The 117901-nt window shown below is 31.6% G+C and overlaps 1 protein-coding gene and 2 long non-coding RNA genes across 5 annotated transcripts; 1 reads left to right on the top strand and 2 right to left on the bottom strand.

Annotated features, from left to right (window-relative positions):
• The first annotated feature begins 5327 nt into the window (after positions 1-5327).
• LOC134696573 (uncharacterized) lies at positions 5328-12894 on the top strand. Its single transcript, XR_010102973.1, has 3 exons — positions 5328-5505; positions 8951-9038; positions 12452-12894. It is a non-coding gene; the product is annotated as an uncharacterized LOC134696573 (long non-coding RNA).
• A 15075-nt stretch (positions 12895-27969) lies between these two features.
• On the bottom strand, positions 27970-31282 carry LOC134696197 (uncharacterized). 2 transcript variants are annotated; one of them, XR_010102913.1, is made up of 4 exons: positions 31145-31282; positions 30286-30356; positions 29627-29790; positions 27970-28310 (listed from the first exon to the last, which is right to left on the bottom strand). It is a non-coding gene; the product is annotated as an uncharacterized LOC134696197 (long non-coding RNA). The 2 variants fall into 2 exon arrangements; XR_010102914.1 differs by lacking the exon at positions 30286-30356.
• A 10731-nt stretch (positions 31283-42013) lies between these two features.
• LOC134696570 (polycystin-1-like protein 2) lies at positions 42014-101436 on the bottom strand. 2 transcript variants are annotated; one of them, XM_063558425.1, is made up of 31 exons: positions 101334-101436; positions 88365-88413; positions 84543-84644; positions 83043-83182; positions 79994-80093; positions 76547-76620; positions 73574-73819; positions 72836-73346; positions 71649-71696; positions 71099-71184; positions 69713-69946; positions 68714-68884; positions 66777-66931; positions 65895-66501; positions 65293-65413; positions 61968-62230; positions 61288-61468; positions 60883-60978; positions 59894-60496; positions 59009-59551; positions 58397-58434; positions 57912-58072; positions 56915-57101; positions 55352-55462; positions 54274-54486; positions 49435-49549; positions 48425-48542; positions 46711-46753; positions 46485-46515; positions 44513-44752; positions 42014-42627 (listed from the first exon to the last, which is right to left on the bottom strand). In XM_063558425.1, exons 1-31 carry the CDS (start codon positions 101346-101348, stop codon positions 42488-42490), a joined length of 5742 nt encoding a protein of 1913 aa, XP_063414495.1. In that variant the 5' UTR covers positions 101349-101436; the 3' UTR covers positions 42014-42487. The 2 variants fall into 2 exon arrangements, with proteins under 2 accessions (XP_063414495.1, XP_063414496.1); XM_063558426.1 differs by lacking the exons at positions 42014-42627; positions 48425-48542 and having other exon boundaries at positions 44619-44752.
• Between the last annotated feature and the right edge of the window lie 16465 nt (positions 101437-117901).

Below are 117901 nucleotides of genomic sequence, written 5' to 3'. Positions count from 1 at the left end.
GGTTATAGGTCCGTGTAACACTTATCAATTCAAAGTTTTAAAATGTTTTGAAATTTTAGATTTTTGGAATTTTGATCAAAGTTTTAAAATATTAAAATTTCAAATTGTGTTAAAGTTTTGAAATTTTGAAATTTTAACCAAATTATTAAAATATCAAAATTCTAAATATCGTTTATAAATTTGATAGTTTAGAAATTTGATCAAACATTTAAAATACTAAACCTAACCCGCAATTTTGATTATTTCACTTTTTGAAAGTTTGATTTTTTAAATGTTTGCTTAAGATATCAAAATAGAAAAGGGGCAATAAGAGGGATACCTGTAAAAAGCGAAACGAAATAAAAGCGGAACGAAACGAAACAATATGAATTAAAAACATACTGATACTTAAAAGTTTATGTATGAAATAAAACGGACATTTGTAAGCGCTGGAAAATTGGATGACAAAATTAATATTTCTTAAAAGAAGATAATCTATTTAAAATCCAGACGTACGGCTCTGATATTGACCACTTTACCTGCTGGTTTATGATACTGAATGCATAGTGTCCTAATTAAGGGCTACGATACAGTTACAGGGAAGGTAATGACGTTGCTAACGTAATTTGTTATTTTCGCGACGTCAATTGCAAACTGTGACATATCGCGAAAAGATGCATTTTTCGACTGATTTTTATCATTCAAACTGATTTAATTTGAAAACGAATTCATGGACCCGTATTTTTCAAAACGGCATTTGGTTTCATTTTGCAGGAAGATTATGTGACCCAAATTTTATAAAACTGTAAATAGAGGATTTTTTTAAATTGTGATAAACATGCAGTAAAAAATTACGTTTTTTTCTCAATTCATGAACATTTGATAAATATGAGTCATTTCTGAATTAAAAAATGCATATTTTTTAAAGATATTTATAAAATATAGAAATTACCGATTATTTAACAAAAAACAATTTGTTTTTATCTTTTATAACAAAAAAGTTATGTCTTTCTTTCGAAAAAGAAATTACGGCCACAACTCATGAATTTCGAGCAAATATACAAAATTTCGACCTCATTTTACGCAAAAAGTAGCACATGAAGGTATATTTTTTATTACATATTTGATTTAATCAGGTAAAAATAGCCTATATGCAAATTTTCATGAACTTGTAAATACAGGATCACAACTGTATCGTATGCCCTTAAGGTTGTGCTAGTCCACAGTGTGGGAGGTTTTTAATATAATCTTATTTACGCTGAAATTAAGACGGTACTAAGATCCAATATTAGCAAATTGGAACCAAGATACTGTTACAAGGTATCTACAAAAACTCATCATAGATGGATACCAGAATATAAATTTTGCCGGTTTTTTGCGCCAAACGCGCGTTTCGTCTACAAAAGACTTATCATTGACACTCGAACCAAATGAAGTTAAAAAGGCAAATAAAGTCAAATAAAATTTGAAAAGGCCAAATAAAGTTAAAACTTTTAAATCCAACGTATAGCTTTGGTTTTGTAAAAGTTGAAACCTTTCATATCATATATAAACGTATACCATAAACATTATTTTGACGAGTAATCATATTTATATAATAGTTACCGCTGTACTACATTAAGCACCCAATTTGCATTCATGTTTATATATTAATAGTTGCCGCTGTACTACATTAAACACCCATCTATCCAGTTGTAGGTGCCGGCATTTTGAAAGTTGAAAATTGTGTTCAAAAATTTTTATCAGCGATAAATGGTAATCTTCTGGGGAACCAATATTTAGATAGTCCCTGTTTTTTCACTTGATACTACCACTAGGGGCTTCGATAATGGTACATTAAAATATTCTGATCCCTAATTTGATGATATAATATTCTGTGCCAGCAGAGGAGAAAAGAAAAATTTTCCATGCCTTTTTGTGTTAAATTTTGAACCAGACAAGTTGATTAATAGCGATGAAAAACTTAATAAAATTGTTAGTGCTTCGACAAAAGGACTGGTTATCATACACGTAGCTCCATTATAGGTTCTAAATCACCCACTGTTTTTTAATAGTAAACAAAAGGAATAGATTTTTTTTTGTATTAAAGGATATTATTGTCCCGTATTTGCATTTTGTTATTTGGGTATTTTTAAGTTATAGTACGACAATCGACTTTGAGCAAACTAAAAGTACACATGTACATCCAGTCAGAAGAGAAGCCACACTGTCAGCTGCATGATGGATTTTTTTTCCATTTTTGGCCGTACACCAATGTTGCTCTCGAAAAACTAGTACAATGTAAACCGCTGAATTTTAAGTAAAGAATTCATCGACGGAACGCTGAAACTGAAATTTGAAATTCAAGAAAAATAAGAACGAAACAATTAAAGAGGTGTTTGACCAATGTGAAGTTAAAACATATTTAAATCCATCTATAAGGGAAACTTTGTCCTCGGAAGTTGAATCTTACGTTTCTTCGTAATTTGTATGTTAACAACCTATTTTAAATTATCGATTTTTTTTGTTGCCAGTGAGAAATATTTCATGAATGTTCCGGAACAAATTAGCAATAAATGCAAGAGGGAGAGAGTGTGCATAATGAAGACATATAAAACCTTTCAATTAGTTTAGTTGAGTTCTGAAGCTGGCGTATGTAAGTAGCTGCTAGCCTTATATATATAGTAGTCCTTTGTTATTTTATTATCATTATCATGTTGATTAGTTTTGACATAGGACTTGTATTTCCTATTAAAGTGCGTTTTACTGTTCGTATTACTGTGTGTTTTTCATTCTTTATTGGCTAGAGGTATAGGGGAAGGGTTGTGATATCACGAAACATGTTAAACCCCGCTGCATTTGTTCGCCTGTCCCAATCCAGGAGCCTCTGTCCTTCTAAGTCTTGAATGATTTTGATTTTAGTTCATTGTTATATTTCGGAGTTTAGTATTACGTCTATATTCACTGAACCAGTACGCTTTTTTGTCTAGGGGCCAGATGAAACACGCCTAGCACAACTTTCATTGCGACGCTATATATTTTAAAAGTATTCCTTCCGTATCATTTCTTGGAACTGAAATAAAACATTATAAAAGGCAATATATTATCATCATTTATCATATACTAAAGCATTAAAATATGATAGCTTTTGCATATGTGTAACGAACGGAAGTACACGAGCCATAATTGCCCCGGCACCCAGGCTGATAACCCATATCAGCCCGGTCTGATAACCCTTATCAGGGGCGTCTCGTGAAAAAACCCATACCAGTGCTTCTCGTGCAAGTTACTTCCGGTGTTTCCGGTATCGGTTGTTTACTTTTCCATTGTGACGTCTGGTATTTTTTTAGGACGACGTCAAAATTTACGTGAACTTTTTTAGTGTGGGGATAATTTTAAAAGTACTTGCTAACAAATGCCATTGATAATTATAAATCATTTTATGGTACAACAAACCTGGAGTAATAATGATCATAAAACTCTTTCAAATTTTCAATGTTTCAAAATGCCTCTATAGGAAATGTTACCATACATATATATATGGAGGTAGTGATGCTGTCATCATGTAATGTGTTTTCGTACTAATAACAATTTTCACTGCTTACAGTTTTCACTATTGAGTTTTTATTCCGGTGTTTACTCAAATTTAAAAAGCATGTCCTGTAGATTGATTTTAGGTATCTAGATTTTTTGTCAATGCTTACTACGATTTATTACTGTTTCCGATTACTTTGCGATTTTTGTATGTCAAAAAAACGGCGTCATATGTTTTCGTATGAAATAAAAATTGGATCAGTACACGGACAGGAAATGACTACAAAATTCGGAAATTAATATTTCCAAAGTCGTGGTTCTAGTGATCGCTTGAATCATAAAAAAAAGTTATTAAATACTTTTCAGTACTAAAAATTACTAGTAAATAGTTTTAGGTTGGTGAATTGTGTGCTGAAATTTTAAGATTTTGATTAATTTCCGATTGGCACCTGGTTTGTACAAAATACATTATCTTTCTAAAATAAAATGCAGTTTTCAAAATTTAGGATTAAATATAAAAAGTCAAGACTGTTTTCATCTTCATGAATCAAGGATGTATAAAAAAAAAATTATCAATGAAATATTGAAATATTAGATTTTGAACAACCATTTTATATAAGAACCCTGCTAATTTTAACTCGCTGGTTTGTAATTAAAACGGCCTAAAAAATACATGACAGTCATATGTCTTGAAGATCCAGTATCTGACTTGCAAAAAACATATCTGGACTTTATTTTAACCCTTCAGAATTTTTTTCCACAACTATTCTAGTGATGCATATTTTTGACATTAAATAAAAATGGCTAAATAGGTCAGTTTTATTTAATTTGTTTAACGTCTTTAAAAAGCGACGTTGAATATGTTTTAAATATGTCAAGTTGTAGTGGTGTTGTTGTTCTAAATATAGAAACCGAAAAACACGCCACAATGTACGTGTATGCAGAGGAAACCGACGAAATGTGGTTGATACGAAAACATATGACATACGAAAACATATTACACGACGATATAGTATATTTGGTTCATAACTTTCTTTTTTTTAAACTTGTTTATAAAGTTTTTGACTGTTTTAGTTGTTGCATTTGATTATCTGCCTTTAATACATAAAACTATTGTCGGAAGTATATGATAAAGCGATTAATACATGCAGTGGCGGATCCAGGAATTTTCATAAGTGGGGGCCCGCTGACTGACCTAAGACAGTCACACTTTAGTGATTCCCTATGTAAGCAACCAAATTTTTTCCCAAAAAGGGGGGCCCGGGCCCCTCTAAATCCGCCTCTGACATGGTCTTTTCCATATCAGCCTGGCCGGGTATCATCCCTCGACCCATATATCAGCGCCTCGACTCCGTCTCGGGATGATACCCAGACTGATATGGAAAAGGCCATGTATTAATCTCTATGCAATCGATAAACAAGAAAGGAAAACGTTTTAACTTCGGTTGTATGCGACCGAAGCGATTTTTCTGGATCTACCTTCATCAGGAACGTCAAAAAGGCGAATAATACTATATGGTTTACTGCGAGTTTGTCATTTTTCACTGATACTTCTAAATGTTGGGCACTGGGAACACAAAGTATAGCTTTGAATTATTTATCTCAAACGCTAAACTTTATATAAGAGATTTAAATCAACGTAGTTGATTCCGGTTTAAATAGGTTTAATTATTATATTTTTTTTTTATAGATGCACAACCTTAAAATTTCAGGATACTGTTATTTTACAAACAAAAAAATCCGAGCAAAAAGGGGGAGGCGTACGCCCTTTACGCCCATCTGAATCCGCAACTGTTCAAACTTATAAAAAGTGCATGATGCCGTACCCCATCCTGACCCCCACTCCACTCACATAGAGTTATCTCCCATTAGTTCATCAAATGGCACTTTGGATATATGGCAGACAAAAACAGAGCCGACACAACACGAACAGAACTTTGGATAAACAAGGCATGAAAAGAAATGTATACAGAGAGAGCTTGCTAGTATTGGCTGATTTTAGTATTTGCAGTTGTATGTTTAATACTACTTAGTGCTATAAAGGAAAACAAAATGAATAGAAACACAATTTCTGAGTGAGCTCAATTATAACTTGCAAAGTTTATAAGCAGCTGCAGTGTTTTTAAGATAGATGTACTAAAAACCTATTCTAAAAACTATCATAATAACCTAATTAAAAGTTATCCCACAAGGATGTGGTGTGTCAGTGTAAGATCGACCCTGGCCAGAGGGTGACCTAACATTGACACACCAATTCCGAATGGGATAACTTTTTTACATGCCAGCTCATTCAGATTAGACGAAAAAAACATTTACAATTCATAAAATCTAGTTTAGAACGGCACACAACCATTAAAATATACTTTATATATTACTATATGATGTATACCCTTTATAACCCCTGAACAAGATGAGTAGCAATATCAAACAATGTCAACTTGACCCACTTGCCCATCAGCCCATACTATATCGCCACTTTACCAAAAAAAATCGCCCCATTCTTGTTTACTGACTCGCCTCACTTTTGAAAAAGTGTAAAATCAAATTGAAATCAAATCAAACCAGTCTGACAACTCACTTCCTAATGAAAAAGTTTTAAACCCCTACTAATAAAGGTCTGCCAACTCGACCCACTTTACTAAAAAAAATATTGCTTCCTTAAGTATGTTAAGGATGTCTGCTGGTCATGTTTTTGAATTCTTGTCATATTTTTCGATTTTCTCAGGTTTTATCCATCCAAATGTATTAAATTTTTTTTTACACGACACCCCACTTTTGTCTTCATAAATCTGTTCAATAGATCATTTAAGATTTAGTGATCCGGCGGCATGAAATCCTTGTTATTTTTTCTTGGTTTAAAGGGTAAAAAACAATTCCAATGTTAACAAATAGTAAAGTCTGAAGAAAACCCTTTTCCCGCCATTTTCTAAATGTCTCGTATTTTGAAAACTACACACGAGACTAATGATTTTATTACTTTATTTTGTTTAAATATCAAAGTTGTTTTCATTTTAAGCAACCACATGAAATCCTTGTTATTTTAAATTAGAGCAGCAGACATCCTTAAATAACTGTTAGTTCATATCCAGTCGTCCTGGTACCATGTAGTGGTATGTGTCGTGGCTTGATATGCCAAAGGTCTTGCATGTTACAGAACAAAGGAAAGCATGCACAATAAAGAAATTCAAACAGATCACCCCTGTTAGAACAAAGGAGCTGGGATGTAATCTTTTGGTATTACATAACACTTGTATGCAATATTTCTGCAGATACAGATAGATTTTTTTTAGAATCAGATTGCCCCATATTACATGAAACTTGCAAATTTTCCAGTGAATAAACTTATAAGTTATAGGCAGACTAGCTGAGTTAAATGATTATTAATTCTTTTAATAACAATAATATTCTATTAAAATAGTATATCTGATGAGTTAATATTTTTAATTCTAAGTTGCTTAGTGAGTAGTTTCAAGTCATGCGCTAGTGATTATCTTCATGGACCAATGCGTTAGGTTAATGTTGTAACCGTTTAGGTTTTATTATTGGTTCATTAAGTCACATGTTTTTTTTTGGAGGGAAATACTATTGTCTTGGTAAGAATTTGCTTATATCTTGAACTGAGGGGTGCTGATATAGTTTGTACTCATATTTAATGGACATCTTTGATTTTATAAAAAAAAAAAGTAAGTTTTCTATAACATGTTAAACATTTGTAATATATATCTCTTATTTCAACATATAACTGATATGATTTTATTGCATAAATGGTCAAAATGAAAGATTCTAGATATTTTATTAAGGTTCAACATGTCAGGAATAACTATCAATATGCCAAGTTTTGTGAATCAATTACATCAATTGTGTAGAAATGTGTGAAGGTATGTTCCAATATTTCTGGTATCCTGAGGTCCATTCACCCTGAGTTCGTTTGCCCATATGTAACAGGAGACGGTTTGACCTTAGTATTTTTCTATGTATAAAATATCTTTCTTTTATTATCTGTGTGTTTTATTTGTTAAAGTCAGCTATAATGTTAACTCAGCCTCTAAAACTATCTAGGTATTTCTACATTGTAATGACGAGTTCCTTTTTATCGTGTGTCTAAATCAACAATACCGTAAATACGTGTGTCTACTCTTCGAACACACCTTTACCTATAAGTACACCGATAAATCAATACTTGACATTGACCTCAATATCCCTAAGTTAACTACAAATTGAAACACCTGTAATCGGACAATTATATTAAATCAAGCGTAATTGATCTTATGGCTCGGAAATGATTAATTCCCGAAACACAAGTCTACTTGATATTTCCGACTATAAATTGTATAAAACCGTCTGTTAACCTTATGTAAAGGTTCGAACCACTGGGCCCTGAGTCTCCTTGGCTGAAGAGATCGAGATAAGTAAGTTTATATAATTTAATAAGGTCTCTCAAAATATCAACAGATGTAAATAATATTGCAATAACAATACAAAGTATCAAAGTCACATAAAATATTACATTGTAAAATAATGTAAAAGCTTCTATCAAAAATGTAAAATGAATATTAAGTTTCGGCTTCTAAACAAATGGCATTTTACCGTAAATATCCTAAACTGTTAAACTCTATCGTAATCTCATTAAATCTTAAATTCAAACCCCCAAAATATAAAAGCTTCTTTACTCAATTCTTACTAGAACACGCTATGGACTAAAAGCGGACCAAATAAAGCAACGAACAATCACCCTAAGAAATAAAGCATATCGGTTTTATTCAAACCAAGTTGCAGTTTCTTATTCAGACATCGGGGTATAATACACCCGTAAGCCCTTAATAATAAAGATAAACAACGGCGGTTTTATTCAAACCAAATGTCGATTATGTCTTATACAGACCTTGGCTTTATACGATCAAGCGGCCGAATTAATAAAATATCTACTTTATATACTAATTACAGGTGAAGAAATAACAACTTTAACCAACCGCGTACTTCGATACAAACTTGTATATAAAGGTGCACTCGAATATATTTTAATCCAAACAACTATTGATTACTACCGAGAAGGAAAGAAAAGCTTTTTATCATTTATCTTATGTAAAACACCGAGAACCCTTAGTGATTAACCAATGGAAATCAACTACACTTTTTAGTTTACCCTAGATACGAACCTGTAAGCAAAATAATAACAATGAAAATGAATTGTAAATTGAAATAAGCAATCTCACATATAATTTTAGATATATAAAAACCGATTCCGCTACACATAGAGTCCATTCGCCCTGGTTTTGTTCAACATTTCTTTTCTTTTTTTTTTTGGTGGGGGGGGGGGGGAATAAAACTGTATATATCATAAAAAATATTAGCACAATAAAAACAATCATTCTGTTAGACAAATTACATAATTTATCTCAGTTAAGTGTATAAACAAATTTAACTTTTAGCAGCAACAGTTATTATGTTTTTATTGCAGATATTGAACCAGACTAAGATTGTACATGATGTAGTACCACAAGGGTTCCAGAGTTTTATTTATACAGGACATTTGTACCTTATACAAGGTAGGTTTTGCATTCTGTTTATTGTCTCGACTTAAAAATCATATAAATCAATAGTACTGACGCTATGTTTCTTTTAATTCATATATTGATGGTCAATATGAAAATGTTATGACGCCACACATAACAACTACAATGCTTCAGTGGTTACCTATATAATCAACTAGATATTTCCCACAACACGGGGATTTTCAAATTAAATAAGATATCGCATTAATATACAACATATATTTTGAATTGATAGGATATCTTAAAAATTGAACGATATGAAAATGACTTCCAATGCACAGGACAGGGATTTAACCTGTCTTCATTTATCTACTATTCTGAATGCAATGTAATAAACTTTTGTCCAGGCCTTTGACTTTTTACGCAAAAGGTAGACATAGTGTTCCTACATTGTGTCATCAGCCTTGTCCACAAATATTCACTCTGTGGTCAAAGCTAATGAAATTTTGACAACTTAAATGTAAAAAAAAAAGTAATTTACTTATAACTTTTCTGCCAGTTAACATTATGGACACTAATAACTCTGTGGTTAAAGTTTTTTAAATTTAAATAACTTTCTTAAAATATCCTGGATGTCTTCCAAACTTGGACAGAAGCTTGTTTATACTAGTAATCAAATACTAGCATCTAGAAGGAAATTTTTCGTTTTTCCAAACATTATTTATAAATGGACTTAGTTTTTGTTGAGCCTGGAACCTTTGTTGCAGAAAGCTCGACATAGGGATAGTGATCTGGTGGTGGCGGCATTAGCTAACTTTTTTTAAAGCTTTATAGTTTAGAAGGTGGAAGTCCTGGATGTTTCATACTTTGTACATGTATATAGATGCCTCATGTTACAGAGTTTCCGTCAGTCACATGTCCAATGTCCTTGACCTCATTTTCATGGTTCAGTGACCACTTGAAAAAAAGTTAAGATTTTTTGTAATGTTGAATTCTCTCTTATAATAAAATTGAGAATGGAAATGGGGAATGTGTCAAAGAGACAACAACCTGACCAAATAAAAAACAACAGCAGAAGGTCACCAACAGGTCTTCAATGTAGCGAGAAATTCCCGCACCCGGAGGCGTCCTTCAGCTGGCCCCTAAACAAATATATACTAGTTCAGTGATAATGAACGCCATACTTATTTCCAAATTGTACACAAGAAACTAATATAAAAATAATACAAGACTAACAAAGTAGTATTAGGATAATTATATTTGGTATGTGCGTACCTTGCAAGGTCCTCATGCATGTTAGTCGGACAGTTTTCACTTGACCTCGACCTCATTTGATGGATCAGTGAACAAGGTTAAATTTTGGTGGTCATGTCCATACCTTAGATACTATAAGCAACAGGGCTAGTATATTCTGTGTATGGAAGGACTGTCAGGTGTACATTTCAAACTGGCAGGTGTCATCTGACCTTGACCTCATTTTCATGGTTCAGTGGTTATAGTTAAGTTTTTGTGTTTTGGTCTGTTTTTCTCATACTTTATGCAATAGATCTACTATGTTTGTTGTATGGAATGATTGAAAGGTGTACTTTCAACATAATATCAATGATAAATAAAGAAGGCGAGACATTTCAGCGTGTGCACTCTTGTGAAACTTTTACATAGTTTACAAGTTAATGTTTGTGTTTAGGTTTGTTTAAAGGGAATGACTTATAATGTCAGAGACAATGGTAATTGGTATGCAGTTGTATTAGCAGTGGCACATCTCTTTCCATTGAGATTGTTTAGCCATGTACCTTCAGTCATTGTTCATCGACTTTCAATATTTGCATAACTTACATGTTTAAGTATTGCTATTTTAATTTCAACATTTGCATTATCAAAATTACAAAAGGCGAGACATATCTCTGTGATAACAGTTTATGTTCCTTATTATACCCCACGCAACGAGTTGCGGAGGGTATAATGTTTTTGACCCGTCCATCTGTCAGTCCTGTTTCTTGTCATCGCAACTTCTCTCAAACCACACAACAGAATTTCACGAAACCTTTTCAGATAATAAGGACATACCATGTAGTTGTGCATATCGACGGGAAATTGTGTTTCAATTTTTTTCTAGGAGTTACGCCCCTTTGAACTTGTTTACTTTAATGTACTACTGCAACAGTTTGTCATCGCAACTCCTCTCAAACTGCTCAACAGAATTTCACGAAACCTTTTCAGATAATAAGGACATACTATTTAGTTGTGCATATCGACGGGAAATTGCGTTTCAATTTTTTTTCTAGGAGTTATGCCCCTTTGAACTTGTTTACTTTAATGTACTACTGCAACAGTTTGTCATTGCAACTCCTCTCCAACCGCTCAACAGAATTTTACAAAACCTTTTCAGATAATAAGGACATACGCATATTGACGGGAAATTGCGATTCAATTTTTTTCTAGGAGTTGCGCCCCTTTGAACTTATTTACTTTAATGTACTACTGCAACAGTTTGTCATCGCAACTCCTCTCAAACCGCTCAACAGAATTTCACGAAACCCTTTCAGATAATAAGGACATACTATTTAATTGTGCATATCGACGGGAAATTGCGATTCAATTTTTTTTTCTAGGGGTTACGCCCCTTTGAAATTAATTACTTTAATGTACTACTGCAACAGTTTGTCATCGCAACTCCTCTCAAACCACACAACAGAATTTCACGAAACCTTTTCAGATAATAAGGACATACTATGTAGTTGTGCATATCGACGGGAAACTGCGATTCAATTTTTTTTCTAGGAGTTACACCCCTTTGAACTTATTTGCTTTAAGGTACTTCTGCAACAGTTTGTCATCTCAACTCCTCTGAAACCACACAACAGAATTTCATGAAATTTTGTAGATAATAAGGACATACTACGTAGATGTGCATATTGACAGGAAATTATTATTCAATATTTTTCTTATACAATTTTTTTTCCTTACACTTATTTAATTTCTCCAATGACAATGTGGGGTATGTGAGGGTGCTCACTAAGGTTCTTTAATTTTGTACTTTTATTAGGGCATTAGTTTTCCTCGTTTGAATTATTTTACAATGGACATTTTGGAGCTTTTTATAGCTGACCATGTGGTATGAGCTTTGCTTATTGTTGAAGGCCATACTGTGACTTATACTACAGTTGTTAATTTCTGGTCAGTTGGTCTATTGTTGAGAGTTTTCTCATTGGCAATCATAACCACATCTTTTTATAAAAATTTAACAATTCAAAATTAATCAAACTAAATTTGTCATATGAATGGCTGATTAAACCATCCAAATAATGTTGGGTCAAATTGTGCTTTGTTGACTCTCACTGCATAAAATTTTTATTGACACAATGTTGCAGATGAAATCACTATCAATCCAAATCACAATTTATTAATGTAAACCATTATAGGTCAAGAATACTTTAGGAATAATAAATGTTATTTTTACTTTTCAGTATGGTGAGAGAAGTTCAGAACAAGCTATTATGTTTGAAGAGGAGTTGTCAGCACCTCATCATTGAATAAAGTCAGTTGTATTAGAAGTGAAGCCTAAACAGAAATGAGACAATTATTAAATAATTCAAAGACTACATGGATGTTATCTGGACTAACATTTGTATGACCCAAATGTGGTATTTTTCATATGAAGACTTACAAGGCAGGCTGTGGCAACATGTGTATGCATTTAACATGTTTAAAGACTTGAAGAACTTGTACTGCCTTCTTCAGATTTCAGTAGAATTTGTTTAAGACAGTAAATTCTGAGTATGAATTGAAGAATTTTTGCTCATTTAAATGAATTATGAAAATGTTTTGCATCTTAAATATACAAAAACAACATACCGGTAAATTATTTTTTCTTTCTTGAAACTTATTACGAAATAAATTCTTATATACTAATTCTTGAAATTAACAAGTTTATTTTTAGTCTGAACGTACAACTCAATGCACTGGTTATTCACACAGAAAACTACATTTATCTCTCAGTCATATTAAAAAAAATGATATATGGTAAAATTGCCAATGAGCCAACTATCCTTAAAATAAATGCCAATGATCAAAGATAATGTATACATATATAGTGTATCATGGATTCAAAGCGAAAGAGAGATTACTATATAAACATATTTTATATAAGATATCTTATATACTTTATAAGATATCTTATAAATTACATAAGATATCTCAAAATATATATATATAGATATCTTATACAATTTATAAGATATCTATGATATCTTCTATATTATAAAAGATATCTTCTATAATTTATAAGATATCTTATAAAGAAAAGCATTTGAGATATTATAGATATCTCGTTAACTTTATTAGATATCTCTTTAACTTCATAAGATATCTCATTAACTTTATAAGATATTTTATATAGTTATAAGTTATCTCAAATAGTTAAAAAGATATCTTATATAGTTCATTAGATATCTTACATAATTCATTAGATATCTTATATAGTTCATGTGATATCATATATAGTTTATGAGATACCTCATATAGATAATGAGATATCATATTTAATTTATAAGATATCTTATATAAAATATATTTATAAGATATCTAATAAACTAGGAGATAAAGTACATACTATATCTTATATACTATAAAGGATATCTTATAAACTGTATAAGATATCTAATATCTTCTATATCATATAAGATATCTTAGAAAAACATATTATATAAGATATCATATTTGCTATATGAGATATCTTATTTATTATATGAGATATCGTATATAATATATAAGATATCTTATTTGTTATATGCGATATCGTATATAATAGATAAGATATCTTATTAATTATATGAGATATCTTGAAATTTGAATAAAAAGTAAAACAGCTTACCATATAAAAAACTTCATTATTAAATAGATATAAGAATATGTGTCCGTTATGAGTGATAATGAGGCAATTCACCATCTAAGTCATATCTTTCTGGTTTTACTCTTTAGTTGAGTTGCTGTCACACTGTACTGTGTTTACTGGAATGCAACATCTTATTCAATCCTTACAAAAACCATCAAGGATATCAAAACTAGATATCTTGTATAGAAAAGTTATTTCACTTCTTAACACAGGCAACTTGGATTCAAGGATTTTGTTATTCTTTTAGTTGTTACATTTAAAAATCATTTTCAGTGACTGAAAATGAAAAACATGACAACATTATGTATCAGTTAGCATTAGATACTTGTGTACACGTATGGGAAGTTAAGTCGCCATCTGTGTTTAGGGTTCACAGATACTATACCTCTGCTCTGGGTATAGTAACGTCCCCTACCATACGTATCAAGTATCCATTCTTACTGATACAAACTGAGAGTGAGGAGGCTCAGTCAAAACATATTTGCTTTTACGGTACAAACTGAGAGTGAGGGGGCTCAGTCTGCATGTGAAGCTCTGTAACATGTTTTTATGATACAAACTGAGAGTGAGGGGGCTCAGTCTGCATGTGAAGCTCTGTAACATGCTTTTAAGGGGAAGTGGGTATTTTAATTGTTTTTATCAAATTTTATTGGGGACATTTTACTGTTTTTATCAAATTTTAATTGGGGGTATTTTACTGTTTTTACTAGAACAAACTGAGAGTGAGGGGACTCAGTCTGCATGTGAAGCTCTGTAACATGCTTTTATGGGAAAAAAGGGTATTTTATTTGTTTTTATCAAATTTTAATAGGGGATATTTTACTGTTTTTATCCAAATTTTAATTGGGGGTATTTTACTGATTTTACTGGTACAAACTGAGAGAGAGGGGGCTCAGTCTGCATGTGAAGCTCTGTAACATGCTTTTAAGGGGAAGTGGGTATTTTAATTGTTTTTATCAAATTTTATTGGGGACATTTTACTGTTTTTATCCAAATTTTAATTGGGGGTATTTTACTGTTTTTACTGGTACAAACTGAGAGTGAGAGGGCTCAGTCTGCATGTGAAGCTCTGTAACATGCTTTTATGGGAAAAAAAGGGGCATTTTATTTGTTTTTATCAAATTTTAATTGGGGGTATTTTACTGTTTTTACTAGAACAAACTGAGAGTGAGGGGACTCAGTCTGCATGTGAAGCTCTGTAACATGCTTTTATGGGAAAAAAGGATATTTTATTTGTTTTTATCAAATTTTAATAGGGGATATTTTACTGTTTTTATCCAAATTTTAATTGGGGGTATTTTACTGTTTTTACTGGTACAAACTGAGAGAGAGGGTGCTCAGTCTGCATGTGAAGCTCTGTAACATGCTTTTATTGGGAGTGGGTATTTTATTTGTTTTTATCAAATTTTATTAGGGACATTTTACTGTTTTTATCCGAATTTTAATTGGGGGTATTTTACTGTTTTTACTGGTACAAACTGAGAGTGAGGGGGCTCAGTCTGCATGTGAAGCTCTGTAACATGCTTTTATGGGAAAAAACGGGTATTTTATTTGTTTTTATCAAATTTTGATTGGGGGTATTTTACTGTTTTTACTGGTACAAACTGAGAGAGAGGGGGCTCAGCCTGCATGTGAAGCTCTGTAACATGCTTTTATTGGGAGTGGGTATTTTATTTGTTTTTATCAAATTTTATTAGGGACATTTTACTGTTTTTATCCGAATTTTAATTGGGGGTATTTTACTGTTTTTACTGGTACAAACTGAGAGTGAGGGGGCTCAGTCTGCATGTGAAGCTCTGTAACATGCTTTTATGGGAAAAAACAGGTATTTTATTTGTTTTTATCAAATTTTAATTGGGGGTATTTTACTGTTTTTACTGGTACAAACTGAGAGTGAGGGGGCTCAGTCTGCATGTGAAGCTCTGTAACATGCTTTTATGGGAAAAAACAGGTATTTTATTTGTTTTTATCAAATTTTAATTGGGGGTATTTTACTGTCTTTTCTAGAACAAACTGAGAGTGAGGGGGCTCAGTCTGCATGTGAAGCTCTGTAACATGCTTTTATGAGAAATGGGTATTTTATTTGTTTTTATCAAATTTTATTGGGGACATTTTACTGTTTTTATCTTAATTTTAATTGGGGGTATTTTACTGTTTTTACTGGTACAAACTGAGAGTGAGGGGGCTCAGTCTACATGTGAATCTCTGTAACATGCTTTTATGGGAAAAAAGGGTATTTTATTTGTTTTTATCAAATTTTAATTGTGGGTATTTTACTGTTTTTACTAGAACAATCTGAGAGTGAGGGGGCTCAGTCTGCATGTGAAGCTCTGTAACATGCTTTTATGGGAAATGGGTATTTTATTTGTTTTTATCAAATTTTATTGGGTACATTTTACTGTTTTTATCCAAATTTAATTGGGGTATTTTACTGTTTTTACTGGTACAAACTGAGAGTGAGGGGGCTCAGTCTGCATGTGAAGCTCTGTAACATGCTTTTATGGGAAAAAACAGGTATTTTATTTGTTTTTATCAAATTTTAATTGGGGGTATTTTACTGTTTTTACTGGTACAAACTGAGAGTGAGGGGGCTCAGTCTGCATGTGAAGCTCTGTAACATGCTTTTATGGGAAAAAACAGGTATTTTATTTGTTTTTATCAAATTTTAATTGGGGGTATTTTACTGTCTTTTCTAGAACAAACTGAGAGTGAGGGGGCTCAGTCTGCATGTGAAGCTCTGTAACATGCTTTTATGAGAAATGGGTATTTTATATGTTTTTATCAAATTTTATTGGGGACATTTTACTGTTTTTATCTTAATTTTAATTGGGGGTATTTTACTGTTTTTACTGGTACAAACTGAGAGTGAGGGGGCTCAGTCTACATGTGAATCTCTGTAACATGCTTTTATGGGAAAAAAGGGTATTTTATTTGTTTTTATCAAATTTTAATTGTGGGTATTTTACTGTTTTTACTAGAACAATCTGAGAGTGAGGGGGCTCAGTCTGCATGTGAAGCTCTGTAACATGCTTTTATGGGAAATGGGTATTTTATTTGTTTTTATCAAATTTTATTGGGTACATTTTACTGTTTTTATCCAAATTTAATTGGGGTATTTTACTGTTTTTACTGGTACAAACTGAGAGTGAGGGGGCTCAATCTGCATGTGAAGCTCTGTAACAAGCTTTTATGGGAAAAAAAGGGTATTTTATTTGTTTTTATCAAATTTTAATTGGGGGTATTTTACTGTTTTTACTAGAACAAACTGAGAGTGAGGGGGCTCAGTCTGCATGTGAAGCTCTGTAACATGCTTTTATGGGAAATGGGTATTTTATTTGTTTTTATCAAATTTTATTTGGGACATTTTACTGTTTTTATCCAAATTTAAATTGGAGATATTTTACTGTTTTTATCTAAATTTTAATTGGAAATATCTTATTGTTTGAAAAGGGACTGGGTATTTTATTTGATTTTATCAAATTCTAATTGGGAATGTATTTTCCAAATAGGGGATGTTTTACTTTTCAGCATGTGAAAGCTCTGTAACATGCTTTTAAGGGGAAAAGGGAATTTTATTTTATTTTATCAATCCATTTTGGGAATGGGGGACAAAGTGAATATTTTACTTGTACAAGAGACTTGTTTGGTTTTTGTTGTTGTTTTTTTATTTAGTAAAAATGTTAAGCCCCCAAGTCAAATCAAAGACTTAAAAACTGGTACTCCAAAAGGAAAAGATAAGTGAACTAACTGGGCATTTGTCTTGGTGAACTAGCACCTTAAAGTCCAGCTAACCCACAGGCCAGCTGGCTAGTACAAGCAGACAGGTTTTTTTAATACCATTTGGCATTTTTAAACTTTGGCATTTTTCATTTGGCTTTTTGCTTTGTGTGTTTTGAACTATTTGGATTTTTATAACATTTGGCATTTTTCATGTACTTTTTTTTCAACACACCCAAAACACTTAAATTGAGAGTTAAATATACACTTTTGGCATTCATAATGTTTATCAATCAAGGTAGCATTCTATTTTTAAAATTTACATTACACAATTTGGCTTTCTGTAACTTTGGCTGTTAATCTTTTGTACGAATGCTATGATAACCATTATGTGTAGAAAATAAGACTACATTTCTAAAAGTGGCTCAGGATCATATTTTTATGTTTGATATCAAGTTCTAAGTTTCCATCTTATTTCTAAAATTTAAGTTCTTCCATATCTGATACATCATATAATATTGTATTCATCTACTAACCCAATTTTCTCATAGGGACTTAACACGAAGCAGAACAGAGGGGTATAGGTGGTAGGTGGTTAAGGGTGTTACGAATAGATGAAAAGGCGAGGAAGGGAGGGAGAAAAATAAAATGATTGAGAGGGTGAGATTATATGATTGTGAGTGGAATTTGGAGAGGGAGGACATCTGTGAGAGAATGGAATTTCATGGTAAGGGCAGGATGTACTGGTCTGGAAGTTCAGTTTTCTGTTTTGTCTCGTGTAGTTTCTATTTTCTTCATCAATTCTATAAGTTTAAATATTGAAATTGCTGCCGTCTAAAATTTAACAGGGTTAACAGCCTTTCTTGTTACTGTTTATGTGCTGCTTATTTATAACTATTGTAGCACTTCTCAGTTACTAGATAGAGTTGTAGCTTTTCATCAGTTTTAGAAGCAGCTAAGTGTATCCTGTCTATTTCGGATTGACACAAGAATGACCAGGTTGTGAGACTCCAAAGTTTTTTTTGATGAGTGTTTTCTCTTGTGATGGCAGGTGTCATCTGACCTTGACCTCATTTTTATGGTTCATTGGTCAATGTTTAGTTTTCTTGGTTACTGTTAACTTTATGTGACAGTTGTAATAAAGCTTTGTATCAAAACTAGTATATTTTTGTTCAGGGACCAGCTGTAAAAAGGACGCCTTCGGATGCAGAAATGTCTTGCTACATTGAAGACCTGTTGGTGACCTTCTGCTGTTGTTTTTTCTATGGTTGGGTTGTTATCTCTTTGACACATTCCCCATTTCCATACTCAATTTTATTATATTTAGGACTATCAAAATAAAATCAATGATAAGGAAAGAAGGCAGGACATTTCAGTGTGTGCACTCTTGTTAAGTTATTTTAGTTGCTTGAAGTTGAAATTTAGGTATACCAGAAAATGTTTTTAAACAGATGTTGGGTAAAGTGCCATTTTCAGTTTTAGGCATACAGTTGTTTTTGATCGGGTATTTATTTTTGTAAACTAAGAGGACAGATTATTCATTTTCACAACTATATTTATGATATTCGAAAAAAACATACAATTTTGAAATGATTTGTTTATTATAAATGTTACATCCCCTAGTTTTTGGTGGGATTTGTGTTGTTTATTCTTTAGTTTTCTATGTTGTGTCATGTGTACTATTGTTTTTCTGTTTGTCTTTTTAATTTTTAGCCATGGCGTTGTCAGTTTGTTTTAGATTTACGAGTTTTACTGTACCTTTGGTATCTTTCGTCCCTCTTTTCTTTTACATGTATAGTCAAGTGATTATATACCATTTAACTAGAATTAATCATCATCCTCTGCAGAAATGAATCTTTGTTTTAAGGGTTTTGGAGCCACTGAAGGTCGAAAAAGCTATAGAACAAAGGATGCAATTCATGCTTTCTTGGTGTTCAAAAGACCCTTTCATAATCTGAAAATGCAATTTTAATAATTTTTTGACAATATTTTGGTATTCTATATAAATGTATAAATTCAGTGAAAGCTGACTTAATTTTCTAGGGACAACATCAAAAGACCAATATGCATGATAAAGCAAAAATGGAATTCATATAGTTAAGTCTGTGGCTGTTGTTTTATTTTCTCTCTAAACTCATGATCAAAGACAAATAAATAAGAAACATGATTTGATATATGTCATGATATTCATTTATAACTAACTAATAGTTCTTATCAGAGCCGTGTTTACATCAGTGATTACAGGTACCCCTCTTGTCGCCCCTTTATATTTTTGATATTTTAAGCAAACATTTAAAAAATTAAACTTTCAAAAAGTGAAATGATCAAAATTGCACGTTAGGTTTAGTATTTTAAAAGTTTGATCAAGTTTCTTAAATATCAAATTTATAAACGATATTTAGAATTTTGATATTTTGATAATTTGGTTAAAATTTCAAAATTTCAAAACTTTAACACAATTTGAAATTTTGATATTTTAAAACTTTGATCAAAATTCCAAAAATCTAAAATTTCAAAACTTTTTAAAACTATGAATTGATAAGTGTTACACAGACCGTTATAGTATGGATGTTAAATTTTTCTGAACGAAATTACGGGTTTCTGTTTTTGATATAGGGATATTTTTAATCTAGGGCGTTTATATTGAGGGATCAATTTTTAATGATTTAGTTTTTTTTAATTTATTTTTTAAAGTAGTGCAGCCAGTGACACTTTATTATTAATTTGGTTTTTAGATTTTTTTTCTTCTGAAAAGCAATATATATACTTTACAAGTTATAAAAAAACCCCAGTGATGCACAATATATTTATTTCTTTAATGACCTCATGATAAAACTTACTTATAAAATACAAAAATACCCAGATCAGTGGAGACAGGACATGTAACTGAAACATGCATGCCAGTTATGGTCATTCAGATAATAGAAATTGACTCAAGTGACAATTCTGATAGTATAATAGAAATTAGACCTAGTGAAAATTTGGATGACACCAGGTGAAACACCAATCATGTATCTTATGTGAAATTATAGAATATGGAAAATTTGGGTACAGCATTGGAGAAGCTGTAGGATTTTAAAAAGGATATTTGTCGAAAAATTAAACTGAAGACACATCTGTATTTTATTTGCATCAATGTTTTCTGAGCTTTAATTTTCGCCATGTGTGAAGTAGTTAAAAAGCTTTTAAAAATGTGGTGGTCAGGGTTCTCTTTCATATACATTTGTAAATGCCAAAATAAAAAGATGTTGTCACGATAATTCTCAAAGTCATTATTCAAACCCACACCACAAAATAGTTAGAAACAAAGTAACAAATTTAAACCACTGAATCCATGCTCCTGACTTGTGTCACACATGTAGGCACATACAGAATGTGACTGCGTCAACTTTAGCATGCTGAGTTGGTGTCCAATCCTCCTCGAATCAGGAACAGTGGTGTAATAGTACAACATAAAGATTATTATGTGGTAATTGAATAAAATAAATCTAAAGGGTGTACCAATGCTTTTTTTTATAACAAAATGCATACTATAAGTTATTGTACAAGTAATAAGTGTATTATAATTTGTACAAAATACTACATGTTCACAGACAGTGGAATTTATCACAAAGGATAATAATAATATATACTGGAATGGTCATGGGTCCAATTGATTATATTTGTTTATGTGATGTATGCATGTTACTGAAATTCTTCTGCAAAAACAGAGCCACCCGATATCACCAGTAGAAAGAACCCAATAGATATACATTGTAAGAAGATGTGATAAGCGTGCCAATGAGACTATTATCCATTCACATCACAATTTTCAATTATCTGTCAAAATGTTAACATTCAAATTTTCAATAACAGTTAACAGCAAATAGATTCTCACAATAACAGGTAACAAAATAGAAAATAGTCCTATAACAGCTAACAAAGAATTAGACAATAACAGCTAACAGTAAATATATTTTCAGAATAACAGATAACAAAGAATTAAAATGCCCCATAACAGCATAACAGTTAAACCCCTTGCCCCCCTCTACAAACATCGTAATTTTAAAATAGGAAAAAGAAAGGTTTCTCCTTCCTTTATTTGTCTATCTAAGCTGGGACATCAACTGTTTTATTATATTTTGTGTACAACGTAAATCTAAATCAGTGTTTTACAGTTAAAAAGATAGTTAAAACAAGTTTTGTTAATTTCTGCCAAAAAAGAATTGTATATATAAAGAATATCCGAATAAAAGAAATCTGATTTAGATAAGTTTCAGACTCAAAGGAATTTATAACGACTTTTAGAATATCTCTTCTATAAAGGGACTATTTTGGGATCGAATTTAAAAACAGGGGGATTAACTGGAGATCAATCAGACTGCTTCATTTAGATGGACGTGTCTTAAAAAGTAATACAGAAGATACAAAAAAAGGGGGGGGGGGTAAAAGGTTTTGAAAGAGGAACGTGTTTTCTGTTTTTTTAACATTTTAAATTTTGGTAAGACGCTACGTCACATATTGCTACCATTTCGTGTACAGAAAAATGACGTTAAGGTGGCTCGTGGGTACACAAATTTTAGCAAAAAAATAAACCTTTATTTTTTCATTACAAATTTTATTTATTACCCTATAAGTTGTTACTTTATGATATGGTACAATAAACAACCCCAAAAAAATATTTGGATTGGCCCCAGATGACTTTAAAAATTGAAAAAGCTCCAAATTATCTCCCTTTGGTGCAAAAATGCCATTTTTTTGGCCTTAAATTTGAAATATCTAGTTAACTCATCGGTGACCTATATTTTTTATTATTGTTTTCAATTAAGCTGTACATAAACTAAATAATTGTAAAATTTAAGCGATTTCTTATATTAGTTTATTTTTTATTTCGATATTTCCTCTTTTTCTCCAACCAGAGACATATAATACAAATTGCAATGTATTATATGTCTCTGGTTCAACAGAAAAAAAAGGACATTAACAAAAATGTATGCTTCTTCCAGAGACAGATTTTAGCTTAAATGAACAGTGACCCCATTTTTTTTTATTTCATTTTTCTTTTAAGTATATGATAAAGTTCATTTATGAAAAAATATAGCGAAATCCTATATTATAAAAAAAATCATTTATACCCAGGAGCCCCCTTAAATTGAAAACGCTCACTATCTAATTCTTTCTGCTTTCTTTTTGGGGTAAATACAAAGTAGAACACACAAGTGTAAATGCCGTGAGAATCCAATCCAATATGATTTTATAATTAACATAGGATATGCAATTTTACTGCTAGTAATTATGTGTTTTTGGAAGAATATTGCTGCATTATATATTCAACCCGAGTGTAATTGATACTGAAGTTTTCTTACTGTTTGATCGTCTTATAGATGCTTATTTGTGTAATCTGAGACTACTATAACTACTGTGTTATAGTAGTCTCAGGTGTAATGTGTGCATCATTTCGTTTTGTTGACAGCAGCTTAGGACATTTATATTTAGTGGAGGAAGGAGCAAGCGAATGGAGTTTATGCCGTCCCTATAGCTAGCCAAACTCCGGACAGTGATCGTTTCCGTTCCGGAACTATTTTCCTTTACTCCATCAATCACTGCCACCGGCTTTCGAAATTCGTTCCAAATTTTGGAACGTTTATCTACGCATTAAATTTCCTCAGAACCATTAGTTACCGGTTTGAAAAACCTCAATTTTATAATTTCTTCCCAAAATTTAAATAACTTTTGCTAGATTTAAAAAATGAGCAATAAATTAACGTCCCACACCGGACCTTTATTATGTGTGCATTCTTATCTAAGTTATCTTCCCCAGCCCTTTGGAAAGTAAACATGGAGGGAAACGTGAATGAGATAAATGTATACATGCTAGGCGCATACTCCCTCCTAAGTCCAAAGAGAAAACAAGCCCAAATGCTGCAACATAAACTTGGACAGATACAAATGATGATTTGAATATGCGGTTGTCAACGGAGAAAGTACATTGAATTTGGTCTACCAAAAAATTTATGCAAGCCTTTCCATATGATGTTTCCTTTTCACAGGGACATCTTTTATCCATTATAGTCGGATCCAGGGTGGCCCAGTCCTTCTTTTTTCCGTGGAAAATGTTTGTTTATTAAATATATGGAATCACTGAAGCATAACTGGATCCAACAACTCCCCCCTCCCCCTTTTTAGGTCAGTCAGTGCCCCTTCCCATAATATAAGACTTAAGGTTCATATCATTTCCTTTCAAGGTTTGACATTGTTAGTTAGATAACATAAAACTGTGTCATTTTCATTCTTTTCACACTACATCTATGTCAAGACATTCACAGTATGAACATGATGAAGTAAAGAGGTTTTCAGTTCTAGACTACAACCCTAACGTAAGGGTACCCAAATTGCACCGAGTACCCAAATTGCACCTATTTAGAAAAGATAGCAACAGAAATCTTACAAGATTTCCTAGAGACTAAACAATTTGTATTTTTATTATTTGATACTATGTACGTCTTTCAACATATGTAAATATATTTAGATATACACAAAACGTTCACAGTATTTATCAACAGATGGACTGTTTACTAAAAAAGCAAAATGTACGAAAACGTCATCATGCGACGTCATCAAAACGTCATCTTTTTAAAATTAGCAAATACAATATTTTAAAAGTATCCATTTCGTAAAATATGAAGAGTAAGCATGGATCTAATATCCAATTGCTCAAAATATTTGAAGAAATTAAACAAAAGCTCGGTTATAAGCCGTTTGACGATATGAATTTAAGCATGGATGCAATTTGGGTACTCCTCATTACAGAATCATGGATAGTTCGGAGGTTGATTCAAACCCATTTTTTGTATGAATCAATATGGATTAAAAATTAAATTGGTGTACCTTTACATTAAAGAAGGATAGGGCTACAAAATAAACACATTGTGGACATTTATTTCTTGATCATAAAAAAACGTAGGTGAAAAAACTGTCAAAATAGGTGCAATTTGGGTACCGTCACGTTACATATATAAACTTTAAAGTTTGCATCATGGACATATAGTGAAACACATGTGTGACTAATTAACAAATGACCATGTTAACTTTCCCTTCAATATATTCACTAACTTGATTTATAGCACATATTATCAGACCACAGATGAATTATCACGTTGTGATTGGTTAAACGCCGTCACGTGGTGACCCCCTATGAGACCGTATGGGGTTAGTAAGTTTCATATGGGGTTCGTGACGCGTTAATGGCGACGTCATCTATTAATGTTGTTGTGTTTCATTGTTTATTTTTCAACAAAACGCCGCAGAAAAAGTCCAGCGTCCGATAAATTCGTTATACGGTTAACTACTGACCCCCTACGGATCCATAGAGGGTGAATAAAATGCATAGGGGACTCGGCCTCCGGCCTCACCCCCTATGGATTTTACTAACCCTATATGGATCCGTATGGGGTCAGTAGCGAACCATATAACTTATAGTATATTGGCCATTTGATTTTTACACAATCATTGGGACAGAAACTCTTAATACATTATGTGCTGTAATACATATATGATCATAATGATTAAAATATGGAGTTCAGGAATAATTGCTAATGTGTCTATCCACCAAAGTTAAAATGATATTGATTTAAGAAACTATAGGTTATTATGGTATAACCTGCATGTGCTACAGTCTTATTTAGTAATCTCCATCATTTTGTCATGTCAAACCTTACAAAATGTGACATATTTTCACACGTGTTCCAGATTTTCTTACCTACAATAGCAATTATATTGTTTATTCAGTTTTATTTTATTTGTGAACAACCACACATCCAAGAGTTATTGCAGGCTTGAACTTTTTTCTGACATCAACTCAAGTTTGAATATGGTCAGTCTTTCATTTCATCAATCATGACAGAGCTTGTGGTGTAATAAAAGTTAAAAACAAGAAAATCCATGAAATCAGCATTTATTTACGTTGCATCTATAATAATGTTTTCAAAAGTGAATTGTTAAAATAAGTTTGTTCCTTCCAAAATATAATGCTCTGTTGGCATGGTTGGTTGCTGCTATTTATATACTACCCAGAGATCGAATCCTGAACAATAATGGACACAACATTCAAGCTTGATACAGCTCTCAATTTGGATTGTGATTATCATGATTATAAATATATATTTTACATAGCTTGATTTCTGGCACAGATTAAATGTGGACTAAGAACTTTAAATTTTAAAACTGGATATTTCCTTTATAATATGTACGTTATTTGGATGGAGAGTTGTCTCATTGGCACTCACACCACATCTTCCTTTATCTATGTAATATGGTATAATATCCAAAACATAAATACATGTTGAGATTCAGCTTATCAAAGAATCAGAAGTATTGAACTTTTAATGAAAGCTAACTAAGTTTAGTTTTGGACCCTTAGGACTTCAATGTGGACTAATTTAATAATGGGGCTCAAAATTTAATTCATGGTTAGATTCTGCATAACCAAAAAAAACTTAATATTTATTATTTTTTATAAAAATCAAACAAAAACTTTAATTTTGGACCGGTTGGACCATCTTGCACAGATCCGTTCTCTTTTACACTGAGCCACAAATTTCAAGCAGTTGATTAAAACAATTGATCAATGGAGTTTAAAGTTATGTTACGTTCAAGAGAGAAAACAAACCTGCCCCTTTTAATAGATGAATGGTACATGTAGATGTAATGGTCCTTATAATTATGAATCCTATTCTTGTTCAAGCATTTTACATAGACACCTATGAATTAATTCTTTGAAATACTGAACCTTGCTGCATTAATTTTTATTGTATTTTTATTACTGCTCATCAAAACATTATCTTGACCCCTTCTCTCTTACATTAATATTGTACATATACTCTTTACTTTTACTGCACATTAACCAATTTCAATTATTTAATATACATGATTGGGGACTGGGTTTTAAGCTAACAGATACCTTGGTAGCTGTTACACCCAAGTTATGTCCTGATACTCTTGGCATTAACAATAATTGATATTGTATTGTGTGCATTAAATTTAAACCAATAATGAATATATGTACTGTATATCAATTGCTTATATTTCAAAAACTTTGAGAAGGAATCTGGTCCAATTGCCTGTCTGTCACTGCTAAATTATTGTCTTAAAAGCAATTAAAATCTCATAATTTTTATTCAGTAAGGAAACACAAGAGTGCACACGCTGAAATGTCTCGCTTTCTTTACTAATCATTGATATTATGTTGATAGTCCTAAATATAAAGCTGTATTTAAACTGTCACATAAACTTAACATTAACCAAGAAAACTTAACATTGACCAATGAACCATGAAAATGAGGTCAAGGTCAGATGAACCATGCCAGGTAGACATGTACAGCTAACAATTATTCCATACAACAAATATAGTTGACCTATTGCCTATAGTTTCAAAAAAAAAGAAGACCAAAGCACAAACTTAAACACTGAGCAATGAACTGTGAAAATTAGGTCAAGGTCAAATAAAACCTGTGCAACTTATATTAAGATCATAAAATATTTCCATACACCAAAATAGTTGACCTATTGCATATAGTATTAGAAAAAAAAAGACCAAAACTCAAAAACTTAACTTTGACCACTGAACCATGAAAATGAGGTCAAGGTCAGATGACGCCTGCCAGCTAGACATGTACACCTTACTATCATACCATACACCGAATAAACTCGACCTAGTGCTTATAGTACCGGAGATATGGACTTGACCACCAAAACCTAACTTTGTTCACTGATCCATGAAATGAGGTCAAGGTCAAGTGAAAACTGTCTGACGGGCATGGTAACCTTGCAAGCTATGCACATACCAAATATAGTTATGATAACTAAAAGGATAACTAAGAGAATTTCACATTACAAAAAATCTTTATTTTTTTTCAAGTAGTCACTGAACCATGAAAATGAGGTCAAGGACATTAGACATGTGACTGATGGAAACTTTGTAACATGAAGCATCTATATACAAAGTATGAAACATTCAGGTCTTCCATCTTTGTAGTAAAAGCAGTTGTAATACTGCATTGTTTTATGCATAACATCTACTATTTAATCAAATGTGTTTATAATGTATCCATTTTGAGATCTGGTAAACCCGGTTAGCACAATAATAATTCATTTGTGGGATAATTTTATTCCTGTATTCTTTTTGTTGATAGCAGATCTTTATATTCACACCTTTTGATGAATGATGGCCAATTGAAAGTTTTAAACTATTCTGTTAATTGTATTCAACTTTAAGTATTGTGTTTTGTGTTGTTGGGATGCTGTCCAATGAACCTATACCCCACATCTCCTTGTATCACATGTTCATATATTTGGAAAAAATTTAAATCATATTTAACTGTATTATTTGGCTAAAAGTGAGTCTGAGATAAAACTATTCTTTATTTCCATTTTAATTAATAACAACAATACATGTATGTTCATGATTAATTTATGAAGACATGCAATTTTTTGAAAACAAAAATTTAATAAAACTAAAATAGATATTTAAAAATGCACACAAATTTCCATGTGCAGCTAGTATGCACTTCAATTAACTCATTGAAACATAAATAATCCTTGTTTGAGAGTGCATTAGTCTTGTTATTTGTAAGCGTGAGTCTATTCCATTTATGTATACATGTAGAATCTCTACAGGCTTTCAATGCGTCTCATATAACTTGGTAAACTTCCAATGATTAGGTTGACATAATTGTGATCTGAAAATATATAAACATTTTTTTTTACTTTGTAACTTCTGGTTTGATGTACAGTAGGTAAGGGATGTATATGGTATGCCATTATTTGTCCATCCAACCTTTCAAATGACAACACTTTGTTCACTATCTCAAAGTAGAAGGGGCTAAATAAAAAAGGTTTTTATTTGGCCCAGATATTACTAAAAAAATAACAGTTATCCTTAATATTTCAAAATTTGTCCAAACTAGACTAAGGTACACCATTTTCAGAAAATAATGGTTTTTTTTTTAAACAATTTAAGAGTTACTATGGCAATAAACTTAGACAACATTTTTCAAATTCTTGATTTTCCTTGTTTTTTTTGTCAAATAAAAATATATTTTAGACTTTATATGTGTGCATCCAAGAAAGTTATACATTTCCAAACATAATGTGTCTTTTTGAAATAGTTGAGAAACATTTTCTATTCTTGGACCAAAAATAGTCCTTAAACTATAGTCTTCTTTGCTTTGAACAATTTCTCATGAAATTTTAACACAAAATTTAGATTCAGTTCCCTTTTAATTTTAATTTTTTGGAGTCTATTGTTCAAAAGTTGCAGGACCTATCAGATTTAGGGTTATTTTTCACGCCTCATATTAAGCTTGAGTTTGCTAAAAGTCAATAATCTCATATCTGTACTGATTGTCTTTCAGTTGTGTGTATACTTGTACCTAGCATGTCCCCTCTTTTTTTTGGTTAAATCTATTTCTATTTGTATCCATCTGATGAGTTAATACTTTTTCAATTATTTTATAATTTGTTCTTGTTTTGTACTGTTACACCACTGTTTCAGGTAAGGGGAGCTTTCATGTTTAACCCTGCCACATGTTTATGTCTGTCCCAATTCATATTGGGTTTTTTTCTTTCATTATTTTGTACATAAACTAGGCCAAATTTCTTGTTTCAATTGTTTGACATTTGTCATTACAGGGTCTTTTATAGCTCTCTGTGTAAGGTATGGGATTTACTCATTGTTTAAGACTGTATGGTGTCCTACTTTAGGCTACAGTTGTTAATTGCTGTCATTTTGTCTATCATTGGATGAGTTTTCTCATTGGCAATCATACAACATCCTCTATTTTATACAGTGTAGTTGTATCTAACAATTTGACCATAAAATTAATATCACCATGATATATATAGGAAATATAGTAATATTTAGAAAAAAAAATTGTATTTGTTTTAATATATAATTTGATCTTGTATTTTATGCTCAAATATATCTAGCATTTGTCTAGTAAAAACTAAATTTTGTGAACAACCAATTTATAACTTTCATAGAAGATATACTTACGGTGTATCAATTGATTCATATTGAAGCTACATGTACACTGTACATGTATATGTAAACTTTCTCACAGTTTCATTCTGTCTGGTTCCAGGTCTTAACAATTACTGTTAAAGTCTCCAAGGAAACTAATTCAATAACTGTGTTCAAAGTCCTTCTGGTTGACATAGCTGAAATTAATAAAGAGATAATAAAATAAGTTTAACTAAAAATAAATTGTTGCATTATTTATTAAACATATATGTAAGATAGTTCGAAAAATATGGGGGAGGGAAGTATAATTGACAATTAAAAACTGAATCCAACCTTTTTTTATAATTCATTCACTCTGTATTATCTTACTATACTAATTAAAGAAAGTTATTGAGTGTTTAACTGCCACATACATTTGTAACTGTAAAAAAGATGTGTCTACATTAATTGATTTGATAAAATATGGCTTCTTGTCAAACTCAGTTTTCATTTTAAGAATTAATTTTAAACATTGAAGTATTTAAATGTGAAGTCACCTTATTTACAAACATTTTTGAAGATCAATCCAAGTACATTTAATATATTTATTCCATATGACAGCGAGTCAGGATAATTTAAAACTATTTTTTTATAATTTGATAAAGTAATTAAATAATCCATGCAAATAAAAATATCTAAAAATAAAATAATACCTAATATACACTTTTTGTTTCATTCATAATGATTATGATTCAGTCTAAATATTGTGCTGTTTTGTCACCATCTGTAAGATAAAAAAAACAAAACATTAGAACTGATCACTGGCTGTCCTAGAATTATAGTCAACACTCAACAGTGCATTTTTTGCAGGAATAAAAGATTTATTAGGAGTACATGTATATATATAAGGCCAAATTAAATAATATCTATGAAAAAAATATGGAAGTAGGTAGGGAATTTATTTTATTCAACATTGGGAAAAGACGACAAAAAAAACTCTAAAGCATACAGCTATTTGTAACCTTAAATTATAGGGTAAATGGGTAAATAGGAAACACACATATTTTCTTATTTGCCCTAAATGATTTTTCTTGGGGGGGGGGGGGGGGGGGGGGGGGGGGGGGGGGGGGGGTATTATTACATTGTATAAATTGACCAGATAATAATTCAATAAAATATTCTTGAAATAAATAGTAATACCAGGGATTGAAGTAAAAATTTTAGCATTGTAGCCCACAGCTTAAATATACATATATATATGAATATACTGAAATGAAAATGTTATTTTTCAAGTAAATACATCGTATAATAATTTTATGATTGTTTTATTTCTTTATTCCCTGAAATTATATATCATGTATATATCTGAATCGAATTTTGAGAAAATTTATCCATAATTTAATCCATATGGAGCAGCTTCTCGGGTAAATTTAACCACTCTCACAACATTTTATGCAAAGTCGATAGTTTTCAAATATAATTGACCACAATCGATTTCTTCGACCTAACGATACAGAATTTTGCAAAGTTTCTATTTAGTTAAATTATTTGGATTGAGTGTATTTTACTTACAGTTATCGTTTTTATTCATGTATAATGGTAAAGTTGATATCAGATATCCTCATTCATCAATGGTCGGCCATATTTGCTTCAGTAGCAACAAAAGGTCATCTCGGGTCAAACCACTTGAAGAGCGCGTAACGAAAAAAGCCGAAGTAGAGTAGTATTCGGGCCCGTATAGGATCGGGGAGTTTGATAGCTAGCATAACGCTTCTGGCGACGTCAAATTATGATTACGGACAAACTTGCAAGACATTTTCATTAATCCGTATTTTTAAAGATAACCCTGTAATCTAAATGCTATTTGGTGTACCAACTTCAACTTTAAAAGCACTTTTTATTGGTATGGTTATCAAAGCCAAAAAATAATCAAATCAAGTTTTGTGAAGGCTTGAAAGTTTAATTCGGACATTTCCGCAAGACATTGCAAATCTATTGTTTTGAACTGAATATGTAGCTCAATTTATTTTTTAATTCGAATTTTGGGAGCTTACACTTAGTACTAAACGATCGTGCTTACAATTTAATGAATTATCTGACAACATTTTATTTTTGAACTGAAATGTTTCAAGTTTCCAAATTAAATTTCCGATGGGACATTTCCGTACATCATATTCTTTTGAAAATTTAAGAATCAGTCTTTATTTTCATGTATAATTTGAAATATTAATTTCAGCATTTCTATAAAAATTTTCCCGTCAAATATTTACTTAACGCTTTTTTTCTGGGTAGTAGCAATATTTAACGCTGCATCCAATTTAATACCTTCCTCGGTCTTTTTTTTCTCTAACCATATTATTGAGGGAAAGAAAATCAAAAGCAATTAATCTAATTTAAACTCAATAACCCTTGCAGATATGTTTTTTTTTATTCATTCACCGATTTGAAAGTACACAATTTGTCAAAGTCTTAATCGCCACCTATTTAATAAAAAATGGAAATAAATTTAACGAAAACGATTAAAAGAAAAATACCATTACATTGCAATTTTAGAATGAGTCTAAATATATTTTTTTTTATTAATTTTAAACTTAACAAAGTCGTATTTCCCCCTTCCTTTGCCCTATAAGAAACTTTCCTAGGATCCGTGGATTGCGGAATGGCGTCAACATTTCTAAAACATTTACGTAAATTGATTACGTCATGTGTTAAAACAGTTATTGGCCAATCAAATCGGTATATGTTATTTAATCTGCACAGCACGTCGTTCGGGTTATTGGGTCATCTCGTGCTGTGCAGATTAAATCCCATATACTGACTTGTTTGGTCAATAACTATAACATATATAGAGCTACACTGTGTTATTATGTAGTCGTAGTTTCAGGCAAAATGCATATCCTGAACAGTGGGGAAAGTAAATTCTAGAACTAAATTCGAATTTAAAAAAGAGTGTATATAAGTAAGATTGGCTGTCATTGTCCAAAACTGACAGAAAGTATGTCTAAAGTGGGGTCGATCACGAAAAAGTTTCAGACGAAAAAGTACGGGAACTTTCTCAAAATAACAAGAAGTAATAAAAAATCTAAATATCACAATATTCCTCATTTTCTACCCATTTGTTGGTACACGATAAATTAATAAACAAACACAATTATTAAAGCATTTGCAATGACCATGATAACTAGATACACATAAAAATATGGAAAGTAATGTTAACAAAATTGATGTTTACAATTTATGCAAAAATGAAAACATTCCTGACTTGGACTGAATAATCAAGGATTTTTAAAGTAATACTTTTTAATACAAATCCGTGGAATAATTTATGAAAATATCTCTTCTATAAACAATAAATACACAGTAAAGTCCAATTATCGTAGGAACTTAGCACTCATATAGAATGAAAAACATTATCAACAATTTTAAACATATATCTTATCTATTACAAGAAAATAACATATTAGGTCCCTTGATTATTTTCGTTGTTCACAAATATAGTCCCTAGTGTTGACAGTGGGTTACTTGCCATTAATTTTTATACCCCTTCCAAATTTATTTCTCCATGTTCAAGGCCTCAAATTGCAAGTAGGGGGATGAAATTAAACTGTAAAAAAATTGGGTCCAGAATTTTAAAGCAAAGTAGTGATTTGGTCCAGTTGAAAAAGTTTGAAAATGAGCACTTCGGAAGCTGTCAAAAGATTTCAAGACGCCCTAAACATAAAATTGTCCATATTTTGAGTTAGAGGCGATGAAGTTTTCTATTAATTTGATATAATTTGTCCCAAAAGTAGTACAACACACTGTAAAAGTTTCTTTGAGAAAGCGCAGGTGGGATTTTTTTTATTTTCATTTATGTTCTAAAAGAAATGCACTACGAATTAATTGTGTTCTCGGACCACAGCATAATGAAAATAAAAAATCAAAGTACTGAAGTACTGTACATCGGATGACCGCAGGTTCTTGTGGATGGTCAAAATCAAAGGTCATAGAAACAGATCACATCTCTATACCTGAAACTGAGGTTAATTTACAGACATATTTTTTTCTGATACAAGTTCGTGCTTGGATGATGAATAAATGACAAGAAATTCAACCTCACCGTAATAACTATCATATTGTAGTGATACAAATCAGTATACCATGGACTATTATACTTGTATAATAATTGTCCCAGAGAATACAGTTTTACACTGGTTTGTTGTTATATATTATATTAATATTACGGTTGCATGTGTCATCTATGGATATCATAATTTGAGGCAGGCCTGTGAATGAGGACGAAGTCATTAGGAATTATTTATTTTGTTACTAAAATACATAATTGTTAAAAAAAAAAAGAATTGGAAATATCGTAAGATTTCCGGTTTTTGTTCTGTTGTTAGAGATTTTACTTGTGACGTTGTTTATATGATGTCATGTTCAATGTAAACAAAGAAACACAATGCATCAGGTAACGTTAATTCAATATATTAATCAATATATCAAGTTACTGCTTTGTATTTGGTCTATCTCTCGGCTATAAAATTTATATATACTAGAAAACACCCGCGAAATCGCGGGCATTTAGAGCGTGGTTGAAAGTATGTAAAGTGTTGTAGGAAGAATTTGTAAAAGATTTACTGACTTGTGAATTTCAGGAAAAGTATCAGAAGTAATAGGTACTTGGGTACATGAAAATGTTTTTTTTAACCCTCCTTCGTTATTTCCAAAATTCCTATTTTTTTGTTGTCTATTAATTTCATTATGAACTTACATGTAGTATATTATGAACATTCAAGTCAGGAACCTGTAATTCAGTGGTTGTCGTTTGTTTATGTGTTTTATATATTTTTTTTCGTTCATTTTTTGTAAATAAGTAAGGCTGTTAGTATTTTCATTTGAATTGTTTTACATTGTCATTTCGGGGCCTTTTATATCAGACTATGCAGTATCGGCTTTGCACATTGTTGAAGGCCGTAAGGTGACTTTTAAATGTTAATTTCGGTGTCATTTTGGTCTCTTGCGGAGTGCTGTCTCATTGGCATTCATACCTCATCTTCTTTTTTTGTAAAAAAAACCTTATGACTGGAGAATTTCAGAAAAGGTATCAAAAGTCATAGGTAATTTGGGACAGGATAATTGTTTTTCTAGCCCGGCTCATCCTTTTTCCACAAAAGATATCCTTTTTTTTTGTTTGTTAGTAAAATTCTCTATTAATTTTAATGACTCATGGATAATTTTAGCGCTTATCTGTATATTATGAACATTCATAAAAGGGGGGAATCGCACCAGAAGGGGTCCTGATCCCGATATCCCGATGTTCCGAATTTAATATAAATTAAATATCTCGACATCCTGAAATTCGAAAAAAGAAATCTCGGATCCCGAAATTGTCAATCCTGAAATTTCGATCTTTTAAAAAAAAAACCGTTCCCGACGTCCCGAAAAGGTCCTGCTTCATTTATTACTATAAATAAAGTGTATTTTCTTTTAAATTCAATTCTCAGTTTAATAATCGATCCACGGCGGTCATTGATATATTATACAGACACTCTCTATTTTATAAACTCTGTGACCGCCGTGGATAGTACACTTGAAAATGGTATCAGACAGAAAATACACTTTATTCCTAGTTTATGTATTTGTTTCAAAGTATACAATGAACGAAAGCCTAAGGTCTAATCTGAATTAAGATTTTGTCCAATGACGGATATCAGACAGAAAATACACTTTATTGGTAGTATATATGTATGTTAAAGTATACAGAAAACGCAAACCGGAAGTCTAATCTGACTTAAAATTTCGTCCAATGACGGAAACATATCCGGACGCCTTTTTTCTCGGTTTTCTCCCAAAATAACTCAATCTGGATAATCATATGAATGGATGACAAATGCGATTATGCACTGTACATATAGGACACCGAGGCATGGAAATTAATTTATTGAGGAAAGAAGAGAAGCGACACCCAAAATGAGGTCTTCTCGTTTAATAGTATAGATATATATATATATGCCCTGCGGGTTACTTGTCAAAGTATTAAGGGGAGATAATCAATCAAAATGACTCGATAATATTCGATAGATAATGATTTGTTTTAGTTGTAGCTCTAATAAGAATGACTATGTAAACATTAGGATAATTTTGACATTTTCTTCCAACGTTTTATTGGACACCGCTGTTATGAACATGATTCTATTTTTTTACGATATATTCTAAATAACTAAATGATAGAATATGACTGTAGTACAAGCAATGGCCATTCATGTGTCAGGTTTATTCATTTTCATAAATCACTGTTCATTATTCACAAACATATTTGATACAGAGCCCTCTAAAAATCTAAGATGGTGGAATGTTTTAACATTTCCGGGTCGAAATTTAGCCCTTTTTTTGATAAATGTTCAAATAAAAAACATAGAAGAATTATATGTCCCATCTTTGGTATTATCAGATTCCTTGGTTTCTAATCTTTATTGACATATACAGTTATCCAGGTAACAACATATGGAACAAATAGAAATTGACAGATTTTTAGTCATATGTAGTGGTGTACCCATGATCAGATTCGTGCACATACACTTTCGAAAGCAAAATATTAACGTTACAACTGAGAAATGTCTAAATACAAAGAGCCAAAAAAGTGCATCTAATCACCGTATGGAATAGTATGTGTAGCATTAATACTTCTGTGCATTAGAAGCTTTGAAACTAGTGTTTATTTATCGAATTTGATCCATAATTTACATAGTTTTAAAATACTGAAAAAAACGCAAATCTGAAATGGACATATATGTCCTCTTGGGACTCGGTCGGTGGTGAACATAATTATTATATGTCCGCTTGGGACTCAGAGGGTTAAGGGAAAATAATCAATCCAAATGTCTTCATAGGGGTTGAATAATAAAGATTGTTTTTTACTGTCAGGTTTGAGGTAACGGTAGGTTAAACTTACTGTATAATGTACTAAAGGGAGATAATCAATCCAAATGACTTCATAGGGTCATAGGGGTTGAACAATAAAGTTTTTTTATACTGTCAGGTTTGAGAAACGGTAGATTATACCAGAGACATATCATGTACAATATATTATGTTGCTTTTATAACACTTATTTGAACTTTAATGCTATGTTTGTACATAGTATAGACATATCACATTGAAAATATGTAAAAACTTTCCTTCAAATCAAATAATTTGGTATTTTCAAAACGTAAACAAATACAGTTTTCCCATGATCCTTTATTCTACAATAGACATACCCGCATGTGACAGTGAAAATGAACTAGCTGGATTCGCACTTTATATACACTGACTAAATACACAATCCGTGAAAAGGAGAAACCGTAAATTTTCCGACAATCATAAAAACAACTCAATGCAAGCTCATATTAAATATAAACTTCGAAAAACACACTTAGAAAACAATTTACCGACAATCATATAAAACCAACTCAATACAAGCCAAATTAATAATGAAACCAGAAAGTAATCAATTTTTAATGGTCTACAAATTATGAATAAAAGACTAAGTCGATCATGATGAACAATAAATTTATCAAACAAATTTAGTTTTTTTTTACACATTAATTGATTTTATATTTTGTAAATAGAATTTTCGGAAAGAGTGTGGACACCTGTAGTGTAACAACTTCTTGTGTATCAAGTGTCAAATAAAACCCTTTTATCAGGTTGTGATTTACCTGACCATCGGATAATTCAAGCCGAATGTACATGTCACACTGTGAAATTATGTCTCCGAGATAGGTGTATATTTAAAAGAAACCAAGTATGAAACTATCAAATAAAATTTACTCTGATACAATTTATTACACGTATTAAGTGTTGATTATCTAATATCGTTTTTTTTAATACAATATCAAATAATGTCTCTTTATTGTAACGTGACTCTGCATTTATGTAGGCCGTCATACTTTGAACGACAAAACTATTTTTATGTCTACCTGTGCGAATTTCAAACGCGCAATTTTACACAAGTACTGAAAACCTTCCATCCTTTACGGGTAGACTTTACATAGATAAATTAAGTCGTATAAGTAAAGCAAAATGAGTGTTAAATTTGATGTATGCCTTTTTGTGCTTCTTCGTTACATTTGTTGTTTTCATAGTGATATTAAGATGTCATGATAACACAATGTTGACTGCTGTACCCCTATTTTTGACATTTTTACTCTTTGAGTATGTTTGTTTTGTTGATGCATTGCTGACAATGTAATAGAATTTGATGCGACTGTCATAGAAGTGAGAGGTTTAGCTAGCTATAAAACCAGGCTCAATCAACCATTTTCTACAATAGAAAATGCCTGTACCATGTCAGGAATATAAAAATTGTTATCCATTCGTTTGATGTGTTTGGACTTTTGATTTTGCCTTTTGATTTTGGACTTTCCATTTTGAATTCTTCGGAGTTCAGTATTTTTGTGTTTTTACTTTTTTTCAATAATACAAATCAAAATTAAAATGACATTGAAATAAAGAATAACATATGAACTCAAATTATTTATTATGTTAAATTTAACACTTTGATAAAGAATATTACCCAAAGAGATCTCGCGAGGTTTAAATCTGGCCGTGTGATATTACCGGATTTCGCCGAGTTGCCAATCGTATTATATGTCTCTGGTTATACTTTGTGTATAATGTATTAAGGGGAGCTAATCAATACAAATGACTTCATAGGGGTGAACAAAAACATTTTTTTTATACTGTCAGGTTTGAGGTAACGGTAAGTTATACTTTGTGTATAATGTATTAAGGGGAAATAATCAATTCAAATAACTTCATAGACTTGAACAAAAAGATTTGTTTTATACTGTCAGGTTTGAGGTAACGGTAGGTTATATATATACTTTGTGTATAATGTATTAAGGGGAGATACTCAATTCAAATGACTTCATAGGGGGTATATAGTAAAGATTGTTTTATACTGTCAAGTTTGAGGTAACGGTAGGTTATACTTTGAGAAAAATGTATTAAGGGGAGATAATCAATCCAAATGACTTCATAGGGGTGAACAAAAAGATTTGTTTTATACTGCCAGGTTTGAGGCAGCGGAAGGTTAGGCAGCAACCATTAGATTTTCGGGGGGGGGGGGGGGGGGCTTTTGTTTTTTTTTCTTCACAAACTGTGTTTTTTCTCAGGGTCAAAAACAAATTATTTTTTTCACCAAAAACTGGAAACAAACTATTTTTTCCAAAAAAAAACATAGCCCCCCCCCAGAAAATCAAATGGTTGCTGCCTTATACTTTGTGTATAATGTATTAAGTGGAGATAATCAATCCAAATGACTTCATAGGGGTGAACAAGAAAGATTTGTTTTATACTGTCAGGTTTGAGGTAACGGTAAATTATACTTTGTGTATAATGTATTAAGGGGAGATAATCAATTCAAATAACTTCATAGACTTGAACAAAAAGATTTGTTTTATACTGTCAGGTTTGAGGTAACGGTAGGTTATATACTTGGTGTATAATGTGTTAAGGGGAGATACTCAATTCAAATGACTTCATAGGGGGTATGTAGTAAAGATTGTTTTATACTATCAAGTTTGAGGTAACGGTAGGTTATACTTTGAGAAAAATGTATTAAGGGGAGATAATCAATTCAAATGACTTCATAGGGGTGAACAAAAAGATTTGTTTTATACTGTCAGATTTGAGGTAACGGTAGGTTATACTTTGTGTATAATGTATTAAGGGGAGATAATCAATCCAAATGACTTCATAGGGAAAATAGAATAAAATCTATGAATTAAATTGTGTAATTGACAAGTGTGGACACATATCAATGTGGATTGTATGCTTATTTGTTTGATGGTGTTTTCTGGCATAAAGAGGTCTCTGATTTGCCATAGCCAGAAATTAGTAGTGGTTTTGCTAATTAATATTCATAATATGTAAATGAGAATTGTACCACGTGATAGTGGTTTGAACTTGACTGGCTTGATATCATTAAAATCTTTAAAACACGGATATTATAAGTTGCCCGTCACAGTCCTTATTTAAAATCACTTTGATTTTTCCGTAAAGTTGTCAGGCGGTCAAAATCAAACCAATGAACGCGAATTTAGTGAATTTTCCGTGCTTTCGTGAGTTTATTCTTCTTGAAATAGTGACATTTTAATTTTACGTGGGAACCTAAAGTTCAACGACTACACATACAAGGTTTGGACTTGCTTATTCTTTGGAAATTCGAGTTTCAAATTTCACCCCGGCAACCTGTTTTTGTAAAGACCTTGTAAGCCAATTTTCAACACGAAGTTTGCAAATTTGACGTTTCTACCATTTTAGCCTGTATTTTACACTGCAATTTTTAAGGCCTCTCGCTTCGATTTTTTAAATAGCTCAGGAACCTGTTATTTTGCAACAACAGTCATTATGTTTCGTTTAAATGGTGTATATTGTTGTGTATATTCATTTTCTGCCCCGGCAACCTGTCTATCACTTAAATTAAAATTAGAACAGACATTTTTTCAAAATTCCCTATCATTTTAATGTAATTTCCGTGACCCGTATCCGATTTCTTTAGTAGAATATTCAAATAAGCAAAGTGGCGTTGATTTCTGGATATGCTCCATTGAATTTTATACTGGAATGTTTTATAAATTCACCTATTTTGTTTTGCAAGAAAACGAATCTGTAATCTTTGAAAAGAACTGTTTAACTTCTCTATTTTATCATAAGATTCTATGACTTATTTTTTTCTATCACACAATTCCCAGTTATGGCCCTCTGGTCATTAAAAATTGGAAAAAAACAAAAAAGTTAAACAAGACACTTTGCCCAACGTTGAGAATTTTTGTTTGGCCAGTGGGCATTAGTAAAGTTAAGACTATTTGCCATACCAAGATACCCAATCCCCCACCATGTATTGGATAACTCTTATGGGTATAGGGTATAAGTGCTATGGGCCATTAATGAAGGTCTGGTAATTTAGCAACTGATGAAAATCATTAGTCAATCTGAAATTAAATTCTCCTGCCATTCGCGAGGAGTTATATGACAAAAAGGACCTAAGCAGGAATTGGAATATAATATAGAATTTTGAAACAAACTCTGCTTAACCGAATACTTTCCCATATAAGAGTTATCTCCCCGAACACTGTTTTTCTTGTTATCTCTAATGCTTCGCAACCGTATAAGGAACCGACAATTTTTTTTCCCAAATTGCTCGTTATATCCTCAGGATGTTCTGTTTTATTTTGACCGAAGCCGTATATAGATTCCATATGAGAGTTCTCCCCTCTTTTATGTTTGATATAAGAATATGCATTTCTAACTGATAAACCATAAGTGATATCCCTTGGGTCTTTTGATTTGAGATCCTCGGTCCAAAAAAAATGAAAAAAAAGTCAAAGTCAAAGGTCAAGTTCATATTCTAAATTTGTTTTTTTTTCTCACTTATTTTCAAAAACTATTTAAAGGGGCTGTCAAATTCATGGTCACCGATTTGAGTCAAATTTTCATATTTTATTTACAACAATTTAAAACATTTATCCAAACTATCACAAGTGTGAGATAAACAGTTTACAGAGCATAGGGTCAATAATATGTAGTTTCGTGTGTATTTTAGTCTAGACTCCATCTAATTAAATATCGAGTTGACCTCAGATGACAAAATTGAACCATTTTGGCTGCTAGCTGTAAAAGCGAATTATTATTTTACTATTTCACTTTTATTATTGATTGAACAAAGACAAATCATACATTAATTTTTAATGCATCTCGTAGCTAGTGCCACTTTAACATTTCGACAAATTCTTTTTACTGAATTGTTAGTTGCGACATGTCGTAAACTTTTAATTTGGGGTTGAAAGTGTGCGTTGACAAGAAATGGGAGTTTTCGCCCATATTATATATATCTAGAATTATGCGTAAAGTGATATAACTTATCAACCATACATCTCAAAGACCTAGGGTCTTTTGAGTTAAAGTACTTGGTCAATGAACTTAAAATTGAGGTCAAGGTCATAGGTTATTGGACGTTCTAAATTTTGACCTTTGCTTCATATTCATTTCTATACACAGTAAATCCATATAATTGTGTGCTTTAGGTTACAAACAAAATGACTTTTAAAAAAGCAAACCAGAAGTGACCTTTGTAAACCGGAAGTAGTTTTTTTTATGACTTATTCCATTTAAAAGTATATAGAAACCATATGTTTTTGGAATCAGCTAAGAATTACCTTTCATTTGACACTGGCAATTACATTTTAAATCGAATTCTGATATATTCATATCAAAATAAACCGTTAGCAGTGGAAAGACCTTCAATTGTTTTCTGAACAATTGGGTTTTAACTATATTGCATGTTTCTCTGTAAACTTAGTTTTAAGAGAATAACGTATATATCTATCTACTAGTAATTGTGCATCAATGAAGGTCAAGATTCAGTAAACTAGCGATGTCACTTAATTTGGATGAAAAATAAAAATACGCGCGAGGCATGTAAAACTAAATTTATTGTATTTCAATTCTTGTGTTTTCTGCAATATGATTAAGTTATTACATTTTCAAATGAATGTTTCATTATAATATGTTATTTTTTGGCTAGCATCAATCTTGAGTCTTTCTGAAATTAACATTCATTTTGAAATGAATTATATTATTCATGATGGCATACGTTTCCACAATAAAGTGCACAGGTAAATAAAAGAATTTTTTTTTTAATTGTAATCGTGTTTTCGTGATCATAGCGACACCATGTAATTAAAAGCACTGAATGCTTCTTTTAGTTATTTCATTGTGTTGTAAAAAGGTTTAAAGTGCGTGCATTTTTAGAATGAAGCGCTTCTCCAACGAATTTACAAAAAGAAACATTCAATCCTGAAAATAAATCTCAGGTTGAACTTTAAAAAAAAATGAGACTACAGCTCTGACAAAAGTTCCATATCAAAATGTTGACTGTTAAACAAAGTTTAGTGCTTCATATATATAAATTCTTTGATTCTTTGATTGCCTGTAACATCGTTGTCTAGATTTGCCAACACGGTACCATTATCATTGCATTTACTTTTCTCAAGAATAATAACAGTCCTCCATTTTTGTTCAATCTGATCTGAAAAAGTTAACAAATCAAACGTAAACAAGAATATATAAAGGCAATGGTCTTTTTTTGATGTTTGAATTTCATAATTTAATTAAGACAAATAAATATATTTATTAATAGTATCGGAAGCACATGTCTGTGTTTGTTTACGTTCAACACGTGTTGATGAGCACATGATTGCATACCTGGTATGTTATTGTATGTCGCAATGCAGGTATCCTACCTGTTTGTACGAGGGTAGGATCGAGATTCACGGGCAGAATCTTATTATAAATAATAGATATTTTATAACCAGTTATTCGACTTTCTGCCTTTCCGAGGAGCATACCTTCCGTTTGTTATATACATTCCCCCACCCCACCCCACCCCACCCGTTTGATAGATTTAAGTTAGACAGTGACAAGATAAATTGTAATGATAATGTATTTATTGTGTTTTGTAGATTGTTGTTGAATTTGATTTTTAGTTTGATGGAGTCCCGATACGGACATTGTATTGAGGAAACTTGTGTGATTTTCTTGGATGAGTTAGTAGATGCAGATGGACGTTTATTGAATATTGAAATAGGAATATATGAAATGGTTTTTGATGCTTGTTGGAAAAAATAAAGTATCAAATCGTGCTACTCACAAGAAGAGCTTATTCCTATAGTATACAGGTGTCGAGTTTTATTGACTAAATAATGTATGTTCGGTTAAGTTTGGCGAATTAGAACATAAAGGTAACGAACACAACCTGAGGGAAAACATGAATTTCAAAAGGTGCGAGACCGAGTGCGTGTCGACAGAGTAAGCGTCTCTTGCTGTGTGTGCATCGTCCGTGTCATGAATACTCACTGATCCAAAATGTTGCAATTAGAAATATGACCCATTAGATACAATAATTACAGATTAGATGACTATTTTAGTATATAAAGATCTAAGAACGCAAAAGCATGTCTCCTGTTAGTGAGCTAAGACATAGACATAACTGATATCTAACAATAGATTGAAATATTCTCCATCAAAATGATCAATTGTTTCACTGTTATAACCCAAGTTCTACCAAATGAGGAGAATATATATAAATATTAATTGCCGCATCAATTCAATCTGGTAAAATAAAACAAATGCATATTTGTTTTATCAAAATATTTCTAGAGGTCTCAATCCAACCTTTGTTTCTGAGGAAAATAGAAAAAACCTTGCCTGTAATTTATTCGTAAAACAGAGTATCACATACGCCGATTCAGGATTTTGAAAAAAAGGCGGGTCATCAAACTTAGCCTTGTTAAAAAGTAGAACATATAAAAAGTATGTACATAAAATATGTCGGGGGTCGGGTGAATTTTTCATTTCTTTGTAGCAACATTTAACAGACGCCTGTAGCCTAAGGACAAATAGTGTAACAACAATACCCGCAATAGCACAAGAACAAATAATGTAACAACAATACCTGCTTTAGCCTAAGGACAAATAGTGTAACAGCAATACCTGCTATAGGCCAAGGACAAATAGTGTAACAGCAATACCTGCTATAGCCTAAGGATAAATAGTGTAACCGCAATACCTGCTATAGCCAAAGGACAAATAGTGTAACAGCAGAACCTGCTATAGCCTAATGACAAATAATGTAACAACAATACCTGCTATAGCAAAATGACAAAAAAGTGCAACGGCAATACCTGCTATAGCCTAATGACAAATAATGTAACAACAATACCTGCTATAGCAAAATGACAAATAGTGCAACGGCAATACCTGCTATAGCAAAAGGACAAATAGTGTAACAGCAATACCTTCTATGGCACACGGACAAATATTGTAACAGCAATACCTGCTATTGCGCCTTTAAATATATGGACAAATAGTGTTACAAAAATATCTGTTTATAGACGTATAGATAATCGGGGTACCTGCAATAACCTTCAAATCCAAGGATGATAATAATGATATCAACATTGCCAATGTAACTGACGATTGCTGTAACCATTTCTGTAATACCATAAAACATTTTTCTTCCTGGCATAGGAATTCATCTTCTGACGTAAACATGTCTGTATCTATCATCCCTACCATATTTACTATTTGTTTCCATTTACTGGCCACTTCTTTCATTTGACTTATCATTACAATGGCCTTTACAAGGGGAATATCTGAAAATAAAGACATGGCCTTTACCAGGGGAATATCTGAAAATACAGACATGGCCTTTACCAGGGTAATATCTGAAAATACAGAAACTTGTGTGTAAAACGTCTCAATGACATCTCATTTGTTGATTGGTAACAACAACACTGGCTTCATACTTGTAGTTAATTATTGATATTTTAACACCAAGCACCGCTGGTAAAACGGATATTACTGTATAGCCTTAATGAGATTTCGATTGTTTAAATTCCAATATTTTTTAATGTGTGAAATAAGATGAATTATATGTTATGCTTGGACTGTTACATCAGGACTTGTTATATTGAATGACTTCAGTAAAATTCCGTTATATTTCAGGAGTAGATAATTCATATTGTATCTTAAGAAACAAAATCAACACTTTATTAATTTCCGAAACGCTTCATCAGGAACGCTGAAAGTTGAATATTTGTGAAAGCCAATGACGTATAAGAACAGAAAAAGTTGAAGAGATACGGTAACCAATAGTTGCTTACATCTACGTCATTTGGTCTCTGTGAAACAGTTGTCTCATTGACATTCATACTCAGCTTCTTATTTTATATTTAAGACGACACATTTCGTCGTCTTTGTCCCCCCGCCCAAACCACCTCTGTTTACATGTAAACATGTCGCATTGTGACGTCGCTAATAACTTCTCCTCTCGCATTTAGTCGCTGACAATGCCTGGTCTCGTTTTGAAGCCTTGATACGAGAACTACAGAGCGACAGAGCAGAGTGATATAGGCATAGGGAAGGACGATAATATATCTTATTAACCTTATATAGGAGAGGCTTATATTTGAACTCCTTGCATAAACACCTAGCCACTAATGTCAAGGTCAAATGTAAATTTGATGTTTTAGATTTTTACCTTTTTTGTAACTTCCATTTGTTGCATGATAAAGTCATGAGGTCTTTTACAGTGAGTTTCAGACAAATAACATTGAGAAAGGTCAAATAGACGTGACCTTTAGTAACTATTTCTACATTAGTTTCATGTGAAATTTACAAGAACTTTACATTGATGGAATCTGTGTGAAGAAAGATTTAATTAAATGAAACGAAGTGAAATTTTTAAAACCAGAAGTATTTCATTATCTCTCTCATTTTAAGCCAAAGTATTGCGAATTGATATCTTTATGAAATCAGCGTTAAATAAGATATCATGTGTCACCATACTTGACATAATAAACCGCAAGTGAATATTCCCCTATCACAACGTGTGCAAAAAGGGATAAAAGACCTTCAATTATAATAATTGGATTCTAATTTGTATTGGGATTCTTCAGGAAAAGAAAATTGGTGCTTTTGTCGGATTACTTTTTTTGGAATTAGTATATCATGATGAATTAAAGTGGCGTAGGAAGAAGACGTTTTCTGTATGTCTATTCGTGTCTTATGTCTGTCAAATCCACACAGATATATAGGATGAGTCTATCTTCAATGTGATGATATTGATTCAAATTAATTTAAACACTCCTACCCCTCAAACAATAACCTCTAATCTGTGTTTATAATTATAATGATAACAATACTATCAGTTTTAGATGTCTATCACTTTTATGTAATAGTTTTATATAGAAGTTTTAATTGAAACACAAATTTTATCGTGTTATATCGAAAACTAGAAAATAAAAAGGAATCTGCAAATAACGATATGGTCAGGTAATCTAAAGATTCCTTGAAATGCAATTACTTTATATTTAAATTACATACCAAAATAGGAATCTTTTCTATACGCTTGTATCTGAAATATATAAATAGTGATATGAATTCACAAAACGACGAAAAAAACATATTGTATACGTACAACTCAAACAAGAATTAGAGAACTTTGATTTAGCAACTTGATCATGTTGATAGGAATGACTCACAGATTTTAATATTTTGACAATATTTTCTATTTTATTTTTAAGAACAAGAAAGAATGACAAAGACTTACCCAATGAATCTTTGATTCTTTAACAGTAACTTCAAACACTGACCTGAAAGTATGTTAAATGCAGTTAAATGATTATGTATTGTAGTACATGATTTATCTCCCAAATCACATGGTCTCTCTTCGTTTGGATTTTTTGTCGTTAAGTAATTGATCATGCTGTAATTTATGAATATTTCTGCGATATTTCTGCTGACAATACTAAAGTAATGCTACATTTGTCAAATTTGTAAACAATAAACATGTGTAATACATGTAAGGCAAAACATTCCCTTTATCAATTTATTCTGCCTATACAATAGTAATCAAAAGTACCAGGATTATAATTTAGTACGCAAGACGCGCGTTTCGTCTACATAAGACTCATCAGTGACGCTCAAATTAAAATATTTATAAAACCAAACAAGTACAAAGTTGAAGAGCATTGAGGATCCAAAATTCCAAACCTGAAACTAAGATAAAGAATTAATTAATTGCTTACATTAAATTATGACATGTATCATGATTTAATACTTTTTATGACAGAACTTTCTTTCAAAACGCAGATAATTCCCGAATTGAGTGCATATGTTACACCCTTAAATATAAACACCTGGTCTCACTACGTTCGGATTTCTTGTCGTTACGTGATTGTTCATACTGTAATTTATGAATATTTCTGCGATATATCTGCTGACAATGGTGAAGTAATGCTACATTGTCATGTTTGTGAACAATAAACATATGTTATACATGTAAGGCGACATTCCCTTTATTATTTTATTCTGCCTATATCAACCTGAAACTCAGATAAAGAATTTGTTAACTGCTAATATTAAACTATGACATGTATCATGATTTAATATTTTTACAGACAGATCCTCTGTTCAATATGCAGATTGAGAGCTCGAATCGATTGCATATGTAGTATCCTTTGATATAAACATAAATATTATAAGGATTCACTATAACTGACAACATAACTAGTATTTTCTTAAGTTTTCGAAAATGGAAAATTCAGTCAGAAATGAAATGATTATTTTATTGATATACAAGAGATTTCTTGGTATTTCTAAACGGAAGATTATACATACGGAAGAAGAAGTATACTTAAAACAAAATTATTTTCATTTACCTGTGTATCGTATGACGACGCAGGTTTTTTCCAAGTGATGATTTTCTAAAAAACGTTTACCATTTCACAGTGGTATCATACTTTAACTTTGTTTAAACTTATTTTTTTACTTTTTACCTTAATCATTTGTACCTTAGAATTGTTTTGAACTATGTATATACATTTAGTTATCACATTGTTTCAGAAAAGGGAAAATGTTTGGTACCATTAAAACGTTTAATCGCGCTGCAAATTTTTGCACCTGTCCTAAGTCAGGAATCTGATGTACAGTTGCTGTCGTCTGTTAATGTAGTTCATACGTGTTTCTCGTTTCTCGTTTTTATATAGATTTGATCGTTAGTTTTCCCGTTTGAGTGGTTTAACATTAGTAAATTTTGGGGTCCTTATGGCTTGCTGTTTGGTGTAAGCAAAGGCTCCGAGTTGAAGGTTGTACCTTTACATGTAATGGTTTACTTTTATGAATTGTTACTTCGATGGAGAGTTGTCTCATTGGAACTCATACCATATCTTCCTATATCTAAATCCTTTTAAAGTCTGATGACCATTTATGATTAACAAATGCTTCTTTTATATAATATAGCATTTTTCTATAAAATGCCGTACCATGGTTTGTTAAATGTAAACCGAAAGCCGTTCTCTGTAGTTTTTAGAGTAGAGTTTATTTTCTCCCATTCTTTATCTGAACTTTCTCTGCCTATTATTATGTAATGGGCTAGATGACCTACAAGGAGAAATTAAAAATGTAATACCAGATGAGCATAGATGTATCTTTTTGTTACTATCTGCATGTGACTTGCTTTTTATTGAAATATAATTCAGTCCGTTTTTTGTAAAATATTGACTTCAACATATTCACATCATGTCTTTCTAATGTCATATTTGACTGGATCTTGATTTATTTGGCTTGTGATGCATGGATAACAGGAGACGCCTACCCTACGAAACCATCTCGGATTGGAATTCATGGTATTCCCTCTGGATTTTTCTTTATTTACGAGTTTTAACATTCCATTTTGTAACTGGCTATATCCTCTTAGACAGTTGAGGAGGTTGCTTATATTTTTCGGTAATCATGTGTTAAGTTTACACCGTTAATGTAGGAGTCTAAGTGTTTATACTGATAAAAAATATTGGAAAAGCCATAAAATGACAAATACAAAGTTTCTAAAGTAGGCAAAATGAATAATAATCCTGTAAACTCCCCATTTTATATTTACTCATGTTTAAATTCAACTGAAACTTAACAGTTCATTTCAACATGTTTAAAAGAAAGATGCAACAAACTAGCATGTCCATAGTTCTGGTTTCAAGTTCTATATTATTTATTGTTTTCTATAAATTCTTCGGAGTTTATAATTAGGCAAATCAGTATGATATTATGATTAAAAAGTAAACTACTTCTTGTACAATGACGTAAATTGGTTAACTCTGTTAGTATAAGAAGTATGTTTAACACATATAAACATTTCCTCTTTTAAATTATTGCCATATAGAAGAGGCCCTACATTATTGTATCTATGTTACCATCGTAACTGTATATCTGTATAGGTTACATTGACATGCATGGACAATGAGGGTAGGTGTTCATGAAATGATAAATATACATAACTTACTATGTTTGCCATTAATTCCACTGACATCTGATAGTGGTAAATAAATCTCTGATCTTGTTTGTATTTCTGAATCAGTATCTACATTTAAAATTGGTGTTGATGGTCCCTGTTTTGACTGCAGAAGAAAGAATCTTGATATTCAGATAAATCTAGTAATGGCTCATAAGAAAAAACGGTGAAGTGAACCATTCTAGTCAATTTCGTTTAGAAAATACAAAAACTAAACCCTGAACAATAATGATAATGCTTTTCCGCATTAATTCCAAATAATCAAATTGTGAGCACTGTGTTTTTATGCTTTCAAACGTTTTATATATTAATGATTTCTAAGTTAAGGTCACCAGCTACCCGATGTAGGTTATATAAGAAACACGTTTAATGCAAACGGATTTAAGAATCATATGTGAACCATGAAACAATATTTGAAAAACACGAATTTAATTACCAGAAAAAATATATACTTTTTTTTAAACGTAATAAATATCTTTATTTCAAATTTGCTGTTACAATTTACCAAGTTTACAGCTTGTAACTTAGTATCCCTCATGTTAGTTTACCTAATAGTTTAGGGAAACACTATTTGGTAAGATATAACTTATTCATAATATTAGTATCTATAGTATAATTGATTTCACAAATATATTAAATAAATATTGTGAATACACATACAGATCTTTGTTAAAAAAATTCTTGTCTTTTTTTTTTATATCTTAAATTTTCCGGAATTATTTCCGTTATCGATTTTATCGAATGATCCGTGTTCCATTGAAAGAAATTGGGCTTAGTTTAGTTCGGCAAGCATGTGCGTTATCGCATTGCCGAGTGTGTCTAATATTCTTTTATAAACATGATTTAACTTATAAAGTTTGGTAAGTATACCATTTTTGTTTAAATTTCTACTAATCTATTGTATGTCGTCGTGTATATGTATTACACAAGCTATAAATCATTCATTTTAGCGTGCACAATTCACAATTTGTCTACACTATGAATGAATTATTAAATAATCGTGATTACACATGTTTTTTTCTTTTATGTTTATGAATAAAACAATAATATGTACCATTGCGTTGCTTATGCATGGTTGAACATTATTACAAACATATTTGTGACACATGCCGACATGCATGATTTAACCTGTGAATAAACATGACCATATATGGCATGTAAACAGTTAACAATTGTGTTTACGTTTTGTACTTTTATAATGAAATGTTCAGACATTTAAAACTGATTTAATTCGGATTTTTTTGATAATCTTCAATAAATTTATTTGTTTTAAGAATTGTCTTACTATTATTTTTGTTATTAAAATTGTTCATTTCAATAATATCTGAAATTTCTTTTTGGGAAATTTTCAAAATGTTTATTTTTGTTGGTTTTCTTTTCTGAGACATAATATGCTTTATATAATGAAAAGGATATTATTGTTAATATGTAGTTAATCTCAAAGTATGCTGAGTCTTCAATTTTGTACCCTATTACTAGATTTTCAAGACTTAAAATGTTTTTGTCTATACCTAGGGAGTTCATTTATTTCATTGCTATTTTTAGGAAGTCTGTATTAAATAAGCAGTTGACAAAAAAGTGTTCATAGTTATCTTTTTCTTTACAATGCTTACATAAGTTGTCTTCAGTAATTTTCCACTTTTTTAATAGTTCATTACATGGCAGAATATAGTGAATAAGTTTCCATCTAAATATTTTCAATCTGTTGTCAGTGAGATATTGAAAAATAAAAACAAAGTTATTTTTGAACTTGTTATTTAAATTTTTGTCAAGTAATTTTTCCCATAAAAGAAAACCGTTTGGTTTTTCATGATTTTCTTTTAGTTTGAATATTTTATAGAGTTCTCTAGTGCTTGTTAATGGAGTTATTGTTGTATACCTAATTTTTAAGTCGTTAACAACTTTAACTTTAGTTTTGATGGATTCTTCAGTACAAAGAACTAATTTCCACTTCTTTGGTATAGCTTGTTTTAACATATATATTTGGTTTATCCAATTTTGTTTATATTTAAGCTTAGATAAGATTGTAGTTTCAGAGATTTTACCTTGTTCATTAATGATATCATTTATATTAATTATATCGCTTTTTATCCAATCGTCAAAGTTTAGACATTTTCTGTTAAACCTAATATTATCATTACCCCACAAAACTTGTTTTCTGATTTCAAAAAATCTTTTGGGATCTTTTGTGTTCCCTCCTTTTTCACTAATCCAATCTTTAATTAGTTGTTTGTAGAAGTCTGGTATATTTTGTAACTTATTTTTATCAATGTCTTTAATACTCTTTAAATTCATTTTGAATACAAGAAGATTTTTTCCTAATTTGTTGAAATAAAATTTTGGAATGATTGTCCAATTATCATCTTTATCTTCGTTTAATTTTAGAATCCAATTGATATGCAATGATTTTATGTAAACATCAATGTCTGTCATTTTAAGCCCACCTTCCAGAAAATCTTTTGTAAGTGTGGATCTTTTTATTTTGTCTTTTTTGCCTTTCCATATAAAATTATATATCAAAGTTTTAAAATTTTGCAACATTTCTTTAGGAATTAAAGTGTTTGATGCAATATATGTTAGGTTTGGCAAAACAAGTGATTTGATGATTACTATCTTTCCTATAATAGTAAGATTTCTTTTACTCCAATCCGCTATTATTTTTTTACATTTTAAAAGCTGTTTTTCAAAGTTTAATTTTTGACATTCTTGTTTATTATGCCCAAAATAAATTCCAAGACTTTTAATAGGTGTAGTACACCAATTTATATCTTCACATTTATCACGACATTGTTTCAATTGGCCTAGCCATATCCCTTCAGTTTTTGTTTTATTTAATTTTAAACCTGAGAAAGTACCAAATATTTCTATTAAGTTAATTGCAAGAGTAACATCTTTTTTTGATTGAAGAAATAAAGTGGTATCATCTGCTAGTTGACAAATTTTCAGAGTATTACTTTTACCATCTAGTTTTATTTCTAGCCCTTTTAAGTTTTTATTTTCCCTTATCTTAATTGCCATTACTTCTACTGCTAGAACAAAAAGTAACGATGATAGCGGAATCCTTGTCGGATTCCACGAGAAGCACTGAATCGAGTAGAAACCCACCCGTTATTAATAATGCATCCTTTAATATCTGAGTACATTGTCTGAACCCACCTAATAAAATTATTTTTAAAGCCAAATTTCTTTAAAGTCTCAAACATGAAGTTCCATTCTAATGAATCAAATGCTTTTGTAAAGTCAAGGAATAAGATTGCTCCATCTATTTTAAAAGTTTCAGAGTAATCTATAACATCTTGTATTTGTCGAATATTAAAACCAATATACCTATTTTTAACATATCCTTTTTGGTCAGTGTGTATAATTTTGGGTAGCAGGGGTTTTAATCTTTGTGCTAATGCATAAGCGAGTAATTTTGCATCATAATTTAAAAGAGTTATAGGTCTATAATTATCTAATGAAAGAGGGTTATTTTTTTTTTTATAAATTAAGGATATTAAACCTACTTTCTGAGTGTTTGATAACTTTCCCTTTTCATAACAATAATTAAAAGTGGCGACTATAAAAGTTTTTAATTCTTCCCAAAATGCTCTGTAGAATTCAACATTTAATCCATCAAGCCCGGAGCTTTATTAAGTTTCATTTTAAAAATTGCATCAGTACATTCATCAACAGTTATTTCCCCTTCACAAGTATTACTTTCAGAGTCATTTAATTTTTTATATTCTTTTAGAGATTCTAAATATTTTTTTGTTTCTTCAAGCTCAGGATTTTTTGTAGAGTACACATTTTTATAATAATTTGCTTCTAATTCTAATATTTTGTCTTGATCTCTTGTAACTTGACCCTTGTCATCATATAATTGGGTTATTGTTTTTCTACTCTGTCTAGATTTTTGCCATCCCTAGAAAATATGCTGAATTTTTTTCTCCCTCTTCAACCCATTTTACCCTTGCCCTTATTCGATTACCTTTTATTTTCTCATTATAGAGTTTTCCTATTTCATTTTCTATATTTTCTATTTTCTGTACTAAATTGTTTTTGTTTTTATCATTGCATGATGATTTGTCTATAATTATATTTAATTCCGTTAACATTTTTTCCAACTTGCTGATTTGGTCTTTTTTATTCTTAGCTTTTATTTTACAATAGTTGATTGTCTGGTCTCTAACTTCAATTTTGAAATTGTCCCATAGAATGTCAAGTTCAGTTTTAGTTTTTGCCTTGTTTTTATAATTTTTTATTATCTTATTAATTATTTCACTGTAGTCTGCATTTTGAAGTACACTACTGTTAAGTTTCCAGTATCCCCTTCCTTTTTGTCCTCTACTTAAATTTATTTTTAAAGAAACACAGTTGTGATCTGTGTATTGTAGTACTATTGGTCTTATATCACACGAAACACAGTTTTTGAATACCTCAGGAGCAATTAAAAAATAGTCTATTCTTGTCGACTCAGATCTATCTTTTCTACTCCATGTATATTGAACTTTGTTTGGATTTCTGTTTCTCCACACATCACTTAGTTTAAGGGACTTTATAAGTTTATTTAAGTTGTGAGCATTTTTTTTTATTTTTTTGGTGCTTAGATTTGCTTTTTGAATCAATATGGGATAATATTTCATTATAATCTCCTCCTAGGATAAGTTGACCCAAACTTTTTCTTCTATTACAGCATGAACAGTTTTAAAAAAAAATATTTCTGCTTTTTGGATTATTTGGCGCATAAATGTTAGCTATTGTTATAATAGTGTCATCTATTTCAATATTAATAAGCAATAGTCTTCCCTCATTATCATTCAGAAAAAATATGTATTAATTGATATTTACCCGCATAGATACAGACGAACATTGCGGGAAACATCCTTTTTCAAAAACAATTTTTGTCTCCAGGTCATATGATGTGTATATACTTTCACAATTTCTTGAAGTAATATACGTTTCAAATGGCCCCCAACCAGAATTTGAGAACGTCTGTCCAGTTTGAATCGCAGCAAATATGTGTGGAATGTTCCTTAGTGTCACCCGAATTCCTGCTTGAACCTTAACGGTGAAAGAAACTTATTAAGCACATAATATATGTACAAAAACAAGAACTGATCTGCGTACGCAGCCTGATATTGACCAAACATAACTTATAGTGTGAAATATTAAAAAGAATGGTAGCTGCTTCATTGGTTTTTTTTTCACTCCCATTTACCTGGTAATAAATATCTTAACTAATGAAAAATTAACTGAAAATAAACAATTCAAGCTATCATAATAGGGGATTGATTTCTTCGTTCTATGAACAACACAATATTTGTTTTGTTAAAAATGTTTCCATTCTTCATTTAAACGGTATACTTTACAACAAAATTATTTCATTTACCTGTGTATATTTTTGTATTTGAGTGCTTTTTGTTCAATATTATTGATGTTTATCAAAATTATTTTAGATCTCACAGCGGTATAATACTGTATCATGGCTGTATAATCACACTTATATAACATATACATGTTAAAGTCATAATAAACGAGTGACCGGTGAAAAATAGTGTTATTCCAATTCTTGAACCAATGCATACAAACATCATAACTAAGTCTTCTATGCACGATTTTATCATTTTTTTTCGCATAAATTTCGTATAATCGTCATTTTTTTTTCAAACAGTTTTTTGCATACGGAAAATATGTCGGGAAATTGCTTCCTGGAAGGAAGCAATTAAAATAAAGTATACTTCTTCCTTTTATTAACAAATTAAAGAATTTTCTTCAGAAAAATGTATATGTACATAAGTTTTATAATGAGCACTATCCATTGAGTTATAAAAAAACCATATGCATTATTTTTTTAATTTAAGTTTTTTTTATGACTTTAAGACAAGTCAACAAATTCGAGATTGATATTTGAAATTGAACAACTTACATTACAAGCTGGATATATATTCCAATCTTCTATATCTTGTTTTGTCATGACTGCGTTAAACGCTGTCGCTGAAAATTCTGACAAGTCTAAAATGTCTACTAAAACAGATCCCTAAAAATAAATACTTCATTAAAACTCTCGTATTCAAAACAATACACATTTGAAAAGTGAGTTTTTTCACCATAGCTCCAATAATAACTGTTATACTAGTAGATTATTTTAAACAAATTAAAAAAAGTCTGAAAGTGTTTTAACACCTTTTGGATTATAACTCTTCATCTTTTATATAAGCTTTGGATTTCAAATATTTTGGCCACGATCATCACTGAAGAGACATGTATTGTCGAAATGCGCATCTGGTGCAAGAAAATTGGTACCGTTAATTTAATTAACAACTGTTTTGTATCTCAAATAAAAAAAAATGGATATTTTTTTACGAGATTCTATTACTAATACGAATGCTACAGACATTGTCTTTGGCATAGATGTAAACGTGGGTAAAAAAACGGAAAGCAAATAAGCAATTTTAATGAGATTTGCGTGGTGAAACACACTTTTTGAAAATAGCGAATACATAGAATACAAATGTTGAGAATACCCGGAAAAAATTACTGAGGTGAAGCATCTTTCACTTGCAGTCAGTATTTCGATTCATTATATAAGATATTCAATGTTTTCGAATTGGGCCATAGACTTGAACAATTCATATATCAAAAAAGAATTCAGTGACCTTGCAAGAACTCTTATCGATATAACCATGATAACAGATAGCTAAATTTAGTTCGTGTAGAAATGTTTTTAAAAAGGCATTTAAATTTAAACACTTTAATGTACATATGCAATGCTTACGTGCAATATTTCATGATTAGAGGAATTTTCATTTGCATTATCTCAGAAAGCAAATTTAGAAAAGTCACGTATACATTTAGAAAAGTAACGTATATATATTTCATTTTGTTATTGTATTCATAATCAGTATGTTCTATTCACTTGCAACATTTCATGAGTAGTCAAGATATTGACAATAACCGTACACATGCACCTGATATAACTTTATTTTGCTTATATCTAAAACAAAGCAAAACTTTGCGTTTCATTAACACTTTAAATCATTTCTAGAAGACGCACATGGCATTGGAAAATACTTTATGTTTATGTCAGCTTTATGAAAAAACTGTGTGATATATTCTCCAAATTATAGCCGCCCTTCTAACAATTTCAAACGTTTAAATACGCGATTGTTTTCATCTTAGATTTTCTTGTACATATTGCTCAACTTTTTATTAACGATGCTATATCATTTTTATAGTCGATCGCTATTTTGTTACCGTACGATTTGTAATCATCAAATCAAAGTTTGTTGTTTTACTCTTCAACAATTGTCTTCAATTTGTTCACAACATATCTGGATATTTGAGACAGACTTATAATCAACAATTGAACAAATGTTATAAAAGAGGGACGAAAGATACCAAAGGACAGTCAAACTCATAAAATGCAGAATACTTTATCAACAACTTAATAATTAAAAAAAAATTATGTCTTATATAAAAATATTTTCACCTGTATATTGATGTTTTCGCGTAAGACAAACATAAAAGAACTTCCAACTTTTCTGTCCTTTATCTTCGAACCAATATTTTGTTTGCTAGACGGTATTATAAAACAGTTGACGCCTATACTGTAGGAATAAGACAGGAATGGTACTGTCAGGATAATCAATGTTTCACCTGACCTTTCATATCCAAATCTATCACAAAACAAGACAATAATAAAATAGTATACCGTATAACAGTTCTATATATATACTATTAGTGTTATTCTTTATCAAAGACCATTAGGCATTGCTGGTAGAAATAGCGGGGAACTGCATTTAACAAGATAGCTTTTTACCAACAATATACTAAATACAATTTTATGGGGCTATTTTTAAGTAAATCGACTATTTAATCATTACTATACCTGTTTGTCAAGCGATTGTAGAAATACAGAATTCAAAATATTTCTTTTCAGTGAGGTAAACCAAAACAGTAACCCATTTTGATATATCACAAAATTAAATTAGATTTAAGCATCCTATTAAAACGTTAATTTCAAAGCAAAATAATAGCTAATGTTTTAATTGAAGTCACAATAATAGCTCTCCTAAGACCAAAATTATATATTTAAGGTATACAATAATATCAAAATATTCGTTGAATATCACATTATAAATGACTTACAATTCTAAACATGTTTATCAAAATATGATTTGAAACCGTTTGATATTTAAAATACTATGAAAGTCCTTTACAACTTATTTTCTACTGATTTGTATAATGTGTTTTATGTGGTAGTGTTAGGACACTGTCCGAGGTTCCTGAAAAGGAGAATTGATTAGCCCTGCAGCTGTGCCAAACAAGGAGCCTACAATTTAGTGTTTCTCGTTTATTGCTGTATATCATATTTGTTTTTCGTTTATTTTTTGTTAACAAATAGGACACGAATTGCTTACTTTGTTTATATGATGCTAGTACGTTTCTATATTTTTGATATGTAAGAAAAACAATGCTAGACGTACAAGTATTTGGTTGCATATTGTTGGCGCTTGACATTCAAACAATCAAGCTGGACATTCAGTTTTTTCCAACGAATCAATTTGATCATCAGTTTTACTAAGACTTTGTTGTTTTCCACTTCGCTTTTTTCCATTTGACTGGTTGCACTGCATAGTTCCTCAATCTAGTAAATTTTTCATAATAAAATCAAAAAAAATATATGAAAAAAAAACAACCCTTCAACCGGCCAACAACATAAGGAATGTTCTATAGATCATTGTTTTAGAGCAGAAATAATGTTCACATTGAATTTACAGGTTTACCTTCAGGTGCAATGCTTGTTCTGAATGCCTTAAACAAATTTGCCCATTGACCCCCATTTTTCTTTAAATAAATGATTTACATGCATAATTATAAACCATCTGTAAAAGTATTACAAAATCTTTAATTTTTTAATCGTTTTTCAGATCTGAAACTTGTCAATGATAAAGCTATGTAAAATACTTACACATTGTTGAAGTTTACCATCGTCTTTTTCTCTCATTTCTAAAACAACCATAGAATTAACACTATACTTGTGTAGCAAAACTCCGTACATTAGACAATACATGTACTACTACTTTTTCTAATTTACCTGAAGACAGGTTAGGACCTAGATAACTCAAAGCAATTTAAACGCGCAAAAGATCGAAAATACCACAATTTATGTATTTACCAATCAATATAGCAAGTGTTTTAGTTGATTATCAAAAATAAGATGTCTTTATTTTGTTAATAATTAACATCAAACAAAACTTATTTGTCCTTTCACTTACGTCGTACATGTCGAGAAATTAAAACAGCATGTCCCATATATTCATGAAATATAATATCCGGCAACAGATGGAAACATATGCATTATTACTCATTACACTTTTATATACAAAGACACATATGATTTCTATGTCTGGATTTGTTTTTTCTGGTGTTGTGATTGTTTCGCTTAGAAAAGGTAGTTGAATTGAACAGTTTATGTATAAAAAACGGCAGTGGCAAATTTAATTTCAGACGTATCATCTACATTTCAATATTCCTAACAAATCAAATAAATTTAATTTGGATTAACGCGCTTAACACATACCTGCTAACAACAACTTGTTCTTTATCCACTGTATGAACTTGTCGACTTTTGCCCAAAAATGGTTGTTCAAATCTTGATCAAATTGAAGAACACCTTTGTTTAGATCACTCTTGACGTCGTTAAACGAGAATGTCAACAGTGATATAAAAACGTTGACCAAGGTTATTGACAAACTAAATGTATAGAGTCCAAAATAAAATTTGACTAAAACGTCGTCGAATGCTTCTGTGTTATACTTTTTCATAGATAACAATACAATTAAAAGTGTGTTCATGGTTTCAAACATATTTTTGAACATTTCGTCCTTGCGCCCTATGGTGAGCCATATCAACGCGGCAAAGGCAGTAAGTTCTAGAACAATTATCACCATGAAGGCGACAATTGCTCCTCTAGCGATTTTTAATGATGAAATCATCTTGAAGAAATGGTAATTGAACTCAAGGGGTGATAGAAGATCCAAAATAATGATAAATAATAACATTGCTAATGATCCTTGGTAAGCAGCATCAAACTGGTAGACCTTTTCGAATGATATGTAACGACCTGAAAAACAAAATCATAATAAAACAGTGACACGTGTTCATGTATAGTGTAACACATAATTTGTTTATTCTTAACGGGATTGAACATTTTAGACGTAGCAGCCCTAGTAAAAGATAGAGTAGTTATCATAGACAATATAATAATTTAAACTAAAAAAAATAAAAAAATAAACAACTATCAACACGTTTATGTACATAGTACGGTAAATATGGTATGATTAAAACATGTAGAACACATATAATACGATTAAGATGCATATAAACTAAGTATTGGGTAGATGTTTATATGAAACATCACTGTCATTAAAGAGTTTAACATGCAATCACTTACAGTAAAACTTACCAACACTTTCTCTTAGAGATGTGATCACAGAAATCGTAGCATCAATCCTTAAAATATAGCATATTATAGCAACTGCACCAAAAGATAACTCAAAGAATTTCGAATATGTGTGAACAAGTAAAAATGCGTTCATCCGACTGCTGAATAAGAATACAAGAAACAGTACAAATCGAACACACCAAACTAGCACAAAAAATATCTGTAGCACTAATATAACAAAGTCTAGAGAAGATTGGTATGGATAAAAGCTAGCAGACCAAACATGTTTGGTTAATGAAATGCTCCCTGTAGTTGGTAATTCAAAGACAAGTTTAATTTGACTAAATAATCTTGAGTTTGCGTTATAAGTCACTAAATCTAAAAATAAAACTCTTGTCCTGTAATCTATCCAATCATGTGCAATAAGATCATCAATGTATCTTGATACCAGACTCTGCTTTGGACCAAGGTCTACGTAATAACCACCAGGTCCATATGTTCCATGTTCTCCGAAGTATGTCAAATCTCCAGCTGGATCAAGGGCATCAAATCGAGAATTCAAGAAACTATAATGATATTCTTCATTTTCGTCAAAGCAATCTGATTCATTGAAATCTCTCCAAACTGAAATAACAAAAGACAGTTAATCAACTTCAACCTAAATAATAGTTTTTCAAAAAATGTAATAAATACAAGATATCATTACTCTAATCCGTATATGTTCCTCACTGCTGCTTTATACAGATAAACTTGTATTATATAAAGAAGAATGTATGGTATGATTGCGAATGATACTCTTACGTCTCTCCGTACAACCTCCGACAATTAGCTTAACACCTTTCACAAAGCTTGCTATAATCTTTTGTATTGTTTGTTTTTCCACTGAAACCTGTATATAACAGTTGTCATTCAAAATCGCCAAATGCAAGTAAGAGATGCTGGCATTAGATCGATTTCAGATATGCAACTAAGTTTGTTTTTAAACATTTATACAAATCAATTGCACATACATGGACAAAAGTTAGCAGTCTCTTCAGTTTCCTCAGAATATGACGGCACACATCTCTGAATAGCATCTTGTGTGATGGCCGGTCCAGTACAATTACCTGTAATACAATAACTATTCGCATTACTAATTATTGATTAGAAGTTGTTGATAGATCTTATTTTATCTGTGTTAAATTTATTCTCAAATAGTACAGATTCGGAGGTATTTAATCCTAAGATATGGAACGGACTCTTGTACTGTAAAGAAGACATGTTTTGAACATCTGATGTTTTTCTTTTTATTCGATTGTTCTTAAATAAATTGTATATCCATCATGTGAAAAATTTAAGCAAATTTTCAATCGGAAGGTTATAAAACCGATTCATAAAAAATGTCAATACAAAATTAAATGCAACAAAACGAATACCTTTTACTCTTAACTGTCTCAAGCGTGTTAATGTCAAACGATAGTTATATGCGTTTAGAAGAAATCTCTGAATATATGCGGGTCTCAATAATTCATCGTTTTCTGTTTCCCACCACTTTGGATAAACAGCTCGAGAAAATGTGGTCTTAATGTAATCAGAAATTTCTCTTGACGAATTTGGCTGCAATTGAACAAGTATAAGGTTAGCTGGTTAATGTCTTAATTCAATATGAAGCATGCTGTTGTCCAAGTAGCAAGGAGAAAATAAATTGTTGACATTTTGAAGAAACTATTGGCACACAGAAAAAAAATATATTTGAGTTATAACCGCATATTTGTTTTTTCATTAGATTATTTATATGTCATATTAATCTATTTTGAAAATAAAAGCTCTGTGATTTTAATTTCTGCATTAAGACAATGCTCCTATGCAATTATCATTTAATATCCTGACCAGTTGTCCGCTCCTTTATTCTCAACGCTTTCGTTTTCGTTTTTTCATGCTCGACTGCAATCGGACCCTGTTATTTTTTTTAGATCACGGTCCAATAGCTTTAAGGATTTGATATTTATTCGATGAAGGCGGTCTGAAACTTTTTAAATCGACAAAAAAATGCATGACAACTTGTAATATGAAAACAAGACTGAAAATGACCAAGAACACATTTAAAATGTCTCACTGTATTGATTGTGGAGAGGGTGTTTAAGATATGTTGGTTCTGCATATATGCAGAGGAAACCTCATTATGTGAACAGATTGCTGCAATGAGTATCACATAAAGAAATATTCCTATCCAAGTGCGTAGTTTGGTCCACAGTCTTGTGTCTGATTGTACAGTTTTACGGTAAAGCATTTGCTCTTTGCTCTCGTGTTCATTGCCTGGAAATAAGGGATATTTGGCTCTAGTGTGGTCATTATCTGTTCTGCACTGCGTATATAAATCTGTAATAAACATGCAACAGTGCATTATTTGCTAATCAAAGAAGAATCTATAAATATGACTAAAACTATTGCTCTACTTTGAGAAATATGTAAGGACCTGCACGTGGTGTATATATCTCTTTAAGTTGATACGATATCTCAGAGCTTGCGTTTTCTATCATGATTTCATTGTTACAGGGTCGCTGCTTACATACCCTTCAGTGACTCATCGAATTAGACATATCACAAAATTTGAACAAACATGAGCAACACAACGGGTTTCACATGTGGACATGAATCTACTCACTGTTACAGACTTGAGATTACCCGATTTGTTTAATAGGGGTTCGTTTTACACTTGATTTAGTTTTATTTGTTGTTCTTTGTGTTTTTTCAATTTAATTTTTAATCTATTTTTTTTATCGGTGACAATCTCGTCTAGACATTGTCGCTAAAGTGTTTTAGTTTTTAAATTTTCCTGACCGTTGATAAATGTGTGATTTCTTAGAATATGATAACCATTTATTAACAACCAGCTATTGCCTGATGCCAACACACTTTACATAACTTATTAACGTATTGTATAGGAGCAACACGACGGATGTCCGATGTGGAACAGGATCTGCTATATTTCTGGAACACCCGAGATAACCGTGGGGTGTATTGTCCAGTGTTTAGTTTTCTATTAGTTTATGTAATGAATACAAAAGTAAGAAGATGTGGTATGATTGGCAATGAGACAACTCTCCACCAGAGACTAAATGACGTAGAAGTTAACACACTGTTATGACATAAAACAATTTCTCATCCGTGCATCGCTTAACTATCATTACATGAGATTATTCACACGAGTAGAATCACACGTAACAATCTAAATGTACATCACATAGAATTGAATCTTAAACATCTCTATAAACTTCTGTATAAGTTAGGCATATACTCATTCATATTTTATTTGAGGGAGGGAGGGGTAGGTAAGTTTTCCAAATTTCCCTACAAAGGGGTTTGATTCCCTTAAAAAGAAGAGGGCTTAAATCAACATTTAATTACAAAATAGTTCCTGCATGATAAAGAATTAGTTTGCCAGGGAAACCCCTCTTCCACCAACAAAAGCTGAGTTGTCGATTCCTTATGAAACCGTTCTCATGATATGGAGTATTTTAAGAGTTCTTCAGGTTTCCTGATAACGCAGGTGACAACAAGAAAAGAAATCCCAATTGAAATGTTCGAGTTATAATCAGTAAGGAAGGAGTACAACAGTTTTAACTTTTCAATATCTTCAAATATTGACGTTTTCCTGCACATATTATTCAACTAATGTCTGTACATGGTTCTGCTGCCAAAAACTTGGCAATGCGGGAAGACATTTACAAGTGACAAATTTTAACAACGATACCTTGGTGTTAGCAAACGGATAACCATTTCGAATTCAAGGAAAAAGGGAGTGGGTGTTTGGAAATAAATACTCGTTCCTGGTAGTTACAGAATAGGAATGATCTTGCTCATGAAAATGAATATTTTGTCCGGTAAAATGCAGGATATAGTTCCATACAAAGGAGAAAAGAAATTTTCGTGCGAACCATCAACTGAGGTAAAATGAATATTAACAAATCATCCTCTCTTTACAAATGGTCACACCCCTATTAATGTTTATTTCCCAATTACTAGTCAATAAACTCATCATATCAACGCTATACCAAGCTCTAAATTTTGTACACCAGATGCGCGTCTAAACTCATCAGTGGCGCTCAAAAATAAAAAGTTTAAAGGCCAAATAAAGTAAGAAGTTAAAGAGCATTGATTGCACAAAATCACGAAAGATGTTGCCAAAATAAAGCTACATTAACCTATTGCTAGGTTGGAAAATCCTTAGTATTACTATATATTTAAAGTTTGGACATACACATTGGCTATTGACTTTTCATTGATATGGTTATAATTATATATTACTAGTAAACTGTTTTCAAAACTTGATACATTGTGTATTTTTTAAAATAACATGTATTTTCTACCCCAGATATAGATTACCGTAGCTATATTTTGGCCAAACTTTAAGAATTTTAGGTCTTCATGCTTGTGAAATTCTTACTTTATTTGGCCTTTTTACCTTTTTTTATTCGAGCGTCACTGATGAGTCTTTATTAAACGCGCGTATGGCGTTCACAATTCCAATTATTGTTATTTTAATGAGATTGCTATCGATATCAGATATTCATAAATTGAATATGCGTTCTGAATATCTAGTTCAAGAGGTTTACATTGACCTTCGACTGCATGTTATCAAAACCTGATTTTAATAGCTTGTTAATATTGATTTTTTATCAATGGGAAAATAGTAGGATTTCGTTTAAGTGTTGATCACACCAACATCTCACCGAAATTTGATCGAAAAGAAATGAATATTTCTTATTTTAGCTTACCTCTTCAGTTTTGTATTTTGTGCTATTTGATATTAAACTATTTGTGTTATCTTTACCGGTAAAAGTCTTATTTTACACTTGTGCTAAACAATAACCACTTTCATTTTAATTTTTACTCGGCTCCCTTATGTGATTAAAGAAGTTAACTACCGATGCTTTCGTTGGACAACACATATCTCTTATTTCCTAATGGCAAACTGCCAATTAACTGGCCATGACTAATCAATGTATCTAAACAAGAGTTACATATCGGGTGTCACTAGTGGAGTAGGAACTGCTTACCCATCACATAGATTCATCCTGGTATATTGAGGGTTCATAGTGATCAATCTTTAGCTTTCTGTGTTATCTTTTAAAACTTATCTCATATTTTACGCTGGTCATTGTTTTCTGTTTTCTTCAACTGATAGTATTTATGTGCCCTCTTTATATCTTGTTGTCTCTCTTTTCAAGTAAAATGAGTTTATCTTTAATAGATTAGACTTAATTTGTAAGTCCCAGTCAGTCATTTAATGCTTTCAGATATTTGACTTTCTTTATGGTGAAGGTTAATGACGAAAAGCTCTTAGGGCGCAATATATCTATACATTGGTATTTCATTAAAAAATTGAACATAATAATTCAACGTAATTGGCAAATAATTAAACCCATGTAATTGCTCACCCTCTGCTGGATTGGCATTGCAATAATTGTCTCCATTTGGTATTGGTGTTGAAGAATCAGATAATTCCTTGCTTCCAACACTTTTAAATATACAAGCTATCACTGCAGCTATTACTATTGCCTGAAATACGTCATTTACAAGACTGCATGATATTTTCAACGATAACGACTTTTTGTATTGATCTTTTTGACTAAAACCTTAACAAAATTATGTTTATGCAATTATGTGCAGTAGCATCACTGCTTGTGAATTAAATTTATAATCATGAGGTCGTTTTGTTGTCCATTTTGACGATAATTCTCTTCTATAAGTATGTCAATTCCTTCATGGAAAATTGTTTTGATAGATTTATTACGGATTTTGGTCTGTTGTACTTAAAACCCAAAAAAAAAATGACCTAATGTGAATACTAGTGACAATTTTGAAAATTATAATACTGTAAATCGAAAAAAATATTAGATATGTTTAGTTATCGCTTTATTCCCGATTGCCATATTCAGTCATGATATATATTTATGTATATAAAAAAATCGGATAATTAAAATAAACCATAATGTAAATTATATGGCATCGTAATTTTCATGTTGAAAAATATGTTTACCTTTAATGGCTCCAGTATCAGAACACTTTGACACACAGAGAGAAGGAACGATATCATCCATTCCAAGGTTTTATCTCCTCCCCATTGAAGTGAATACAGGAACACAAATGTACCGCTTATCACGACACATACTACGATTAATACATAAGCGATGAAGATAAACCACCATGGTAAATAACATCCATAACATACTTCACCTCTAAATTTCCTTTTTCGAAAAATTAGAACCAAAATTATACTTGGCAATAAAGCTATTATTCCAGACATAAGTCCCACATAAAACTGTTTAAAATTCAACTTGAGCGGTCCTAAAATTATACTCTGTTTCTTTTCAACATCTGGCATGTCATACCACATAGCTGATGACACCATTGAAAGAAAAAGAATTGTTGTCAAGCACCATAGTCGTTGAACCCTTGTAAATCGGCTGAACTGTGGTCTTTTGATAAGGGAAACCCACAGATAATCATCAAATAACTTTCGTCGACTTATGTTATAAAACAATGTATCTGTTTCAACCACATCTTCATTAAACACATTTAAGCTGCACCATAGCCGTCCCTTATCACTTTTCAGTGATAAAAGTCGTCCACACAGAAATGTATACCTGTGACATGTAAATATAGTATGGTTATACAAAATATCTCTTTTGATCATCTTTGATTGATGTATTTATACATTAAAATATATGTGACAAATATGGGATACTCATATTCTTATATTTTCAAAAAAGTTTCAAAAAGAAATACTTTAACAGAGTGAAAACATAAATTATTTAAGAAGAAAGTTAGCATTTTGATTTTTTCAAAATGTTAACTAAAGAATGATTTTAATCAACCAATATAACTTTTTTTGTATACAAGTAAGCACTTTACATATTACCGTTGTAGAGTATTTGCCTTGATAATAGATACTTTAAGGAGATGCCACTCCGTATGACCATCAGCGTTGTCATGCCAAATCTGTATTTTCTTTATGTTTCCAATGTCTTCTTCTAGTTTCATTGCAAAGTGGGATGTTGTTCCGGTTTTGAAATTCTAATAAACACATGCTGAATTTTAAGCACCATTGGAAGATACAAAGGGAACAATTAAATATCTAAGACTGCGCGAATGAGTTGAGACAGATATGGTGTATAGGTCGACAACTTTGCGATGGTAACCGTGATACCTATTTAGTGTTCTTTTCAGTTGTTCTTTTTAACTATTTAAGATATGTTTTTGCTTAAGAGCACACAACTGCTAAAGAAGTTCCTATAGTGGGAACATGGACTAGCGTAGCGTGATATTGATTAAAATACATGACATTTACGTCGCGCGAGGTAGACACGATGTTCAGAGAGGAACACGATATTTTATAATGACAAGTGCGTTTGTTTCATTCTATCAAATCTTTATAGTATTTTAAATATTTTCATACAGCAGAATACTATATAAATAAAAATAAAAATAACACTTTACACCTTCGATTGGCTTAGGCTCTCATTTATTTATCTATCTATTTTATAAACGGACAATCTAATAAAGGTATGATGTAAATCATGTTAGTGCTTGTTTTCAAAAGGACATGATTTGCTCTCCCAAAATTTTCATATTTAACTTTTTTCATATTTCATTAAAAAAATAATTTTGTGTTTGCTTATTATGATCATAGTGTTGAGTAATCACACTATTTTCTGATCCACGCCGTATATATTATAAAATTGAATATAAATTTAATTTTATAAATGTATTATTTCTCCCTCTGCTTATCATGATAATAAATAATAAGGAACCTAAGGCGTAAAGTGCTATTTTCATTTCCGTATATATATATATATAGTTTAAAAGTAAAAAACACAAACAATCACATTATAAATCGAACATTGTTTCTGTTAGCGTTTTCACCGCATCTCCAGCGGTTCATCAGACAGAATTGTTATCGTTAATAGTAACGACTTGTGACGTTACGTTATAGTAACGTCATGCGGTAATTGTAAATATCTTAGGAATTTTATTAACGGACCGAATTTCACTTCCTATTTAATGTGGGCTTATAAAGTTCAATAAAATATTGTTCCTTGGCTTCACGCGGAATTTTATCTTCGGTCCACATCTTAAAAAAGGGATATATTTTACATTTTCCCTTTCCACATCGGTCAAAGTGTTCAGAACAGGAAGAATTTCGAATTGACGGGTCTGATTTATGTAGAATAGGTAAAAACCCTTTAGCAGAATTTAAGATCTAGTGATTACGTGGATTATGAGTTATTACAAACGGAATTGATTGTTGTTTATCCTTTTTGTCTTCCCTTGACACTGTTTTTCTTAGTTCATCGACTGGAATTTTCAATGCATTTTTAATTCCATTTTCAATTAAACTGACTGGGTAGTTTTGTCTTTTTATATATATATATATATATATATATATTACTCCCCTGTATGAAAGTATTGAAAGATTATAAAGATTTGATAGGATAAAACTAACACATGTAGCCTAGATGGTCGCGAGGTCTATGGTACTAGGCAAGGTGCAGGCGGTGTTGCCAAGATGTCACTGGAGCAAGGGTTCGTATCCAGTTGAGCGAAGAAAAAATATTTGAAGATCTTATATTTTTGGCAAAATTTGAGACGAACTATATATTATATTTATTTGTTTATAAGTGAAAACATGGTTGTCTTTGTGTATGTTTTCATCGTCATGGAAACTAACGTTTATGTAAATCTTGTGTTAAATTTATTATTAAATTGATCGTATTATAGGAAATGTAACAAGAAAGCTAAGCAATCTGTGATATAAAAAAAAAATCACATAATTGAGTATAGAGTATTAATACGTACCTTGCGGATCCCGTCATCCATTTTGCGTGTCCCTGAAAAGCCTTTTTGTCCAATTATATTAAGATAAACAGAGGAGTTCATTTCTCTGCTTGAGTTTACTGACGTTTCAATGGTAACAAAATATACCACGGAAAAATCATCAGGATTGTCTTTCAAAGGAAGGAATTCCCACTAAAATAATTTGAGAAAATTACCGCATAAGAAATTAGAATTTACAATTTATTCATGATAAAGTAAGATTTCACTGGAAGTAAAACAATAAAATAATTTTAAAGCATTCAGGTTCAACCAAAATCAATTACGAAACTGGTTTATTTTATAGCACAGCTTACAACAAAACTGGACAAGCAATACACGGAAATGTATCGACTTACACAGGAAAAGAGAATGGTCATGATACATGTGTGTGTGTCCTCAATTACATTCGGCATTATGTTAATTGTAACATTTTTCAATTTAGTCTTTCCTAGAAATCTAATAAATAAGGACAATTACGATATCCATCTTTGAAATGATTTTAATTTATTTATCCAGTATGTCATTTTAACAATCAAAAAAGAATAAACAGGTGCATAAATTGGAATTGAAAAAAAACACGATATCTTATTCGATTTTACTAAATTCTGCCAACATATAAAGTCATTATTTCTGCACTACATTTTCAATACACGAAAACAATATACCGGTATTCCTTTGTTTTGCCCTATATTAAATATTTATATAGTCAGTTACAAGCGGCGATGTAATTAAAAATAACTAATTAAAAAACTAAATGTATTCTTTCAATCAATGTTTACCTCCAGATTTAATTAAACGAATTAAATTTGATGTATATAAAACAAGAGGACTGCAAACCTAGCTCACAAGATTTTGTTCGGTTGTTCCTTTTTTATACTTATATTATCATGCAAAGGTCAAAGTTATATTAAACCTACCATGATATTATCACTTGTATATACTTACAATATTATCAAAAGGTCAATGGTATCCTAAACTTACCATGATATTATCACTTTTATCTAACCGTCGTAATTTTATTGTCAGTAAACTATTGATAACTAACATGGTAATGATTGCAGCCAGGGCATAAGGGCTGTCAGCCAATGATGTTGTAAAAGTGGCAAATATCTTCGAAAAATCTATATCACTTGGAGGAATGAAAAATACGTCAGCAGAAAACGCACCAAGAAAGTTACTTTTAAATTTTATTTTGTTGTCTGAAGTTCTCAAGTCCTGGAATAATATTTTGAAAAGTACACATGCAATTATAAAACACACATAACATAAAACATTCAACTTTCTTAAATAGTAACAAGCCTTTAGAGAGTATTATATATGCAATACAACATATATTCATCCCAGCATTAATGTTTACAATTATATCTATATGGATAAAAAATAAAGTTGTTACAGATGTAGTAATGAATTTCAATCTGATAGCTAATTGAATCAGAACATTTATTAAAGATACAAATATTGCAAATAACTACTGGTCCAACCAAACCACGGGGAAACTATTTAAAAGTTAACTTTACTGTTATTGGTCCACAACTTTAGCAAGAACTATTGAACTAAAACACGACTTTAATGAAACTACGGATTATGTTTGATTGAAATTCTGCTATAAAATTTGGGAACCCATTCTAAATTTAGGAATATGTGTCCCTCACGCAAAGCTCTGAGTATACATTTCTCCACTCATACGATATTCAAGAGCGTTGATCTATTATTTAGACTTTGTAAAAAGTCATTGGTGTCTGAGCAAAAATAATAGTACTCCCGGTTTTTCTGAACGTCCCGCTCTAATCTAAAAACACTATTTCGTTTATAGAGAAAAGCCCCTTGTTGACCAATGCTTTAAAGCGATATGCATTCTACCCTGCTCCTAGTTAAGTTCTTGATAACATGTATATATATTTGGATGGAGAGTTGTCTCATCGGCACTCATACCACATCTTCCTATATCTGTATGTAAATGATATTGTAAACACATTTAAAAAAGGTGTTTTATGCAAGGATAAAAAGTATTTATACAATTTATCATAAGTTATCCACTTTACGGCAATCTGGCAGATGTTCAACAACAATTGACTCAGTGATAAGTCCGAAAGACGTAGTTTTATTTTCCCTTTGTTCAAGGGTTACGAGTGTAAATACTAGTAAATAAACTCATCAAAGATACAAGGACTAAATTTTGTATTTAGACTAGACACACTTTTCATCTAAGCAAGACTCATCAGTGACGCTCGTACAAAAAAAGTTAAAAAGGTCGAATAAAGTACAAAGAATAATCCATTGCATTTTAAAATGATTGACCCTACCCCTGATAGAAACACAAATAATCTCCAATTGGAAATAATTTCCTTTAATTTACATCATAATTACCTCTTTGCGTTCTTTTGCTGTCCAGTTTTCGGAGGTTTTGAGCAAAGTGGAGGAGATTATATAGCTTGTTCGGAATTTGTGTGTCACTGTAAGTAGTATATAATATTATTATGAGTGCTAAACCCATTCTGACTACATTAATCTTTATTTTCGACCATACAGGTCAGTCAATTAGGGATTATAGTAACGTGTTGCTAAATGTCTTGGAATATAAATACTCTTCGATGACATACAAATTTGATGCAGATATTAAAGGTGGCAATGAAACTGTACTCGATTATTAAACAGGTAAGTATCATATTAATACACAAAATTCATAAAGCAGGCTGCATGAAAATAATTGCTTTGTTCGGTCATCTTCGGAATAACACAGAAACATTTAAATTCACATTGGTCCTTATATCTTTTACTACATAAAGACATCAAAAATACAATTAAGACCAAACCAGTATCTGCAATGAATGTAAATTATCTTAATGACATTTCAAATTAAATACACGATGAAATTATATTAGCAAAATGTGTCAGGTATCTCATGTAATCACCTTACCTAGCGAAATTGATCTCTTCTCCCGTGTGTCGCTATCATGTCGGTCATCTGAAAAAGGAGAAGATGCATGTGCATGACAACTCTTTGCGATCATCGTTTAAATTTTAGAATTTTTGCAAAGATTGTAGTTTGATAAATTAAAATGCCAATTCTAAGTCCTGCTTATTGAAGTGAACGCGTGCAGTGTCGGATCAAAATGAGTTCGAAATATAAGTTGGTTAAGTTTAACACAGTTGAACCTCTATTTCAATTTAAGATAATTTGGGCGTCATCAACAAATGAATTATGACTTTTCTAAGTTTGGTTCATACAAAGATTTCCTTGACAGTTTACTAGTGACAAAACGGCTTATGAACCTTGGATCTTTAACGTTAATACGTTGGTATTGAAAGACGTCATCATGGTTCATGTAACCGTGCAGTTATATCTTTGTTACAAGTGTACAGATGTAAACGACAATTCATAGCAGCCACATTGTATCCTTCTTTCTTTGCTCACAGACTGTCCCTCAAAACTACTTACAAAAAAAATCAAAAAGGAACCATTTTAGTGCACAAATGGATCCTATTACTTGTGGTTTAATTTGATGTTAACAGTGAATAGGGCGTAACAGATGGTCATCAATGTTCAAATCCCATAACTTTATTTAGAACTTAAAACAAAACCTAAATGATTTTTCTTCCGAAATAGGTGACTTCGTCCCCTTATAATGAGAGCGCATGCGTATAATTATGGTATAATTACAGCAGAGCATTTTTTTTGCACTGTTTATTTCTGTCATTTGATGTTTTGTTAACTTCCAGCAACAAATTAAATGCCGATTCACGTTAAGTACTGCGAAATCAATATAAACCCTGCTTTGTACTAGACCGACACGACTTCGAGCCGACAAGTCTGTGCTCTTACTAGCTCCTTAATGCTGCATGCTTATTAGAGAAGCAGAAAATGCTAATTCTAAAGTCTTTGGTTTTGACAGGTTGGGTATCTACACTGCATCACTTTTTATACACTCTACCTTCGATAACAATTGGAAAAAAAACAATAATTAATACATGTAATCTATCACAATTAATCAGTTTGTTTAGTTTTAAATTTTCGGAACATAAAGGTATATTATTGATAAAATTACCATATCGGTAGCTAGTATATGAAAATTAATCTTAATGACTATAGTGATAAATACATACCTTCGCAACTTGCAGTTACAACTAATGGTTTCAGATACCTGTTTGTTGGGTTAGACAATAAGGTTATTTTCAACGACTGTTGATAATAGCTTGCTTTAAGTTTTAATGGATTACGGTAGATAATGCTACTTCGTCCTTTTGTTTTTACATATAAATCATAATCGCTCTGATCTGGAAAAGTATCATACTTGCCAAAAATATCACAAATTTTTAATGATTTTAACTTAATTTCAATGATAAATTCGTTTGCTGTGAGATTTGTGTCCACATAGCTCATAAAGATGCCAGAGTCTGTGGATGATTCTGTCATTGACAACATTTGGTTTGTTGTTTCTAGTTTTTCATTATTAAGTGTAACTTCTAAGGGATCATCCGTGTCTTCAATTTTGAGTATATCCTTTTCCTTTTTCTTTCCTTTTTCCAATATTGCGACTTTAACAACTGATGAACCTTTTCCTACAGATTCTGGATTTTCCACGTATAGATATGGACTTATCTTATACGCAAATACCTGTAAATGTATACGAATAAACAAACGATTTCAATGTTGAAGAAGGAAAAAATGTGCCATCTTTCATTCATTGCATCCTTAAGTTTAGGAAGATTAAATAAATTAATAATCATTATCAATACTATCAAAAAAGCTTGAATTTAACGTTTTATTTTTATGTTTATGGTCATGTTATATGATTTTTTAACAGTAATGTTACATGTGTTTTGAAAATTACGTTGACTTACAATTATAACTATTTCTTTCTTCCGAGATCTGTCTTGGAATGTTTCAAAGTATGGTAGAGATAGTCCGCCAATTGCAGTTAAAAAGTGTTCCGGTAACTTTCCGCCTTTAGCTTTTATAGCTAACACAGAAACTTCAGTCGTTGTTATATCAACTGGTTTAGAGTGCTCGTCAATAAGTCGTTTATCTAAAACCATATTGACCATTTGAATCATGTTGTCCTCAGCTGTATCGATTGTTGACTTCAACTTAAGTAAAATTATTGTAAAATTAACAATAACTAAATCAATTGCACAGTTCATATCATTAAGGCCTAATGTTGAATTAAGGGCATCCATACAGTTTCTCCAAATAATGTCGTTTTTATAATTTTAAAATATTTTAAAGGCATTGGCGAGTTATAAAGTAAAACACAAAATAAAACATAGGCCACCGTGCTTGTTTTCGAAAAATCGAGACTGAAAATTGGGGATTTGTGCAATTTTGTAAAAAAGTAAGGCAATGTTATAACATTTTTGGAGTCGATATTTTTCGTTGTAAATGATTAAGATTGAATTCAAACTGAAGCTGTGATTATTGACAATAAGGAAAAAAATACATTCCCACAATAATGACTTTACAATTATTCAAACATTGAGGACAAGATGCTCAAAGTGGTATTTTTTTAACCCAAAAATATGAAAATAAAGTGTTTCTGAAAATGTTATCTTTATCATTTTTTACATAAACTGCATGTTTTTATGCTTTCTCCAAATTTTAAATAAAAAATATATGTCACCTGGCTGGATTCGAAGATAAACACGACTTATCCCCTTGGTAACCTCAACGTTAGCGCTAAAATGCACGACGTCGATGGCAGACAATTTCGACGTTATTTCTGTAAGTTATCGACAGTATTTCTCAGATGCATAAGTATTGCTTATAAAGAGGTACCTAGAAATTGGCAATATTGTTTCCGGAAATAAAATCATGTGAATCAAAAATACCCCTCTCTCCTTGTGGTCTAAGTGAGAAATAACTCAAGAAAAGTTATTACGGACTTGATATGTTTTACGGATTTTACAATGTAAAGACTCTCGGCAAATTAGAACTTGACATACAGGTACATGAACTGTACACACTCGTGTATTGTTTTATACTATATGTTGACCTATAGATGTTTTATTTTTTGTTTTGTTTGTTTGGTGGGCTGCTGTTTCATAAATAAGATACTCCTTACATCCTTTTATTCACTTGTAATAACTTTTTTTTAAATTTCACATTTATTCACAAATTCAAAATTTTATTCTGTTCAATGGTTACAATGGAATATAATATAGAGGCTCCTAAACAGTTTTAGAGTTCACTTGTATATACTTATTTCCAATGGGTCCCACCAAAAGGTGACTTACATGAGGTCTTTTCCTGCAAACGGAACTTCTTTTTCGTACATGAATTAGGCCGTTAGTTTTCTCGTTTGAATTATTTTACATTGTCTGATCTGGGCACTTAACAGCTGACTATGCATTATGGGCTTAACTCATTGTTGAAGACGGTATGGTGACCCAAAGTTGTTAACTTCTGTGTCATTTTGATCTCTTGTGGAGAGTTGTCTTATTGATAAATAACTATATAAATATTTGTTTCACCAACGTGCGACGCATTGCGTGGTACATAAAATATCGCACGTCGATTTCTCTGTCTGTCCTTCCGGACATTGTTTACCATAATACGTCCCATAATACGTCCCGTCAAAATTTTGATGGGCGTATATCAATGTTGTTGGCTATTGACTTTTGTTTGATAAAAAAGTGCAACGTGGAGGAAATATGAACTTTGTTCTTTTATTTATGTTGTATCATTGTTAATTTCAACGTCATATCATTATTTATTGAACATAAATAAATTGTTTAGTTAGGAGAAATTATTCCGTTTACCTAAATTTTCGATATAAGTTTTAAAATATCATTTGCAAGTTCTGTGTGGTCATAAAAACGGATCCGGACCAAATCAAAATTTGAACATGGATGAAAATTACAATTGACATGCATTATGTTCACCATTTCTTACAGTAAAAAAATGCCTTAACCAAGTTGGGAATATGACAGCTGTTGTCCAATCGTTTTTAATGTGTTTAGTCATTTGATTTTGCCATGTGATAGGGACTTTTAAATTTGATTTTCCTCTGATATCAGTATTTTTGTGATTTTACTTTTTAGTTAAACCAAATGTTGTTAATAGATTGCTCACTTTACTTTATTTTGTTAAACTCACAGAAACAGTAATGTGTTGTATTTCTAATTCTTATAATGTCATAAGTCTGTTATCCTGTTAGAATCAAATGCACTACTATTAATGGTGTAGAAGTGACCATAAGTGAGTAAAAGAAATTGGATCATCTATTTTACAAAATATCCATTTATAATTACGGAAAATTACACGCGTAATGCGTGTAATTTTCCGTAATTATAAATGGATATTTTGTAAAATAGATGATAAAAAGTGACGTTTTGCGGGAATTCCAACGACTAACGTCGCACCAAGATTTAACTCCCTTGAAACTGTATCGGATGCCCTTTTAAAAGGAGATTTATATTTACTTTCATCTATCTCTGTAAATTATACCTCTATTAGAGGCACCAGTTAATTACATGTGTACCAAACATATTTTCCCGACAAAAAAATGTAAGCTTTTCTTTAAATTTGAGTTAACCATCATAGTAGGAAAATTAAATATTTGCTTGCCACAATTACGAAAAACGATAATAGAAGTGAAAAGTTTAGATTAACAGAAAAATATAGATGTATTTGTTTACTTTCTCCAAACGTCCAAAGGCCCAACAATGCATTTAAATCTGCTTGTTTTATTTTAAATTGCATCTGTTGGAATGAATTCGATAGCATCAAACAGAGTGTTAGTTTTACTCTATCAAATTAGACATTTAAATTTGACGTCTTTTGTCTAATGTGTTCATCTTTTTGTAATATTTGTCTACCTTATCTCCAGCTGCTAGTGTGTCTTGTGTCAGTCGTGTGCTTTTTAAAACATCAGAATACAATTCAGTCATATCTGAAAGTAAGATGAAAACAATTTAAAAGTATTTACTAGCTATCACTCAAATGGTCAGTTACATATAGATTATAACAAGAACTTGTGAAAAACTTTATAAGCAACTATGCATAATGTCGTCCCTATGTGTTTAAATATCAGAAATTCTAGCCGCTTTTAGGGTCTACAAAAATACACATATTTTGACAAATATTTGTCAGTAGGTAATATCGAGCACATCTTAGTACCCAAAAGTATTTTTACACGAGAGATGTTTTGCATATAGTCAATCATCATGGTAAGTTGGTAATTGTATTTGGAGGTCTTAAACTAGTTGAAAATAGAACACTGCCTATGCAGGTCATATAAGGCCTTTCTCTTGCTCTACCTTTTTTGATATTTTCTGAATACTAATATTTGTTTGAAAAGGCTACGTATTGAATACTGTTCAAGTAGGCAAAAGTTTTAAAATTAACCAAATTAAATTTTGTAATGTCTATGATCATATAAATGATGCATGTGTGACATTAATAATTTGACAATAATTTCTGGTGTCAAATCAAAGTAACATTATTATTTTTTAATTCACATTTCTGACATTTTCTCTATTTTCGTTAATTTTTTTCTTTTCTAAACAACTGTCATCAGCAAAATCAGTGAATCAGGTGATCCGGGAAAGTAAGTAGATTATGCTTAACTTGTTGTCTCTCAAACAAACTGTAGAATGATAAATAAACAGATGATTTTTTTTTTATATTTGAAGAAAATTTAGAAAATTAGTTAAAATGTATAGGTTTAGAAATAAATAATACAAGTAAGACAATATAAGAGATGCGAACACGGTTTTATCGCGCCTAAAGCAATCCAGCTGTAAAAATACATACCGGTGTATAGGTGAATATTTAGGACATTTCACGAACAGATCGGGCAGGTGATTTAAAACTGGCAAATAAGATGTTGTTGCAAAAAAATATTTATTTCAACACAATTATTAAAGTTGGGACGATGATGACTGATGTACCCATATTTTGACTATTTTATTTATTGTGTTTATTTAACGCATCAATGTAAATATAACGGAATTTGATGAGACTGTCATTAGAGTGAGAGGGTAAGCACTATATAACCAGGTTTAATTCACTATTTTCTACATTTGAAATGCCTGTACCAAGTCAGGAATATGACAGTTCTTGTCAATTCGTTTTTGATGCGTTTTGTTAATTGATTTTGCCATGGGATTATGGACTTTCCCAATTGATTTTCCTCTAAGTTCAGTATTTTTGTGATTTTACTTTTTTGTATAACGTAGAATATTTCGGTTTCTTCATGTTGAACTAAATTCCACTATGATGCTTTCTTCATGCGAGTCATGTTTACTGTCGAATAATGATACTATACTTTCATTTTCACTGTAGGGCGATTCATTAGTATTATATATGCGGTGCATTTTCACTATATGAACTTTTTAAAATCTATTAAAGCTTTAATTTAGCCGACTCAAACAATGGATAAAGTAAGAGAAGAATTTTACAAAGTTTAACTTGCGGAGGAAAGTATGATTTAACAGTCTAATAATTTCAAAAGAAATAACATTTATATCGAATGTATTCTATTTAATTTCTTGTAATCGTAGGGATCTGTATCCTTGGTCTTATTTATTCACTTCCATGACACTTCATCACTAATTACGTAGTACATCTCGATATATATTAAACCGTTGGTTTTTCCGTTTGAAAGGTCTTACACTGGAGCCCTTTATAAATTGCTGGTCGGTGCGAGCCAAGTCTCCATGTTGAAGACCGTACTTTAACCTATAATGGTCTACTTTTAAAAATTGTGACTCGGATGGAGAGTTGTCTCATGGTCAAATATGTCATCTTCTTATATCTATCTATGGCTCAAATCAATCGGGACGGGATAAAAAGGGATACAAAAAAAAACCCGCTACTTTTCTAATATATTTCTAATATATTTATAATGGGCTTAATATACGTGTTGTCAAATCGTTCAATTTTGCCTAATCGGTTACTTGGATAGTCGTTCGACCGATTAACCGGTTAACCGGTAGTTTTAGTTTATGTTTGAGAGCCTTACCTATCGTACACTACCAAAGTTCGTTATCATAACACGATGAATTAAAAAAAAAACAGAGAATGGAAATGGGGAATATATCAAACAGACGACAAGCCAACCAAAGAGCAGATAACAGCCGAAGGCCACCAATGAGTCTTCAATGACGTTTGTCCTTTTGCATTAAAATGTTATAAGGATTGTCTGTGAGGAATACTGATGAAGTTTGGCTTTTAATAATCCAATACCACCGTATATGTTAAAGCGTTTGTAATATCTTCATATTGAAAAAATGAAAAAAAACTTCTTGATCTCGTCGAATTAAAATGATTCTTGCTTCTTTTGATGGCTCAGAAAATAATGTGGGGTGTTTCAATTTGAAATTAATAAGCCAGTTGCATCAAGTATACATTAGTTACATTCACCTTGATTTCAGAACAGTTGTTTTATTTCACTTTTCGTTTAAAGTATGAAAAAGATTCATCTGTTCGCATGTGTATGTATTGCATGGAAGATTACGTCCTCAAATTTACTCGTCTCAATGTGACATTTTGAGAAGCGTTTTTGTTACAAGTTTGAATAGCTATATATTATTTTTTCATTTGTTGCCAGTCAATTTGTCACATAAATAAACAATAAAAATTCCTCGCATCTTTGAAAATTCTACATTAGAAATGGATTGCTTTCAATAATCGATATGCTATATTATGTCGCTTTTATAACACTTCTATGAACTGTAATGCTATGTTTGTACATTAAAAAGACGTATCACAATGAATCTATGTTGAAACTTTCCTTAAAATCATTATTTTGGTATTTTCGAAAGGTAAACAAATACTGTTTTCCCATGATCCTTTATTCTACAATAGACATACTTGCATATGATAGTGAAAACGAACTAGCTGGATTCACACTTTATATACACTGATACAATCCATTTCAAATATGTATTCTAATTTCAAATATGTATTCTAATTTCAAATATGTATTCTAAATTTGAAAATATTATCTGCTCATTTCAATACGTTTGTGACAGAAACAACAAAAGCAGCAGTATCTCAGTGAAATTTCCTTTTTTAAAATCTTGAGCAAGAAACTTGTGTTGGGATAAGCATCATGTTTTTCGTTAAAAGGTGAATGCATGTCTTAATATAAAAAGCGTACGTTTAGCCCTCTATCCATTTTTTTTTATACATGTATAAAGATAATAATAAGGGTGAGAAATACATAATCTTGACAAATGTTTATGCAGAACAAATCTCTTTACTATTGACAAATAACTACAGTTTTATAACAGATTATGTAAAAATTCTGCATATTTTACCTTGAGAAAAGTCTGACAAATCAACTGTTTCTTCGTCTGAAAATTCCAGACTATTGGTTAACTTGGACAATAATAACGAGAAAATATCGTTTGTGGTTTGCTGAAATTTATAAAGAGTATTAAGAGTATCAATCAAAGATGGCGAAATATTTTTTTCGAGTGATGTACAAAATATGAATCAAAAGTTTGTTTTATTTTCGGAGACTGTTTCAGTTCTTGTCGATGATACCAGTCTGAGTATTATGCAATAAGAGACCAAGAGAATACATTTAAATATCCACACTATTAAAAATATGATGTTTTCAGTTTATTATTGTTCAACTGAATATACTTGGCGGCATTTGACCTGTTTGATACATTTTTCCATTAGAATACGAGGAAGAGGGGAAAATGGGGAATTTTTCAGATTTGCAGAATTTCCAAGTTTTTACCTTATTTTTGTACTTGTTTATCCAAATAATTTTCCAATCATTAATTTGATTGTTTCCATTTGGAAGAACAATATTTAAGCTTTCTGATGAACATCAGAACTGATTTCAATAGAGTAAAACCTTAAAATATTGAACATTTACTCCCTATTCTAACATATTCCATCTGAAAACTATGAATTCAAAACACTGAACAAAGTTAATCATTCCACTAAAGAATAATCTGATATAAATCAGTTGTTATAACATATATATATGTTCCAGACCGTATGAGTATTTGGACCGTACGCGTACGGTATGGACCGTATGCGTACTTTTTCAAAATACTCATACGCGTACGGTCTGACTAATATTAAAAAGTTGGTCAAGTTTATTAGATACAAATTAAATATGTTAATCTCTTGTATTCAGCATGTTAATCAGTAGTACATTAATTGTATTATGAACGCTGAAATTGAAGATATCGGAAGTAAAACATAAAGTGGGAGTTCAATTGTTTTAGCATATTTAGTAACTTTACCAAAAAATGCAAATGCAAAAGAACATGCATGAACTGCATAATAAGTAAATGAAAATGCTTAAAATATTACGTTACTTGAATTGTCACATTGGGCGAGAGTACCAAAATAGGATTCAGATATACAATTAAACAAATACCTAATTTCAATTGTTCGTGTGTTCATTTTATCTATCTAATTGTAATAGATTATCAATAACAATTTGTAAAACTAAAAACAAACATTGTTTTTAACCCATATCATGTGATCAAATAACATATATGGTCAGATCGTACTGGACCGTACGCGTATACTCATACGGTCCGACTGTACGCGTATGGTCAGACCGTATGGGTATACGTATACGGTCTGGACCGTACGCGTACGGTTCAAATACATATATGGTCTGGAACATATATATATTTGTTACTAAAGACTTTGAAAACTTTGTAAAAAAATATAAGCATAGGAGATCAATGTTAATGTTAATCAAAGTCGTGTTAAAAGGAGTACGCATGCAAATGTGAGCAAATAAAAACCCTATTGACTGAGAATGACTTGAAACCATAAAACTATGTATCAATTGTGTTCAATTATTTTTAATGTATATCAAAGACTTAAATTCAGAGCATCCCAGATTGTTCAAAGCTATTTCTGTAACGGCCGAAATTTCAAAAAGAAAAGGACAAATTCAAATTTAAAAATGAAGAGATTATCCCAGAATATGACTTTCTCCCATTTCTAATTACCAAATTCATTTGTTAGCATAGACATAGATGATCTCAACAAATCATTAAGGCGTTGGAGTTTCATAAACCACAGTTTTGATTAGTTCTGCTGTGTTAATGAAAACAAAATTAACAAATAATTACCCTTCCTCAAAAGTTCATTGATTCATACACACGGCATGTATATGGTGGTTTGGAGAGAGGTATTTTGTTCCATAAAAGTTTGGTTTTAGCAATAGAATTTATCAGTTTTGTTTTCATTTGAAAGCAAATACATTACTGTAATAATTGGGGCCATTAATTTTTTTATGTTACACAAGTATTCACATAAAAATACACACACAAAATAACCAGGACAAAACGAAAATTCAGAAAGGTCTATTTTCTTAAACCTGTGACTTCAAAAATGGCGTTTTTTCCTCTGTCAACTGTTTCTTCTCTTGAGTTGTGTTTCAATGCATGGACTTATGCTATATCAATTGCCAATAATATATAACTCCATAATGAACACACTTTTAAATTCAACACAATTATCTCGGTAGATAAATATAGTGTCCGGCTGGGATCATGATTCAAACGGTTTTTTTGTCGACTGTGACCACGTTTGTTTCGAGTGAATATTATCAAAAATGTATACACAAAACCCCCGTTTTTTGTAAGACGTGAAAAAGATGTTTTAATGTTAAATAAAATATCATACATATTACATATATTATGAGTCCCCTTGTTCTCAGTTCTAACGACAGTTTTACAAAGAATCAGGTTTTCATTAAATTGAAAACGATTAAATTTGATCAACAAAGTAGTAAATTTTGCTACTTGTTAGGAATATATGAATTTGCCTTTCGCCTTTCACAGTTATAAACTAGAAAAAGTTATTTTTTAAGCACCATAATGTCTTCATTCTTATCCACATTTTCTTTTAAAATCTGGACCCTTTGTTTAAAACACGGACGATTTAAATGTTGCTCTCGAAAAAAACACGAACAAGGTTAAGCACTGAACAAGGACATTGTGCGTCGTTTGTGCTCAAAACATGTTTCGTACTTAGACAAGGATAACAAGTCATGAATTTAAATATTATATACGCGAAATAGCAATACATTGATCTGATCGCATTTAAGATCACTCGATAAAAACTGATCTATACATTTGAAAATAGTGGACCGATTTACCAGAAAAAAACGATCTCCACCGGACACTATACTTACCGGGATAATGCACAACGGAAAATGCTTATTATCGATTTTTCCACTCTCAAGTTGTGTGTGTTAATGCATTGATTATGACATGCTTATTGACAACAATACATAAATCAGTCATATCTGACAAAGCTTTTAAATACAGGTACAATATAATAAAAATAAATTAATTATGTAATTGTAAAACTACTCACGACAGATGTTATCAAGTCTATATAATTTTGAGTAATGTGGCTGTCCATATATTGATGTGTTTGTTTAGCGTAAGCTTCAGCATCACTTATATTAGTTAAAGAACTTTGGGAAATTGTGCTTTTCAAATCTTCTAAGCTACCTAAGCAAAATATTCAAACAAACAATTATGTTTCAAATAGAAAATTCAAATATTAAACATTTATTTGTTTTAATAGTATCCAGTTCTCTTACTTGATGAAATAGGTGTATTTTGTTTTCATTGCAAGAACATGATTTTTTTTATCTTTTCTAAAGTCCTTAAATTTCCCGTCCCCTCCTAAAATCGGAAAATTGATAAAGGTCATCAATTTATAAAAGTGCATCTTAAGACATATTAAAACAAATTGATCATTATAATCAATTCGTGTACCTGTAAATATACGGTTTTCTTAGTTAACTCAAAGTTTAAGAGTCATTTAATACAGGTGCCATGAACAGGCAGATTCTTGTACTGTCTGTTACCGGGGACCGATACAGGTGATCTCCTCTTTACACCAGAGCCGAAACGGAAATATCTAGATAATAACACGTACTGTATAAAAGCATTATATATAATTGCTGAATGTTTTTTGCTGAACAAATTGAATTACATCAATTAACGGTTACTAACTTTATTTTAGAAGTGTAGATTTTCGATCTGCTTATAAATGTTTTATTTCGTAATATGCCTTACATTGTGCATACCAATTGTCTAGAATACGGATGTTTGGTTATCAGTAATTTATGATCCAAAATAAATCTATTTCCATTAGTCTTTTATGGTAACATCCGCCTTTTAATCGGAATGTTTGGTTTAGTCACACATTTTTTCGTTAGCGCTAATTTTCGAGGATCAATAGCTTTTATATTGTTTCTAACAGTTTTAAAATATGCATAACTAGAATGTGTGCTTTGTCATAACATATTTCTGCGTTATTCTACTACTTGCAAATGGTATTTTATTTCATTAAACACATCATTCATTTAGATAATTATCGTCAATCTTTACAAATGATCAAGCCTACATATGATATTACACCAGATGATATTGATACCTTTACAAAATAGCATAAATTAATCATTTTGACAACCAGCATACTATGTGACGTAATTGCTTACCACAATCAATTAGTTGCCTAATCTTATATATTTTCAAACATTGTCTACACTGATTGTGATGTTAAAGATTCTAAAGCATTTACAATAAATCATATATTATCATGCTTTCTCGACCTCTCGAGATATACAATAGAAATACTTAGAAGTATAGAAACAAGACGATACCGGCCTTTTTTTCACCCTCATAACCCTCGTCTATCGGACATATCACTGAGTCAAATGTGGTTGAACATCTGCCAAGTTGACGTAAACTGAAAAGTGTAGTTTTAACATGGGTAGACATTGTTTTTGTGAATATTTTTGCCTGTGCGAAAGTGAGTAGAGTTGCCTTAAACTGAAATGATAATATACAAAATACATACTTTCAGTACACGTATCACTAGTAAATCCAGCTAGACAGATGCAATCGTCGTCAGCATTACAGCTTGCACCATATTGACAGCCATACACAGCACATGGATTTTCTGGAAATGAGTTCACATATGTATATATATTTATATTTACAACTCGTCTTGTATATACATTATGTACACAGCCATGTATCACCATCATTGTTGGCGATCCGATGGATACATCTGTTGTAGGGTTGTCACTGACTCAGACGTACTTATATATATTTATATTTATATATATATAAATAAACGAGTCTAAATTGAAAACTACGGTCAAACCTATTATTGCGTTGGATAAAAACCGCAATTTTTATACGTGTGCGTGTAAAACAAATTTCGTTGTAGAAGGGTCTAAAAACAGCACAAACAACATTTACCAAATGACCAAAAAAGTGAGAATTATATTTAAACAAAACGTATTTGACTTACAGGCCGAACAACTGATGTTCTTTAACCCTGCTGACTGCCATTGGTGATTGCCAAATAAAATATATACATAAGTTTTCTGATAACATAGTAATAGAAAGTATCTTACCTCCTATAGATTTATTGGGATAAAAAGGACTATAAGTGGCGACTATATATAATTGATATAGAATGTCATAAAAATATAAGGTTAGTTACCATATGGAGTTAGTAAGAAGTTACTTCCCTTTCCAAACAAAAAAGACGTTTTTCAGGATTTAAGCTTAAATCCTAGGATTTAAGACTAATGCCTAATATCATTGTGGAATGTCTCTCATAGTTATAGATTGTTGAATGTATGGCACCAAAACCCCTGCTAAAATGATTTCTGAATGGAGTGTATTGGATTGAATTTTTCGTGCAGTTTAAAGGCCTTGGCAGATTCCAAACTGCGCTGATTTTTTTATGTCAAATTTGAAGATTAGCCAATATTATGAATAGATACAAGATCAACAGATAAAACAGCTCATTCGTTAAAAAAAACCTTATTTTTTAGGATTTATCTGTTTAATTAAAACAGATGCATTTAAAGTTAAAATCAATATAGAAAATAAAAGTTTCCTCGTTATTGAAACATTCATCTAAAACGTCTGATCAATATAAAAAGTACTAAATTAAAAGCTCATTCACAAGTATTGACCTCACAGAATTAATAATGACTATTGCACTTTTAAGATTTCGATGTTATCTTTTTATTATACTTCGAGGATCTCATAATAACAATTAGACAAAAACAAATATAACATAATTTGATTGATATGTTGATTTTTTTTGCATGAAATCTGATTTATAACTTTGTATTATTAAAAAAAAATCAAAGACTTTGCGTTGTATCATTAGATAAAATGAATCCTGTTATTTAAATAGATCTTAGATAAGCATTGTCATTTTTTATAAAGATGTTTTCATCTAGTCCCCAAATATAATAAATAAAGGGAGCCATCACATATTATACATGTACCTCAATGATACAGCAGTCCAATAAGAAAGACATTAATATGTTAGTTCACAAGTCTCAACAATAGACCAGCGTCAATACATGTCAAACTATAAATAGCCAACATTTAATTTGTAGTTTTTTTTATTCAAGTCCTTTTGGGTTAGATGCTATCAAAAGACTTGTATATTTTGGTTTCTAGAATTTAAACGAAATTTAAGCGTCACTTAGATAATGCAATCAGGAATAAACATTAAATAAATTCCCCTTATTGAAGGCTTATCAAGCTTCTTAGAGGTTGTATAGAAAAAAGCTACAAAAAAATCGCGCTAGCACGGGTTGACTTGAAATGTTTATGGTGATACACAGCTTGGGTTTGTGTTTCTCAGACTGTTTAATACACTTGTGCATTATTTTGATAGTTTGTCTAAGTTTGCAAGTTCTTCTTCCATAGGAGTTTGAATGTCCAATTAGTAGCTGCTGTCTCTTTGTTACACAGGTGCTCCTAGAACGGAGGAAATAACTCAGAGAAGAGGAAGACAACATAGAACACTGATGATCAAAACACTTCTAGAAAGGTGCGAGTCAAAGTTCTGTCGTGTGTAATACCACAAGAACGAAGGAACTAACTAACAGAAGACAATCTAGAACTCTCTGATGATTTAAAACATTTCTTCAGTTGTGCTGTTTGTTATATTTCTTTTTTTTTAGTGATGCGAGTTTGATAAAGTGATGCAAGTTAAAATACTTAGTGAGAGTGCTTGAGTTAAGCGAGTTGGCCTTTGGCAGACACAAACTAACTAAAAACCATTTCCGTCTGCTTACAAAACACAAGGAATCAGATACGGAACTTTATTTGGAGTTAAATTAACTAAGCTACGCTAATTAAAGCAATTACTATATGAAGTGATAAAGTGCATTACATTCACTAACTTTCCTATTGCAAAACTTTGATTTTTTCGAAAAACTAAGGATGTTCTTATCCCAGGCATAGATTACCTTGGCCGTATTTGGCACAACTTTTTGGAATTTTGGATCCTCAATGTTCTTCAACTTAGTACTTGTTTGGCTTTACAAATATTTCGATATGAGCGTCACTGATGAGTCTAAATAAGCATTCAACATGTTTCTTAAATAGAAAGTTATAAAACATTTTTTCTTTTTCAATTTCAGTTTCAAATCTAGCCAAAGGATTTCCATGGGCCATGTGATGAAAATATCGCAAAACTGTTGGATTAGCTCTTATAATGCCAGCTATCTATCTGATAAACTTACCAGTTTTGACCAGGCAATAGCAATGGGAGCAATGGCAGAGATAATAGATGACATTTTACATTGCCCAACACAAAAATCATTATGACATTCTTTTAAAGCTTGATTAAGCTAATTGAGCCAAATATCAATTCTTACTAAGAGAGAGCACTTTCAAATAAATCTAAAGATATTCACACTGAATTCTGATCAGAACTTGACAATGTTACATTTGTATTGTGTGCTGTTACAATGTATCAAATAAATTTAACTCAACTTGAAACTGGCAGTTGTTTCCGAAATGTGCCTATATATAGCTAGTGGTGTTGCTTTAAAAGCAACATAATAGACCACTGTAGGATACAATAATAGTTTACAGAATATATATTGTTCTTTTATAATAACACTTTTGTATAATGTGAAATATTGAACATAACTACATTCATGTTAAAAAGTCCGCATCTACGTTACGCGTTTTCACACGCATGACATGATTTTCTATTGTCAGAGGTTGGCAAGTATGTGAGTCTTATGTAGAGGAAACGTGCGTCTGGCGTACTAAATTATAATCCTGGTACCTTTGATAACTATTTTGTTATATATTTTACATAAAAAAATGCATTTAAAATCGTATTGGCCATACATGACCAGTTAACATCTAAAAAGATGCATAACACAATCTTATTATTTATCTTAGAAAAAAATGTGTTAATCCCCTGAATATTTTATAAAACTATCAGTAAAATAGTTAACATGAAAATTACAATTTGAAATCTTAAAATGTATTACTTGAACAGATTACTATGAACTGTCAAATTGATGCTAAGGGTGAATTTTGAGAATGAGCAAGGTTACATTATAGTCAGACAGACAGTAATTGTAGCATCGAGGCTTGGCTACTATCCATATTTTTTAAAGGCTTTTATTCTGTTTAATAACTATTAGATAAGTTATGGTTGCATGCATTGTTTTATCATCGGTGAATTTTCAGGGTGAAATCAGCCTTAAAAGGTAACTCATCCTGAAAATCATTAGTTTATACCCAGGCAAATTTTTCTCTTTCTTCCAAAATGATACATATTTAGGATAAGACCACAAAGTATTAATATAAAAAGAAAAAAAAAAGAATTAAATCTTACCAGTCATAGTAACAGTTATTATGTTCCAAAGTAAAATCTGGACATATATCTAAAATAGAAAAATAAGAACTTGCATTTTATTCGATTGTAGTTCTACAATAACCTACATGTACAATATCTAGCGAGTCAGAAATCAGTGTATAAATTTTAATACAGATGATTCACTTTTTTCTTTAAGCTCTACAGTCTACTCAGTAGTTGATTATGGTTAAACGTATATTATTTTTCTGCATTCATAATTTTTAAAACTTGAATATGATACTTAAGAAAATTCTGCTTTCCTGTTCTATCAATATTGTTGCAGTATGAAATCTTTTTCGTTTCTATATTAGGATATAAGACACAAGATACAAGATAGCATAAGAGCAGGATAACAACATGTAATGAGCTCGCTTTCAAAAACATCATTGTTTGATGTTGTATAGTATAGTATGGGATGGATTAGTTTGTATTTGTATTTTTTGCTATATATACTTCCTTTTTTTCCTGTACTGTTTTTTTTTTATTGAATGGAATAATGCAATGGATATGATTGCCAACGAGAACAAAATGAAAATGATGGAACGCCGTAACTGCCTTATGGTAGTTCCTTCTTTATCATGATGAAGGTTTTCCTTATTATGATGAAGTTTTTCTTTATTTTGATGAGTTTTTTCCCCTCTTTTATGATGAGTGTTTTCCCTCTATTATGATGAGGTTTTCCATTATCATGATGTGAGTTTTCTTTATTATGATGAAGGTTTTCCTTATTATGATGAGGTTTTCCATTATCATGATGAAGGTTTTCCATTATCATGATGAGGGTTTTCTTTATTATGATGAAGGTTTTCCTTATTATGATGAGGTTTTCCATTATCATGATGAGGGTTTTCTTTATTATGATGAAGGTTTTCCTTATTATGATGAGGTTTTCCATTATCATGATGAAAGTTTTCCTTATTATGATGAAGGTTTCCTTATTATGATGAGGTTTTCCATTATCATGATGAGGGTTTTCTTAATGATGATGAAGGTTTTCCTTATTACGATGAGGTTTTCCATTATCATTATGAGGGGTTTCTTTATTATGATAAAGGTTTTCCTCATTATGATGAGGTTTTCCATTATCATGATGAGGGTTTTCCTTATTATGATGAAGGTTTTCCTTATTATGATGAAGTTTTCCATTATCATGATGAGGGTTTTCCTTATTATGATGAAGGTTTTCCTTATTATGATGAGGTTTTCCATTATCATGATGAGGGTTTTCTTTATGATGATGAAGGTTTTCCTTATTATGAAGAGGTTTTCCATTATCATGACGCGTGTTTATTTATTATGATGAGGTTTTCCATTATCATGATGAGGTTTTCCATTATCATGATTAGGGTTTTCTTTATTATGATGAAGGTTTTCCTTATTACGATGAGGTTTTCCATTATCATGATGAGGGGTTTCTTTATTATGATAAAGGTTTTCCTTATTATGATGAGGTTTTCCATTATCATGATGAGGGTTTTCCTTATTATGATGAAGGTTTTCCTTATTATGATGAAGTTTTCCATTATCATGATGAGGGTTTTCCTTATCATGATGAAGGTTTTCCTTATTATGATGAGGTTTTCCATTATCATGATGAGGGTTTTCTTTATGATGATGAAGGTTTTCCTTATTATGAAGAGGTTTTCCATTATCATGACGCGGGTTTATTTATTATGATGAGGTTTTCCATTATCATGATGAGGTTTTCCATTATCATGATGAGGGTTTTCTTTATTATGATGAAGGTTTTCCTTATTATGATGAGGTTTTCCATTATCATGATGAGGGTTTTCCTTATTATGATAAAGGTTTTCCTTATTATGATGAGGTTTTCCATTATCATGATGAGGGTTTTCTTTATGATGATGAAGGTTTTCCTTATTACGATGAGGTTTTCCATTATCATGATGAGGGTTTTCTTTATTATGATAAAGGTTTTCCTTATTATGATGAGGTTTTCCATTATCATGATGAGGGTTTTCTTTATGATGATGAAGGTTTTCCTTATTATGATGAGGTTTTCCATTATCATGATGAGGGTTTTCCTTATCATGATGAAGGTTTTCCTTATTATGATGAGGTTTTCCATTATCTTGATGAGGGTTTTCTTTATGATGATGAAGGTTTTCCTTATTATGAAGAGGTTTTCCATTATCATGACGCGGGTTTATTTATTATGATGAGGTTTTCCATTATCATGATGAGGTTTTCCATTATCATGATGAGGTTTTCCATTATCATGATGAGGGTTTTCTTTATTATGATGAAGGTTTTCCTTATTATGATGAGGTTTTCCATTATCATGATGAGGGGTTTCTTTATTATGATAAAGGTTTTCCTTATTATGATGAGGTTTTCCATTATCATGATGAGGGTTTTCCTTATCATGATGAAGGTTTTCCTTATTATGATGAGGTTTTCCATTATCATGATGAGGGTTTTCCTTATTATGATGAAGGTTTTCCTTATTATGATGAGGTTTTCCATTATCATGATGAGGGTTTTCTTTATGATTATGAAGGTTTTCCTTATTACGATGAGGTTTTCCATTATCATGATGAGGGTTTTCTTTATTATGATAAAGGTTTTCCTTATTATGATGAGGTTTTCCATTATCATGATGAGGGTTTTCTTTATTATGATAAAGGTTTTCCTTATTATGATGAGGTTTTCCATTATCATGACGCGGGTTTATTTATTATGATGAGGTTTTCCATTATCATGATGAGGTTTTCCATTATCATGATGAGGGTTTTCTTTATTATGATGAAGGTTTTCCTTATTATGATGAGGTTTTCCATTATCATGATGAGGGTTTTCCTTATTATGATGAAGGTTTTCCTTATTATGATGAGGTTTTCCATTATCATGATGAGGGTTTTCTTTATGATGATGAAGGTTTTCCTTATTACGATGAGGTTTTCCATTATCATGATGAGGGTTTTCTTTATTATGATAAAGGTTTTCCTTATTATGATGAGGTTTTCCATTATCATGATGAGGGTTTTCTTTATGATGATGAAGGTTTTCCTTATTATAATGAGGTTTTCCATTATCATGATGAGGGTTTTCCTTATCATGATGAAGGTTTTCCTTATTATGATGAGGTTTTCCATTATCATGATGAGGGTTTTCTTTATGATGATGAAGGTTTTCCTTATTATGATGAGGTTTTCCATTATCATGACGCGGGTTTATTTATTATGATGAGGTTTTCCATTATCATGATGAGGTTTTCCATTATCATGATGAGGTTTTCCATTATCATGATGAGGTTTTCCATTATCATGATGAGGGTTTTCTTTATTATGATGAAGGTTTTCCTTATTATGATGGGGTTTTCCATTATCATGATGAGGGGTTTCTTTATTATGATAAAGGTTTTCCTTATTATGATGAGGTTTTCCATTATCATGATGAGGGTTTTCCTTATCATGATGAAGGTTTTCCTTATTATGATGAGGTTTTCCATTATCATGATGAGGGTTTTCCTTATTATGATGAAGGTTTTCCTTATTATGATGAGGTTTTCCATTATCATGATGAGGGTTTTCTTTATGATGATGAAGGTTTTCCTTATTACGATGAGGTTTTCCATTATCATGATGAGGGTTTTCTTTATTATGATAAAGGTTTTCCTTATTATGATGAGGTTTTCCATTATCATGATGAGGGTTTTCTTTATTATGATGAAGGTTTTCCTTATTATGATGAGGTTTTCCATTATCATGATGAGGGTTTTCCTTATTATGATGAAGGTTTTCCTTATTATGATGAGGTTTTCCATTATCATGATGAGGGTTTTCTTTATAATGATGAAGGTTTTCCTTATTATGATGAGGTTTTCCATTATCATGATGAGGGTTTTCTTTATTATGATGAAGGTTTTCCTTATTATGATGACCTTTTTACCAAAACAATTCCCATGTCGTTGCAATCCCCGATACTATATAGAAACCCCCTTTTTCCTGGTTTAAAAAAAATTTATTCAAGGTGTTCTGGGGGTTAGAATACATTTAATAAAAAGGCTGGAACTGAGCCTCCTATTTCATCATACTAGTATACATTTTCCAAAACGCTGAATACAAATTTTTTTGTTAAAATAAAGTTTGTGATGAAGAAATTCAAGGCTTCTTTTTTTCAGCTGGTAAACTTGACATTTAAAACATAGCGCAAAACTTGAGGAGGAGTTTTTTGAAGCGAAAACTTATTGTAAATATGTTTTAATTGGATTACGTACATAATTGTCATTTAGACCAAATATATTTTCCTGTTTGCATTGGTTTAGGCTAGTCCTTGTGGGACCCTTTCTAGCTTACTTTTTGGTGTGAGGCAATGCTCCGTGTTGATGGCCTTACTATGTTCTTTAACTTTAAAAGTGTTCTCAAATGAATCTAGTATAAATTTTGTATGTCATTTCTTTGTACGTCAAGAAACATAGACACTTTGGCTAAATGGAATATAAGGGTAAAATGCATTTATTTGCTTTTGAAGAAAATATGCTAGATACAATGAACTTTTAAATGGCATTTTTAAGCCACTCATTAAAATTTACTGAAAAGCAAAAACAAACAATGATGAGAGATTTAAGCAACAAAAAAATAACATGTGAGCCTCTTGTCTTTAACATTTATTACATACTACTTTCATCTCTGCAAGCCAAAAACATGAGTGGATTTTCTAGACTCAGAAAGACAATTGTTCAGAGTTGGGTGATTATAAAACAAACATGCAAAACTATATTATTTTAGTATTTTATGTCACAGACATGAACCAATATCAAAACAACACTTGTATATGTTAGATTTGAAAGTTTTGTGATCCCCTATTTATAGTTTACAGTATGTAATGTTAAAAAAAACCTTCTATAATGTTTTTTTAAATCCTCAGATATAGCCAGAACTAACTCTTTTTTTTTTACTATAATACCCTTCAGATATAAAATAGCACTATTATTAATTTGTTTATAGGATTTATTACAATTTATTGAATTTTGATACATACAGACAGTTTTTAATGATTTGGGAGGTGTATTTTGTTTTCGTAATAAAAAAATTCAACAAAAAGACGTGTCTCATGTTTTGAAGTCACGGGTATAACCGAAAGACAATTGGCTGGGTAAGAATTATCTTTCTCCATATTTTAACATTTACGATAGTTTCTCTCCGAGCAATTTTACCTTTAAGCATGTTATGCAAAAGAAAAAAAATATATCTATGTTGAAAATTTAGTGAAAAAATCTTAAACGTAATTTTAAAATGCTATATCGTAAATGGAAATAGCATCCATGATGATCCCTTATAAAAATCATTTTCCGAAAGATTTCCGGAATTTTGATTTATAAAAAGATATTGATTGCAGAAACATGCACCAGAAACAACATATAAAATAGGGGAATGGAACACTTATTTTGTAACTTAATCTTAAAATACACCTGTAAATGAATGGTGTTACTGTCAACTGTCAACTACTTTAATAGAAATGAATAACACCACTGACCAGATAAGTAACACCAATGAATATATTATGAAAATCAGCATTTTGAATAGGAGGACATAGTTAAAGTTTAAAAACAATGACATAAATTTTAAAATATTTTTCCTCATCGAAATTTGCATGTTTTTTTTATAATGACCCAGTTAGGAAAATCCACTATTTTTATCTTGTCGAGAATGAAGGATGAATGTAATAAATGTTTAAAAGTGGATTATCTAGACTCAGAAAGGTCGTTGATCATTGTAAAGGCACATGAAAATATAGAAAACCATTTATCTATTAGTGTATATTGGTACAAATAGCTGAAAAATATATAAAATCTGCGAAAAAAACGAACGCAAACAAATTGTATGCAAATCTTCTGTTTTAATTGACACTGCTTTCTACTTCTATATTGCATAAAAAAAAATAAGAAAATAGAAAATAGCAAAATTATTTAAAAGCAAATGGAAATTAGGAAATATATGCATTATAGGGACAGAAGAATTCGGTCTACCCGTATCGCTCCTTTTGATTTGTGTATTATAACTAATACTGTTAAAAACGTTATACTTTTGTATGCACTGAAATAATATCAAGATATCATTTACAATTACATGTATTATTTAACAATGTCTATGCCCTTGAGTTTTATAGACAAAAATGTTGAATAGAAATAAGAACATGTGGTATGAGTGCCAATGTTAGAACTCTCCATCTAAGTCACAATGTGCAAAATGTAAAGAGTTAAAGGAGACAGCAAGGCCTTCAACACGCAGCCTTGGCTCTCACCGAAAAGCAAGCGAGAAAGGGTCCTACAATAACTAGCGTAAAACAATGCAAACAGAAAAAATGAAGTAAATGAAAACTATGTACGCAGTTCAATCATTACAAATTTTCAATAAGGATCTTCGATTAAAATAACTCCTTCTCCAGATTTTTTTTAATCAAGTTTACTAGCTGGAAAAAGAAGCCTTGCATTTTTTAATCACACACTTAATAATGACCGAAAGTTCCAGATAAAACTTTTATATCAGTGTTTTAGAAAATGTATAGGATAAAATAGGAGGCTCGGTTCCAGCCTTTCAATTAAATGAATTCCAGCCCCATAATTTAGAAAAAAGGGTTCCTATATAGTAACAGGGAATGCAACAATATTGGAACTGTTAGGGTATTATTAAAGCGCAGCATAATAAAGAAAAAAACTTATCATAATAAAGGAAACCCTCGTCATAATAAAGACGAAACTCATCATCATACAGACAAAACACATCATAATAGAGAAAAACTCATCATAATAGAGAAAAAAAACTCATCATAATAAAGAAAAGGCTCATCATAATAGAGAAAAGGCTCATCAGTATAGAGAAAAGGCTCATCAGTATAGAGAAAAGGCTCATCAGTATAGAGAAAAAACTGATCATAATAAAAAAAATCATCATGAGAAAGAAACCATCATTATGAGAAAGAAACCCTCATTATGAGAAAGAAACCCTCATCATGGTGAAGAAGGAAGTTCCGTAATTGGCAGATACGGCGTTCTATAGTATTGGAGAGCATGGGTAAAGGATAAAGGCAATAGGAACCTCCTTCTTGCAATGAGTCAGAACACCAATTGTGGTACTATCAAATAAAAATCACACCAAAATTCAAGGTATCGCATTCAGAGTTAATTTAATTTCTTTTTTTAATTCTTTTTATAAACTTTTTAAAATGCTGAATAAAAGACAAGTATAAAATTAAACTCATCATAGATACCAGGACTAAATTTTGTATATACGCCAGACGCGCGTTTCGTCTACAAAAGACTCATCAGTGACACTCGAATCCAAAAAAGTTAAAAAGGCAAAACAAAATTTGAGCTCACACTTCTACGTGTAATATACTTTTTAGGATTTGTTCTGTTCTTTTCAGTACAATTTAATAAGTGACTGTTATCTCAAGAATAAATCAAGCGTTATTTGTGATTTTATAACGATTTATTTTTGCGTAATTTTCAATGCATTAAGGAACACTTTAACAAGATTAACAACTTATGTAATTCAACAAAAAATTATCGAAAACAGATACATCGTACACAGTACACTAAGCGAACTAAATAAAAAGTCAACAAAACTATATTAATGGAGAGGAGAATAAGTAAAGAAGTATGTTTGAGTAATGAAAGCAATGTAGATAACAAAATAGTAGCTTAGTTTTTCTTAAAATTGGAAGCTTTGAAAAACTTGGGAAAAAAATAACACAAAACACTTATTGCGATATTGGTTCCTTGAATACTTAATGGATGTGTGAAATGATGAACAAAACCTCTTATTAAACTAATAGATTTTATTAATATGAACATTAAATAAGTATATATATATCTTCTGCTGTGACGCACGCTGAAACGAAATTCTTTGACTGACATTAATTGTGTTGGTGCTTTACGTCACTTTCAGCACTTGTTGTTATAGAAGGTAAAAAGAATGAATTGTATTTCCATCAAAAGAACTCACAAAAAGCATTTTATGATATACGACATTATTTTAGACAACAACAACCCAATATCGTCCATACTTTTTTTATTGGTGGAGAGGCCGGAGTCCACAGAGAAAGCAACCGACTTTCGACATGGAGGAAATGACACCGGCAATTCTAGTAAATAAGGAACTGAGTTCAACACCTCTCCTAGCGGGGTCTTATTCGCAACCTCAATGTTGTCATGATAGTGATTACTTAATTTGATCTATCGGCAAACGAGACCTGGGAAATTATTAAAATAATTATAGAATAGTACAAAGATTTGGTATGATTTCCAATGAAACAAATCTCTACTAGGGTCAAATTGTCATAAAAAAATAACAATTACCTGTCACCATATGGCACCCCAACCATGAGCAAAAAATATACCGCACAGTAAGCCATAAAAGGTCCCGAAATGAAAAAAATATTACAATTCAAACGAGAAAATGTACGGTCTGATCTATGTACAAAACAATAAACGAAATTATCTGTTAAAGATGGTTGTTGTCTCACAGAACACGATTATTCTTGTATCTAATAAAAAAATTGCTTCTTGATATAAAATTGTATGGTGAGCAAATGTATTTCCAAACACATTCCACCGATTTTAACTGAGAATGGACCATAAGTCTGTTGTTTGTTTAACTATATATACGTTAGCATAGCCATGTTTGGATTGTATCATTTACTTGTATAACGATTTTATTTTTTCCCACCTACGATAGAAGGGACATTATGTTTTTCTGGTCCGTGCGTCCGTTCGTCCCGTTTCAGATTCACGTTTTTTTTTCAAGGTAGTTTTTGATGAAATTGAAATCCAACCAACTTCAAACTTAATACACATGTTATGATATGATCTTAATGATTTTAATGCCAAATAGAATTTTGACACCAATTTCACGGTCCACTGAACATAGAAAATGATAGTGCAAGTTTCAGGTTAAAGTATTTGGTCAAGGTAGTTTTTGATGAAGCTGAAATCCAATCAACTTGAAAATTATTACATATGTATATATATAATACTAAAATAACGAGGTCAAATTTGTCAGCCGTCATCACGTAAAAACGACGAATCAAAGAATTCAACTTTATAAATAATTAATATAGTACAAAGGTGTAGATTAAAAATTACACCACTCCAGGCCCTTTTCTTCACTTTAATAATATTTCCAATAATTAAGAAGTTCCGGGTCGAGTCTGATTCCGATTAAAAATTATAGTATATTCACCTGTTACCTATTACCTTATCTGTACGTTCCGCATCTGACAAGCGCACCATCAAACGATGTATTCAGGATTAATATGCTATATACACGGGTCATAATCACAGGGTTGACACTACTTAATTGAAATTGTTACCTTTGGTAGTATTTTGATAATTAAGACTTTCTAAGATAACAATACGAATACTAAAAATCTGGAGTAAAAATAAGGCGTATAGGTAGAGTTTTCAATTTGTTAGCGGGCATGACGTAAAACAGCGAATCAAAGAATTGAACTTTATTTATAACTAATATAGTACAATGCTGTTGGTTAAAAAATACTCCATTCCAGGACCTTTTGTTTTCCAAATAATCAATCTTACCAATAATTGATAAGTTCCAGTTCGAGTGATGGGTTCAAACAGAAAGATTTGAAAGCAGAGAAAACTGTGTATTTTATAATCGGCATGACTTCATCAGATGACAATACTAATACTAAAATAAGGCTTACGCATAGTTACAACTTTAATTCAGTCACGGACCCGCGATATTACGGGTGTGTTCTAGTGTTTCCTATGATATGATCTTTCTAAATTTAAATGCCAAATTATATATTTACCACAATCTCACGGTCCACTGAACAATAAAATATGATAGTACGAGTGGGGCATCCGTGTACTGTGGACACATTCTTTTTTTGAAATGTAATTGCATTATAAAAAAAACTCCCTATAAGATTAATTGAAGTTGTGCCCAAAGGATCATATTATTATAGTGAACAATGATCAACATTCTGATTGATACGACTATTTTACATGTATGATGCAAGTAATAATTGAGTTCCCAATTCCATCTTCGGACGTGTTATATAAATATGTATATATGTTGTTGTTGAGTTGCTGTCTGATCGCAGTGTACTGAAATCGGGTTTAATTTAAAAAAAAAACAAAAAAGGATTATAGTGAAAAGAGGATTGCATTTCAACGAGGTGAAAGAAAACAATATGTTGTAAATTCATATTAAAGATATTCGTATTTTTAAAAAACACTGAAACGCGAACATACGATGTCTTCAACGTCATACAAGCGATGCTGTGACATTTTTGTAGACCACTAGGTGACCGCTGTATTTCGATAATGTGTACACTACACTTTATTTTATATATATCGAAATGTTCGTTTTGCAGTGGAATTTTATATAATAGCAAATTTTTTTCTTCTAACAACTGATGCTTTTTTCACTCTTTTTAATAATTTGTAACAACTCATTCCTAATAATTCAAAGAAAAATTATGAACGTTAACATTGTGACATTTCGGAAGCCACCCTTTCAACGCATCAATATTCGATTCTAATCGATAAAAAAATAATTAAAAGCATAAGTTATTGTCTTTTTTATTTGGAATTTATTATACTGACTTCATTTCCTCCGTTCAAAACCTCAAAACACAGTATTTTTTTTTTTATTATTGACTATAACCATCTCCGGAATTAGTATTACATGTTAAAACGTAACACGTTGGTTTAAAGTTTTGTGACACGAGACCTTTGATAATCTATGTACTTAGTATTTTTAATGGCCCCACAACGTAGTTTTCGGTTCTATATAGTTTTACCCTTGTCCGTCATTTTGTCATTCCTTCATTCCGTTATTCCGCAACAAACCATTACACGGAAAATTTAAATAAACGCCTTCAGATGTTAGGCGGATTTTTGGTATGTGAGTTAACCATGATGAGTTACAGATCAAATTTTATTTTATTCCGCTCGACTAATATTTGCCGAAATTACGAGCTCCGTCGGACTTTCATAAATTGATGAACATCACAGTTATACGGACTTTTTTCTTAACGCTTTCATATATTGGGCTGATTTTTGGTATGATGAGTTACAGATCAAGTTCAAGTTTCGTTCAGCAATGCTAATTTTTACCAAAATTAAGGGTTTACAACTTTGAAAATTGTTGAAAATCAGTTACGCCTCCAGATTTTGAACTGATTTTTGATATGTGAGACTACCATCATGTTTGTGTCCACATGCGTTAATGAAATTGCAGATTTTACCACTTTTTGAGACGGGGCCATTCGTGTCGCTTCGAGACATCTAGTTGTTTTATGCTTTAAATTTAATGAGATGCTGTCGGAATGAATGCCGTCTACATGTTATAGATAAGGATGCATGTTACATTTTATGTTTAGATGAAATGTTTGCACAGTTTTACTCAATATTGATCAATTCATATTAATTCAGAATTCGGTGTCAGGTAAGTGAAATCAGAAAACGTCACCAGCATTGTGCGTATCAATATTTTTAGAAAAAAATCTTGTCTTGCCTACTTTTGCTATTGATCGCAGGCTTAACACAAATAAGGAAAACAATCAATAAAGTTATTCCGCTTGATACTATCTTTTGGTTGTAAGAAGCTTCTGTCCAAGTTTGGTAAAAATCCAGGATAGTTTATGAATCTAATAAATGTTTTAAAAACTTTAAAGTCATAAGAAACCTCAAATTAAAAACAAAATGCATGCATGTATTTTTTTTATATCTCAATGGATAGCCTTTATCATAAAACTTATGTACATATACTTTTTACTGAAGAAAGTTCTTCTATTGATCATATTTAGAAGAAGTTTACTTTATTTTAATTGCTTTCTTCCAGGAATCAATTTCCCGACATATTTTCCATATGCAAAGCGACCTCAATGTGACCCATCTCGTAAAAATTCGGTAATCTCAATACGCATGAATGTCCTTAAAATAAAGTATTATCTGATTGTACATGTGAAACACGTGTTCAATATCCATGCTTTTTTTGTTAATTGTTGACAAACAGGTGACAATCGTTTAACTTCTATTTCAAAACACGAACTTTAATTACCTGCCATTTTTCACAACAATACTGACCGATTGAGAAAAAAATTGACGATTATACGAAATTTATGCGAAAAAAAGTAATAAAATCGTGCAGAGAAGACTAAGTTTATGATGTTTGTATGCATTGGTTCCAGAATTGGAATACCAATATTTTTCACCGGTCACTCGTTTCTTATGACTTTAATTGCAGACTGGATGAAAGTCCTTTTATAAATAAAATACAGATACACAGGTACAAAATTTTAACAAAATTATAATCTATATGGTAGTTTTTGATCATAAACAAGCTTCTGTCTTAGTATGGTACAAAATCAAAAGTAGTATAAGAAAGTTATTAGAATTTTAAAAGCTTTAAACACAAAGTGAATATGTTGTTTCCCGGCAGAAAATCTAAGTCCAATTAAAAGCGAAAGACGAAAAAATGAAACTTTATATTTACCAAATTTACTTCTTAATACTATCTTATAATCATAAAAAAGCTTCTGTCCAAGTTTGGTACACACCCAGGATAGTTTATGAAAGTTATTAAAAACTTTAACCGCCGACTGAATGTTATGTTTCCAAGCAGAAAAAACTAAGTTCATTTATAAGTTATTTTTACAAAATTTACATCTGGATACTATCTAAGGATCATAAACAAGATTCTGTGTAAGTTTGGCAGACATCCAGTATAGTTTACGAAAGTTATAAAATTTTTAAAAACGTTAACTACGGAGTAAATATTTGTGGACGCCGCCACCGATGCCGACGGAGTATAGGATCGCTATGTCTCGCTTTTTCGACTAAAGTCGAAGGCTCGACAAAAGGGAAGAAGAGTTACACAAATTTCTGTGAAATAAGTATTTAACATGGTTTTTTTTATTCCTTCAAATGAGGCAAATAAAGAAAAGACTTACAAATGTAAGATCCATAGTATTCTTCCTTTATTCCTGTATTTCTAATGCATTTTGTAACGTCTACTCCTGGATCTGATATTGCTAAATTGTCGCATTGTCGTTGATTTAAAATCATTTAAAACATAAGTGTTTATTGATTAACTGTTATTTGAATTACCACATGTTACGGGTTAGTGAATTATTGAGTGGATTCAACAACGTTTGTCGTAACTTTTTTAAACCAAAATCTAACAATAATAGTTTATGTAAAATGGTTGGCGTATTTTATTATTTTTGTTGTTGTGAACTGATTTCATCTTTCCTGATTTCAAACTATACTTCAATTATATGATAAATAGCTAAAAAATAATTTAACAATTTTATAAAACTTGTGGCGCTGCATTTATAATACATAATAAAAGATATTATATGTTCCCATATCGTTATAATGTGTCATTATTATCATGTATAATGTTTCAAGCCGTTAGCCAATATGAGCGTAAAAATTAAGTGTTTTCAATAAAATATTTATTATTTACAGAAAAGAAATTGCAGAGTACATCGATACGTTTGGATATAAAAGTGTAGGTCTATTTCTCCCCGACTGAACAGATATAAAAGTGTAGGTCTATTTCTCCCCGACTGAGTACATCGATACGTTTGGATATAAAAGTGTAGGTCTATTTCTCCCCGACTGAGTACATCGATACGTTTAGATATAAAAGTGTAGGTCTATTTCTCCCCGACTGAGTACATCGATACGTTTGGATATAAAAGTGTAGGTCTATTTCTCCCCGACTGAGTACATCGATACGTTTGGATATAAAAGTGTAGGTCTATTTCTCCCCGACTGAGTACATCGATACGTTTGGATATAAAAGTGTAGGTCTATTTCTCCCCGACTGAGTACATCGATACGTTTGGATATAAAAGTGTAGGTCTATTTCTCCCCGACTGAGTACATCGATACGTTTGGATATAAAAGTGTAGGTCTATTTCTCCCCGACTGAGTACATCGATACGTTTGGATATAAAAGTGTAGGTCTATTTCTCCCCGACTGAGTACATCGATACGTTTGGATATAAAAGTGTAGGTCTATTTCTCCCCGACTGAGTACATCGATACGTTTAGATATAAAAGTGTAGGTCTATTTCTCCCCGACTGAGTACATCGATACGTTTGGATATAAAAGTGTAGGTCTATTTCTCCCCGACTGAGTACATCGATACGTTTAGATATAAAAGTGTAGGTCTATTTCTCCCCGACTGAGTACATCGATACGTTTAGATATAAAAGTGTAGGTCTATTTCTCCCCTACTGAGTACATCGATACGTTAGGATATAAAAGTGTAGGTCTATTTCTCCCCTACTGAGTACATCGATACGTTTGGATATAAAAGTGTAGGTCTATTTCTCCCCGACTGAGTACATCGATACGTTTGGATATAAAAGTGTAGGTCTATTTCTCCCCGACTGAGTACATCGATACGTTTGGATATAAAAGTGTAGGTCTATTTCTCCCCGACTGAGTACATCGATACGTTTGGATATAAAAGTGTAGGTCTATTTCTCCCCGACTGAGTACATCGATACGTTTAGATATAAAAGTGTAGGTCTATTTCTCCCCTACTGAGTACATCGATACGTTAGGATATAAAAGTGTAGGTCTATTTCTCCCCTACTGAGTACATCGATACGTTTGGATATAAAAGTGTAGGTCTATTTCTCCCCGACTGAGTACATCGATACGTTTGGATATAAAAGTGTAGGTCTATTTCTCCCCGACTGAGTACATCGATACGTTTGGATATAAAAGTGTAGGTCTATTTCTCCCCGACTGAGTACATCGATACGTTTAGATATAAAAGTGTAGGTCTATTTCTCCCCGACTGAGTACATCGATACGTTTAGATATAAAAGTGTAGGTCTATTTCTCCCCGACTGAAGTACATCGATACGTTTGGATATAAAAGTGTAGGTCTATTTCTCCCCGACTGAGTACATCGATACGTTTAGATATAAAAGTGTAGGTCTATTTCTCCCCGACTGAGTACATCGATACGTTTAGATATAAAAGTGTAGGTCTATTTCTCCCCGACTGAGTACATCGATACGTTAGGATATAAAAGTGTAGGTCTATTTCTCCCCGACTGAGTACATCGATACGTTTAGATATAAAAGTGTAGGTCTATTTCTCCCCGACTGAGTACATCGATACGTTTGGATATAAAAGTGTAGGTCTATTTCTCCCCGACTGAAGTACATCGATACGTTTGGATATAAAAGTGTAGGTCTATTTCTCCCCGACTGAGTACATCGATACGTTTGGATATAAAAGTGTAGGTCTATTTCTCCCCGACTGAGTACATCGATACGTTTGGATATAAAAGTGTAGGTCTATTTCTCCCCGACTGAGTACATCGATACGTTTGGATATAAAAGTGTAGGTCTATTTCTCCCCGACTGAGTACATCGATACGTTAGGATATAAAAGTGTAGGTCTATTTCTCCCCGACTGAGTACATCGATACGTTTGGATATAAAAGTGTAGGTCTATTTCTCCCCGACTGAGTACATCGATACGTTTGGATATAAAAGTGTAGGTCTATTTCTCCCCGACTGAGTACATCGATACGTTAGGATATAAAAGTGTAGGTCTATTTCTCCCCTACTGAGTACATCGATACGTTTGGATATAAAAGTGTAGGTCTATTTCTCCCCGACTGAGTACATCGATACGTTTGGATATAAAAGTGTAGGTCTATTTCTCCCCGACTGAACAGATATAAAAGTGTAGGTCTATTTCTCCCCGACTGAACAGATATAAAAGTGTAGGTCTATTTCTCCCCGACTGAGTACATCGATACGTTTGGATATAAAAGTGTAGGTCTATTTCTCCCCGACTGAGTACATCGATACGTTTAGATATAAAAGTGTAGGTCTATTTCTCCCCTACTGAGTACATCGATACGTTTGGATATAAAAGTGTAGGTCTATTTCTCCCCTACTGAGTACATCGATACGTTTGGATATAAAAGTGTAGGTCTATTTCTCCCCGACTGAGTACATCGATACGTTTAGATATAAAAGTGTAGGTCTATTTCTCCCCGACTGAGTACATCGATACGTTTAGATATAAAAGTGTAGGTCTATTTCTCCCCGACTGAAGTACATCGATACGTTTGGATATAAAAGTGTAGGTCTATTTCTCCCCGACTGAGTACATCGATACGTTTAGATATAAAAGTGTAGGTCTATTTCTCCCCGACTGAGTACATCGATACGTTTAGATATAAAAGTGTAGGTCTATTTCTCCCCGACTGAGTACATCGATACGTTAGGATATAAAAGTGTAGGTCTATTTCTCCCCGACTGAGTACATCGATACGTTTAGATATAAAAGTGTAGGTCTATTTCTCCCCGACTGAGTACATCGATACGTTTGGATATAAAAGTGTAGGTCTATTTCTCCCCGACTGAAGTACATCGATACGTTTGGATATAAAAGTGTAGGTCTATTTCTCCCCGACTGAGTACATCGATACGTTTGGATATAAAAGTGTAGGTCTATTTCTCCCCGACTGAGTACATCGATACGTTTGGATATAAAAGTGTAGGTCTATTTCTCCCCGACTGAGTACATCGATACGTTTGGATATAAAAGTGTAGGTCTATTTCTCCCCGACTGAGTACATCGATACGTTAGGATATAAAAGTGTAGGTCTATTTCTCCCCGACTGAGTACATCGATACGTTTGGATATAAAAGTGTAGGTCTATTTCTCCCCGACTGAGTACATCGATACGTTTGGATATAAAAGTGTAGGTCTATTTCTCCCCGACTGAGTACATCGATACGTTAGGATATAAAAGTGTAGGTCTATTTCTCCCCTACTGAGTACATCGATACGTTTGGATATAAAAGTGTAGGTCTATTTCTCCCCGACTGAGTACATCGATACGTTTGGATATAAAAGTGTAGGTCTATTTCTCCCCGACTGAACAGATATAAAAGTGTAGGTCTATTTCTCCCCGACTGAACAGATATAAAAGTGTAGGTCTATTTCTCCCCGACTGAGTACATCGATACGTTTGGATATAAAAGTGTAGGTCTATTTCTCCCCGACTGAGTACATCGATACGTTTGGATATAAAAGTGTAGGTCTATTTCTCCCCGACTGAACAGATATAAAAGTGTAGGTCTATTTCTCCCCGACTGAACAGATATAAAAGTGTAGGTCTATTTCTCCCCGACTGAGTACATCGATACGTTTGGATATAAAAGTGTAGGTCTATTTCTCCCCGACTGAACAGATATAAAAGTGTAGGTCTATTTCTCCCCGACTGAACAGATATAAAAGTGTAGGTCTATTTCTCCCCGACTGAGTACATCGATACGTTTGGATATAAAAGTGTAGGTCTATTTCTCCCCGACTGAACAGATATAAAAGTGTAGGTCTATTTCTCCCCGACTGAACAGATATAAAAGTGTAGGTCTATTTCTCCCCGACTGAGTACATCGATACGTTTGGATATAAAAGTGTAGGTCTATTTCTCCCCGACTGAACAGATATAAAAGTGTAGGTCTATTTCTCCCCGACTGAGTACATCGATACGTTTGGATATAAAAGTGTAGGTCTATTTCTCCCCGACTGAGTACATCGATACGTTTGGATATAAAAGTGTAGGTCTATTTCTCCCCGACTGAGTACATCGATACGTTTGGATATAAAAGTGTAGGTCTATTTCTCCCCGACTGAGTACATCGATACGTTTGGATATAAAAGTGTAGGTCTATTTCTCCCCGACTGAGTACATCGATACGTTTGGATATAAAAGTGTAGGTCTATTTCTCCCCGACTGAGTACATCGATACGTTTGGATATAAAAGTGTAGGTCTATTTCTCCCCGACTGAAGTACATCGATACGTTTGGATATAAAAGTGTAGGTCTATTTCTCCCCGACTGAGTACATCGATACGTTTGGATATAAAAGTGTAGGTCTATTTCTCCCCGACTGAGTACATCGATACGTTTGGATATAAAAGTGTAGGTCTATTTCTCCCCGACTGAAGTACATCGATACGTTTGGATATAAAAGTGTAGGTCTATTTCTCCCCGACAGAGTACATCGATACGTTTGGATATAAAAGTGTAGGTCTATTTCTCCCCGACTGAAGTACATCGATACGTTTGGATATAAAAGTGTAGGTCTATTTCTCCCCGACAGAGTACATCGATACGTTTAGATATAAAAGTGTAGGTCTATTTCTCCCCGACTGAAGTACATCGATACGTTTGGATATAAAAGTGTAGGTCTATTTCTCCCCGACTGAGTACATCGATACGTTTGGATATAAAAGTGTAGGTCTATTTCTCCCCGACTGAGTACATCGATACGTTTGGATATAAAAGTGTAGGTCTATTTCTCCCCGACTGAGTACATCGATACGTTTGGATATAAAAGTGTAGGTCTATTTCTCCCCGACTGAGTACATCGATACGTTTGGATATAAAAGTGTAGGTCTATTTCTCCCCGACTGAAGTACATCGATACGTTTGGATATAAAAGTGTAGGTCTATTTCTCCCCGACTGAGTACATCGATACGTTTGGATATAAAAGTGTAGGTCTATTTCTCCCCGACTGAGTACATCGATACGTTTGGATATAAAAGTGTAGGTCTATTTCTCCCCGACTGAAGTACATCGATACGTTTGGATATAAAAGTGTAGGTCTATTTCTCCCCGACAGAGTACATCGATACGTTTAGATATAAAAGTGTAGGTCTATTTCTCCCCGACTGAAGTACATCGATACGTTTGGATATAAAAGTGTAGGTCTATTTCTCCCCGACTGAGTACATCGATACGTTTGAATATAAAAGTGTAGGTCTATTTCTCCCCGACTGAGTACATCGATACGTTTGGATATAAAAGTGTAGGTCTATTTCTCCCCGACTGAGTACATCGATACGTTTGGATATAAAAGTGTAGGTCTATTTCTCCCCGACTGAGTACATCGATACGTTTGGATATAAAAGTGTAGGTCTATTTCTCCCCGACTGAGTACATCGATACGTTTGGATATAAAAGTGTAGGTCTATTTCTCCCCGACTGAGTACATCGATACGTTTGGATATAAAAGTGTAGGTCTATTTCTCCCCGACTGAGTACATCGATACGTTTGGATATAAAAGTGTAGGTCTATTTCTCCCCGACAGAGTACATCGATACGTTTAGATATAAAAGTGTAGGTCTATTTCTCCCCGACTGAGTACATCGATACGTTTGGATATAAAAGTGTAGGTCTATTTCTCCCCGACTGAGTACATCGATACGTTTGGATATAAAAGTGTAGGTCTATTTCTCCCCGACTGAGTACATCGATACGTTTGGATATAAAAGTGTAGGTCTATTTCTCCCCGACTGAGTACATCGATACGTTTGGATATAAAAGTGTAGGTCTATTTCTCCCCGACTGAGTACATCGATACGTTTGGATATAAAAGTGTAGGTCTATTTCTCCCCGACTGAGTACATCGATACGTTTGGATATAAAAGTGTAGGTCTATTTCTCCCCGACTGAGTACATCGATACGTTTGGATATAAAAGTGTAGGTCTATTTCTCCCCGACTGAACAGATATAAAAGTGTAGGTCTATTTCTCCCCGACTGAACTGGATTATCTCAAATAAGTTATTTGATTCAGTCCACTGATTTCTATGACAACAATTTTCATTTCCTGGTATATTTGTCAAAACACTTCCAAACGTGGTGAAATATGATTTTTTTTTTAAAGTTATGCAGAAAATCAATACTGTAAAAAATGTAATGCCTCAACTCTTATATCGTACATGTACACGGCCGTCACTCGGTTGACCGAGATATTGGTTCACCGATTTCATCCAAATTCACATATATGATATATAACAATTAAACGAATATTCAAATAAAAAAAAGTCAAAAAAAAATCATTTAACAATGCATGGCTCGTTATAATGCATCACCATCTCGTACGGATTGTGTACCAAAAGTTGTATGCAAATGTTTATCGACAACTTTGACCTAGCTCATTTACAGTACATTGACCTTAAATATCAGTACTGACATATAATACAATGTAAATTATTATGCAATCCTGAGCGATAATGTACAATGAAATTAAGATAGATATAAATGTTCTAAGTAGAGTTTAGAGATCAATCTATCAAAATCCTTAACATTTATATTTTATAATAGACCTGGTATCTATAAAAAGTATATTTTTTATTTCTGAAAGATACCTCTAATGCTGTTATGTAAGCAATTGGACAGTTTAAGCAATATATAGAAGAGGTCAACACCAAAAGTAACTTTAAAGTTTCAGATTTTTTTTTTGAAATATCTGTACTCAATTACAAATGTGACCATACCATTAGACATATTTCAATGTATGGTAGTGAAATTGCAATTATGTTCAAAAGTAGCTCCCTGGAAGCAGAAAATAATGAATATTCAAGAACTAAAAATAATGTATCCATCCGCCCCCCTTTTTTGTTGGAAAAATTTGGTTGATTATATCGTGAATCTCTGAAGCAGCATGAGCTGGCCCACATTTTAGGTGAGTCAGTGCCCCACCCCCTTTACACAAAGTTCTTGATCCGCCACTAGTATCTGTTTCTGATATTGTTGTGTCGTTAAATTGATAGACTGTAAACACAGAGATTGTTTTGCTATTTTCTTTTTCAGTAAAAAAAAAGGGAGGGACGATGTTATTTTTCTTTTTAAGCTTTTGAGAATTTTTTTTGAAATATTTTCCACTTATAAAATCTATCACTACCAAAATAATTTCTTTAGTATATAAATAATAATAAAAAAAGGAACAGTTAAATATCTTGATAAGTTATTAGAAAAAATTGAGATGGATTAATAAACTCCTATAAAAAAATACAAGTCCATGATAAATAAATTTAACATTTTTCTTCATGAGTGCAAAATACATTTTTTTTTGGAAAAAAAGGAAGAAGACATACCCAAATTTTATCAAATTAGTATCTAAAATGGTTTTTTTTATTCCTTCAAATGAGGCAAATAAAAAGACTTACAATTGTAAGGTCCATACTAAAGAAACTAGGACCTCCTAATTTATTCCTCTATTTTTAATTGCATTTTGTAACGTCTACTTTTGGCTTTGGTATTGCTAAGTTGTTGAATTGTTGTTGATTTAATATCATTCAACTATTTTAAAACGTAATTATTTAAAAACGTAATTATTTAAAACGTAATTGTTTATTGATTTACTGTTACTATAATTACAAAATTTTACGATTTAGTCCATTATGAAGTACATTCACCAAAGTTTTTCATAATGTTTCGACTATGTCTCGGTTATTGTATAGAAAGGTATATACTATGAAAGTTAGAGCGCGGGGCTTTGCCCCAAGCTCTTATTTTCATAGTATATACCTTTCTATACAATATCCAATTTAGCACATATTTACAACTTGAGTAATCCTGTACATGTAATTATTCTATTGACATGTTTTGCTGACTGGATGTAGCTCATTTACATAGTTTTGTAAATCTACTCCCTATAATATCATTGTAAAAATAGTTTCAAAAGGCCATTGACTTTAGAATGTAAAGAAGGTAGCTGCTGGTGTATGTATGTTTATTGACATAAAGCGGTGTTTTACTATACATGTACATTTTTGTACTTATCTACATGGTAAGATGACAAAATGAATTCACCAAGAGCAGACAATTCTTAAATTGCAGTGAAAGCTTTACATTCTTGAAAACATTTGTTTAATTTCACATAAAACCTAAAACTATCTTGAAAATGCTTTTGAATGAGTACAAACAGTTGGATCCCCCTTCCACAGCTTTGGTTGAAATACCTTTTAAAAAAGCTGGATCTGCCCCTGGTATGTACCCATAGGTAGTCTAGTGGATAGTTTATATGCATGAAATATTTGTCACTGGACATTAGGCAACCAATTATCGACCAATTTATGACTAGATTTATCAAATTGCTTTATTAATAATTTCCCTTCAAAAGATTCATGGTTGACTCTTTTTGTGTACAAAGTAATTGCATGGAAGATAAAGGATTACAAATTTTAGATTGAGTTGTACTTTAATTAAGGTATAAAGCACCATAATTATTACTCTTTATTTTATTGAAAGAAACTTTTGTTATTGTCAAAACAAAATTTAGATCAAAAGATTGATTTAGTAGGATGTTAAAAATCTGTTTGAAAACTAATTACAAACTATTTAGTTAAATTTGGAACACAGAATTTATTTCAAAATAGCCAGTAGCCAATTTTTTTTCTAATATCTTGATTACAATACAATGAAATCTTACCCTTGTGGTCATTCATGCGTAGTTACTTAGTACACGGGAAAAGTATGTACTATGAAAATTAGAAGGCAAATTCAAGCAATTTGATTGGACGAGAAGTTGTAAGTATGTGCTAATTTTAAACAATATGTTTATGCGCATCATTTTGTTTTGTTATTTCATCTTTCCTTGTCACAAACTATCATTATGTTATATATACAAATGTATATGATAAATGTTTCAAAATCAATTTAAACCATGTTATAAGATTTGTGGTGCTGCATTTAAGATAAATAATGAATTGGAAGCAAGTTAACTCGTACCAACGAAAACTCGTACCATGTTAACTCGTACCAAAAAAGTTAACTCGTGCCACTGGGAAGTCGTACCACTGCAAACTCGTACCATCAAAAATATATTAAAAATTACGAATATTTTTTGGTATTTTTTTGTAAACTTAATAAAACTAATGTTGAATTACTTGAATTTTATACTGGATTTTAATACACAAAAAAAACGATTGTTTTTCTAAAAGCTTTATTTTTTAAGCTGATCTTTCAAAGTAGTTTAAATCCAGAAGAAAGTAAAAACATTGCTTTAACTGTACCTTAAGTTGCATATCTATATCCAAATTAAATTAATGAATGCTGTAATCCATGATCACAAATTAAATGCTTTGTTTACAATTGTTGAAAGTCATGTGCTTTTTGGCAGGAAAATTCGGGAACAGTAAACAGTTACATTTCATTGTAACTTGTTATAAAAAAAATATAAAAAGTAAAATTTTATTTTGGAAATCGTTTTGATCAACTGCTAGGATTTATTCATAAAAAATTAATTTGGAATGATTGAAAATTAAATTCAATAATTATCAGTAAAAGTTTAAAAAAAGAGTCTATTCAAAGAAGACAACAAAGCAAATCTGCCACGGTATTTTCTATCCAATAGACTGGGAACATTAGCTACAAATTGGTCATTGTACTTTCAAATTATATACATTTTACAGACTTAAGAGGTATTGAGTAAAGGTAAAGTATATACATCATTAAACACAACTTAAATGCATTTAAATACGTTGGTACGAGTTAGCAGTGGTACGAGTTTACATTGGTACGAGTTTTTGTAAAGTGGTACGAGTTTTTGTAAAGTGGTACGAGTTTTTGTAAAGTGGTACGAGTTTTTGTAAAGTGGTACGAGTTGACATTGGTACGAGTTTACAATGGTACGGGTTAACTATAAGTTTGAAATATTCTGATTTACAGTTACAGTGCTCAAGAGAATTAGTGTTGGCTCATTTTCAACATGCTGAACTAGAACTTGCATATAACATTAGAGGACAAATTAGATCATCGAACGATTATGTACATGCATGTTAAGGTACGTGGTACCCAACACTTGCACTAAAATTAATTTGGCTCGTTTAATTTTCATAAAATTTTGTCAAAGTACTTACTTTGACCTTTTAATAAAAATATAAAAAATTCAAAAATTTTGAACCAACCGTTTTGTCAGAAAAATTACACTGGTTATATAGCAGTTTGACAAACACCAATTTTGATCATTGAGAAGCTTAATATTCCTTTTACAACACAACGTAATTAAAACGTTTAGCTGACTTTACAGAGTTATCTCCCTGTAGTGTTAGGTACAACTTTAAGTAACACAAATAAGATGAAAGTGGTTTCTATGGCAATAATTTTCATTTCATGGGTTGTCAAAATACCACCAACAAACGTAGTAAACTAATGGAGCAACCATTTAACTTCAAAAAGAGGGGGTATTTTTTTTTTGTCTGAGTCAGATTTTTTTGTTTTTGTTTAGTTTACAACAAATATCGTAAAGATGACATATTGTCCTTATATTGGTAGATATTATACTACTTCCTAATAATGGGATGTTGCGTAAAAATAACCTGCAATTATCATATTTATCATAAAATATCCTTTCGTATAAGTTTATATCATTATTTGTTCAAATCAACGAGGAAATCAAATTTAAAGATAAGGAGATTTTCAGTGAACAAACTAAGCTCATACGTATTTCATTACTTTAGTATTTACGAACTGAAATGCTAATATTGTCATATTCGAACGCCATATTTAACTTAAAATTGGGGTCCTCCTCTCCGTTTATTTAAAACAAAAAGACATGGAAATAAAATTATAAAACACAAGTGCACTATAATATACACATATAAACAAGCAGATGTGCCAGTGAATATTTATTTAAACGTCAAGTGTCATGTTTAGGTAATTAATCATTCACGTTTATTCTGTTCTGTCCACGTTTTGTCCACGTTAATTCCTTTGATTAAAGCAATTTCAAATGATTGACTCATTGTTGTTTGTTTAAAAGTTCAGTGGGAACTATTTCATTTGAATTGTTATTGTTATATGTCATTGGTTACCTCTTATTGATGCATATCAAACATTACATGCTATCCTTATATATCCAGGAATTACATTAACAATGAATCAGATATCATATGTTGGTACATGGATTAAAATAGACTAAGGGCTGAAAATGTAAACTATAACTGTGAAAAGAGTTATAATGCTGCATTTAGGGACAATCAGTTTTCTTTAGTTCTTTGTGGTGATGTAGCGTCAGAAAAAGTTCACATACAAAACATGGAAATTGCCTATCAAGACTTATGTCTCGAAATCGTAACACCTTATCTTACTCTGTGTGTGACGTACCATGTCTAAACACCTGATCTTACTCTATTTGTGACGTACCGTGTCTAAACACCTGGTCTTATTCTATTTGTGACGTACCGTGTTAAAAAAACCTTATTTTACTCTATTTGGAACGTACCGTGTCTAAACATCTTATCTTATTCTCTTTGTGACGTACTGTGTCTAAACACCTTATCTTACTCTCTTTGTGACGTATTGTGTCTAAACACCTTATCTTACTTTGTGATGTACTGTGTCTAAACACATTATCTTACTCTGTTTGTGACGTACCATGTCTAAACACCTGGTCTTACTTTCTTTGTGACGTACCATGTCTAAACACATTATCTTACTCTATTTGGGACGTATCGTGGCTTAACACCTGGTCTTACTTTGTTTGTGACGTACCATGTATAGAAACCTTATCTTACTCTATTTGGGACGTACCGTGTCTAAACCCCTTATCTTACTCTATTTGTAACGTACCGTGTTTAAACACCTTATCTTACTCTTTTTGGGACGTACTTTGTCAGTGACGTACTGTGTCTAAACATCTGATCTCATTCAATTTGTAACATACTGTGTCTAAACACCTTTAAAATATCTTACTCTATTTGTGACGTACCGTGTTTAAACACCTTATCCTACTCTATTTGGGACGTACTGTGTCTGAACACCTGGTTTTTCTTTGTCAGTGACGTACTGTGTTTAAACACCTAATCTTACTATATTTGGGACGTACAGTGTTGATACACCTGATCTTAATATGTTAAGAACGAAAGGTGTGTTAAAATCTTGTATTACTTTGTTTTGTATTACTTACACTTTTTTTTTTTATCATTTTCACGTTGACTTATAAGATATAGATGAGCAATTGTTTCCTACCTTTATATTATACAATTGTTCGACTCCTAATGCAATACAGTATATTTAAAAAGAAATAGTATTGTACCTGGTGGGAAAAAGGAGATCTCGATTTGTTAAGTTTTTAATATATCTATTTGTATGTCAGGACTAAGTGTTAAATGTCTAGACAAACATCTCCTGTGAAATGCAAACGATTTTCCTGGCACAGTTCCCCAGTTATCAATAACGTTTAAAGTTTTAACATCATCAACTTTGATACTATCCACATCTGTGTTGCCTTCTTCTACATACATTGAACGTACTGTTACAAAAGGATAAATTGATGTGTCATTCATGAAAACAATATTGTCAAAGTAAGCTTGGGTAAAGTCTTCGGTAACTTTTAATGTCATTCTTAAATATCCTCCATCTTTGAAGAATATAACCAACTTCATATCGTCAGGATAAATATCCACTTGTGTAATAGATACATAAGGTCGGATAGAGTCGTGTTTACATTGACCAAGAATAACTGAAGTTCCAAAAGGGATCCAGTCTAATCCTTCAGGAGACACCGGCAAAAATCGAGCATTTCCGTCTTGATATAAGATAAATACCTGGCTATATCCCTGTGTCCACGGCACTGGACGATAAAGTCTTAGAAAAGCAAAGCCTTCGTGAGAATTGTCACTATGAATATTAATTGTCATTCTATCATGGCCACGCCACCACATGTCTACTTGAACACCTTCAATGATGATGTTGTCACTTTTGTACAAAGTGATAGTTCGGTCTGGTATAAATGGTCTTCTATCAAGTCTTACGTAGTCTATTTTTAGATGTGATAACTCTTTTGTGTAAAGGACAAGACTAATGTAATTGTAATCAGTTTCAATCCATGTATAATCCGGTATTTTCCACATTTGTTCAAGATGTGATTCACTAAATCGTTTACGTTCGGATGTAACCATACTTCCATTTCTGTGCTTATATCTCAATGTAATAAATACGTCGTTTCTTACTGAAATAAATTTAAGAAAAAGTTGTGATCCCATATCTGTGTTAATGCTACCGGTGTGTTCTCCTTTCTGTCTAAAAATTACGTTTACATCTATAGAACTTAAATTATTCTCTTGAAAAGTCAAGAATGTAAAGTTGCCATAGATTTCTTTTGAAAAATGAGTTACAGAAAAATTATCAAATCGCCATAACGTCTGCGTTAGATGTGGACAGAACGTTAAATTAGCTTGTCGTCTGTTTGCAAATGTTCTGTATTGTGGCAATCGAGCTGTTACAGAGAATGCTTTAACATGTGGATGGTAAATTGGAATGTCAACATTATCCACTTCAGCGCACTTGGTAAAGAATGAATTCTGTGCCATATTAGCTGGGGTAACAGCAGATTTCGCTCTCGGAGGAAAATGTAGTTGTTGAATGCAAATAACTTTACAACTAAATATCATACTATTCAATTTACTGTCATTTACTTCTAGTAAAAACATATCAAGTACGATTGAATTTGTAGCATATACTTTTAAAATATTCCATCCTGCTTCAAGTTGATGTACTACTGAAAAACTCCGTGTGTCATTAAAAACATTTGACTGATTGTAATTTGGAACGGCAAAATAAGATCCATAGTTGAGGTTTTCATTCACCACAATATTAAGTAACGTGCTGTTTTTAAGATTAAGATATCTTATATTTCTTATTATAACAAACGACCTCTGTCGGAGACAAAAGTTAATTGAAAGAGAAGTTCCTCCTTTTAAAAGAATAGCTTTATGATCTGATGCATTACGATACGGTAATAACTCATGGTTACCATCCGTCCTCTCATCTTCTGCTTCAATAAGGAATTCTTTTCCTTCAATAACAGTTTTGCAAAGTGCTGCAATTATTATAAACTTTTGGAAACACATTATATTAAAGAAATTAACGCACAATATGCACAATACAATCGTATGGTACCTACGTGGAGGTGCCACGTGCATACAAATTCTTCCATATACGAATCATTACAACTTATGTATAGTTTTCTTTAAAACCAGAATGGAAACATTTAGTTCGTCTGTAAATTACCACATGACAGAAAAAGTCAAATGATTGAATGCCTTTGTCAACAGTATTGTGTAGTATCATTTATCTTTGTCATATTCTCTTTACAACTGTATATTTATTTTATGCATGTACAATTTGTGTTTTATATATAATGTTGTCATAGCATATAGTTCATTCTTTTCATAGAACTAAGTTAAGGACAATTGTAACAAAGTACCTACATAACAGAAAAAGACATTTTGACAGCTTTGGGTTGTGTGGTCCAAGAACGTTTTTCTTTCTTTCCTATTAATGCCGTTTGCGTCCCACTACTACCAGAGAAGAAACAAGGAGCTTGAAGGTAGTCTGGACTTTGTTTTAAAATACCTTTCTCTTGGATTCCCGTAGTGACCTGCTCGACAGCAACTTGCTTCAAGTGGGGGATTTCGTGATTTGATCCCCAACCAAGTCAAACAAAAGAAATAAAGATTAGCATAAGTTGATTCTGTTTCATACGCGGAATTTAGAAGTAAAAAATCAAAGTCTGGTCGGATTCATAAGGGGTTTGGTGACCTCTGTTTTGCATATAAATGGATTTATTAAGGATTTATGCTTGAAGACGTGTATGCCTGGTACAACAGATCTAGATAAATGAAGACATTTTAAGTACAGTGTATCAGTAGTCAGTGTCAGTAAGCATGAGATAAAAGGGAGGTGTGGTATGATTGCCAATAAGACAACTATATTGCATTCACTTGTTTATATAAAGGGGATGTAAGCAATCATAGGCACCGAAAGCCCTTAACAATTAAAAAAAAACCCAACATACCATACAGTTTCCATTTACGAAAATAGTTTTTTCAGTAATATTTAAGATTTTGATAACAAAGTTTGCAAACAAATATACATTGTAGTACGTACATGTATGAGGACGTTTTTCAATAAAAGTGTGAATTTCAGACATAGAAAAAATGGAAAATCAACTTGTTCAAAATCTTCTTTCAAATCTTATTTTGAATACCTCTTTTATAGAACTTTTTGTAATAAACACATGGCAAGAGTAAAATCTCTTTGTTCTTACTGTGCTATAATCTGGATAATAAGGTTTATCACTTTTAAGATAAACCAATTTAATGAAAGAGATTTGATTAATATATGTATTTTCCGTAAAAGACATTTGTATCATTCCGATCCGCATTTTGCTTGCGGCTTATAAACATCACGTGACTCAGCCACACAATTGAACTAGCCGCTCTAGGAAAGTGAAAGTTTCAAAACCCACCCACCTCCCCTCACAATCTACCAACAATTACTTGTGTCTGCTGCTGTTTTATTCATTTTTCAGGCTGTTCAGAGAGAAGTTTGAACACATACTACATTGTTGGACGAAATAAAGATGACTAAACTAAGCCGATGGAACTGCTTGCCGAACAAACTTTTGAGAACTTCGTATTCTAAATTCGAATGAGTGTTGTACAGTTTTACCAGGACAAACAGCCACCAGCAATGAGATTGGAACAATCAGTATGATTTTAGTTTATCCACCTGGAACACACATAGAACTTTAAATTTTGTTATGAACTTTCAGAGTTTATATCTCAAATAATAGTATAATTGTTCATTATATGGTAATAAAATGTTTTGTCACAGTATAAGGTTGTTTGGCGGGGTCTGGCAAGATTAAGGGGTCATGATCCGT

This window comes from Mytilus trossulus, chromosome 14 (assembly GCF_036588685.1).
Source record: "Mytilus trossulus isolate FHL-02 chromosome 14, PNRI_Mtr1.1.1.hap1, whole genome shotgun sequence".
In the NCBI taxonomy this organism is placed as follows: Eukaryota; Metazoa; Mollusca; class Bivalvia; order Mytilida; family Mytilidae; genus Mytilus; species Mytilus trossulus.
The sequence above is the reverse complement of the archived record's forward strand: the minus strand, read 5'-3'. Positions and strand labels throughout refer to the sequence as shown.

Coding starts and splice junctions, on each gene's coding strand:
- LOC134696570 (XM_063558425.1), bottom strand. Junction 65,414..65,894: donor TGATACTGGAGCCATTAAAG/GTAAACATATTT, acceptor GACGTATTTCAG/GCAATAGTAATAGCTGCAGT. Junction 55,463..56,914: donor GCGAAAACATCAATATACAG/GTGAAAATATTT, acceptor ATTTATTTTTAG/GGATCTGTTTTAGTAGACAT.